This window comes from Rana temporaria, chromosome 5 (assembly GCF_905171775.1).
Source record: "Rana temporaria chromosome 5, aRanTem1.1, whole genome shotgun sequence".
NCBI classification, from domain to species: domain Eukaryota; kingdom Metazoa; phylum Chordata; class Amphibia; order Anura; family Ranidae; genus Rana; species Rana temporaria.
Genome location: NC_053493.1, coordinates 26,998,626 through 27,142,804, shown reverse-complemented (window position 1 = coordinate 27,142,804; position 144,179 = coordinate 26,998,626). Strand labels below are relative to the sequence as shown.

General features: G+C 44.3%; 2 protein-coding genes across 6 annotated transcripts in view; one reads left to right on the top strand and one right to left on the bottom strand.

Moving 5' to 3' along the window:
• The first annotated feature begins 45,852 nt into the window (after positions 1 to 45,852).
• On the top strand, positions 45,853 to 99,744 carry LOC120939571 (protachykinin-1-like). The gene is made up of 6 exons (XM_040351977.1): positions 45,853 to 45,956; positions 55,131 to 55,286; positions 74,007 to 74,112; positions 76,490 to 76,513; positions 82,677 to 82,730; positions 99,575 to 99,744. The coding sequence occupies exons 2-6, from the start codon at positions 55,176 to 55,178 to the stop codon at positions 99,622 to 99,624; spliced, it is 345 nt and encodes a 114-aa protein (XP_040207911.1). The 5' UTR covers positions 45,853 to 45,956; positions 55,131 to 55,175; the 3' UTR covers positions 99,625 to 99,744.
• Positions 99,745 to 134,612: 34,868 nt separating this feature from the next.
• The window catches only part of TAC1 (tachykinin precursor 1), an 85,461-nt gene continuing 75,894 nt past the window's right edge, over positions 134,613 to 144,179 (bottom strand). For 2 of the 5 annotated variants that reach the window (XM_040352289.1, XM_040352290.1), the window contains 2 exons: positions 143,472 to 143,525; positions 134,613 to 135,613 (listed from right to left, as the gene is read on the bottom strand). In XM_040352289.1, coding sequence (XP_040208223.1) covers positions 135,564 to 135,613; positions 143,472 to 143,525 — 104 coding nt within the window. In that variant the 3' untranslated portion in view covers positions 134,613 to 135,563. The remainder of the gene's footprint in view (positions 135,614 to 143,471; positions 143,526 to 144,179) is intronic. The other 3 variants (XM_040352291.1, XM_040352292.1, XR_005749378.1) reach the window with 2 other exon arrangements.

Genomic DNA, 144,179 nt, shown 5'->3' with positions numbered 1-144,179 from the left:
AAAACTCGGTCATTTCTCAATATGTTCCAATGTTTGGAAACAATGGATTTGACCAGTTTATGTTGTATGGAGAAAGACGTGAGCAATGCCCATTTGAAACTCTCATCTTGTTCTCTTTTTGGTTTGACCTCCAGTAGGGAACTTCTATCTACTTCAAGCGAAGATTTAAGAGCCAGTTCTATGTTGGCAGGATCATATCCTTTGTCAATGAACCTGTGTTTGAGGATGTTAGCCTGTGTAGAAAAAGTGTCTAAATCTGTACAGTTCCTTCTCAACCTGAGGAACTGACTTCGGGGTATAGAGTTCAGCCATGACGGATGATGGCAGCTATCAATTGAAATGAAGCTGTTACGGTCAGTTTTTTTGAAAAATGTTTTAAACTGAAACCGGTTGTTTACAATGTTGATCTCCAGATCTAGAAATTGAATAGTATTTGAGCTGGCAGTATGGGTAAGAGAAATCTTGTTCACCAGACTTAAAAACGTTATGTCATCTGAGTTGCACCTCCAATGGGACCTTGTATTCTTGGACCAGTATATTACTGACCGAATGGTACCAAGGAGTCTCAGGTGGGAGGTCCAACCGCAACAGGGAGATCTAGAAATAGACTCCTGGTTTAAGTATTTTAATGATGCTGGTATAGCATTTTTAGGGGTCTTACTCTCTAAAAAGAAGACTAGATTGGTTGCTCTTGATAAAGAGATAAAAGAACTTAAAGAGAAATTGGTTTCACACAAGAAATCCCTAGAGTACATCTCCCTCTCAACCAGCCTTCAGTCTTTTTTGGAAAAAGAAGATAGAGACCAAAAGTTAAAAAAACACAAAAAGTATGCCAGGGATGCTGGTGATTATAGAAATCATACTGTTTTCAACTGGCAAAAACTTTTTTCAACATCATTTAGTACTGATATGGACTCAACTCCAGTCTCAGCATCTTCCTCTAGTATTGCTCCCAATTCGAATGTAGGCCCTTCTACTGGTCAGAACACAACAAGTACTCTAAGGGCACCATCTATGCAGGTGTCCCGGGCGGTTGAATCACATTCTTCTCAACCCAGGGTTCAATACTCTTCCCCTCGCGTCTCTGGTCAGCCCCATCGAGGTAGGGGTAGATCCAGAGGCAATAGAGGAAATAGAGGACAATCCAGAGGCAATTCCCATCAATCTTATCCTCATTATAACTATGACGATAGACTGTATGGACCTTCCCCCGCAAGACATAGGGAGAGACAAGGTCCCTATAGAGACCCCTCCCCCTACTATGGGTTCCAACATATCCCTGTTCACAATAGGTTTTCTCCTTTGGGTGAGGTGCGTAATGACAGCTACTATAATCGTAGCTGGGATCATCACGAACCATCTAATCGCAGTTTCACCCCTACCCATCGTGACACCTATGTTGAACGGGATTTTCACGAGGACCAAGTTACAAATGTAAGGGGTTCCGATCTAAGAGAGGTACCCGAGGGGGCAAGAGAGTTCAGAAGCGGAAAACGAAGACGAACATAAAAGGACAAGGGGTTTTTAATCTGAGTACTAAAGTTTTCACACAGGATGAATTATCTGTCTTGGATAAGGGCCTCAAATTTGCCCCTCCGAAACGTTTAGACAAATTTGGGACTTTCATTGACATCCAAAAATACATCCGTAAAATTAACATACAAAGATACCTAATTACTAACCCCATCATAAATGAACCTAGAGCGGCTACCTCTGGCACAGTACATTCAGGGTTGAGGAACCCTTCATTGTTTAATCCATCTGTTCCAGCCGCAGCCGCAGTTAATATTTTCAAAGATCTTGTTTTGAAAGATCTAGCAGAGATACCAGATAGACGTAATTCTAATCATCCGATGTCTAGTGTCGGTTTTAAATCCCTATGTCAAAACAAGGACATTATTATCCGTCCCGCGGACAAAGGGGGTGGCATAGTCATCCTCGATAAATCCGACTATGAAACCGAGATGTTCCGATTATTGGATGAGCCTAATACTTATTCCAAATTGGCCGCCAATCCTACATCCCGGTTTAAAGCAGAGCTACAAACACTAGTAGATAGTGGTTTTGAAAGAAAGATTTTAAATTTAAAAGAAAAGAAATATTTAGTTCCCACGGTCCCTAGGATACCGACCATATATTATCTTCCTAAGGTCCATAAAGACCCTGTACACCCACCTGGTCGACCCATTTTAAGTGGGATCGACTCTGTTACCTCCAGGGTGGGTCGTTACATTGACAATTATTTACAACCCTTGGTACAACGCACTCCCTCCTATCTTCGAGATACAAGGGCAACCATAAACAAATTGGACAGTGTTGAAATAAAGGGTAATTATATTATGGTGACAGCTGATGTAGCGTCACTTTATACGTGCATCCCTCATGATACAGGTTTTGAAGCCGTACATTATTTTTTAAAGAAAGATCAGACATTAGCCACATTCCAGACAGATTATATCATGGAATTGTTAAAATTTGCCACCAAACATAGTTATTTTTGGTTTAATGAACAATTTTATTTACAACAAAGAGGCGTGGCCATGGGGGCTAAATACGCCCCAAGCCTCGCTAATTTGTTCATGGCCAAATGGGAGGAGGATGTCGTCTATGCATATAATACCACTTCACTGGTGTTCTGGGCGAGGTATATTGACGACATCCTCCTCCTATGGGATGGCAGCTTGGAAACACTAGAGATTTTTATGAGTCATTTGAACAACAATGACAGGGGGATTTCTCTTACCCATACTGCCAGCTCAAATACTATTCAATTTCTAGATCTGGAGATCAACATTGTAAACAACCGGTTTCAGTTTAAAACATTTTTCAAAAAAACTGACCGTAACAGCTTCATTTCAATTGATAGCTGCCATCATCCGTCATGGCTGAACTCTATACCCCGAAGTCAGTTCCTCAGGTTGAGAAGGAACTGTACAGATTTAGACACTTTTTCTACACAGGCTAACATCCTCAAACACAGGTTCATTGACAAAGGATATGATCCTGCCAACATAGAACTGGCTCTTAAATCTTCGCTTGAAGTAGATAGAAGTTCCCTACTGGAGGTCAAACCAAAAAGAGAACAAGATGAGAGTTTCAAATGGGCATTGCTCACGTCTTTCTCCATACAACATAAACTGGTCAAATCCATTGTTTCCAAACATTGGAACATATTGAGAAATGACCGAGTTTTGGGGTCCGTTCTACCCGAACGAGCCAAAGTTATATTCAGGGGTGCACCGTCACTCCAAAGTAAAATAGCCCCGAATATTATCAACCCCCCTATACGTCCTTCTTTCTTTTTCCAGTTAGTTGGTTACCATCCTTGTAAGAGGTGCACGGTATGTAGGTATAACATCTCAGGCAGGACTAAGAACCTTGAGTTCCGGTCCACAACAACCGGGAAAGTTTACCCTATTAAACAGTTTTGTACCTGTTCAACTAAGTACGTTGTGTACCTCATCACTTGTCCGTGTGGCCAGCAATATGTTGGCCGCACCATCCGGAAATTCTCTGTAAGAGTTGCTGAGCATATAGCCCTTATTTTAGCCGGTGACATTTACCATACTGTACCCAGGCATTACAAAAAACATCATGCCCAGAACCCCACTGGCACACAATTTCTCATTATAGATCAATTTGTGGCGCCATGGAGAGGTAGTCCAAAAACCCGTGGGGTGTCTCAACTCGAAACTTTCTGGATATACGAATTGGGCACACACACACCATTGGGCCTTAATGTAGAGTGGGACATCAACTCTTTCATTAACAAATCCTAGGAAATACACAGATGTCCCTATCTACCATTCATTTACTGCTTTATAATTTTTTAATACATCAGTTCCATTTGAGACATATTATTATGTCCATATAGTATGTTCCCATGAGACAATATTTATTTCTTTTCTTTCATTCACACTTGTTTTATCAGTGTTTTAGATTTTTATGTATACTTTTAACAGTATGTATTGTATTAATCTCAATATGTTCATAGATATTATCGTTCAATTTTATAGTTCTGCCTAGGGGATTGTTCAGGGGAGTGTCATTTCCTGGGCCTTGTGGTTTTACACGCTCAGACATGAAATTTTCCAATTGGACATAGACCCAATGGATTGGGGAAATTCAATGTTCATTTTCTCCCCTTTTTATAACATATCCCCTATATGTTTTACACTATTTTTTCTAGGGGTCATCAGTCATGCCTTTACAAATGTGGATGCTTATTGACATTCATAGCCAATATACAATTTCCCATTGGTATTCTGGCCTCTCGATGTGACTCCTATTATGGAATAAATGAGTCACTTCTACAATTTTTATGTATGTAAATAAATATACACATTTTTATTCCAATACACTTTACTGCCTTAGTGATGGTTTAATTTCATGTCACTTCTGCGTTTATTCCCTGTTTTATCGTATATACATTATCTGTGGCTGCCCGGGCTGTTTGTTTGTTTCCGTATCCCGGAACGCACAGTGGAGCGCAGCGCACTGTATCCAGTCTAACGTGGAGCGCAACGCACGTATACGCGCACACGCATGCACGCATTATGAACCAGTGAGAACACGCCCATCACATACGTCACTCTATCGGGTTGTGTAACGCTGAGCGAATGAATAGAACGGCGCGTCGTATGACGGTTTGTTTATGCGCCTTCGTTCAGCGTGGTCACGTGACCCAAATGCCGGCTGGATGTGTAACAGCGATCGAATCAACTATTGATCCACGTCCCTCACATAGGGACCTTGACTGATCCCATCGGCCCCGATCTCCAGCCTGGATTCACATGCGATCATATTATGTGATTCCACTACACCGGATTAATATGGACTGTTTGTCTTAATTTTCAAACAGACCAGGTTAGTGCATTTTAATTAACAAATTGGTCTCAAATAACATTAATATTCATTGCAATACAGAATCTATATGTTTTGTTTATTACACACTCAAACAATATACGATTACTGAGGCGACCCGGAAGTGCATTCCCATTGGATGATCCCCTAGGGGTGTGTTTCCAAGGAGGTCAGATTTTAAATTTAAGCATGGCGGCATCAGTAGGGTTTCACCCCAGACGATGCTAGTTGTAGCGAAACATGTCGGGACTCTACTGCTGCCATGCACTTTACAAACATTGATGTCCTTTTTTTATCCACTAAATTGTAAGTGTTTTTAACCGATAAATAAACGTTTCTGTTTTTACGGTATCACGCTATGTGCCTTTCGTTTTCCTCCACATAATTTGGGCAAGCTCTTCCCACTGTATGAGCCATCTCCTAGCTGAGGTATCCTCTTCACCTGATACCAAGCGAAGATCCTATCGCTGTTTGTTGTCCGTTTGCATTGGTGTGTTCCTGTACCATCTCATCTGCACTGCTTACAAGCCTATTTGACCCTTTGGGTATAAGCTCACTTGGGTCCACCGCATCCGGTAAGCCTCCTGTTGGTGGCGGGTGTTATCACTATCATCACATTCCAATAGAATCACCGTGGGTGTCTTGTCACTATGATCTCTCATTGATGATTTCAAATTTTTTCCACGTTTATGTATATGGACTTTCATTTTCACGTATAATTTTGTGGACTCATGCATATATAGTCATTGCCTTTTCAATAAGGTCTATAGTGCTTTCACCATAATATTTGATACCACTTTTTATTTTATGGATTCATTTTTTTACATTCATACTAGTGAATGTTGAATATAGACATCACGGTCTTTTTACTATTTATTTTCAGCGCTGCATTTTTTTGTATTTTGTCTGTATTTCTTTCCTTGGTTTCACTGGATTGTATGTAGCTGCTTGTTACCCTGATAGCGCAGATTTATTTTTTATTTTTTTCTTGCATGTTAATGACAAAACATTCACTAGAGCGGTGTACACCGTACAAGACGCACCGATTAATCACAGTTCATTGACAGTTCTTCTATAATGTGTACACCGGGGAACAGCAGAGCAGCTGCGAGGAATATTTAGGTCAATTAGAGGGATCATTGTATTTTCAAATATTCTAGGAAAGAAAATATTTACAGGAAAAATACAATATACATGAACTTTATTGGCATCCCAGTCTTATGGCCAGATTCAGAGAGAGTTACGCCGGCGTATCAGTAGATACGCCGACGTAACTCTGAATCTGCGCCGTCGTAAATTTAAGCTTATTCTGGAAACCAGATACGCTTAAATTAGGCTAAGATACGAGCGGCGTAAGTCTCCTACTCCGTCGTATCTTAGGGTGCAATATTTAGGCTGGCCGCTAGGTGGCGCTTCTGTTGAGTTCGGCGTAGAATATGTAAATGCCTAGATACGCCGATTCACGAACGTACATGCGCCCGTCGCAGTAAAAAAAAAGCCGTTTACGTAAGGCATTTTCCGGCGTAAAGTTATTCCAACAAATAGCTGGCCTAGTCAATGTTAAGTATGGCCGTCGTTCCCGCGTCAAAATTTTAAATTTTACGTTGTTTGCGCAAGTCGTCCGTGAATGGGGCTGGACGTAATTTACGTTCACCTCGAAACCAATACGTCCTTGCGGCGTACTTTGGATCAATGCACACTGGGATATGTACACGGACGGCGCATGCGCCGTTCGTAAAAAAACTCAATCACGTCATTTGAATTAGGCGCGCTTACGCCGGCCCCATTTACGCTACTGTAAGTTAGGAGGCAAGGGCCAGATTCACGTAGACTAGCGGCGGCGTAACGTATCGTAGATACGTTACACCGCCGCAAGTTTTCATCGCAAGTGCCTGATTCACAAAGCACTTGCAATGAAAACCTACGCTGGCGCCGGACCTACTGCGCATGCTCCGTTTCGAAATTCCCGCCGTGCTTTGCGCGAAGTGACGTCATTTTTTCGAACAGCGACGACGTGCGACGTGCGTAGCGTACTTTCGTATTCCTGGACGTTTTACACGAGACAAAAAAATATTTCAATTTTGACGCGGGAACGACGGCCATACTTTAAACAGCACATACGTGTGCTGTCTAAAGTTAGGGCAAGTCAAACGACGCCTAAAATTGCGACGGGAAACTATACTAGCGACCATGTACCGAACGCGAAAATCCGTTGTGGATCGCCGTAACTGCTAATTTGCATACCCGATGCTGGAATACGACGCAAACTCCACCCAGCGGCGGCCGCGGTATTGCATCCTTAGATCCGACAGTGTAAAACAATTACACCTGTCGGATCTTAGGGCTATCTATGCGTAACTGATTCTATGAATCAGTCGCATAGATACTCTGAGAGATACGACGGAGTATCTGAGATACTCCGTCGTATCTCCGCTGTGAATCTGGCCCCAAGTGCTTTGTGAATACAGTACTTGCCTCTCTGACTTAAGGCGGCGTAGCGTAAATACGATTAAAGATGCGCACCCCTACCTGAATCGAGCTATTAGTCCGTAGGCAGAGCAGCCATCACAAATTTTGGGGCCCCTTACACAGCTTTAAGCAGGGCCCCCTGGAGCAGAGAACCGTGGGGGGCCCTCCTCTCTCCTGCCACGAGATGACAAGCGGGACAAGGGGGGTTGGTGCTGACGAACAAAACAAAGTCAAGTCTTCTCTTCTCTCTCCTGCCACAAGTTGCTAAAGTCAGACGAAAAAAAAAAACGGGGGTTGGAATGCGGTCCCCTGCCGTGAGTTTCTAAAGGTGGGCGGTCAAAAAAAAAACGGGGGGGGGGGGGTCCTGGCCCCTTACAGGTGTAATGCCTGTACCCCCTGATGGCGGCCCCTGTCCGTAGGGTTCAATATTGAGTTGGCCCACCCTTTAAGCTATAACAGCTTCAACTCTTCTGGGAAGGCCGTCCACAAGGTTTAGTAATGTGTCTATGGGAATGTTTGATCATTCTTCCTGAACGACTTCCTAAGGAGTAAAAACTCTGGTTTGGAAGCAATGGGGTCACCCTTTTTAGAAGTTTTATATATCAGTGTAGTGCTCATTCCTAGTGTTGAGCAGAATATGCCATATTCGATTTCGCGATATATCTCGAATATATATTCGAATATTCGAGATATATTCGCTAAATTCGAATATTCGTGATATTTTATCGAAATTAATTGATTGCGATTTTTCGCTATTGCGAATGCGAAAATAATTGCGATTTTTTAATAACTGCGGTATGAGCGCTCTGATTGGCTTAGAATATTCGTGATATTTTATCGAAATATCGCAACATGCGAATGCGATATTTATTGCGCAATTTCGAGATATGCTGGAGGAGCGCTCTGATTGGCTCAGAATATTCGTGATATTTTATCGAAATATCGCAACATGCGAATGCGATATTTATTGCGCAATTTCGAGATATGCTGGAGGAGCGCTCTGATTGGCTCAGAATATTCGTGATATTTTATCGAAATATCGCAACATGCGAATGCGATATTTATTGCGCAATTTCGAGATATGCTGGAGGAGCGCTCTGATTGGCTCACTCTGAAATCGAATATTCGAGATATTTTAACGCAATTTCACAAAATGCGAATGCGAAATTGATTGCAGATATTTCGAAAACTGCTGTAGCAGCACTCTGAAATCGAATATGTATGATATTTTAACCCAAAAACATATTGCGATTGCGATTTTTCGATCGCGCATGCGCAATAGCGCGAACAACACGCGACCATTTCCTGGAGCCTTGCCAGTTTCCAACTTATGTTCGCAGCGCAATATTACAGCAACATGGTTGGAAGCAATTTCACTAAGTCTGAGGAAAAGTTGCTGATTTGTGTAAGTATTTTGACCACTGTTATTTCATCATCTTCAACTGCATTTTATTCTAGTTTAAAAGTTAGTATATATGTTCAGATATTAGTATTTCACAAAAAATGTGTCTCCTGCTTTTACAAAACTACAAGTCCCAGCATGCCTGGACAGCTGCAGACACCCTGGTTGGCAAATGTGTATTTAGGCACTTTTCCTTGTTATTTAGCATAATGAATTTAACATTTTTTTGGACATAGGACGTATGCGAACGTCCTGACTTCAGTGTCCTCAAGGCCCAAGGACGTTCGAATACATATTGCCCTTTAGATGTTGCAGAACTACAACTTCCAGCATGCCTGGGAATGCTGGCACTTCTAGTATTGTAAGTTCTGCAGGCCCACATTTTTCAGGCCTTTATGCACGGGTCTCTAAACTGTGGCACCCTAGATGCAGCAAAAGTACAATTCTTAGCATGCACTGACAGACCGTGGCTGATGGGAGTAGTAGTTTTGCAACAGCTGGAGGTGGACTGGTCTTGAAACCCAGAGTTAGGTAACAAACCCGAAGTGTTTTGCAACCATTCTGCCTCCAGCTGGTTATTTTCTGTTGAAAAGCCTGTGGCGTGCAAAACACAACCCAAAAACTCCACCCGGTGCAAGGAAAAATTTGCACACACCTAAAGAGTGACATCACAAAAAACTGCGACGGTTGCATACGTCAGTGGTCCTCCGAAAAGGTCCCGTCTCTGACCCCCCGGGGCGTTAGGCTCCTGACAGGGAAAAGAGTTACTGTGGTCCATACAGCCGAAGCCATATGGACCCATCTCGGTCCAAGCAGCGCAATCAACACGCGAACAACACGCGACCATTTCCTGGACCCTTGCCAGTTTCCAACTTTATGATCGCAACGCAATCGCAGAGCAAGATGGTTGGAAGTAATTTCACTGTATCTGAGGAAAAGTTGCTGATTTGTGTAAGTATTTTGACCACTGTTATTTCATTATCTTCAACTGCATTTTAGTCTAGTTTAAAAGTTAGTATATATTCATAATTATGCAAATGATAATGGCTGCTATATTTATGTAAAAAAGGTGGCGACCGAAATGGCAGTATATAAAATCTGTCATGTTACCCCTGTCATTGATTAATAAGGCGAGAATGCTTCCAATTGTTGAATAGCATACATTTATGTCATATATCCATAAGGCTGTCAACAAAAGTATTACAATATACTTTGTTCTTCATCTTTCAGAAGTTCCTGGAAACAGGATACGATGAGCTGCGGAGGCAGCAAGAAAAACAGGGAGTTATAAGCTCCCTGATTGAGGAACTAGGCGAAGAACACACTCGCATGGCGATCCTCAAAAAGTGGTCCGACCTGAAGAGGCGCCAGATGAACCGGGTCAGGCGTATCCGGAATAAATATCATCCTGGTAAGTTATTGGTCACAGTTATGTTTTTTTTCCCCTAAAGTGTATTTTGTGCGTGTACTCGAGAGAGGAGCCGGACTGCAGGAGTTGGGAGTAGGCAGGCCTCCCCCAGAGGTAATCTGCCACCTTTCTCCATGCCCCGGGTGGCAATGGCGGGTGTGAGGGGGTCCTCCCACACAGACCGTCCTACCTGCTCCGCTTCGAAGCCCCACGGGGCAGAGGGACTCCCTATAAGGGAGTGAGAGGATTTGCCCGCTCAACCAGCCCCGTTAGTCCTTCGCCTCTCTTTTTAGAGACCGCATGGTCAGAGTGCGTGCATGTTAACCCAATTGCGAGTGCGTGTGTAAGTGTGGTGGTTTTTGTGGGAGGGAGGTGGGCATACTAAGCGCAGGCTTACCTCGCATAGCACACCCACCGGGGGCCGAGCTGAGACCACCAAACTCAATTCACATGTAGCCGAGAGCGGGATCCGAACCCCTAGCTGCAGAGGTGAATGGCTTGTCAGCGCAGTGGCAATCGCGTTGAGCCAGCCCGGGTCCCTTGGGGACAGTTATGTAAGGTCATATGTAATTAATGTAAGGTCAGATGTTGTTAACCAAGACGCCATGTTGTTGTAACATATATCACCACCAGCCAAGGTATTCATAGTACTGTTGGAAAAAAACATGGGACAGCAGACAGGAACACAGAAGTTATGTGGGAACATACTTTTCCCATTGCTTTGCATGGGACTTTAAACAAAAAGCCCGACCCTCACCAATGGGGTTAGTTAAGGGATAAATTAACGATCCTATACTTTAAGTGGACGTATAGATAACATGTGACCAAGTGTTATCGAAATATCTACAGCTGTTATGAAATAACATGTATTTCCCATAGAGTTGAATGGGACTTTAAAGAAAAACCCTGACCAAGGCAAATGGGGGTGGGTATGGGTTAAACCACCAATCCTATATTTGTGGCTGACATATAAGTAACCTGTGTGCCAAGTTTCATGTAAATATCTTTAGCCGTTTGGACGTGATGGTGGAACATACATACATACATGCACACACACGTTGAGTTTTATATATATAGATTCCCACTAAATTCCTGTGTTAGGCGTGGGGTTGTTATAGTAATCCTGTGTACTCCATCAAGTACTTTTTTTTAACATGAGATCGTCTGAACAAAACAAAGGAGACAAAAACAGCTCATTTTACCATGGTGGCAGCCCAGCTCACGCTCAGTCCCCTGTAGTGCCCACAAGACCCTTTAATATAACATTGTCCCATTGGTTAACTGTCTATATAAATTAATTTGTATTCATATACAATACAGTAGAGTACACAGAATTTGCATACGTCATTAGAAAACATTTTTATAATATATGAACATTGTGTTATTATAGGAGCTCCGCTACCAACTGTGCGCCCCAAGCGCACAAGGCGACAGGCCGCAGAGGAGGAGCAGGAGGAGGATGTGGAAGAGGAGGAGAGGGATGAGGAGGAGCAGCCAGGGCCATCCACATCACCACCCCCAGTTCCTGTGGAGGAGCAAGAGGAGGAGCTGCACCCCCCCCCGAAACTTCTGGTGGAGTAGTGGGTGACGAGGAAGAGGAGCAGGATGAGACGGTTAATTATACCGTCAATCAGGAGGGTAAATATGTGCACATATATTAATAAAATTTCAACAATAAAATGTAGCTCTAAAAATGGACAGCATTTAAAGCAGGGCTGTGGAGTCGGTAGATAAATTTTTCGACTCCGACTCCTCAGTTTTATGTACTTCAGACTCCGACTCCCCGACTCCCCGACTCCCCGACTCCGACTCCTCTGTATTAATATGCGAATGTATTTTATAGATTCCTTGAGGGAAAGAAACGCAAACTACCACAGGACTACTGGCTGGGAAGCCAACAGTCTACTGTATTGCACAGTTTAAGCAAAAGACAAACACAATGAAAACAATCAAGTGACTGGATAGTAGCAGCAGGCTTAAACATCAGGAACATGATCTTTAACAGTTCAAAAATACAGACCACATTATTTGGCTGTTTTAGAACCAAAACAAAGCTTATCTATAATGAACCCAAAAAAAAAATATGAAAAACCTAGAAATGGTTTATATTAATCTTGAAATGTAGTTCTAGGCTTAGCAAATGCAAATAAATGCAATGTAGAGTTCTAAGGAAGAGAATTGCCTCTGCCAGATCCTCTTTCATAGAGTCTCTTAAGTCAGACTTTATTATTTTTATGGCTGAAAATAATCTTTCGTAACGGTCTTTGAAATCCAAATGTTTTTTTCTTATATCCTAACAGTTCTAAAAAAGCTAGAGGTGAAACAAGCTGCCATGAAAAACCTGACGAAGAGAGTAATGGCAAATGAGCAGCAGATACTGTTTTTGATGCGCCAAAATCAACAACTGGTGCAACAACTGGCGAAAAACATGGATGAGGTGACAGAGCTTCAGAAGTTAATGTCCTAATTTTTTTTTTTTTTTTTTTAATAAAAAATGTTATATTTTGCAAAGGTTTCATTTCTTATTGAAATTGTTAGTTTTTTAAACACATCTAACTTCACATCTAACACATCAACATCAACATCAACATCAACACATCTAGCTTAATAATAACCGAAAACATTTTATACTATTACTAGCTGAATACCCGGCGTTGCCCGGTCTTCCTATCTTAACCTTTTGGGGAGGAAAATCATAGTAATATAAATATACCCATCTTTTATATAAGGGTGTTGGTAAGGGTTAATTTAACTGTTATATATTTTTATTTGGCATATAAGTAATATGTATAGCGGGTATTATTGAAATATCTCCAGGCGTACAGAAGTTATGTGGGAACATACATTTTCCATTGATTTGCATGGGACTTTAAAGGAAAACCCCGACCCTCACAAATGGGGGTAGTTAAGGGATAAATTAACTATCAGTGGTATCAGTGAACAGCAGTGGTAATAGGAGTATATATAGAGTGGGAATTAACTTTTTACATAGGTGTCTTGACTGAGCAGCAGCAGCAGTAGTAGTAGTAGTAGTAGATACAGAGTCATATCACTTGGGCAGGAGGTGCCATGATGAACAGCAGTGGTAATAGGAGTATATAGAGTGGGAAATTACTTTTGACATAGTTGTCTTGACTGAGCAGCAGCAGCAGCAGCAGCAGCAGTAGTAGTATTAGCAGTAGTAGTTGATACAGAGTCATATCACTTGGGCAGGAGTTGCCATGATGAACAGCAGTAGGAATAAGAGTATATAGAGTGTGAAACAACTGCTGACATAGGTGTATTGACTGGGCGGCAGCAGCAACAGCAGAAGCAGCAGTAGTAGTATTAACAGTAGTAGTTGATACAGAGTCATATCACATGGGCAGGAGTTGCCATGATGTACAGCAGTCTTAATAAGAGTATATAGAGTGTGAAATAACTGCTGACATAGGTGTATTGACTGGGCGGCAGCAGCAGCAGAAGCAGCAGTAGTAGTATTAACAGTAGTAGTTGATACAGAGTCATATCACATGGGCAGGAGTTGCCATGATGTACAGCAGTCTTAATAAGAGTATATAGAGTGTGAAATAACTGCTGACATAGGTGTATTGACTGGGCGGCAGCAGCAGCAGAAGCAGCAGTAGTAGTATTAACAGTAGTAGTTGATACAGAGTCATATCACATGGGCAGGAGTTGCCATGATGTACAGCAGTCTTAATAAGAGTATATAGAGTGTGAAATAACTGCTGACATAGGTGTATTGACTGGGCGGCAGCAGCAGCAGAAGCAGCAGTAGTAGTATTAACAGTAGTAGTTGATACAGAGTCATATCACATGGGCAGGAGTTGCCATGATGTACAGCAGTCTTAATAAGAGTATATAGAGTGTGAAATAACTGCTGACATAGGTGTATTGACTGGGCGGCAGCAGCAGCAGAAGCAGCAGTAGTAGTATTAACAGTAGTAGTTGATACAGAGTCATATCACATGGGCAGGAGTTGCCATGATGTACAGCAGTCTTAATAAGAGTATATAGAGTGTGAAATAACTGCTGACATAGGTGTATTGACTGGGCGGCAGCAGCAGCAGAAGCAGCAGTAGTAGTATTAACAGTAGTAGTTGATACAGAGTCATATCACATGGGCAGGAGTTGCCATGATGTACAGCAGTCTTAATAAGAGTATATAGAGTGTGAAATAACTGCTGACATAGGTGTATTGACTGGGCGGCAGCAGCAGCAGAAGCAGCAGTAGTAGTATTAACAGTAGTAGTTGATACAGAGTCATATCACATGGGCAGGAGTTGCCATGATGTACAGCAGTCTTAATAAGAGTATATAGAGTGTGAAATAACTGCTGACATAGGTGTATTGACTGGGCGGCAGCAGCAGCAGAAGCAGCAGTAGTAGTATTAACAGTAGTAGTTGATACAGAGTCATATCACATGGGCAGGAGTTGCCATGATGTACAGCAGTCTTAATAAGAGTATATAGAGTGTGAAATAACTGCTGACATAGGTGTATTGACTGGGCGGCAGCAGCAGCAGAAGCAGCAGTAGTAGTATTAACAGTAGTAGTTGATACAGAGTCATATCACATGGGCAGGAGTTGCCATGATGTACAGCAGTCTTAATAAGAGTATATAGAGTGTGAAATAACTGCTGACATAGGTGTATTGACTGGGCGGCAGCAGCAGCAGAAGCAGCAGTAGTAGTATTAACAGTAGTAGTTGATACAGAGTCATATCACATGGGCAGGAGTTGCCATGATGTACAGCAGTCTTAATAAGAGTATATAGAGTGTGAAATAACTGCTGACATAGGTGTATTGACTGGGCGGCAGCAGCAGCAGAAGCAGCAGTAGTAGTATTAACAGTAGTAGTTGATACAGAGTCATATCACATGGGCAGGAGTTGCCATGATGTACAGCAGTCTTAATAAGAGTATATAGAGTGTGAAATAACTGCTGACATAGGTGTATTGACTGGGCGGCAGCAGCAGCAGAAGCAGCAGTAGTAGTATTAACAGTAGTAGTTGATACAGAGTCATATCACATGGGCAGGAGTTGCCATGATGTACAGCAGTCTTAATAAGAGTATATAGAGTGTGAAATAACTGCTGACATAGGTGTATTGACTGGGCGGCAGCAGCAGCAGAAGCAGCAGTAGTAGTATTAACAGTAGTAGTTGATACAGAGTCATATCACATGGGCAGGAGTTGCCATGATGAACAGCAGTAGGAATAAGAGTATATAGAGTGTTAAACAACTGCTGACATAGGTGTATTGACTGGGCGGCAGCAGCAGCTGAAGCAGCAGTAGTAGTATTAACAGTAGTAGTTGATACAGAGTCATATCACATGGGCAGGAGTTGCCATGATGTACAGCAGTCTTAATAAGAGTATATAGAGTGTGAAATAACTGCTGACATAGGTGTATTGACTGGGCGGCAGCAGCAGCAGAAGCAGCAGTAGTAGTATTAACAGTAGTAGTTGATACAGAGTCATATCACATGGGCAGGAGGTGCCATGATGAACAGCAGTAGGAATAAGAGTATATAGAGTGTGAAATAACTGCTGACATAGGTGTATTGACTGGGCGGCAGCAGCAGCTGAAGCAGCAGTAGTAGTATTAACAGTAGTAGTTGATACAGAGTCATATCACATGGGCAGGAGTTGCCATGATGTACAGCAGTCTTAATAAGAGTATATAGGGTGTGAAATAACTGCTGACATAATTGTCTTGACTGATCCAAAGGAGTCATGGGAGAAAATCATGTGGTCAGATGAGACTATAATATAATTTTTTGATCATAATTTCACTAACCGTGTTCGGAGGAAGAATAATGATGAGTACCATGCCAAGAACGCCATCCCTAATGTGAAGCATGGGGGTGGTAGCATCATGCTTTAGTGGTGTTTTTCTGCACATGGGACAGGGTGACTGCACTGTATTAAGGAGAGGATGACCGGGGCCATGTATTGCAAGATTTTGGGCAACAACCTCCTTCCCTGAGTTAGAGCTTTGAAGATGGGTCGAGGCTGGGTCTTCCAACATGAGAATGACCCAAAGCACACAGCCAGGATAACCAAGGATTGGCTCTGTAAGGAGCATATCAAGGTTCTGGCGTGGCCTAGCCAGTCTCCAGACCTAAACCCAATAGAGAATCTTTGGAGGGAGCTCAAACTCCGTGTTTCTCAGCGATAGCCCAGAAACATGACTGATGTAGAGAAGATCTGTGTGGAGGAGTGGGCCAAAATCCCTCCTCCAGTGTGTGCAAAGCTGGTGTAAAACTACAAGAAATGTTTGACCGCTGTAATTGCAAAGAAAGCCTACTGTACCAAATATTAACATTGATTTTCTCTGATGTTGAAATAGTTATATTCAGCACTGTAAATACATCAGGTCCGGGGCTTCATCAGGGAATGCATGGCAAGGGACCCTTCAGCGCCCTGAACCGACGACGGGTGCCAGAAAGTCACCGCCGATCCAGGACTCATTCATCTTTATGAATGTGAGTCTGTCCACGGAGTCTGTGGACAGACGGGTCCTCTTGTCCGTGACCACCCCACCTGCCGCGCTGAATGTCCGCTCAGATAGTACGCTGGAGGGGGGGCAAGACAATAACTCCAGCGCATACTGAGCGAGCTCGCGGCAGGTGTCCAATCTGACAACCCAGTACTCCATGGGGTCGTCGGTGCTCATACTGTCAGAAGCACCGACGGACGCCATGTAGTCTGCCACCATGTGGGCCAGCCGCTGGTGGTGACTGCTGCTGCTGCTGCTGGTGGTGGTACTGGGTCGCTCGGTTTGGAAGAACATCCTCATCTCTTCCATTAGGTCCCCTGCTCGGCTGCAGCTGGGTGCAGCCACCTGCTGGGTGAGATGAGGGGGGACAACTGGAGGCCGGGGAGTTGCCTGCTCCAACCGTCTGACAATGGCTGCCTGCAGTTCCTCCATCCGGTGCTGCCTCCGGCTGGCTGGGATGAACTGCTCCAGTTTCCCCTTGCACCTGGGATCCAAAAGGGTGGCCATCCAGAAATCATCCCTCGTCTTGATGGTCTTAACCCGGGGGGTCCCTCCTGAGGCATCTCAGCATGTGGGCAGCCATGGGGAAGAGCACAGCCCGCTGTGACTCCTCAATGCTGGCCAGGTGAATGAGGTGCGACTCTTCATCCCTGAGGCGCTGCTGGTCAAACTCAGACATGCCCAACCCCCGGACTATCGGTGCCCCCAACACCGGCTCTCCCTCCTGACCAGGCCCTGACTCCGGGACGACACCAGCAACCACCTCCTCCTCCTCTTCATCATCATCCTCCTCCTCCTCCTCCTCGTCCTGGCCCTGGTCTCGGTGGAGCATTGCTGACTCCTCCTGCTCCACCAAGGCACTCTCCCCAGCCTCGAGCAGGCGATCTAGTGTCCTCTCCAGCATGAACAGTATTGGCAGCACGCTATTGAGGCCAATTTGCTCACTGCTGACCATCTTGGTCGCCTGCTCGAAGGAGGACAACACTTGGCAGACCTGGTTTATCTGCCCCCACTGCGCACAGGCGATGAAAGGGAGTTGTGGTGAAGCCCTCTCAGTGCCTAGTTCCATCAGGTACTCCCTCACCGCCCTTTGCTGCTCCCACAACCTCTTCAGCATGTGGAGGGTGGAGTTCCACCGCGTCACACTGTCCACAATCAGCCTGTGAAGGGGCAGATTGTACTTCCGCTGCAATTTGGACAGGGACGCGGTAGCGGTTGGGGAGCGCCTGAAGTGGCTGGCAATCCTACGCGCCTTTGCCACAATGTCACTCAACCCTGGATAAGTGCGCAGGAACTTCTGCACCACCAGGTTGAGGACATGTGCCAGACAGGGCACGTGGGTCAGACTGCCAGCACTAAGGGCGGCGAGTAGGTTGCTGCCGTTATCGCAGACAACCATACCTGCCTGGAGCCTTCGGGGTGTCAGCCACTTCTGGACCTGAGCCTGAAGTGCTTTCAGCACTTCTTCTCCAGTGTGTCTCCGGTCCCCTAAACTAACAAGCTGGAGCACGGCCTGACAGCGCACGTGCCCCACACTTGAGTAGCTACGGGGGCGCTTGCTGGGAGGCTCAGCAGCTGCGGAGACAGTGGCTTGAGGGAGACCAGCAGTTCTCCCCTGGACACCCCGGGGCGGCACCACAAGATCGGTTGCCGCCGATCCCTCACCGACGCCTCGGAGGGAAACCCAATGGGCCGTGAAGCTGATGTAGCGTCCCTGCCCATGCCTGCTGGTCCAGCCATCCATTGTCAGATGAACCCTGTCGCTGACAGCGTGATCCAGCGACAGGGTTACATTCTGCACAATGTGCTGGTGTAGGGCAGGGACACCAGTCCTGGCAAAGAAATGGCGGCTGGGGACACGCCATTGGGGTTGGGCCTGCTCCAACATCTGCCTGAAGGGGTTGCTGTCAACTATGTTGAAGGGCAGCAGATGTTGGGCAATAACCCTTGCCAGGAGCCCATTGAGGGAACGCACACGTCGGTCTCCAGGGGGGAAGGGAGTGGTGCGGTCAAAGGCGTCTGAAATCGACGCCTGGCGCCGGACGGCAGTGCGGGACACAGACGTGGAGGGTGCTGTGGAAGTAGAGGTCTGGCTGCCGGTACCAGTACCTCTACTAGAGGGAGCGGGGGGGGCATGACCTGCTGGAAAGAGATGAAGATGTGGCAGGGGCTGCTGTACCCTGCTCACTTGTGGTGGTGGCGCTGCTACCACCACCACGCTTCATCTCGTCATACAACGCCCAGTGGTTTATCCTCAGGTGCTGGTTCAGGGCTGTGGTACCCACCCGAGCCAAACACTTCCCTCTCTTCACCCTCACTTTACAAATCCGGCAGATGGCCACGGTAGGGTTGTCTGCCACCAGGGTAAAGTAATTCCAGACAGGTGACTTCAGCACCGCCCTCCTGTCAGATGGGGTGACGCTTACTTGCACCTGCTGGGACTCGGTGCGCACAGGTGGAGCTGCCTGCTGCTGCTGCTGCTGCTGCTGCTGCTGCTCCTCCTCCTGACACCTCCTGCTGCCATCACCAGTGGAGACCCTGACGATGGTCTCCCTGGTGGTGACCTGGCGCACCGTTTCACCAGGGTGCCTACCTTCCCCGTCGTCACTGACGTAGTGAGCCGACGCGTCAGATGGCAACCATGATGGGTCACCCTCTTCGCCCCCAGAGATGTCAGACCAAGGGCTGAAATGTGTTGGTCTGAGGGAACCACCTGACATGGAGCCTCTAGCCTGGCTCCGCTGTCCCCTCACCCACGCCTGGGTCTGACTAGGTGCTGCTGTTTCCTGCACCAAAACAGCAGCACCAGTTTGAAGGGATGTCTCTGGGATACTGCCAGCAGGTATCCCATCCTCCTCATCCATCCCTTCAAAAAGGTCCTGACCATCAGGACAGAGCTGGAGGTCTGCCTGATGCATGGCCTCCCCCAAGAGATCCCTCTCACTGTCGCTGTCGAACAGTAAGATGCTGGACTCTTGGGGGCTGGGGGGGGGGTAGTACAGGCACCGGTGTAATGGTGGTACTACTGTGAGTCGGGACCGACGACTCAGTGGCACTGCTGTGCCCCATGTAGTCCACCACTACTTGAGCCTGAGATGGCAATATCGGGCGGCTGCCCGATGGGAAGAACTCCCGGATCAGGCGTACTCCCCTTGCACCCGATCCTCTACCACTAGTAGGGGCACGAGAGGTACCCCGTGCTGGCAGCGATCCAGCACTGGGAGTAACTCCCCTACCCCTGCTGCCACGGCCACGGATGCCGCTCATTATTGCTGATATGTGTGTGGGGGGGGTAAACTTTATTGGGGGGGGAAAATGTGAACAAAATGTGTTTTTGTGTATTTTTTACAAGACAGGCACGCAGACAAAGACGTACACAGACAGCTACTAAACTATAAGAAAAGTAGTACACCAGACAAGGACTACAAAATTAAAGAAAAAAAAAAAAGCACTAAACAAACACTAACTTTTTTTTTTTTTTTTTTTTAAACACAAAACACAGACACTAAACACACACTAAGCTAAGCTAGATGAAATAAATGTACACTAACAGTGTGTACACTTACTACACAAAATTTAACTAAACTGAACACAAAACTTAGCTTTTATAAAAGCTCTTTAGGAAAAACTAAACAAAATGTGAACTGAGATGCCTATCAAATATCACTGAACAGCGAACCTGCAAGATCTAACAGTAACACAAGATGAACAAAACTTAGCTTTTAGAAAAGCTCTTTTATAAAGCTCAGCAAAATGTGTTCTGAAATCTCTTGCAAATATCACTGAACAGCGAGGATTGCAGGATCAAACAGTAACACAAATGAAAAAAACAGCACAAAACAGCACAAAACGTAGCTTTGAAAAAAGCTCTTGGGTCTATTGCTTTGAAAAAAGCAGTTGATATACTGGAAAAGATCCACTGGAATCACTAAATAGCAATGCTGGTGATGATCTAAATCAATCAAGAACAAAGACACAGGAAACCAGGAACACAGAAACAGCCTCCACACTCTATAGCCAGCTTCTGAATCTGCAATGAAATGGTGCTGGGAGTGAGCTTATATAATGTCCATGCAGGCAGGTTCCTATTGGTTGCTAACCTGTGACGAGTGTGGAAGGAGAACTCTGATTGGCTCTGATGCAAAAGGGCGGAGCAAATAATCGCGCAATATTCCTATTGCCGAATATTCGCATTGCGAATATTCGGCAATATAAAATGATCGCTTCAGCTACTCGGCCCAATGGCTCTAATCATACCAGCAATGCTTTCAGACGTCTATGGAGATCACTAGGATGTGATCTGTTTTAAAAATGAAACTGTAAAAATCGCTCTGATGCGGAAGATCGGGGCGAGGAAAGTAATCGCGCGATATTGCGTTTGCCGAATAATCGCATTGCGATCTTTCTGGAAAATTCAATGAACGCTTCAGCTACTCGGCCCAGGGTCTCTAATGATACCAGCAATGCTTTTAGACGTCGATGGAGATATCTAGGATGTGATCTGGTTCAAAAAAAAAATTGTAAAAAATCGAATATTCGGAATTGCGAATATTCACCGCGAATTTCGAAATATAGCGCGATTTCTTGAATATGCTATATTCGAGTCGAATATTCGCAATGCGAATATTCGTGAGCAACACTACTCATTCCTGAAGGAGTTGTGGATGTATGCGTGACCCTAATTCTGGGTAGAAATACCACACCCAGGGCCGTCTTAAAGAGGAGGTCCAGGAAAAAAAATATATTAAAAGCCAGCAGCTACACATACTGCAGCTGCTGGCTTTAAATGGACACTTACCTGTCCTGGAGTCCAGAGATGTCAGCCTCCATTGTGGGTAAGGGAACCCAGCAGTGTAGCCTTTCAAGTTCATGCCGGGAACCCTACTGCGCATGCATGAGGCCCGCTCCTCTATCCTATTAGCCTGGCGGCCAGGGGAGGAGGAGGAGGGAGCCCCACGGTGACGTCACGGCCGGACTCCCGGAAGTGGGAAAATACCCTTGACAGTTATCCTGTCCCCCCTCCCCCCGAAAGGTGCCAATTGTGGCACCGGATGGGGGGGGCACTGAAGGCCCCTACCAGTTTGCCCCAATTTACACACCTACTTTTAAGAAAAAAAGTATAAATAGTTGATAGAATTAAGCATAGATTCATTAGAACTCTTAATAAAATCGATTTTACAAAAGGAAAACATAAATCAAAGATTAGTTAACACAAAGGGCACAGTACAGGGGGGGGGGTCAGGAGGGCACAATACTGGGCTCAGGAGGACATGACCATATCGGGACAGTTTAGAAAAAAGCATGACTGTCCCAGCAAATCCTGGACGCTTGGTATGTTTGATGTAATGCAAGATTATTGTGGGGTGCCCAGGAGTGCCCTTGCATCAAGATGGCCCTGGCCACACCCTCTAACACATTAAAGCGGGGGTTCACCCTATAAAAAATTTCGAACACTACATCCAGCCCAGTTCTGCAAATAAAATTACACTGACCTTCTTTTTTTTTTTTTCGCCGTAGATAGCGTTTATCGTTAGAATTCACCGCGGCTTCCGGGTAGGGAATCCCGCGGGAGTGGGCGTTCCTATCGACATACTAATTTTTTAGAAATGCTAAACGCTGGCGCATACAGCGCGTCACGACTTCCCGAAAGAAGCTTGGGTCGGCTCGGCTCTATTCGGCGCCTGCACACCGGCGCCGAATAGTGCCGAGCCAACCCTAGCTTCTTTCGGGAAGTCGTGACGCTCTGTATGCGCCGTCGTTTAGCATGTCAATCAATTGGCATGTCAAGAGGAACGCCCACTCCCGCGGGATCCCCTACCCGGAAGCCGCGGTGAATTCTAAGGATAAACGCTATCTACAGCAAAAAAAAAAAAAGGTCAGTGTAATTTTATTTGCAGAACTGGGCTGGATGTAGTGTTAGAAATTTTTTATAGGATGGGGTAACTTAAAAAATTGTGATTACCACTATTTATTCTACAGGGTCTTTGCTTTCCGAAAAGATATACTTTACAGTAATTTGTAGCACAAAATGCTTATTTTAGCTTGTCTGCAACAAAAATGAAAATAAAAAATTCCTGGTAGACATGTGGTTACATTTTTTAACTGATAATGATTTTTTTTTTTTTTTTAACAAATACCCAGTAAAACCTTGGATTGCGAGCATAATTCGTTCTGGAGACATGCTTGTAATCCAAAGCACTTGTATATCAACGCAAATTTCCTCATAAGAAATAAAGGAAACTCAGATGATTCGTTCCCCAACCATTTATTCATAGGTCCTTCAGTTTATAGTTCATATAAAAAGATTATAGCAATGTGATAGGTAGTGTAATCATAAAATGTCCATCCGCAAATGGAAGCCTCCACAAGGGGATTAGAAGCAAAATCCAGCAGGAGCTACAGAGTATAAAAGAAGAAGAGAGGCGCCTCTAAGGCCTCGTAGACACGATCAGTTTGTCTGATGAGAACGGACCGATGGACCGTTTTCATCGGTTAACCGTTGAAGCTGACTGATGGTCCGTCGCGCCTACACACCATCGGTTAAAAAAAACGATCGTGTCAGAACGCGGTGACGTAAAATACAACGACGTGCTGAAAAAAATAAAGTTTAATTCTTCCAAGCATGCGTTGACTTGATTCTGAGCATGCGTGGATTTTTAACAGATGGTTGAGCCTACTAATGATCGTTTTTTTCCCATCGGTTAGAAATCCATCGGTTAAATTTAAAGCAAGTTGGCTTTTTTTTAACCGATGGTTAAATAACCTATGGGGACCACAAACGATCGGTTGATGTCCTCTGTTTAACCTATCGTGTGTACGAGGCCTAAGTGTAGCAATATGGTTACATTTAATGAAGGTACAACATTTAGAAACTCACATGGTTGATGATTAAAAGAGCCACATCTAAGTATGCAGGGATCAGGGATAAAGCTGTCCACATAGACTATCCCCCACACCGCCGGCTCTCACCGCTGTCAGTCTGCAATTGTAAACGGGAAGACTACCCTGCAGTAGAGCGATCTAAAAGTGAGGCTTGAAGCGATTGTGGAGCGCAGAGTGAAAGGGAGGATGTCAATGGCAATGAGTAGGGCGGTCTATGTGGACAGCTTTATACTGGATCTCTGCATACTTAGATCTGCTTCTTTTAATCATCAACCATGTGAGTTTCTAAATGTTGTACCTTCATTAAATGTATTCAAATTGCTACACTTATACTGGCCGTGAACACACGGGCAAACATGTACGATGAAACCGGTCCGCCGGACCGTTTTCACCGTACATGTCTGCCCGGGGCTTTCTGTACGATGGCTGTACTAACCATCGTACAGAAATCCGCTCGTAAACAATACGCGGGGCGTGTCCGCGGTGTCGCCGCGACGATGACCTGGTGACGTGGGCGGGCCTGCCAGTTAAATGCTTCCACGCATGCGTCATTCGACGCATGCGAGGGATGGCGGGCGCTCGGACATGTACGCAGGGATGGACTGGCCATTGGGACTACAGGGAGTTTCCCGGTGGGCCGATGGCTCAGTGGGCCGGCTTCAGTGACAGCGGACCGTCGCCTCCCTTCGCTCCTCTGTCTCTCCCTTCCCGCAGCGCTCACCTCCTCTCCCTCCCCACAGCGCTCACCTGGGGGGACAGAGAAGCAGGGGGAGGAGCAGGGGGACGTCAGAGGAGCATGGGGGAGGGGACAGACAGCTGACTCAACAGCTATGGCCTGGGAGCTTCTCACTTCTGCCTAATCTTGTCCCATAAGGGGGGGGGGCACCGAACTGATTCTTTGTCCCGGGTGAAATAATGTTTAACTTCCCCACTGGTACTGCCTATAAGAGTACCAGTACCAGCCGTTCTACTCTAATAAATTAGAACGGCTTGTGGCTAGTGAAGGGGGAGAGGGGGCTTGGGTGGCCGAGGGGGGGGGGGGGTGGGAGTTGTCCGGCCGCCATGTCAAAGTGGGCCAGTCTGGATGAAGTCCAGGGCCAAATTTTTGTCCCAGTCCAGCCCTGCATGTACGGTAGGTCTGTACAGATGACTGAACATGTCCGAGCGGGCAGGATTCCAGCGGACTGTTTTAAAACAAGTCCACGAATATTTGTCCGCTGGGAAAAGGCCCGGCGGGCAAATGTTTGCTGGAATCCTGCCCGCTCGGGCCAACACACGACCGAACATGTCTGCTGAAACTGGCCCGCAGACCAGTTTCAGCAGACATGTTTGGTCGTGTGTACGGGGCCTCGCCTTTCTTCTCTTTTATACTCAGTTGTGACATGACGCTACTTGTATATCAAGATAATATTTATTAAAACATGTTGATAGTCTTGCAAAACGCTCTCAAACCAAGTTGCTCTCAAACCAAGGTTTTACTGTACATTGTTGCTGTACATTATATGTCATTTATTCATGCAGACTAGTAAAACAAGTGAAATGTCCACTTCAGCTTGTGTTAAGGGGCACTTCTTTCTTTAATATGGGCAGTAATGACAGAGATACAGATAGAGGCTCCTATTACTGAACTCCTTCTTGTTCCCTTTACATTCTGTTACTATGTTTTATTGTTAGTAGCAGAGATGACAGCCGGAGACTGACAACTTATATTGCTATGGAAACACTACGGAGACAGACAACTGTACTTATAATACATTCTTTGCAATTCTCCTAAGAGTGATTATTTTTTATTAACCTCAACAGCTACTTGGAAAAGAATCAGTTTTGTATTCAGTACATACTTCACCTTTAACATGTTTGCTTTTCACATTCCTTTGACTGTATTGCTTTGTGGTTTCTCCTTCTATGAGCTTTCTGCATGGCATCAACATAACTTCAACAAGTAAATAGAACATACAAAAATCATGTAAAAAAAAAATGAAGGCAGCTTTGGAGTAAAAGTTGCTGCTGTATTTGTGGGATAACCAGTTCCAATGCGTTTCGGGGACAAAATGCCCCCTTCATCAGGGCTGAAAGGGATTTGCAAATGTGGAGAGATAGGTGGCGCTGTAGATGTCAGGTGGTTGCTGTTTTAGTAAAGGTTCTGTGACCAGGGAGGTAGACATGGGCATTCGTTTTTCGTCCAAATGCATTTTCGCCCGAATTTCGGGTATTTTCGTTATCGTTTTAACAAACGGAATCCGAAATCTGAAACATCAGACATAAAAAAATGCTTTATTTTCGTTTTCGTTGCTACAACAGTTTGATATAGATAGGAGATTCGACATGACGCTGACAATAGCGATCTGTGTCTATCGAACCTGCGGTCGAATGTGCCTAACCTAACTCTATTAGTCCAAGATTATTCTACATAGTATGGAAAGATTTGACATAGAGAGAAAAGATTTGACAATATAGAGACAGTGTTGGGGTAGATCATTTGACATGAACGACGAAGATTCATTGAAGCAGCGAAAAACATACAAACGTTGAATCTGTCATTGAAGGCTTATGGTGTCTGTCGAAAGTTCTAAGAAGATTCGACAAGCAGCTAAACTGTACGACGCCACAATTATACATTTCCAGTCAAATGCTCGGCCCATAGACTATAGAAGAATTTTAATGTTGGTTGACTAGTGTAACGGAATGGCTCGTGATACCCAGAGACTTTTGAAGGATGCGGGGTACTCCTGTGTCAGCTTCACTAATGACTCTTGGGTCTAGGGACATCCTGGAGCTGCCTAATTAACTATTTTAAAAACCTGTGTAGTGTTTTTTTAATGACATTTTTCTTCCACCAGGTGAATGGGTAGGGGTACGATGTACCAAATACTCATTCACATAGGGTGGGGGCCGGGATCTGGGGGCCCCCTAATTAAAGGGGGCTCCCAGATTCCGATAAGCCCCCCGCCCACAGACCCCGACAACCAACGGGCAGGGTTGTTGGGAAGAGGCCCTTGTCCCCATCAAAATGGGGGCAAGCACCCACCCCCCATGTTAAGGGCATGCCGCCTGGTACGGCTCGCTCATCCCAACCCCTTTCCTGACCGACCGGTCTGCGTGCTCGGATAAGGGTCTGGTATGGATTTGGGGGGAACCCCACGCCATTTTTTCGGCATAGGGGGTTCCCATTGAAATCCATAACAGACCTAAGAGCCTGGTATGCCCCTGGAGGGGGAACCCACGCCGTTTTTTTTATTTAAAATTTGGCGTGGAGTTCCCCTGTGGGAGGCAGGAGCTTGCCTTAGAACAGGTTCACACTGGGGCGACTTCCTGTAAAGTTGCCTCCCTGTGAACGGGGATCCGACTTGGAGGCTACTTCCATTGAAATCAATGGGTACAAGTCGCCTACAAGTCGGATTGAAGTAGTCCAGGAACCTTTTTTCAAGTCGGAGCGACTGCAGTAGTGTACATTAAAACGGCTCCATTCACTTACATTTATTTATTCATGCAGCACGACTTGAGGCGACTAGGGGCGACCTGGGGCGACCTGAAGTCGAATCCCAGGTTGCCCCTGTGTGAACCGGCTCTAAATATACATAATCTAACTGGGTACTAACATTTATAGGTAAAGTTGATCCGGGTAAAATCCGATTGCCTCTCGGGGATCGGGAAGGAATTTTTTCCCCTGCTGTAGAAAATTGGATCATGCTCTGCTGGGGTTTTTCGCCTTCCTCTGGATCAACTGTGGGTATAGAATTGTATATATGGGATTGTATAATATTATATATATATATTATATATATATATATATATATATATATTATGGTTAAACTGGATGAACTTTTGTCTTTTTCCAACCTATGTAAATATTAAGTTATAGGTGTTTGAATTTCCTTTCATAATTGGCTGTTAGTCAACATAACGAATACAAACTTATCTGAAGTTTTGAATTATCCGAAATAATGAATGTCGCATCTAAACAAATGGAACAATAATAATGATAAAAACGTTTTATTATTATGTTTGTTATTTATTAATATTAATTCATTACGTTCCATTTGTTTAAATACGGCATTCGTTATTTCGGATAATTCATAATTTCGGATAAATTTGTATTCATTACATTCACTAACAGCCAAAATTTGAAAGGAAATTCCAATACCAATAATTTAATAGTTAGTAATAGTTAAGTTATTTTTAGTTAGTTATTATTTCAGATTTTCAAATTTTGGGGTTTTCAAATTTTCGTTCTTTTGAATTTTCGTTCTTATTTTCGGATTTTTGAATTTCAGAATTAAAACTTAGGCCTCGTACACACGACCGAGGAACTCGTCGTAATTGAAAAATCGTTTTCCTCGATGAGTTCCTTGTTAGGCTTGTCGTGAAACTTGACAAGCTTGCTTTGCGTACACACGGTCAAGACCAAATCTCCTTGTTCTCAAACGCGGTGACGCACAACACATACAATGGCATTCGATTCCACTGGCACAACCCTTGGGGCTGCTTTTGCTAATCTCATGTTACTGCGTGTTAAGTAAAAGTTTGGTAAGAGACGATTTGCACTTTTCAGTCTGTTACAGCGTGACAAATGTGCTATCTCCATTACAAATGCTACTTTTACCGAAGGTGTGCTCCAGTCTCATACTTTATTCTGAGCATGCGTGGATTTCTAAGCATACACACAGAGGCGTATCTAGTGAAAATGGCACCTATGGCAAGCACTGAAACTGCGCCCCTGTCAAAACATTTGAAACCTTTCAGATAACCAGGGACAGGGAGGGATGCAGTGCGACAAGGACATAGAGGGACACTGGGGACCACTGGTGGCTGGTGCTGATTTTTTTTGGGGGGGGGCGCAAACAAACTGAAAAAAATAAAAAAAATCAATTGCAGCCACTGTGCCCATCAAAAGCAGCCACTGTGCCATCAATGGCCAGTCATAGGCCATCATGGGGGCACCTGTCACGCCCTTTCCCGGGCCAAGTAGCAATATTAGCAATTGCTGTGCCGGCGCCGCGCTTCAGCAGGCCGGCCGCGATGCCGGGAGCTACATTAGTGCGGGAGGCGGCAGCAGGAGGATAGGTGGGGGGGTTTTCCGTGCAGGGGGTAGCTTTTTGCCGCCCCCCTCCCCATGGCGCCCATGGCACTTTCCATGGCTGCCATACCCTAGATACGCCACTGCATACACACGAAACGTGTTTCTCGTCGAATACCAGCCCGACGAGAAACACAGCGAGGAAATTGAGACTCCCGTCGAGGAAAAAGAGAACTTGTTCTCTTTTTTCCTCGTCGAGTTCCTCTACAGTTTCCTCGATGAAGAACATACACACGACCATTTTCCTCAGCAAAAAAGGTCTGTCACCACTTTTCTTGATGGATTCTGTTGAGGAAAACAGTCGTGTGTACGAGGCCTAAGGGCTTGATTTTCTGGATCTGGGACCAAGCCCTGACATATCCTTGCACAGTTGGAGTGTCTCATTGGTTAAAGGGGGCAATGTGTTATTATAGAAAGTGCAATGTTAGAAAGACTGACCTCAGTGGGATAGATTACTTTTCTTCCCCAAAGACTCAAAAGAGCCTCTCCAAACTCTTCCATCCCGGTCACATGTCATACACATTAACATGCAGCACTTTATTCTACTGAAAAACTTTTAAAAGTCACTTGCATTCTTTTCTTTCAGCCTAATGGAAATGTCTAATGCTCTCATGCTAATTGCAGAGAAGAAGAAGAAGAAGAAAAAAAACAATATGAAAAGTAATTTTGTTAGATACAATCAATAACAATCCTCCCAGGATGTTCTTTTAGAATTCCATTTCTATCATGAAAATCTCTTCTTTACTTCATTCTCTCTGAAATCATTTGTCATGCAATTATTACAACTGAGCTAGTTTAGCCATTTCGCCTTTCAGAAGTTTCTCTAAAATGTCTTTATCCTTGAAAAGCAATTTTAGTGCACCGTGTAACTGATCTATTCAAAGATGGCGGGGGCTTCAACGTGTAAGTGGAATCATACATACAAAAGACGCATTGTTATTCCCGGGTTTAGAAGAAAGTGATATTGTTAGTCAGAGACCTTTGAGTCATGCTTTGAAAATAAAATTTTAAAGTGTTACTAAACCCAGGAGTCTGCATTCACTATATCTGGTCTCCCGCAGTACACTGGACATGGGGGTTGATTTACTAAAACTGGAGCACTCATAATCTGGTGCAGCTGTGCATGGTAGCCAATCGGCTTCTAACTTCAGCTTGTTCTATTAAGCTTTGACAATAAAACCTGGAAGCTGATTGGTTTCTATGCAGAGCTGCACCAGATTTTGCACTCTAAGGGCCAGATTCACAGAAGATGAAGTACGCCGGAGTATCTACTGATACTCCGGCGTACTTTCAAATTTGCAGTGTCGTATCTTTAGTTTGAATCCTCAAACCAAGATACGACGGCTTTTGGCTTCGATCCGACAGGCGTACGGCTTCGGATCGTAGGTGTAATACGATAATCACTTGCATGTAGTGGTTTATTGGGATATTGACCTTGAACTATAATATTAAACGCTAAGCACTGGTCGCATGTTGTAATGCGTCCATGCTTAGTAGCTCAACGCCTTTCTTTATGTGACAAAGAGATGATGTATAGATACCCCAAACTCCTGTTGCGAGGAGTGATGCATGGGGCCTAATACTAGTTGTCGCATAGAGAATCGCATTAAAATCCTTGCTAACCGCAGTTGTGGTTCACTCCGTTCACCAGTGCTGTTACATTCAGTGAGTCATCTGAGATTCTTCAGCTAAACTCTGCTTGGGCAATAGCAATATTGAGACCATGTAATGGGTCTGCTGAGACTTGGAGTCTTCTCTGAAGAACACACACTCACCAGGACACCATCAGCATGGACTACCGCCATTCTGGATTCACCGCTATTGGATTCTACCTGTGCAGGTATGATGGGGCAGCTACAGTTAGGGTTAGTTAGGGAAAGACTATTTGCCTGTTTGAACTGTTAAACTATTATGCTGAAGTTTGGAAATGTTGTCCTGCCTGGTCTGAAGTCATTCTAAAGGGGTGTATGAAAGTACCTAGCACACTACACATAGACATCTGAAGCTCGGGTCAGTTAAGCACATTTGAGTATTAATTCAGTCTATTCAGTGAGCATGGTAACATGGGAGGAGAAGAAAGTAGTTGCCAAGGGTAACAAGAGAGCGGTGAAAGAGTGGTGTGAATACCGCTCCTGCCCATTGAAATGAATGGGCACCACGGCTATACCACCGGTAAAGTGCTTCTGCAGCAGCCCTTTCCGGGTGGTTTTACCCTTATTTGGCCTCTAGCGGGGGTTAAAAGTGCCCCGCTAGCAGCCGAATAGCGCACCGTCCCAGTGTGAAAGGGCCTTAAGGTTGACTTTTCCTAAAAGCTACACAGTAAATGTATTCTACGTGCAGGCAAGTGACCCCACCCACAATTGCCTAGCATAGCCCAAAAGAACCCGGTATACTTATGGTCGCGAGACACAGTCAAATCCTCTTGCCCAAAGCCAGCTAATCAGTTTCTCTTGCGTAAACCACTTGCTCTGCTTGAGTGTAAGCATGTGGAGAGAGTCTCGATCAAGTGAAAGGTATTTCACAGTTTACAGTCATGGAACACAGTCTGGTCACCTCCTGTGCCTCCAGCTTGTGATTGGACAGTGAATGAGCAGCAGCACAGAGATAAGATCTGCTCAGTCTGCTCCTTTCTCTTGTCCATGTCACCTCATTGACTTCCAGTGCTGGTCACCTCTGCCCAACCTACTTTATAAAATATACAAAAGACACGTTTCCAGGACAATAGCTTACACAGGACAATTTTTTAACTGATTGGCCCAGTGTTATTCAAATGCTCCCAAATACCCAGAAGTATTGAGGATTTTCTATGGCTCCCAAAACTGAACAGGGACGCCGGGAGTGGAAGAAAGGTCTACTTCTGGCAGTGTTGCCAACCTACCAGATTGAAATTTACTGACACAGGTTTTTACTGGTATTTCCAAAAGTTACAAAATTACAGTTTTAAGTGCAAATTAGAGTATTTAGGCTACAAACAAATACAATATGCAATTAACAATTAACAATATGATTTAAGGTAGATATTAAGGCAAAAACATATTTCTTATTTTATTTTCGATATAGTAAGTAAGTAGCTCAGGAACAGGAGACAGATGATGATGATGAGACCTCCCCGACATGACACGTCCCAGTGACAGTCTCTCCAAGCCAAGTGGTCCCTCCAGTCAACTCCAGTCTAAACAGCACTGACGGTTACCAGTCCCAGTCCCAGCCTGCATTGCTCCCATACCGCAGACCCGCACACAAGGCTCTGGCCTCTACGTCTTGGCTCCATTGTACCATTACATTACACGACATGCTAAGGCACCGTCTCCACCAGAGCCACTCGATCACACTGTAGCAGGCACTCGGATGGTCTCAGCTGCTCCGGTACCAAGCCGAGCGCCACCGCCATATTTTTTGCTGGCAACCTTTTACTTTTACTGGCATTTACTGGCAGGAGAAAATTGCTTGTTTTTTACTGGCTGCCAGTAAAAATGTTGACGGTTCGCAAAACACTGACTTCTGGTCATGGAAGGGTTAAAAAAATCTGGTGCTTTGCTCTATATTAGATTTTCTTTAAAACATCATAGCAAAGGGACATGCACATACACAGAGCAACTGTTATTAAGACAACGACCAACAGTCTTTCCTTGCACAGAGGTCCATTGCAATTTTTTCTGCTGGTTATTGCATATTGCATGTCATCATTGCCCTTTGCACTGCTTTATTGAATAAACTGTTTATATTATGCAAGCAACAAGCCTCCAAGGCAGAGAAAACCCACTGGAGTTTGTACTGCATATTTTTCCATAAGAATTTTAACTATATCAAACGTATGGCTCCCCCGAGGCACCTTAATCCTCTCCATTTATTAATAGTAGGGGGCTGAATGTCTGTGAGTCAGAGCTGGCTAAGGAAATATGGGCCAATAAAAGTTTTACATTAAAATAATTTTCAATAAAGTAAAATGTAATTTAATAGAAATGGGATGCACATCTCCAATGAGCACTCATTTTTGCATGATTGCCAAAAAGGATGTATTTAAAGGCCGCCTCGTGGAAATATTGTAAATCAGGAGAAAATCTTGAAAAGTCAATGGGATGGAGATAGAATTAAAAAAAAAATGAAAAATGATAGAATTGCTAATATAAGCTTTTAGGGCCAAATCCACAGCCAGCGGCGCAAAATAAGTTTTTTCTAACTTATGTCATTTAAGTTACGGCGCCCTAAGTTGGTGTCGTAATTGCCGTATCCACAGCGCATTTGCGCCCAAAAGTGCGCCTGCCGTAACGTAAATTCGGAGGCGTAAGGCGGGGTTATGGCAAGTGGGAAGGAAGTGGGCGTGCTTCATTGTAATGAGCCGTGACCCCATGCAAATGAAGGTCCGGCCGTACTGCGCATGCGCGCACGAATCTGCTGCTCACTGCGCATGTGCAGAACTTTGCTTGGCGCAATCAGTGAGATACAGTAGGTGAACCCGATTTTGTGTCAATCTCGCTCTCTTTCTCGGCGAGATTGAGCACCTACGAGCCCCATCGCGGGAGCCAGCGCCGAGCTGGCTTGCCGCGATGGAGACAGAGCCGTCATAGAAGCGACGGGAGATCCGACTTGGATTCCCGCCAATTCTACACGTGTGCGGCGTTTGTTATGAATCCTGAGGGGGAAGTCCCCGCCGGATTTTAAATAAAAATCCGGCATGGGTCCCCCCCTCAGGAGCATACCGGGCCCTTAGGTCTGTTATGGGTTGTAAGGAGAGCCCCCCTACGCCGAAAAAAACGGCGTAGGGGGTCCCCCTACGATCCATACCAGACCCGTATCCAAAGCACGCTACCCGGCCAGCCAGGAAGGGAGTGGGGACGAGCGAGCGCCCCCCCCCCTCCTGAGCCGTACCAGGCTGCATGCCCTCAACATGGGGGGGTTGGGTGCTCTGGGGCAGGGGGGCGCACTGCGGCCCCCCCACCTCAGAGCACCCTGTCCCCATGTTTGATGAGGACAGGGCCCCTTCCCGACAACCCTGGCCGTTGGTTGTCGGGGTATGCGGGCGGGAGGCTTATCGGAATCTGGGAGCCCCCTTTAATAAGGGGGCCCCCAGATACCGGCCCCCCACCCTAAGTGAATGAGTATGGGGTACATCGTACCCCTACCCATTCACCTGCAAGAAAAGTGGTAAAAACACAAATAAACCACACAGTGTATTAAAATATTTTATTAGTCTGCTCGGAGGCCGCCCCCTGTCTTCTTTATTAGCTCTTTTACCAGGGGGGGCTTCTTCTTTGACGTCTTCGGGTGGGTGGGGGCCGCCGTCTGGTTCTCTTCCACCGCCGGGGGGGGGTGGCTTTTAAAAAAGCCCCCACCCCCCCGGCGGGTTTCCTCCGGCGTCTTCGGCGGGGCTCTTCTTCTTCCGCTATCCCGACGGGTCTTCTCCGCTATCCGGGGGGTCTGGCCGCTCTCCGCTGTTGACTCGTCGCACCCCGGTTATTCGTCTCGCAGTCCGGTCCCTTCTTCCGTGCTGTACGTCTTCTTCCGCGCTGTGACGTCATGTTCTTCACTTCTCTTCTTCTCCCGATGTTGACTCGCCGGTCCTCCTCGCTGAAATGACGGATGCGCGCCTTGCATCGGACCTATATAGGCCTCACAGTCCCATCATGCTCTGTACCTACCCATGTGATACCTACCACGTGGTAGGTATCACATGGGTAGGTACAGAGCATGATGGGACTGTGAGGCCTATATAGGTCCGATGCAAGGCGCGCATCCGTCATTTCAGCGAGGAGGACCGGCGAGTCAACAGCGGAGAAGAAGAGAAGTGAAGAACATGACGTCACAGCGCGGAAGAAGACGTACAGCACGGAAGAAGGGACCGGACTGCGAGACGAAGAACCGGGGTGCGACGAGTCAACAGCGGAGAGCGGCCAGACCCCCGGATAGCGGAGAAGACCCGTCGGGATAGCGGAAGAAGAAGAGCCCCGCCGAAGACGCCGGAGGAAACCCGCCGGGGGGGTGGGGGCTTTTTTAAAAGCCACCCCCCCGGCGGTGGAAGAGAACCAGACGGCGGCCCCCACCCACCCGAAGACGTCAAAGAAGAAGCCCCCCCTGGTAAAAGAGCTAATAAAGAAGACAGGGGGCGGCCTCCGGAGCAGACTAATAAAATATTTTAATACACTGTGTGGTTTATTTGTGTTTTTACCACTTTTCTTGCAGGTGATGGGTAGGGGTACGATGTACCCCATACTCATTCACTTAGGGTGGGGGGCCGGTATCTGGGGGCCCCCTTATTAAAGGGTGCTCCCAGATTCCGATAAGCCTCCCGCCCGCATACCCCGACAACCAACGGCCAGGGTTGTCGGGAAGGGGCCCTGTCCTCATCAACATGGGGACAGGGTGCTCTGAGGTGGGGGGGCCGCAGTGCGCCCCCCTGCCCCAGAGCACCCAACCCCCCCATGTTGAGGGCATGCAGCCTGGTACGGCTCAGGAGGGGGGGGGGGGCGCTCGCTCGTCCCCACTCCCTTCCTGGCTGGCCGGGTAGCGTGCTTTGGATACGGGTCTGGTATGGATCGTAGGGGACCCCCTACGCCGTTTTTTTCGGCGTAGGGGGGCTCTCCTTACAACCCATAACAGACCTAAGGGCCCCGTATGCTCCTGAGGGGGGGACCCATGCCGGATTTTTCTTTAAAATCCGGCGGGGACTTCCCCCTCAGGATTCATAACAAACGCCGCACACGTGTAGAATTGGCGGGAATCCAAGTCGGATCTCCCGTCGCTTCTATGACGCGCTTGCTAGGATGTGCTGTCACTATTCCAGTGAGTGCAAGATGTCATAGAGATCTCGGCACCACGTCGCCGAGTATCAGCGCGACGCTGTCGTGCTAAAAGCACAATATCACAAACACCTACTGTAGGTAAAAGGCCAAGTGTACTTAGTTTGAGGATCGCACTGTGCTTAACTAGCTCCAGTCAAACACACTTCATTTGCAAAAGTATTTCCCTGTGTTCCCTTCCATGAGCAATTTGCTTCTGCTCTTAGTTTGTCAGTGTTTGTTGGTAAGTTGTGTTTGATAGAGAAGTGTTGGAGGAGTAGTAGATAGTAGTTGTTGTTTGTTTGTGATAAGTGTAATTTTTGTTTGATTGTTTCTGTTAATTTTTTTGTTTGTTCTTTTTCTGCTTGGATTTTGTGTTTGGTTTTTGTGTGTTTGTATTTGACTTTGTAGTAGCTGTCTGCGTCTGTGTGTATTTTTGTGTATTTGTTTGGTGTGTATTTTTGTGTGTTTGTATTTGACTTTGTAGTAGCTGTCTGCTTCTGTGTGTATTTTTGTGTGTTTGTCCTGTTTGGCTTCTTGTTGCTGGGTGGTGTCTGTGATGGCCCCCAAACGCAGGAAGCTGAATTTTTCACATGTTGAAAAGCAAATCCTAGCCAGGTATGTCATACAATATGGAAGATATCTACATGGGCCTGATAGCCGGAACACCTCCCCGGCCCAAAGGAAGAGGATCTATGCCAAAATAACAGATCACATAAATGCGGCGGGGGAGGGGAGACGAGAACCCCCGCTGGCATTAAGAAAAAGATCAATGATCTGAGGAGCGTGGTCCGCAATAAGGTGGCCAAGCTCACTGCGCATAGGAGGGGCACTGGAGGAGGGGGACCATGCCCCATCCGGCTGACTGAGGAGGAATGGGCAGTGGCCCGGTGTTTCGAGCCAGAGCAGGTGGTGGGCCTGCCTGGTTATCAGTCTGATGTTCCTGTGAGGCCAGGTAAGGTTTTTTTTTTTTTTATTTGGTGATTAGCATGTGTGGGTGGGGGAAGGGAACATGTGCCAAGTGTGTGGATCCTCAAACCTGTGATTGTTTGGTGTCTTCCACAGATGACCAGGAGATTGCTGGGCCATCAGGCCAGGCTGCTGCACCACCCCAAAGACAGGAGGCTGCTGAGGAGTCCCCAGGGGAGGGGAGTGGCCAAACCTCCCCTCATGAGGAGGCTGAGGGGGAGGAGGATGAGGGGGAGGAGGATGAGGGGAGGAGGAAGAAGATCTCCAGATTGGCCGGGAAATCATTATTGCCACAGATCTGATGACCTTTGACGATACCTTTGAGGCTAGCCTTGAGGCTCCCCTTGAGGCTACCCCAGAGGCTCCCCTTGAGGCTACCCCAGAGGCTCCCCTTGAGGCTACCCCAGAGGCTACCCCAGAGGATCCCCCAGAGGCTGGCACCAGTCAGGCCACCATCAGGGGTAGCCCCTCCCACTCCTCCCACAACATGCCGCAACCCCAAGGGTCACTCTATCCCCTCCTACCTGGCCACAAGCCTCAGGGGCAGGCAGGATGGCGACCCAGGACACCAGGGTGGGGTCTGAGCATATGCCGGCCAGTCTGCTGAGGGACAATGCCAAGCAGACCCGCAGTCTGGGTGACATCAAAAAAACTATGGCCAAGATGGAGCACAGCTGGATGTAATTGAGGGAGTCACTCAGTGATGTGGCCACCAATTCATTGGGTGTCATCACCTGTTTGTGGTCCCTGCATACCGCCACAACAGGCGTGGGCCAGGAGGTGACTGCCCTCACCCGGGCTGTGCAGGACAACACCCGGGCTGTGCAGGACAACACACGGGCTGGCCAGGCCAATACGGCTGCCATCACTGCCTGCCTGACCAGGATAGCAGTGGCCTTGGAGGGCAGGCCAGCCGGAGGTCAGACACCAGGGGAGGCTCCTCCCTCCCCTGCTCCCCCCCCAATGAGATACTCCTCCCTGCTCCCCCCCCAATGAAGATACTCCCTCCCCTGCTCCCCCCCCAATGAAGATACTCCCTCCCCTGCTCCCCCCCCCGTGAAGATCCTCCAGGTGCCCGTGGCCGTGCCCGTGCCCCTGCCCGTGGGCAGCCTAGACGGAGCACTCGCCGCCGGACTTAAATACCAGGGGTACTTTTTTTTTTTTTTTTTTGCTTTAAAAATTTTGGTTATTATACTGTACTTATGATTTGGTTTATGTGTGTGAATGATGTGTGAATGTGGGGGGGTGGCATTCCTGACAAAATAAGGGTGTCACCCTCAGTTTTGGTGGAGAAGGGATCCCCAGGACCAGGGAGAAGTCATCCTAGGTTCCTGAATGGTGTATGAATGCACAGTGACATAATTGGAGCCGTGGCGGGGCGTTACTGCTCCCAAGTACCAAAGGGGGGGGGGGGTACTTGGATCTAATCCAATTCGATGTGCATGTGATGTGTTTGTGCTAGGGACCACAGTGGTGTGCATTCATGCATTCTCATTGTGACATAAATCATGTGCGTTTCCAGAGACAAAAACATTCTCAATGTGTCATTAAACATGTGCGTTTACTGTGCAAAGCAACATTCTCATTGTCACATAATTCATGTGAGTTTGCAGTGAAAAGAAATAATAACATTGTGACATGATTTCTGGCCATTTACTGAGAAAAGATGCCTTCTGCCAGGCGTCTCCTGGCTACTGTGCCCTCAGTAGACCGGGTAGAGTGGGCTAGGGGGGGATTGCCTGGGTGGGGGGTCAGGTCAGCACGTAAGTTAATCTCCAGTCCCCTTCTCGTTGCAAAGTTATGAAGAATGCAACAAGCCCCTATTATTTGGCAAACAAAGTCTGGGGAATACAGCAGTGTACCCCCAGTCTTGTCCAGGCATCTGAAGCGGGACTTCAGCAGGCCAAAAGTACGCTCCACTACTGCCCGGGTGCGAATATGAGCCTCGTTGTAGCGTTGCTCTCCTGGGGGTTTGGGGGGTTCCTGAATGGGTCATCATGTGAGGGCCCAGGGCATATCCAGAGTCACCTGGAAGGGAAAAGACAGGAGGATATTAGTCATGCATGTGCCCCATGTGATGTCTGCATCATGGGGGGGGGACAGTCATACCTGACACACATGTCACTCACCAACCAGCCAGCTGTCTCCATACACGTTCTGCTCCAATTCACGTGCTATGTTGGTCTGCCTAAAGATGTAGCTGTCATGGCACGAACCTGGAAATTTGGCACACACATGCCAGATGAGGCCATGGGCATCCACGATTACCTGGACATTGATGGAATGCCTGTTTTTTGCGATTCCTGAACAGGTGCTCTGTATCATGGGGGGGCTGTAGTGCCACATGGGTACAGTCAATGGCCCCGATGGTCCGTGGGATCGTGCAATCTGATAGAAATCAGCCATGCTCTTCATTCGCTGGTCCTCCTGGGTGGGCTTTTCAAATTGACTGCCCATGCGTCTCAGTATTGCAGGGACAACCTGGTGCACACACCTGCTCATCGAGGACTGTACCATCCCAGCCAGACCTCCACATGTTCTCTGAAAAGACCCAGTGGCCAGAAAATGCAGGGTGGCCATAACTTTAATGTGAGCTGGCAGGGCATGGATCGTTGGGTTGGGGTGTTCAGATCATCCTGCAGGATCCTGGTTAAGTCCAGGATGGCTTCCTGGTTAAATCTGAAGTTGCCAATGACCTCAGACGCAGTCATGCCAAAGAGATCTTGGCGTGGGCGGTATTATCCTCTCCTGTGGCCCTCCTCCTCCTCCTCTGTGCCCTCCTCCTTCTCTGCGCCTGTAAAGTGGCGAGTGCCGTTATAATCATTGATGGCCCAGGCATTTTGGCAGTCACAATGAAGTCAAGCAAAGAAGTGTTGGCAGCTCTCCTAAATGGTGTTGCTTCAGCAGACCTTTACAGGGCTGGTGTAAAATTAGGGCTGCTTTTATAAAGTCTAATTTTGCTCCAGAAAACTAACAGGTGCGCACAGGGCGTTATCTACGGCGCACAGGGCGTAATCTACGGCGCACACACTTAATTTTGAGGATCGCCCTATCTCCCTCATTTGCATCTTTGCCTATCAAATAAAGCGGCGTGACTAGCGTAATTTGCGTCAGAGGATGCGCCAGAGTAATTATTTTAAGTAAGACGGAAAAACCGGATTTTTCGTTTTGAGGATCGGGCGCAAAGATACGCGCGGAGTAAAATTAGAAATCTCGAGTTAAGTCGGCGCATCTGCTTTGTGGATTTGCCCCATAGTTTTTAGTGCAGATTTTCAAGAGCAGATCACAATGGCAGCTAGAGTCACCAAAGGAGCCATGTGCATGACCAATTTTTATGCCTTTACACAACTGGCCAAGTAAAAACACGTATTTACGCTGGATTGATTGACAGCTAGATGGTATAGCCATGCCCAGGTCTACATGACAGTGGAAGGTGTCCTAGCAAACCATCTGATCTACATCTTGAATAACTGTTACCCCAAACATGGAATGCCTAATAGACATGTGCATTTGTTTTTGTCCGAATTTCAGGGATTTTCGAGTTCGTTTTAACAAACGATAACGAACACGCAGAATCCGAAATCCGAAACATCCAACATAAAAAATGTTTTATTTTCACATCGTTGCGACAACAGTTCGATATAGATAGAAGATTCGACATGACGGTGACAATAGCGATCTGTGTCTATCGAACCTGCGGTCGAATGTGCCTAACCTAACTCTATTAGTCCAAGATTATTCGACATAGAGAGAAAAGATTTGACATTATAGAGACATGAAGATTCAACGAAGCAGCTAAAAACATACGATTGCCACAAACGGACATTTATGGTCGAATGCTCCGCCCATAGGCTATAGAAGAATTCTAATGTTGGTTGACTAGTAATAATAATTAATAAATATAATTATTACTAGTCATACTTTATTAGAATTCTAATATAGCTTGTGGGCGGAGCATTCGACCGGAAATGTACGATTGCGGCGTCGTACAGTTTAGCGACTTTTTCAAATCTTCTTAGAAAATTCGACGGACACCATAAGCCTTCAATGACAGATTCAACCTTAATTAATTCAGATTTTCGGACGAATGCATTTCTTAACGAAACAAAATAAATAAAAACGAATTTCGGGAGTAACTAAATAAATGTATTTTTCAGACGAAAACAAAATCCGAAACAAAATATTTCAGTGTGCCTAATGGCCCCAGAGCACCTGCCACAAGGAGCGATGCTCTGCTCTAGGGCTTTTTTATACTAAGCCTTCCTGTACCGCTAGAGTACAGCAACTCGCAGCATCTGGTCCCCGATCCAGCTACATGGAGGGGGTAAGGACTCAGGATCATCCCGGGCATGTACAAGAAGCAGTATAGGCTGCCTGCACCCCGCCGCCTCACTGATTATTTCAGCAGCACCGTCATGAACTCAGCCCAAGATGGCGTCGGTGCTGGGAACAGAAGGAACACTCCGCCCGCTCTCTGGCTGTTTAGACACAGCGCACTGCATCCCGCCTGGAGGATTTGCCTGTCACGCTCTCTGGGGAGGACACCAGAGATGACATAGACACCCTGCCCTCACCTAACACTCCTTCCTCGATGCAGGGCATGGACAGAGGTAAGAGGCTGGAATTCTCCCCTGCTTTTTCCCCTAGCAAAGTGCCCCAGCCCAAAAAACAACTCTGGACTAATCTGTCAAATGAGCCTTCTGACACAGAACGCATCCTGACTCTAGCAGCCATCCCTGTGTCAGACAACCCTGTGTCAGAAGCCATGCTAAAATCCATGCTGTTGACCCTGCAAAAGGACCTACACAGGGAAATACAATAGGCATTCTCTCAAATACATGACAGGGTGGATTGTTTGGAAGAAAGAGCTGATGTTCTAGACTAGAGGAAAACATGCATGACCATGCTAAAGCGCATAATGAGCTGTTAGATGCACATGATCACCAGGCATCAGAAATGCACCACATTAAATTGAAATTGGCTGACTTAGAGGATCACTTCAGGCAAAACAACATCAAATTTAGAGGGAAAAGGGCTGCTATAGGTGAACACAGAAGCTAGTTATAGTGTCTGACCACCTGCATTAGGGGTAAGCGTGACAAGGAGCTATTTAATGTGGTTATTGTTACCTAACGGGTAGCTATGGTCAAGGCCCACATGACTAAAACGTGTAGGTTTCTGTCATGCTGGATTTTAGCCTTATATGCCAATAAAGTTGCTATTCATCAGAAGATCTTTACTGTGGTGCCAACATTTCATTTTGTAGATTTTTTTGTTAGACATCAGCGGTTCTGGGTGTACATTTGGCCTTCGGGGCAGATAGAAATGATTTACTTATCTTCAACCACTTTCCCCCAAAAAATGAAACAATCCTCTTATTTTTGGGATTGAATGAGATCTGTGAATACATTTTATCCTTAGAAGGATCTATGGACCAAAACAACAAAAAGAATGATCCTTATAAAAACTAAGTTGCATTACTAATACAACCAATAATAAAATATATATTTATGATCATCAAAAACAAGCTAGATATATGCAACAAAATATTCCTAACCAATTTCTTTACCATGGTATAAAAACACTGTCAGGACACAAGAAAGTAAAGCAAAAAAAAAAGATTTTTTGCAGTTTTCTTGTTTATATAACCTGCCCTCAAAATGACAAAATTGTCACCTCTAAAACAGTAATTACTGTGTTTTTACAGCAAAGCAAAGACGCTGCCGAGTCGAAGACACTTGAAACGCAATTGCTGGGAGTGTAATAGACTAGAATTTAGGTTATTGGCTAACAGACTACCCTCCCTGCTAACTACTCCTGTAATGGGAGCTGAGTAATATGTACGCAGATGGCTACAGGCTGTCAGTTGATGTCAGAGATGAGATTAAAGATATCTGGAAGAAAGGCCATAGTAAGACCTAGTGGTAGATCATTAGATCTCATCTTCTATCTTCTGTAGTCTCTTTAAATGTTTTTCGTTCCTTGGGGCCTATTTACAAGTGTTGGGTAATGTGTTCTCATTTGCTTTGATGCCAAAACAGTCATATATTTACTGCAAAACAGGGTCAGTAAAAGTGATAGGAAAGTGTAGCAGTAAGTCCTAGTTTACAATGGTTTGAAGGAAACTTGTACTGAGCGAAAAATGTAGGCTACCATTGCGGAAATAATAAAAACTTAAAATTCTGCGCTTATGGTGGAATAGGTGTTTAACAACACTGCAGCTGGACAGTTTTTAAGGACTCTTTTCTGTTTATGGTCACAATTTCATTACAGTACATTGTATTGTTTTCTGTTCACTATTGATGTTATAGGGTATTGATGACAGTACTTACAATTTTAGTACATCGTATTAGTTTTATTATATTGGTCACCATTGATGTTTACAGGTACTGATGATAGTAAACGTGCTGCACTGGTTGATTTATATTTTTACCATTGCGGAAATGCTCATTTTCTGGCTGATCCAATGGCTTAGCTAAGTTTTGAGTCATTGACCCCCGACAAGTATGGAGATCAGGCTTGTTGACTCCACTTTGGTTTGCTTCCATGCTTACTCTAGGTCAGTGGCTCAGAATGTATTTAAGCCAGAGACAGCCAGTTGCCAAGCAATTTTAAAAGGTCAGTGACAACAGTTTACAGAATCCTCCCATTACCCATTTGCTTGCATGTGCAGAAGCTTGTTGGCAGTGCTATGTCTACAGCAAGCTTTCAAAATGTTTACAGCCATGCTTGAAAGATCATTCTTGAGGAAGTGCCATTCAAATCCCATCTAGGAGAGCTGAATACACTTGGGTGTACAGGCGGTAGCATTAAATATCAGGCTCTCAGCAAGGTTTAACAAATCTGGAAAAAAGCTTACTAAAAGCATGGTATGATATCGTCTGATAGATGCCCCTCAAATCTGATCAGAGTGCAAAATTTCCAAAGTTTATGAAAGACATATAAAGTGTTACAATTAAATTATAATATGTGACATGTAATAGTGAAATGTATTACATTTTAGGTAAAAGTTCTGGCAATTGTTTAGATTTCTGCTGTTTATAGAAATAAAATTGTATGGTTTTGTGTTTTTATCTCTTTATACCATTGCTTTACCTGCTTTTCTTTTCTCCTTCCCTCCTCTTATCTCCCTTCCATCCTCTTTCCTCCTCTTGGTCTTCCCTCCTCTCACCTACGCCTCTCATTCCCTCTCCTCTTCTCTTTATGGACCTTGCTTTGTGCACTGGTCCAAATCACTTGATGGAGGGGGGATTATGGTGTGGGGTTGTTTTTCATGGGTTCGGGCTTGGACCCGTAGTTTCAGCGAAGGGAACTCTTAAGATGTCAGAATACCAAGACATTTTGGGACACTTTCATGCTCCCAACTTTGTGGGAACAGCTTGGGGGATGGCCCTTTCCTGTTCCAACATGACTGCACACCAGTGCATAAAGCAAGGCTTATAAAGACATGGATGAGCGAGTTTGGGGTGAAGGTGGAGGCAGGGCCCCAATACTTTTGGCAATATAGTGTATAGTTTTGCTCTATTGTATTTGAATCAGATTTTATCTTGTAAAACCTTAATAAAATATTTTCTACTTTTGATATAAAATAACTTGTCTGGTTTCTATTTCGGCACCGTGATAATCCCCTCAATCTTTCCAATCCCTTTTCATAGTGTATACTTTGTTCTCTCCTTTCTCAATAGATTTTGTCCTCTTTCCTTCTCTCCATCTGTTTCTGTCTTCCTCTCGTTTTTTTCTCTCTTCCTCCTCTGTTGTCTCTGACATTTCTCCTTTCCTCCTTCTCTAACAAACTTTTCTAATGCCCTGTACACACGAGCGAAATTCCGTCGAAAAAACCTTGGATGGTTTTTCTGATGGAATTCCGCTCAAGCTTGGCTTGCATACACACGGTCACACAAAAGTTCTCTGAATTTTTCGGACCGTCAAGAACGCGATGACGTACAACACTATGAGGAGGCGAGAAAAGTAAGTTCAATACTTCCGAGCATGCGTAGAATTGTTTCCGAGCTAGCGTCAGAATTTTGCGGCGTCGGATTGCTACAGATGATTGGAATTTGAGACCAGCTCTCAATCTTTTGCTGGCCGAAATTCTGACAGCAAAAGTCTGATGGAGCATACACACGGTCGGAATTTCCGACCAAAAGCTCACATCGGACTTTTGCTGGCGGAATTTCCGACCGTGTGTACGCGGCATTACAGTTATCATATTATTCCCCTGTCATTTATTTCTTGGTAATATACCAATGCCATTGTTCACTAATCACTGTTATTGTATATGGACTGTAAGGCCTTGTACACACGATCAGTCCAAACTGATGAAAACGGACTGAAGCTGAAGTCCTGATGGTCTGATGGACTGATGGTCTGATGGTCTGATGTGCCTACACACCATCAGTTCAAAAACCGATCGAGTCCAACACGCAGACGTAAAACACAACGACGTGCTAAAAAAAATGAAGTTCAATGCTTCCAAGCATGCGTCGACTTGATTCTGAGCATGCGTGGGTTTTGAGCCGATGCTTTTACGTACTAACCATCGGTTTTGACTGATCGGTCATCAGTCCATCAGTCCAATTTTAAAGCAAGTTTTAAAACTTTGGTCTGAAGGACAAAAGTCTGATGGGCCATACACATGGTAGGTTTGGACTGATGAAACTGAACTTCAGTCCGTTTTCATCAGTTTGGACTGATCGTGTGTACAGGGCCTAAGTCTATCCTTCAGACTAGGAATCATCAGATCATTATTTTTTTATCATCTTTTAAAAAGACATAAAATGTACGATATGAAAGAATCTTTTTAAAACCTCAGAATGATTTTCTGCGATAACGTATATAGCTACAACCAAACCACTCCAAATCGGTCTGTGGCTCTATTGTTAATCATTTTCCTGATAGCTTTGCAACAAATTAAATATGTTCTTGGATATCAGACTTCCTTCATGTGGTCAGCGTTACCTGTTTAGAAATCACATCTCATTTCCTTTCAAGCTGATTACCGCAAACAAATCATATCCTACTGCCTTGTATCAACAATTTTTTGGAAAGCACCCATAGTAATCAACATAAAAGAGTCATATATAAACAAAGCTTACGTGACACCCACTGAATGCATGTATGTTACGTTGTATACACGGGGCATGATTTTCCAATGAAATCAATGAAGTCAATACATGTTTTTAAACTTTACGGCGCAGCATGACGTCACGATACCGGGCAACATGGAAGCATTGTCTACGAGTCAACGATTCCTTAGAAGCTAGCAGAGACACGACTTGACATTTACAGACTACGCACCTAGGTGGTGCCAGGTCATGGCTTCACAGCTTCAAATGTAACTAGAAGGTCTAGCCAGCCTTCTGTTTTTTCAATGCTCACTCATCGGAAAAAAATTCTTCAACATGGCTAGGTAATCAAATGATGATTAAAAACAAACACGAGAAGCTGCCACTGTTTCCTTGTTTTGGGAAGAAAATTTCAAAGTTTATTAGCTTTAACAAATTAGACTCATTTGCTGGGCTGGTCATCGGGGATATAAAAACGAAGAGGCTGTCTGGAGATGTTCAGATACTCTTAAGGCTGGAAGCTGATCTGCTCTACAAAGGAGTAAGTACTGAATACGATGTTTAGGTGGCTTGTTGGCTTGATGATGGTTTTTGGATCCATCTTAAACTGTATCTATAGCCTAAGTTTTTTGGAAAGTTTAAAACCTTTGTCAGGTTTTTATTGCCTTTTTAGTCTCTACTTGGAGATTCACACTCTTTATTTGTCTCAATGGCCCAAATTTGGAGGAAATCCAGCATTTTACAAGTGTCCTCCCAATGGAGACACATGTTCCAATGACAACTGTCCAAAAGCAGATGTCCACTCACTCCTCAAAGGTTTCCTTTCATTTCCTTTTGTGACCCCAAAAGGTTTTTAAAACCGTTGTCAGGTTTTTAATGCTTTCTCTGTCTCCACTGTAATGCCCTGTACACACCCACCATCGGATATCTGATGGAATCTAAACCAATGGATTTTTTCATCAGATATCCGATGAAGCTGACTTTCATCAGTCTTGCCTACACACCATCGGTTTAAAAATCCGATCGTGTCCAACGCGGTGACGGTAAAACACTATGACGTGCTTCCGAGCATGCGTCGACTTGATTCTGAGCATGCGTGATTTTTGACCCATGGATTTCCCCACAGACGATCGTTTTTTTCTAGCGTTTTTTTTAACCATAAGAAAAATTTATAAACAGGTTCTATTTTTTTTTCACCAATGGGAAAAAAAAACGATGGGGCCCACACACGATCGGTTCTGTCCGATGAAAACGGTCCATCGGTCTGTTTTCATCAGGATGAACCGATCGTGTGTACAGGGCATAAGATTTACACTCTCTGTCCTGATGGCCCAAATTCTTGGGAAATCCAACATTTTACAGTTGTCCTTTAAAGGAGACAGCTGTCCCAAAAGACAACTGCCCAAAAGAAGAAGTCCATTCACTTTGAAGGTTTCCTTACATTTCCTGTTGTTTCCCCGAAAGGTTTTTAAAAAACGTTGTCAGGTTTTTAATGCTTTCTCTGTCTCCGCTGGAAGATTCACACTCTCCTGTCTGATGGCCTTTCACTTTGAAGGTTTCCTTTTCATTTCCTGTTGTGTCCCCAAAAGGTTTTTAAAAATGTTGTCAGGGTTTTTAATGATTTCTCTGTCTCCACGGGAAGAGTCATACTCTCCGTCTTGATGATCCATCATTTTACAGTGGTCATTTAAGACCTGTGCCAATGACAACTGTCCAGGAGTAGATGTCCACTCACTTTAAAGATTTCCTATCATTTCCTGTAGTGTGCCAAAAAGTTAAAAGGCTTTTAAAAACTTTGTCAGGTTTATAATGCTTTCTCTGTCACCACTGGAAGATTCACACTCTTTGTCCTGATGGCCCAAAATCTTGGGAAATCCAAAATGTTACAGTTGTCCTTGGGACACTGTCCAAAAGAAGAAGTCCGTTGTCCTCTGGTTAACCTATCGTGTGTACGAGGCTTAAAGGAGACACCTGTCCCCAAGGACAACTGTCCAAAAGAAAAAGTCCATTCACTTTGAAGGTTTCCTTTAATTTCCTGATGTGTCCCCAAAAGGTTTTTTAAAAACTTTGTGAGGTTTTTAATGCCTTCTCTGTCTTCCACTGGAAGATTCACTCTCTCTGTCCTGATGGCCCAAAATGGTTGGGAAATCCATCAGTTTACAGTGGTCCTTTAACACCTGTGCCAATGATAACTGTCCAGGAGTTGATGTCTACTCACTTCAAAGATTTCCTATCATTTCCTGTAGTGTGCCCAAAAAGTTAAAAGGTTTTTAAAAACTTTGTCAGGTTTTTATGCTTTCTCTGTCACCACTGCAGATTCACACTCTCTGTCCCGATGGCCCAAATCTTGGGAAATCCAACATTTTTACAGTTGTCCTCTAGGGCCTCATACACACGATAGGTTAACCAGAGGACAATGGTCTGAAGGACCGTTTTATCGGTTCAAAACCGATCGTGTGTGGCCCCATAGGTTATTAAACCATAGGTTAAAAAAAAGCCAACTTGCTTTAAAATATAACCGATGGATCCTAATCGATAGGTCAAAACCGATCGTTAGTAGGCACGACCATCGGTTAAAAGTCCATGCATGCTCAGAATCAAGTCGACGCATGCTTGAAAGATTGAACTTCATTTTTTCAGCACGTCGTTTTGTGTTTACGTCACCGCGTTCTGACATGATCGTTATTTAACCTATGGTGTGTAGGCGTGACGGACCATTAGGTCAGAGTTCATCGGTTAACCTATGACAACGGTCCTTCAGATTGGTTAACCTATCGTGTGTACGAGGCTTAAAGGAGACACCTGTCCCAAGACAACTGTCCAAAAGAAGAAGTCCATTCACTTTGAAGGTTTCCTTTCATTTCCTTTTGTGTCCCCAAAAGGTTTTTAAAAACGTTGCCAGGTTTTTAATGCTTTCTCTGTCTCCACTGGAAGATTCACTTTCTCTGTCCTGATGGCCCAAAATGTTGGGAAATCATCATTTTACAGTGTCCTTTAACACCTGTGCCAATGATAACTGTCCAGGAGTTGATGTCTACTCACTTCAAAGATTTACAATCATTTCCTGTAGTGTGCCCAAAAAGTTAAAAGTTTTTAAAAACGTTCTCAGGTTTTTATGCTTTCTCTGTTTCCACTGAAGATTCACACTCTCTGTCCTGATGGCCCAAAATCTTGGGAAATCCAACATTTTACTGTTGTCCTCTAAAGGAGGCATCTGCCCCAAGGACAACTATCCAAAAGAAGAAGTGAAGGTTTCCCTTCATTTCCTGTTTGTTTCCCCAAAAGGTTTTTAAAACTTTCTAGGGTTTTAATGCTTTTCTGTCTCCACTGGAAGATTCACACTCTCTGTCCTGATGGCCCAAAATGTTGGGAAATCCTACAGTTTACAGTTGTAGTCCAATAGAGACATTTTGGGGCAATGAAACTGTCCAAGATATGACGTCCACTCACTTCAAAGATTTCTTCTCATTTCCTTTTGTATCCCCAAAAGGTAAAAATCAGTACAATGGAACACGGAAAGAAATAAAAAGTGACTTTGTTTTTAACCATGCTATCCAAATGGTTTAAAATGATTTGGCTGCATATAGCTTTAAACTGATCCTGTCAGGAATTTGGTATCTTCAGTGAAAGCTTATTTGAATTGCAAGCTTTGTGTTCTAATCCTGGATTTATTAATTATGCAACACTGTAAGGTCAGAGACGCTGTAATCATATTATTACTTCACCAAAAAAGTCAGCTTTAACAGCTTTCACATTTCTGTACCATACTTTCACTTTACGGAAATGTGTTAAGCCCTGTACACACGGCCAGGAATCCGTTTGTTTGAAAACCCGTCAGTTTCCCCTACTGGATTCCTGCCAAGCTTCCCTGAAAAGCCATGTATACACGGCCACACAAAAGACCCGCCGTTCTTTTGAATGGCAAGAATGCGGTGACGTCAAAGACTACGACGAGCCGGCTAAATAACGCTCTATGCTACCGCGCGTACATCGAATTGTTTATCAAGCATGCTGGTTTATTTCCCCTTCAGGTAAGCATACAGACGACCGGTTTTCTCGGCAGGTTCTCTATTTTTTTCCGGCAGTTTCCCTGTCAGGAAAACTGCTAGGAGCATACCACACGGCTGGGATTCCCGGCCAAAAGCTCTCCTGGCAGTTTTCCTGCCAGGAAAACCGGTCGTGTGTATGAGGCTTGACACATGAATGTATGATCACCTGGTTGTATAAAAGCCTGAAATAATGTAGGAAACACTTTTACTTTTTACCCTCAGTGAGCTTCTAACTTTATGGGCTCTCTGCTTGTGCTGCACTGTTATCTGTTGAACTGTTCTCAATTCTCTCAGTTGACCAGCCGTCCCCAGGGCCCGGGGGGGGGGGGGGGGGGGGGGGGTTGGCGGACGAGATGGGATATTCATGGGTGGGATATTCATGGAGTCAGCACCCCTATACACCACAACCCCACTTTACAGCACAACCCCCCTTATATCAGTGTCCTCAGTTCCCCTTCACATCACAGCCCCTCTTTACAGTGCAAAAATTGTGGAAATGTACTGCGCAGGTCTAAGTGAGTCAAGAATTAATGAGTGATAAATAGTGCAAATTATCTCTACAAATTAATGAAAATCAAAACGAATATGAATGCTGCTGCAGCAGAAATGTCAGATAAAACAGTAATTGGATGGTATGCTGCGCTGTGTGAACTGATTAATCAATATAATGATTGATATTGATGAATATAACATGTGCATACATGATTAATGCATGTGAAACCACATAAAATTCAAAACGAATTATAATCAAGTTCATATGACATAAAAAGTGACAAATGTGCACATGAAAACACCTGTGCTAACCACAAATAGTGGTAAATATTTAAAAGTTCATATGGTGTTGATTTCCCATGTACTTCCTAGGTAAATCAGAATCAAAAGTAAGTGCCAAGAATATCCCAGGAAACCTTGTCTGTTAGCAGGATAGAAGAAAGCCTCCACCTCCTTTTTCAAATCTGCTTACCGACTTGATTTGATCTCTAATGAGATCACATACGCGTCTGGCTCGATAGCCTTGCTGTTTCCTAGAGATTCCTGTGTGTAGTCTCCACCTTTATATCCACAAATGGGTCTCAAGCAAGTCACCCCGCTATAGGTAGCCCAGGAGGAAAAGACAGATGCCAACATAGAGTAGTACCGTTTAAAAAACAATTTAATAAGATACTGGTTGCACTTAGGCTTCATTTCCACTGACGTTTTTACAGCCACTTTTCTGAGCGTTTTTTACAGCCTGTCCATGTTATTCTATGGCATCATGCACACATAGGCTTTTTTGAGCTGCAAATGGCATAGGCGTTTTTGAGCTGTAAAAAAAACGCGGGACCCGGGTGTTCTGTGGCTCCAGCAATAGAGCTGTAAAAACGCCAGACATTAAAAAACGCTCAAAAACGCTCAAAACGCACAAAAACGCTCAAAAACGCTACCGCGTTGGACAGGCGTTTTTAAGCTGTAAAAAAGGCTAACACAAGTGGCTGTAAAAACGCTAGTGGAAATGAAGCCTTACAGTTAAGTGGAATAAAATAAGCGTGTAGATAATAGATAGCCGGCCGGCTATCACAATCCGCCCGTCCTTCCGGATGGTCTGAAGGTAAACAATAATGACGTCAGCACGCCCTTTACAGAGCAGTCCCCTTTACCTCGCAGTGTCCACTTTAAATTACTGTGCCCCTTTACAGTGCAGTCTCCTTTACATCACTGTGCCCCCTTTACGTTAATGTACAGGGACTTCTCTGTAAAGGGGGCACTATGATGTAAAGGGGACAGCTCTGTAGAGGGGACACTGTAATGTAAAGGGGTCACTGTTATGTAAAGGGGACTGCACTGTAGAGGGGCACAGTAATTTAAAGTGGACACTGCGAGGTAAAGGGGACTGCTCTGTAAAGGGCGCACTGTAATGTAAAGGGATGCTGTGATGTAAAGGGGGGCACTGTGATATAAAGGGGATGGTACTGTGATATAAAATGGCCTGCACTGTAAGGGGGCGCCCATTTCGCATGCATGCATTTTTCAAGTCACAGGAAAGTTGGCAACCAGGCATTTTTAAGCCCCATAAGGGTGGTGGGCAGTGGCAGAGCTAAAGGGAGAATTACCAGTTAACCTATCAGTGCCCTTTCCATATCATATAACACATTTTATAGTAGTACCTTTGATTAACCACAATTGTTTGGAAAGCTGAGTAAAATTTCGCTTGCCACAACCAGGACTGATTACTGCCAGACCTGTTGAATCAAGAAATCACATAAACAGAAGCGTCTGACAAAGTGAAGCACACTAACAGATCAACAAATAGCCACACATCATGCCAAAATCGAAAAACATTTAAGAACAGATTAGAACAAAGTAATGTACATGTATTGTTCTAGGGAGGGTTTCAAGGCCATTTGTAAGGCTTTGAACCATGGGCAGAGTCGTTATCCAGAAATGGAGATAACTTGGAACAGTGGTGAACCTTCCCAGTAGTGGCCGGCCTATGAAAAATTCTCCACGAGCAGGACGACGACTCATCCAGGAGGTCATAAAAGAACCCAGAAGAACATCTAAAGAACTGCAAGCCTCACTTGCCTCCAGTAAGATCCGTGTTCATTATTCAACAATAAGAAAGAGACTGGGCAAAAATGGCCTCCGTGGGAGAGTTCCAAGGCCAAAGCCACTGCTGACCAAAAAGAACACAAAGACTCATCTCACATTTACCAAAAAACATCTTGATTTTCCCCAAGACTTTTAGGCAAATATTCTGTGGACTGATGAGACCAAAAAAATTACTTTTGGAAGGTGTGCGTCCCGTTACATCTGGCATAAAACGAATACAGTATTTCATAACAAGAACATCATACCAACAGTCGGACATGGTGGTGGTAGCGTGATGGTCCGAGGGCTGCTTTGCAGCTTCAGGAGCTGGACAACTTACCATAATTGATAGTAATTGATTTTCTACCAGAAAATCCTGAAGGAGAATGTCCGGTCATCAGTTCGTGACCTCAAGCTCAAGTGCACTTGGGTTATGCAGCAGGACAATGACCCAAAACACAACAACAAGTCCACCTCCAAATGGTTCAAACAAAGCAAAATGTGGCCTTGTCAAAACTTAAATCAGATTGAGATGCTGTATCATGACCTTACACAGGAAAAATACACGCTGTTTATAGAATCCTATGAATAATTCTACTCCACTGAAACAACTAGAAAGTTAAGAAATATTTTAATAAAAAAAGTTTAATAATTTTTTGGTACGCTGTGTGAACATATAAGAAGCATATGATTTCTCAAAATTGGCTGCAAAGGTGGAAATGCACTTTAACCAGTTAAGGACCGCCGCACGACTAAATACGTCAGCAGAATGGCACGGCTGGGCATATGGACATACAGGTACATCCCCTTTAAGAAGCCCAGCCGTGGGTCGCGAGCGCGCCGCCGCCGGCCCGCTCGCGCCACGTTCCTGAGCTCTGTGACCGCGTTTGGGGGACCCGCGGACCCGATCGCCGCCGGTGTCCCACCATCAGGTCACAGAGCTGAAGAATGGGGAGAGGTAAGTGTAAACAAACCTCTCCCCATGCTTCCTAGTGAGCCTGTCACTGATCGTCTGTTCCCTGTCATATGGAACGACGATCAGTGACATCACACGCCCAGCCACGCCCCCTACATTAAGAAACACACATTAAGGAACACTTACCCCTTTAGCCCCCCCTACAGGTTAACCCCTTCACTGCCAGTGTCATATTCACAGTAATCGGTGCATTTTTATAGCACTGATCGCTGTAAAAAATGTGAATGGTTTCAAAATAGTGTCAAAATTGCTGATCGCCGCCATTACCTACTAGTAAAAAAATACATTATTAATAAAAAATGTCATAAAACTATCCCCTATTTTGTAGACGCTATAACTTGCGCAAACCAATCAATAAACGCTTATTGCGATTGTTTCTGACCAAAAATATGTAGAAGAATACGTATCGTCCTAAACTGAAGGAAAAATTTTTTTTTTTATATATATATATTTTTGGGGGATATTTATTAAAACAAAAAGTAAAAAATATTGAATTTTTTATCAAAATTGTTGCTCTATTTTAGTTTATAGCGCAAACAATAAAAACCGCAGAGGTGATCAAATTTCACCAAAAAAAAAGCTCTATTTGTGGGAAAAAAAGGACGCCAATTTTGTTTGGGAGCCACGTCGCACAAACGGCACAATTGTCAGTTGAAGCAAGGCAGTGCCGAAACGCAAAAGGGGCCTGGTTCTTTTAGCTGCATAATGGTCCAGGGCTTAAGTGGTTAAGCTCCTTGTTTTGTAGTGGCCTTTTAAACTTGTTCGGGCTGCACAAAGCCCCTTTTACTGGTACTAAGGGCCTAATCCTCAAAAGAGATACGACGGAGTAACTGCTGTTACTCCGTCGTATCCCTGGTCCTAACTATGGAACTGATCCACAGAATCAGTTCCCATAGTAAGGACCGAAGATCCGACATGTTGTAATTGAATTACACTGTCGGATCTTAGGATGCAGTACCGCATCCGCCGCTGGGGGCATTTCGCATCGAAATGCCGCCTCGGGTATGCAAATTAGGACTTACGGAGATCCACAAAGCTTTTCAGCTTCGTTTTTTCTCCGTAAGTTTTATTTTGGCAAAACGCAAAATTAGGGCTGCTTTTACAAAGTGTAAACTGTTTACACCTGTAAAAACAGACCTTTCTTGCTAGCGACGCGATTTTTTTTTATTTAAAATTTTTTTTTTGGCGCCGTATCTTTTTTTTTACCCGACGCAACTTTATTGTCCCGTCGCAATCCACAAAGCCCGACGTAACGTAATTTCGCGATATGCACGTCGGGAAAATGACGTGACAAGCATGGCGGCAGTACGGCCTGCGCCGGGAGCGCGCCTCATTTAAATGGGAATTGCCCCCTGGAGAAGAGGAAACGCCTTGCGCCGGCCGGATTTAAGTTACACCGCTCAAAATTTCTAGATAAGTGCTTTGTGGATCGGGCACTTAGGTAGAAATTTTGCGGCGGTGTAACTTAAATTAGGAAAAATTACGTTACGGCCCCGCTGGGCTGAGGATTTGGCCCTAAGGCCCTTTCACACTGGGGCATTTTTCATGCGCTTTAGCGTTAAAAAAAGCGCCTGTAAAACGCCTAAAAGAAGCTGCATCTGCAATCCCAATGTGAAAGCTCGAGTGCTTTTCACACTAAAGCGCCTGAAAAACACCCCAGTGTGAAAGTGGTCTTAGCGGTTAATAAAAAAGCGCCTGAAAGAAGCTGCATCTGCAATCCCAATGTGAAAGCCTGAGTGCTTTCACACTGAGGTGCTGAGCTGGCAGGGCGTCAAAAAAAGTCCTGCATGCAGCTTAAAGGACTGAAACCCTTAGGTTATAGAGTCATGATCCTGAAATCAACCCCAATCAGAGCACTTTCTACATAGGGTTGAAGGTTCTCCCTGAGTTTGATGGTCTTCCTCCAAGTACTGGAGGTTACTAATTGTTCCCAAGATACAGAATTAACGTATTTGGCTTATGATCAGATTGGCACTAGAGTGTGTGACTACGGAAGTGTGAGTTCCTTTGGGGACAGCGGCTGATGTCATTGGTTCTACGCGCTTTGTAAAAAGCTGTGTAATAACTGGCACTATATAAGTATGACAGATAAATAAATAACCACAATCGTTCTGCTTTTAAGGAGCAACGCTGCTAACCCTGGGAAGGAGAAGACCAGTATTCCAATATGAACCTCGTAGTAGCATGTCTAGTGTTCTTCCTCTCCGCGACACAGTTACTGGCGGAGGATATGGAGTGGACCGAAAGCAACTTTTGGCCAGAAAGTGAATTAAATCAGGTAAGACTTCCGGGATACTTCTATGGACATCTGAGTGTAAAGGTCTGCCCGTTCTTTGATGACCAGGGCGTTGTTTAACTTAAATTTTAAAGTTTTACTTCAGACAGGTATAACAGACACAGCGCCTTACATTACATTATTCAATGTATTTTTGATATGTAACTGGTGTCCTCACTACCAGAATTTGACTTGGTGTCATCCTCTGTACAGAAGAGCTCATATAGGGGCAGGGAGAAGCAGCATAAGGCATCAATCAGCTGTGCTTCAGTGCTTATGTGCTAACAAGGAGCATGTAGGAGCATGTAGGAGGAGAGATCATAGTGACAGAGAGATGAGCTCATCAGTCTGCTGCTTCTCCTTTCACTGTACAGTCACAGCCTGGGGGGAGGGACAAGATCTGTATGTATTACTGAACTGCAGCAGGCAAAAATCACTTCTTAGCCCTATGGGATACAGCTGTGCCATGTAGAAGAGCGGTATGAATCTCAGAATCGAAGGTACGGAAATACAAATCATTTGGCAAGTAGAACAGAGTTTAATGGTACTGCCCAGGGGCCCCGGTACATGGGGGAGCCCACAATAATCTTGCATTACATCATACTTGCCAACTGTCCTGAATTTGCTGGGACAGTCATGATTTTTACTAAATGGTCGTGCCCCAGGAATCGTCCCAGAACCTATACCGTGCCCTCCTGATCCCAGTATTGTGCCCTCCCAGGGATGGACTGGCCATTGGGACTACAGGGAGTTTCCTGGTGGGCCGATGGCTCAGTGGACCGGCTTCAGTGACAGGGGACTGCCCCCCCTCCGCTCCTCTGTCTCTCCCTTCCCGCAGAGCTCACCTCCTCTCCCTCCCCGCAGCGCTCACCTGGGGGGAACAGAGAAGCAGGGGAGGACCAGAGGAGCAGGGGGGATGACAGAGGAGCATGGGGGAGGGGACAGAAAGCTGACTCAACAGCTATGGCCTGGGAGATTCTCACTTCTGCCCAATCTTGTCCCATAATGGGGGAGCCCCAAACTGATTCTTTGCCCGGGTGAAATAATGTCTAGCTTCCCCACTGGTACTGCCTATAAGAGTACCAGTACCAGCCGTTCTACTCTAATGAAGTAGAACGGCTAGTGGCTAGTGAAAAGGGAGAGGCGGCTTGGGTGGCCGGGGGGGGCGTTAGTTGTTTGGCTGCCATGGGAGAGACCTGTCAAAGTGGGCCAGTCTGGATGAAGTCCAGGGCCAAATTTTTGTCCCAGTCCAGCCCTGTGCCCTCCTGACCCCCTCTGTACTGTACCTTTTGCATTCCCCCCTGTACTGTGCCCTTTGTGTTGATTAGTCTTTGATTAATAGAATGTTTTTCTTTTGTAAAATCAATTTTATTGAAAGTACTAATGAATATATGTTTAATTCTATCAACTATATGTACTTTATTTCTTGAAAATAGGTGTGTAAATTGGGGCAAGCTGGTAGGGGCCCCAGTGCATTACTTTGCCCGGGGGCTTATGATGCGTTTAAAGCGGAGCTCCACCCTAAAGTGGAACTTCTGCTCATTGGATTCCTCCCCACCTCCGTTGCCACAATTGGCACCTTTCGGGGGGAGGGGGGCAGGATACCTGTCAAAGACAAAGACAGGTATCCTTTCCCACTTCCGGGAGTCCGGCCGTGACGTCACCGCGGGGCTCCCTCCTCCTCCTCCCCTGGCCGCCAGGCTAATAGGAGAGAGGAGCAGGCCTCGTGCATGTGCAGTAGGGTTCCCGGCATGAACTTGAAAGGCTACATTGCCGGGTTCCCTTACCCACAATGGAGGCGGCAGTGTAGCCTTTCGGCTTCACGTCGGGAACCTTTTGCTGACATCTCTGGACTCCAGGACAGGTAAGTGTCCATTTATTAAAAGCCAGCAGCTGCAGTATGTGTAGCTGCTGGCTTTTAATCTTTTTTTTCCCCGAACCTCCTCTTTAAGACAGCCCTGGGTGTGGCATTTCTACCCAGAATTAGGGTCACGCATACATCCACAACTCCTTGAGCGATGAGCACTACACTGATATATAAAACTTCTAAAAAGGTTGACCCCCATTGCTCCCAAACCAGAGTTTTGACCAGGGGCCCATGATGCTATTGAAGCGGAGGTTCACCCAAATAACATCTATATCAGACCAACTTCTTTATACTTCTAACATGTACATGTGGTGTCCCAGTACAGGTATTTGCTGTAGGCCCTGTCAGATTGAGGCCTTCGGCTTGTGGGGTCTCCCCTGCAGGGACTCAGCTAGTTATGATGTGATTTATACTGTTATGGTTCATAATATGTTTATTAGGTGTGTATAGCTTTAAGAGGTTTAGTCAGCCATCTCATGTTCAGTCAGAGTGTATTACCATCTCATGTTCAGTCAGAGTGTATTAGAGTCGGGAGGACTAAGTGCTAGACAAGACCTTATTGTGTTGTGTTATACTACAGGTCAGTCTCTATGATCCACAGCTCTCAACCAATGGGCTTCAGTCTCATCAGGCCCTTATAAGGGATTGTATTTCCTGTTTAAGCCAGTCTAGACTACACACAGTTCCTGGCAGAGCAGAGCAAAACACAGTCAGAGAAGCAGTGCAGGCCAGAAGCCTCCAGTTCAGGAGAAAATACAGCAAAGAGTGGAGTATCCCTAAACATTACAGAACCAGTACTTCAGCTCATTTATCGGATCAATCCGTTATTCCGGCGAAAAAGCCTCAAGTCTACCGACACTTCAGTAAGTGTATCTATTTTTTCAGCCTAGTTAAGCATAGGCCCTGAATTACTAATCCGGCCTCAGCAGCCGAGTATATATATGATCAGCTAAGCTCAAGCATTATCAGCCGTGTGATCCTCTAGAGCAGTGGTTCTCAACCTGGGGGTCAGGACCCCCTCGGGGGTCAAATGATGATTTGCCAGGGGTCACCAAATCCTGGGTGGTTCCTGAAGCCTTTACCACTCTCCCAGCCTTTGTTGAGGCTACCCAGCAGGGCTGTCTCTGATGCCTGTGGCCACCCAGCTGGGCTGTTCCTAAAGCCCATGGCATCCAACTCAACCTCTTTGCAGCTGCCCATTCAGTTCATGGCATGCCTGGGGGCAGAGACAAAAGGTCAGCTGACTGCTGAGGATTGTTTGGTGGGAGGGGCTGGAGGAGACCCTATCTCCTGATTTCAGCATGGGTGTCACTGCTACGAGACACCACAAAGTCGGAGACACAGTGGGTAACACTACCTGTGATTATAGTTGCCATTAAAATTCCCCACTACAGTTCTCAGATCAGTAGATGACCTTGATCAAGAGCACCTAAGTTGGCTGATCAGAACTCCCCCCCAGCACTCATCCCATTCCCCCCCACCAATGAGTAAGAGAAGGAATAAGAGAAAAAACAAGAAAGACGGCTAGAGAGAGGGATGGGGGAAAAAAAAAGAAGAAATTAGGATAGCGAGAGAAAAAAGGGAAAGGAGAACAAAGAGAGTGAGTGGTAAATCCTAAAATGTACCATATGAGGTTTTACTACTGTCATGCCCCGTACACACGATCACTTTTTGTCATGAAAGAAAATGACATTTTTCATCATGAAAAAAAACAAAGTTTTTCCAACTTCATCAGAAAAATTATGAACAAAGCGCGGTGACGTACAACACGTACGAGGGCACTCTAAAGGGGAAGTTCTATTCGCCTTTTGGCTGCCTTTAGCTGGTTACTTGTTAGTAAAAGACGATTCACGCTTTTTTGTCTGTTACAGCGTGATGAATGTGCTTACTCCATTATGAATGGTAGTTTTACCTGAACGAGCGCTCCCATCTCATAACTTGCTTCTGGGCATGCGCGGGTTTAAAACGTCGTTTTAGCCCACATACGATCATTTTTAACAACACAAAATTTTTTTTTTTAAAAAATGACATAAAAAATTGAAGCATGTTTGAATTTTTTTTTGTCGTTTTTCAGAAGACGGAAAATGATGTGAAGCCCACACACGATCATTTTAAATGACGTTTTGTAAAAATGTCATTTTATTTCATACCGAAAAATGACCGTGTGTACGGGGGTAGTGGAGGGGACTCAGGGAGTGCTAAATGTCCGTGGGTTAGGGGCGCAAATTACTTGTTTCGCCTTGGGTGCTGACAACCAACGCTACGAAAATGATTTTACTGTAATGCCGCTTACACACAACCATTTTTAATGACGAGAAAAAAAAAATGTAAATTGGTCAATAAAAACGATTGTGTGTACTTCCCAGACTTGAAAAATGTCCATTAAAAATTTAGAACATGCTCTAATTTTTCTCGTCTTTAACGTCGTCGTTTTTCACGTGGTAAAAAACGGTCGTGTGTAGGCTTTAACGACAGGAAAAAAATGAACGTGCTCAGAAGCAGGTTATGAGAAGGGAAATTTGCATACTCAGCCCAAAGGGTGTCGCCAATCAAATGGAACTTCCCCTTTATAGTGCCGTTGTACGTCATCTCGTTTTTTTTCACGATCGTGTGTATGCAAGGTAAGCTTGACAAGAATCACGTCGAGGAAAAACGTTGTTTTTTTCCATGACATTAAAAACGGTCGTGTGTACGTATCATTAGGGGTCCCCACAACTTTGAAAATTTTATCAAGGGGTCACGGCACTAAAAGGTTGAGAACCACTGCTCTAGAGACTGCCTGCAGAACATTTTGACACTCTGTTTAAACGCTGTGAAGATTTTGACACCTGCCTTCATGCCAGTAAAGCCTTCGTTGTTTTAACCCCTGTTGTGGACTGTGTTATTACCATCCTAACTAGCGGGAATACGGAGGCCCCCGGAGCTGTAGTTTCCCGGGGTATTCCAAGACTACAGTGGCGTCACGTGACAGAGAGGGTTAATACCATCTGGCCCTCACTAAGGGTTAATACCACCTGACCCTGGGCTCCTAGCCCCAAGAACCAAGTAGCTAACCATCAAGCGCATGTGTGTGGCCGTGGGGCTCACCCTCCCCGGTCACCACATACAGTCCGCATTTTTTTTTTTTCTATGCTGTACATACCGTATAATCTATATTTGCAATCTGGCTTCCGGGTACTTCTCCCCGCGGGAGTAGGCGTTTCTATGCTGAGGAGGAATGTCCTCTGGGAGGTCGCCCAGATGATTGACATCCTTTCAGAAAAAGTTCCCCCCGGTGCATAAGGCCCCGCCCCCCGTATTGCGTAGGTGCGTCACGAGTCACGGCGTTTCCGAAAGAAGCCGAACATGAAGAAGCTCTATACGGCGCCTGCGCAGTCAGCTCTACACGGCTCCTAGTCGGTGCGCAGGTACCATATAGAGCCGACTCGCAGCTCTGCATGTTCGGCTTCTTTCGGATTTGCTGTGACTCGTGACGTGCCTACGCACACTTTGACACCGTTTATCATTTTGCAAAGTCCTTCTAGCTCCGTCCACATTCCCAAAAGGACAATATTAACCAATTTAGTAAATCCATCATATTGCCCCTCCCTTTAGAATGTAAGCTCTACGAGCCAGGCCCTCCTGTACCTTTTGTATTGAACTGTACTGTAATTGTGCTGCCCCCCCCCTATACATTGTAAAGCACTGTGTAAACTATTGGCGCTATATAAATCGTGTATAATAATAATAATAATTTATCAAAGTCCCCAGAGACAGTATCCTGGGTAACAGGCCTATGTACACCACTTAAAAGAGAAGAATGTTTTTTTATTCATACTGTCCCCCGCTGGCTCTAACCCTGAGAACCGAACGATCAAACAACGCAGATAGAGCACTTCTTATGGCTTTGTGAACAGAGAGCTGGTGACTGTCAGTCACCGACTCTCTGCTCTGCCCCTCCCCTTCCGAGCTCACTGGAGTGCTGGGCTGTGGAGGGGGCGGGAACTTCCGGTTCAGGCTCTCAGCGACTCGCTGGGAGGCTGAGCTGGGTGCCATTTCAGGGTTTTGGGCGGATCCCGACCATAGGCTGTGATCATTCCCGAGCCTGGACTGGCTTTGTGACATCAGCCGACAGTGGGCTTTGGGCCCCACAAAAATGACAGGGCCCAGGGCAGCTTCCCCTTTTGCCCTGCCTTAAAGATGGCCCTAGCTCAGTTTTCTTTGTCACCACTATAGTGGTTTCCATGTCCTCTTGTTCCCAGGCCAATGCTTCCACCACCACAATAATGAAGGTTGGGACTTCACCCATCCTTGCAGGGCCCACCACATGAAACCAGCACTCCCGTCTTATGAATTGGTCCTGTGATAGCTTGTTCAGAGCGCCTATATCAGCACACTCCTGTCCTTTTTTTTGAGCAGCTTCCATCATTTCTGCATGGCTACCACAAATTGAGTAAGAATTTGCTGTCTGAAAAAGAAAAATCGGCATCTTAGCTCAGTCAGAATGATAGGTGTCCCTCATTCCCATCTCAAAAAGTTGGGAAGTATGCTATTTGTGGGGAAAAATAGGACAAAAATGTTATTTGCGTACAGCGTGGCATGACCGTGCAATTGTCAATTAAGTTAACGCTGTGCTGTATCGCAAAAAAATGGCCTGTTCATGAAGGGGGGTAAATCTTCCAGATGGCAGTGGTTAAAGGGCTTGTAAAGGTACAAATTTTTTCCTCTAAATAGCTTCCTTTACCTAAGGCGCGTCACGCATCCTGAAAATAGCCAGACTGGGACTCGGCTATATACGGCGCCTGCGCACAGACTAGGAGCTGACTGCGCAGGCGCCGTATATAGCCGAGTCTCAGTTCGGCTTTTTTCGGAACGCGTGACGCGCCTTAGCCGCACATCAACCATCTACGCCTCTTCATAGGAACGCCTATTCCCCGTGGGAGTGTGAAAAGAAAAAGAACGATTAAACGGTATGTACAGCGGAAAAAAAAAAACAGCATATTGTACATGTCGGCAGTATGCTGGATGGAATGGTATATAATTGTTTTAGGGTGAACCTCCGCTTTAATTGTTGCTACTGCCCTGCAATCTCCCTCCCCATGAAAATGTTCTTCTGTTCGGTTCCATTTTGCTTGTGGGCAGCGTGAAGCCCACAAGCAAATGCTTACGGGAAGCGGTGAATGCGGATCACGTGACGAATAAAATCACGCGATATTTGCTGTTTATGCCTTCGGAGTCGTCTCCTGGGAAGCGTGACGCTGTGCTCCCAGGAGACACTGGGGCGCAGGGAGATGAAGCGACACGCCCCCTCCCGTGGGAAGAGAACCAGGAAGTGCCAGCTACAGACTCCAGATCTAAGGTACTGGAATGATATTTCAAAGTATGGATAGCGATCAGTTTATATACACACTCAGATAGTCCGATTAACCACTTAAAGTGGAGGTTCACCCGGAAATTACAATTTTTAACATTAGATTGAGGCTCATTTTGTCAAGGGGAATCGGGTAGTTTTTTTAAAAAACTAAGCAGTACTTACTGTTTTAGAGAGCGATCTTCTCCGCCACTTTCGGGTATGGGCTGCGGGACTGAGCGTTCCTATTTGATTGACAGGCTTTTGACAGGCTTCCGACGGTCGCATCTATCGCGTCGCGATTTTCCGAAAGTAGCCGAACGTCGGTGCGCAGGCGCCGTATAGAGCCGCACCGACTTTCGGCTGCTTTCGGAAAATCGTCACGCGAAGCCTGTCAATCAAATAGGAACGCCCAGTCCCTCAGCCCATACCCGGAAGTGGCGGAGAAGATCGCTCTCTAAAACAGTAAGTACTGCTTAGTTTTTTAAAAAAACTACCCGATTCCCCTTCACAAAATGAGCCTCAATCTAATGTTAAAAATTGTTTTTAGGGTGAACTCCCGCTTTAAGGACCGCCTAACGCCGATATACGTTGGCAGAATGGCACGGCTGGGCACAATCACGTACCTGTACGTGATTGTATAATGCCCAGCCGTGGGTCGTGGGCGTACGCCTGCGGCGCGCACCCGCGACCCGGTCCAAAGCTCTGTGACCGTGGGACTCACGGACCCAATTGCCGCTGGAGTCCCACGATCGGTCCCCGGAGCTGAAGAACGAGGAGAGCTGTGTGTAAACACAGCTTCCCCATTCTTCACTGTGGCGCTGTCATCGATCATGTGATCCCTTATATAGGGAATCACAATTGATGACGTCACACCTACAGCCACACCCCCCTACAGTTAGAAACACAGATGAGGTCACACATAACCCCATCAGCGCCCCCTAGTGGTTAACTCCCAAACTGCAATTGTTATTTTCACAGTAAACAATGCATTTTAAATGCATTTTTTGCTGTGAAAATGACAATGGTCCCAAAAATGTTATAACATTTTCCGAAGTGTCCGCCAAAATGTCGCAGTCACGAAAAAAATCGCTGATCGCCGCCATTAGTAGTGAAAATGTTTTTTTTATATAAAAATGCAATAAAACTATCCCCTATTTTGTAAACGCTATACATTTTGCGCAAACCAATCGATAAACCCTTATTGTGATTTTTTTTTACCAAAAATGGGTAGAAGAATACGTATCGACCTAAACTGAGGAAAAAATAGTTTTTTTATATATTTTTGGGTGATACTTATTTTAGCAAAAAGTAAAAAATATTGAATTTTTTTCAAAATTGTCGCTCTATTTTTGCTTATAGCGCAAAAACTAAAAACTGCAGAGGTGATCAAATGCCACCAAAAGAAAGCTCTATTTGTGGGGAAAAAAAGACGCCAATTTTGTTTGGGAGCCACGTCGCACGCCCGCGCAATTGTCAGTTAAAGCAACGCAGTGCCGAATCGCAAAAAGTGCTCTGGTCCTTGACCAGCAATATGGTCCGGGGGTTAAGTGGTTAAGGGGGAGCAGTTGGGGAAACAGTTAAAAAAGTACCTCAGCCATGTGTTTTTTTTTTTTTTACCACCCCCCAACCACAAGTGTAAAGGAGCCCTTAGCTAACTTGATGCCATTGAGAGACAAAAGAATAAAATCGGGGCAATGCGGTGATGATAATGAAGTCTTGATTACCATGAAGAACGGATTGAAGAAGATGCAATTGACAGGAATTATCAGGAGACCGGGATGAGTAGGAGAGGCCGGGTGAGGAATCCATTAAGCCTAATGAGCTAATGTTTATTTCATCTCGCTCTCTCTCTCTCAGCCTAAGCAGAATATACTTGAATTAAACACATTCTGTTTGGCGCTGGGAAATATCACAATAGAAGAAAGGAATTTAAAGAAACCTTTCTTTTCCCCCGTGACATGTGAGGTTGAGCGCTTCTCAGAAAACGCTGCGAGACGTGCGGAAGTGCTTTGTGATCGCCGCCATCCCTCCCGCACGTGTTGACAAATTAGAATTCATTTTTCATTAAACATGATGGACCGAATTGCTGGGAATCTGTGAGTGTTTGTTTTTCAGGGTTCTTGCCAGTCTGTACAAATGTGTGATTTTCAGACAAGCTAAAAAATATATATATTTGCTCATTTCAATAAATTGCTAATATTAAAGCCCAACTCCAGAAACAAAAACAAAAAACAACGTCCCCCGACCCACACCGGGACCCTCAAGGGTTGGATGGTCATTAACCACTTGGGATCCGCGCTATGGACGAAAGACGTCCACAGCGCGGCTCTCAAGTGCCGGGTGGACGTCCCTGGACGTCCTGTTGTTGTGATTCCCCGTGCGCGCCGATGGGGGCGCGCTGCGGGGAAACAACGTGCCCGGCGCATCGCTCGGGAGCTGATGCCTGTGTCTGGTGGCTGTGATGTCCGCCAAACACCCGCGATCGTCGGTGACACAGCAGGGACGTGGAGCTCTGTGTGTAATGATGAGGTGTAAACACAGAGCTCCACGTCCTGTCAGGGAGAGAGGAGACCGATCTGTGTCCCTTGTACATAGGAACACAGCATCGGTCACCTCCCCCAGTCACCCCCCTCCCCCCCACACAGTAACAACAACACCCAGGGAATACTTTCATCCCCTTCCTCACCCCCTAGTGTTAACCCCTTCACTGCCAGTCACATTTATACAGTAATTAGTGCATTTTTATAGCACTGATCGCTGTATAAATGTGAATGGTCCCAAAATTGTGTCAAAAGTGTCCGATACGTCCGCCGCAATATCGCAGGCCTGACAAAAAAAACGCAAATCGCCGCCATTACTAGTAAAAAAAAAAAAAAAAAAAAATCATAAATCTATCCCCTATTTTGTAGGCGCTATAACTTTTGCGCAAACCAATCAATATACGCTTATTGCGATTTTTTTTTAACAAAAATATGTAGAAGAATACGTATCGGCCTAAACCGAGGGAAATTTCTTTTTTTTTTTTTTTTAATTGGGATATTATTATAACAAAAAGTAAAAAATATTTTGGGTTTTTTTCAAAATTTTCAGTTTTTTTATGTTTATAGCGCAAAAAATAAAAATCGCAGAGGTGATCAAATACCCCCAAAAGAAAGCTCTATTTGTGGGAAAAAAATGATAAAAATATAATTTGGGTACAGTGTTGTATGACCGCGCAATTGTCATTCAAAATGCGTCAGCGCTGAAAGCTGAAAATTGGTCTGGGCACGAAGGGGGTTTAAGTGTCCAGTAATGAAGTGGTTAAAGTGTTACTAAACCCAGGACTCTGCATTCACTATATCTGCTCTCCCGCAGTACACTGGACATGGAAATTCAATTATTTTAGTAAATATAAACTGCTAAATACCTTTTCCCATCAGCAGTATATAGCCTTATGACTTCTATCAGTGTCTGGTTAAAGCTTGTAGGGGGAGTTTTTATTCTCCTCTGACTCTCCTATGAGGCTTCATAGGAGAGGCCTGACCCGCTGTCTGGTGAGTGCTAATTGGCCCTGTGCTGATCACATGCACTCTCCCAAGGAAAAAAAAAAACCTGTTACCTGTCACCTGATTGGCTGAAATGACAGGCGCCACTATTGGACGCCTATCAGGAGGAGAGGATAGGAAATGAGGCAGGAGAGGAGGCGCATTAAGGACCCCGCTCATCGCCATCACCCTCTGCCCCACAGACACAGGGTAAGTGCCGGGCAGACGGCGAGAGGGTGGGGGCACACTGGCAGCATTTAATGGGCACACTGGCAGCATTTGATAGGCACACTGACAGCATATAATGGGCAGTTGGGCACACTAGCAGCATTTGATGGGCACACTGGCAGCATATGATGGGCAGTGGGGCACACTGGCTGCATATGAGGGGCACACTGGCAGCAATTAATGGGCACACTGGCAGCATATGATGGGCAGTTGGGCACACTAGCAGCACATGACGGGCACACTGGCAGCATTTTATGGGCACACTGGAGCATTTGATGGGCACAGAGGCAGCGTTTGATGGGCACAGTGGAAGCGTTTTATGGCACAGTGGCTGCATTTGATGACACAGTGGCAGCGTTTGATGGGCACAGTGGCAGCATTTGATGGCACAATGGCAGCGTTTGATGGGCACAGTGGCTGCGTTTGTTGGCACAGTGGCAGAGTTTGATGGCACAATGACAGCGTTTGATGGGCACAGTGGCTGCGTTTGATGGCACAGTGGCTGCAATTGATGTTTTTTTTTTTAAAATCAGTTTGTTTGCGCCACCCCAAAAATTTTGAGCACCTACCGCCACTGTTACTTAGTATCTTCCTCAAGCGTCACCTCCGCTTCCCTGCTGGGTCCCTAGCTTGGCACTTCAGATACGTCTCAAGCTTTACCCCACTGGCTAGGTCCCTAGCTTGGCACCTGCTGAAGTTTCCAAATTCTTCACCATCCCCGGTTGGTGAGAATACTGCTCCGGCACTTGCTTCAGTTACTCACTATGGTCCCTGGTAATAAGGTGTTTGGTCCCTTAGTGGCAACAGCTTCTCCTCTACCTCCGACCATGACAGGTTCTCCGGCTGGCAGAACTGTCACTTCTGGTTGGACTGCAAGCCGCAATCCCAACCCTGCGCTGCTCTCCTGCTTCTGGATTGGCCCTCAGACAGCCTAGCAGCCAGCTGTCCCTGGGATAGGCCTAGCAGCCCGGGCAGCACAACACACGTCCACACAGACAGCCGTCCAGGTGGCACAAAACAGATCACCTTACTCCACCCAGCGACAAAAGAGAGAACTGCAGCAATTCCAGATTTAGGGTGAAATGAATTGATCCTTAAAGGGGTTGGAAACCCTCATGTATTTTCACCCTAATGCATCCTACGCATCTGACAGTGACCTGCTCCCTAGCCCCCCCCCCCCCCCCCCGTTTTACTCACCTGAGCCCGTTCGTTTCCTCGACGGAGAGGCGCTTTACCTATCTGCCCAGGGTTCTAGGCTCTTGAATGGATAGACTGATAGCAGCGCAGCCATTGGCTCCGGCTGCTGTCAATCAAATCCAATGATGCGGGTGCTGGGGTGTGGGGCCGAGTCCGGCATTTGTGTCCATGAAGGCCAAATGATGGACTCGGGAGCGCCCCCCCCACGCAAGGTAACCCCCATCCTCCGATGCGAGGAGGAGCCACGAGCACCGCCGGGGGACCCAAGAAGACGAGGTTCGGAGCCACACTGTGCAAAACAAACTACACAGTGGTGGTAAATATGATAACTCTGTTATTTATTTCTTTTTTAAAACAAGGGTTTACAACCCCTTTAAGGCCCCGTACACACGGCCGAGGAACTCGACATGCAAACACGTCGAGTTCCTCGTCGAGTTTTGGGATGAAGCCGCCGAGGAGCTCGGCGGGCCGCCTTCTCCCATAGAACAAAGAGAAAATAGAGAACATGTTCTCTATTTTCTCGTCGAGCTCCTCGGCGGCTCCATCGAGCCAAAACTGTACAGACGACAGAGTTTCTCGGCAGAATCCGGGTTTTGACCGAGTTTCTCGGTGAATTCTGCCGAGAAACTCTGTCGTGTGTACGGGGCCTTACAGTTGGCCAAGGCAACTACACCTGGCAGATAAATTTAGCCTAAACATCAGGGTGCTACATTCAATTTGTACAGTGGAACGTTGGATTACGGGCATAACCCGTTCCAGGAGAATGCTTGTAATCTAAAGCACTTGCATATCAAAGCGAGTTTCCCCATAGAAGTTAATGGAAACAAAGATAACTTGTTCTTTATTGACTTCTATAGCATGCAATACCGCATGTGGCCAGAGGTGGGGGCGCTGGAGAGACTCGGAAATACTCGAAGACCGTTCAGCTGCACTTGTAAACCCTTGGAAAGGCTCGGAAACACTCGGGAAAGGAGTATTTCCGAGCAACTCAGAACGTCACCGTCACCCCCGTACCTCTTGCAAAATGCGGTTCTGCACACCGCAGAGGCCTGAATCCTGCTCGCTTCGCGAGACAACACTTGCAAACCAAGGGCTAGATTCAGGTAGCCGGGCGCATTGTTACGGCGGCGTAGCGTATTTACGCTACGCCGCCGTAAATCAGAGAGGCAAGTGCTGCATTCACAAAGCACTTGCCTCCTAAGTTACGGCAGCGTAGCGTAAATGGGGCTGGCGTAAGCGCGCCTAATTCAAATGAGTATGAGGGGGGCGTGTTTTATGTAAATGGGTGGTGACCCGACGTGTTTGACGTTTTTTACGAACGGCGCATTCGCCGTCCGTGTACATATCCCAGTGTGCATTGCTCCAAAGTACGCCACAAGGACGTATTGGTTTCGACGTGAACGTAAATTACGTCCAGCCCTATTCGCGACGACTTACGCAAACGACATAAAAAATTCAAAATTCGACGCGGGAACGACGTCCATACTTAACATTGCGTACGCCTCATAGAAGCAGGAGCAACGTTACGCCGGAAAAGCCTTACGCAAACGACGTAAAAAAAATTCCGCCAGGCGCACGTACGTTTGTGAATCGGCGTATCTAGGTAATTTGCATATTCTACGCCGAAAACGACGGAAGCGCCACCTAGCGGCCAGCGTAAATATGCACCCTAAGATACGACGGTGTAAGAGACTTACGCCAGTCGGATCTTAGGGTAATTTCGGCGTATCTTGCTTTCTGAATACAGAAAGAACATACGCCGGCGCAGCTTTGAATTTACGCGGCGTATCAATAGATACGCCGGTGTAAATCCTTGCTAAATTTAGCCCCAAGTCAGGATTTTTTTTAAACAATAGCTCGTATTGCGAAACGCTCGTTAACCGCATTACTCGCAATCCGAAGTTCCACTTTACTTACATTGTGCCAAGCTGGACCAATGTATGTAAGTATGCAATAGAAATAACTTCTGAAGTTTATTTTTAATAACAATCATTATTTCTATCATAATTTTAACAAAGCAGTAAGCACCTAAGTGCCACCATTGAACATTCGTAAATTCAGATTGAACCCAAAAGAAAGCGATGGAAAATGAAGCTATAGGCGCTCAGTATTGTATTGTACTATCTAGTGTTATATGTAGGCTGCATACACATAATTAGCATGCGGCTTCAGATCTAGAATATATTATATATGAATACAACACAAAGCACACCACCCATTAATAGACTATTATCAGAAGACAATTCCGGCAGCCCGCTCGGTTGTCTGCAGTGGTGGGATCTCTTGGCATTGTTCCAGAGAAGTTAATTGTGGCTGACACGGTAAATGTGATAAAGTTGATCTCACAAAGGCTGTGATAAATAAAGAAGCTTCACCGTGAATGAATAGACGGCCGTACAGTGACGAGAGAAGAATAAGCCATTACTGCATGTGAATCTCAAATCTGAAACATTCCTCTTACAAAAGCTTTAGAGATGTTGTCACCGTGCCAGCGATCGTGGTTTAGTAATAGACCAGGCTGAGCTAGAAACTGAAAAAATCGCAAACTTTACACCAGCCATGCAACCAGGGTTCTGTGGACTATAAGAAAAACAAGGACAGGGGGCGCACCAACCTTGTGCATTACCTTTGCCACAAAAGATGATTTTTATTGAATAAAGTATTATACTCACAAAGGAGTGATAAAATCAAGCGAGAAACATACAAAGTCCATCAGTAACTGTCATGCCTTTGGCCTACAAGGAAATACAGTAATATCTTCTGCACTTGTAATTCAAATATTGTCCACGAGATGTCACTCTGGAGTCAGCTAAGCCTGCACCACATGTTTTCCTAGGTCCTGATCCTCCTAGGGCAGCATCGCTGGTATGATAAAGACTGTTTACTTATATGCCTAGTAGACATTTGTTTGTGTTCATATAATTCTTATATGTTCATTTATTTGTTTATCTCTAGTTTCACCATTATTCATACGCATCTTATATGGCCAACACCTGTTCATCGTAATAAAGATTAGACATGTGCACACTGAAATATTTTGTTTCGTAATTTCGTTTTCGTCCAAAAAATAAATTTATTTAGTTACTCCCGAAATTCGTTTTTATTTATAAATTTTTTCGTAAAAAATATGCATTTGTCCGAAAATCCAAATTAAGGTCGAATCTGTCATTGAAGGATTATGGTGTCTGTCGAATGTTCTATAAAAAAAAAAAAAAAAAAAAGAAGATTCGACAGAATCTTTAAAAAAAAAAAAAAAACGGACTCTTCATGTCGAATCTTCATGTCTCTCTATGTCGAATCTTCATGTCTCTCTATGTCGAATCTTCATGTCTCTCTATGTCGAATCTTCATGTCTCTCTATGTCGAATCTTCATGTCTCTCTATGTCGAATCTTTTCTCTCTATGTTCAAATCTTTTCTCTCTATGTCGAATCTTTTCTCTCTATGTCGAATCTTTTCTCTTTATGTAGAATAATATTGGAATAATAGAGTTAAGGTTAGGCACATTCGACCGCAACGAAAACGAAAATAAAGCATTTGTTTATGTCGGATCTTTCGGTTTTCGTTTTCTGTGCTTTCGTTATTGTTAAAACGATAACGAAAATACCTGAAATTCGGACAAAAATGCATTCGGACGAAAACTAGATGCACATGTCTAATAAAGATCCAAAGTTAGACAGTCTGGTTATTTAGGATGCAAGGTTTAAGCTGTATGTTGAGCTACATATGCGCCAGGGGCAAACGTGTAGTGAGAACAGAACAGTAACCTCGTCCAACGTGGTCTGCTGGCCGCTAAACTTTAGTGGGATGAGAATAGTCCATGGTTAGCTAACATGTTTTCGAGGGTGACCCCTCTTCCTCAGTGACCTGAGAAAGAGGGGTCATCCTCGAAACTCATCAACTAACCTCGGACTATTTTAATCCCAAGTTTACCGACCAGCAGACCACGTTGGACGATGTTACTGATGGACTTTGTAAATTTCTCACTTTATTTTTTTTATTTGTTTTTTTATACTTTATTCTAGAGCTGCACGATTAATCGTCGAGAATCGTAATCGCGATCTTTTTCCCGTTGCGATTCTTGACACAGGGATTCACGATCTTTGACATGAAAAGAATTTTCTCTCTGCACTTTGGTATGCAAAGAATTTCCTCTCAGCCTGCCAAGTTTTGAAAACATTCTTTATCAGTGGAATGTTAAGTCTAAACATTGTATCACATTGACTTTTACATCAAAGGAATAAACTTCTGTATGTAAATTAGGAACGTTTAACCACTTAAACACCAAACCTTTTTCTGACAGCTCTTTTCAAGTTAAAATCATTATTTTTTTTTTTGCTAGAAAATTACTTCATATCATTTTTTAGTAGAGACCCTAGAGAATAAAATGGCGGTTGTTGCAATATTTTGTGGTGCACTGTATTTGCGCAGCAGTCTTTTTAAATGCAATTTTTTTTTTTTAGCCAGTAAAGTTAGCCCATTTTTTTTTTTTTTGTATAAATGTAAAAGATTTTACGCCGTGAGAATCGTGAGAGAATCGTGATCTTCATTCTAAGCAAAAAAATTGTGATTCTCATTTTGGCCAGAATCGTGCAGCTCTACTTTATTCAATAAAAAAATCATCTTTTGTTGCAAAGGCAATGCACAAGGTTGGTGCGCCCTCTTGTTTTTCTAGAATCTCTCCTGTGTTCTCCCTGACCTGTTGAGAGTGGCAGCACAGCCGATGCAGTGGTGTAGTGTGTGAAGAATTCTCCTCACACTTCTTGAGTCTACCCACAGCAACCTCTGGAGAGCAGGAGCATTTGGTTTTTCTTTGTAGGGTTCTGTGGACGCATAACGTTCCTCCAGAGCAGAGGTCTCAAACTGGTGGCCCTCCAGCTGTTGGAAAACTACAATTCCCATGAGGCACTGCAAGGCTGACGGTTACAAGTATGACTCCCATAGGCAGAGGCATGATGGGACTTGAAGTTCCGCAACAGCTGGAGGGCCACCAGTTTGAGACCCCTGCTCCAGAGGTTGTTAAGGGTTCCTTGAGCTGTGGCCGATTGACCTCCCATCTTGACATGTGTGGTTTGTTTAATTCCAAATTTTAAATTTTTTACGCTATTTAGAAAGTTAGATGTATCCAAATTTCTGAATTACAATAATAACTAATTCAAACGAATCCAAAATAACAAAACAAAATTTAAATCAAATTCTAAATGTTTTCTAATTCAAATTGTTTTCAAATTTGATTTGAATTCGAATTTCTAAATAAGATAAAAATGTGGTAGATGTGGGCGTGTGTTATGTAAAATTAATGTGACCCCCACGTAAATGACGCTTTTTATGAACGGCGCATGCACCGTCCGTGAGGTATCCCAGTGCGCATGCTCCAAATTAACCCGCAAGAAGCCAATGCTTTTGACGTGAACGTAAATGACGCCCAGCCGTATTCGCGAACGACTTACGCAAACAACGTAAAATTTTAAAAATTTGGTGCGGGAACGACGTCCATACTTAACATTGGTATGCCTCATCTACGCCTCATATAGTAGGGGTAACTTTACGCTGGGAAAAGCCTAACGTAAATGGCGTATCTGTACTGCGTCGGCCGGGCGTACGTTCGTGAATTGGCGTATATAGCTGATTTACATATTTCTAGGCGTAAATCAGCGTACACGCCCCTAGCGGCAAACATAAATATGCAGTTAAGATACGACGGCGTAAGGCCTCGTACACATGGCCGAGGAACTCGACGTGCCAAACACGTCGAGTTCCTCGGCCAGTTCAGCACTGAAGCCGCCGAGGAGCTCGGCGGGGCGAGAGCTCCCATAGAACAACGAGGAAATAGAGAACATGTTCTCTATTTCCTCGCCGAGCTCCTCGTCGGCTTCCTCGGCCGAAAGTGTACACACGGCCGGGTTTCTCGGCAGAATTCAGCCAGAAACTCGGTCGGAAGCTGAATTCTGCCGAGGAAACTGGTCGTGTGTACGAGGCCTCAGAGACTTACGCCGGTCGGATCTAATACAAATCAATGCGTAACTGATTCTAAGAATCAGGCGCATAGATACGACGGCTCGGACTCAGAGTTACGACGGCGTATCTGGAGATACGCCAGCGTAACTCGTACGAGAATCCGGGCCTTAGTGTGATTTCTGTCTCCCATGTTATTCCTCTGCTATGTGTATGAGTCACTGCTGACCGTCTATGCTGACACTAGACAATCCTGGGAGACAGATCTGCCCCCCTCCAGCACACACAGGGTGATTGACAGCCTCAGCTGTGCATTTTTCCCTATGAGACTAGAGGATACCAAGCTCTATGCTGTGCAGTTTGTGATATCAGAACCCCCCTTCCTTCTGGAGTTGAGAAATGCTGTGTAAATTCTAGACTTTGAACAACTGTAGAGAAGGAAGGGCTGCAGATGAACATGTACAACTTTAGTAGGAAGTTTGAGGCCAGTCACTTCACTGTATGTGAGGGTTTAGATGGTGGAGTTGGGAACCTCTAGCATTCACCAATGACTCATCTATTCATTTTCAAGGACCTGACACCTTTAAGGCATTATCTTTTGTATCTTTGCTTCAATTTTAGGTAGATCTAGATGAACCAATATACAGATATCGTCTGAGATTCGCACGAAAACCCAAACCAGATCAGTTTTATGGAACCATGGGGAAAAGGACTGCTGGTGACGTTGGTAAGAAGCAGATTTTTTTATATTTGTGTTAATAGGGTAATTAGTGTAATGTCCCATTTCCTGTGGTGGGCCGGTGTTTGTTTTTTTGGGGCCGCATATAATCCACTTGTTGCCACAGACCCCCCGGGTGGTCAGTCAGTTGGGGTCCCACACTTACTCCATCTCGCGGGCACCGCGGCGGCGGCTTCTCTCCGGGCTGCGGGTGGCTGCTTTATCAGGTTCCCCTGCATCTCCTGCCTCCTCTGTGCGTCTCCTCCCTCCTCCTCCTGGTGGCCAATCAGATCAGATCTCCTTTCGGACACAATCGGATGACAGATCATGACCCGCTTCCTAATTGGCCGGGAGGAGAATCGGTGTTACAATAGCGAATATTTATTTGGGTCTAAACAGACCTCTGATGTCTCACATTTAGACCCCTTTCACACTGCAGCGTTTTTACAGCGTTTTAGCGTTAAAAATAGCGCTCTTAGGCTGCTTTCACACTGAGGCGTGCAGCCGCGGTGACGGTATAGCCGCGCTATTTGTAGCGCGGCTATACCGTCGTATTTACCGCGATATTCGGGCACTAGCGGTGAGGTTTTAACCCCCGCTAGCGGCCGAAAAAGGGTTAATACTGCGGTATTACCGCGCTTTCCCATTGATTTCAATGGGAAGGCGCGGTATAGGAGCGGTGAACACACCGCTTCTATACCGCGGTAAAGATGCGGCTAGCAGGACTTTTGGTGCGCTCCTGCTAGCGCACCGCTTCAATGTGAAAGCCTTCGGGCTTTCACATTGAACACTACAGGGCATGATTTTTCATGCGGTATAGCAGCGCTATTTTTAGCGATGTACCGCATGAAAAACGCCCCAGTGTGCAAGGGGCCTTAAAGCGCTCATAAAACGCTCTCCATGCATCTCAATGGACACTTTCACACTGAGTCCTGCAAGCAGCATCTTTGGAGCAGCTTTTGGGCGCTAAAAAAAACGCTCCAAAAACGCCCCTCTCCATTGAAATGAATTGAAAAGCGCTGTAAAAACGCCTTACCCTTTCACACCGAGGCACTGGGGTCTTAGTGGTGCTTTACCAGCACATTGGGATTGCAGATGAGGCTTCGCTCGAAAAATGCTCGAATAACGCTGTAATAACGCGAGAAAAACGATTGAATAACGCTTGAAAAACGCCCCAGTGTGAAAGGGGCCCTTAAGACAGGGAAAGGAAATTAGGACAGAGATTCCCTAGTCCTTTTCTCTGCACTGCAGCCTCAGCTGCACTGGACAGTGCATTAATAGGAAGCGCTCTGAGGCTTCCTGTTCATTCACAAACTGTAGCATAGTAAACACAATTTACTATCCTTCGGTGATGAATGGGCACAATGAGTGATCGGGACCAATCCCTCACTGTGTTTATTCAGGAAAGGAAGGGTCTGATAAATAGAATATATTTACCCAGAGCTTCTTTTTCTCAGAAAATAGGTGCAGGAACTCAACCACGACCCGTTCAGATTTCACAAACAGTAGGAGGGTCTTAAAGGGGCATTAAATACCAGAATTGCATTACATACAGAGTGCAGAGTTCAGGGGGGGGTTACACACAGAGTGCAGAGCTGTCACTTGTAAACACAGAAACCAGACTTCTGTGTTTTCAAGTTATTGTGGTGAGCGGGCACCAAAAGGTCTGAGCCAGAGGTGGTGAAACTGAGTTCCCCCAAGTTCCCCCTGAAAAAAAGCCCTGTATTTACCTCTCTCTCACCCCCCCCCCACTCTCCATCCTGAAACATTCCCCAGTGTGCCCTCAGCAGGTGCAGGCGGAAGAGGAGAGGAGAGGAGGGAAGTCAGAAATGCTGCAGGAGAGGAGGGCACACAGGGAGGCCCAGACAACAGGGGGGTATGTGTGCAGATACCAGTCCCCCCTGCAGATCAGCCGGAGGAAAAATAAGAGCAGAGGACAGCAGAGATGTAGGGGGAGCCACAAGACTTGGCAATAAGGCAATACAACCATTGCTCCTGCTCAGCAGGTGCCCAGGTTCCCCATTTGAACTGATGGGGCTCGGGCCCGGTACAGGAGGGCTGGTTGTACTGCCTTATCAGCAACCCAGATCTAAATATGACTTGGTATTAGCCTCTTGCAGTTATACCTGGATGGACATAAATACAAATCCTTTGGCAGGTAAAACAATTCCCAGATATGCGTTTCATTTGTGTATTGGACTGTTTGCTTGGAATTCAGCTTAAAAATAAATAAATAAAAGTGACCAGCTAACCATTATAATTTTCCTTTAACTGATTATATTCCATTCTTCATCACTCACTGCCCATTTTGTCTTGTACAAAAAAAAAAAACGTGTACTATAGTTACTACTGTTATTCATATGTAACATATTTTTTCCCTTTTCAGAATTTAAACGGTCATCTCCAAAAAGTAAGTAACCACCTAAAGTGATACTACATACACACATACACACTGTTTAATTTGCATTGTCCTTTCTATTTCCATATGTGGATGATGGCACTGTCATTATTTTAATAAAGAAAAAGCAGTACCCTTTTTCCCAATCGCTATACTGCTGTCACATGACCCAGTCTCTCCCAGCCTGTCTGCAGAGAAACATAAGCAGGAGGAGCTTCTAGTCCTCTGCTGCTGGTCACATGCTCAAAATAAACAAAAAAATGCCTTTGGGATACAGAGTAAAAATGAATACAGTAGTAACTTGGATTACGAGCATAATTAGTTCCAGAAGAATGCTTATAATCCAAAGCACTTGTATATCAAAGCGAGTTTTCCCATAGGAATCAATGGAAACTCAGATAATGCGTTCCAGTGCCACTGCTGGTGTATGCAGTACCACATGTGGCCAGAGGTGGGGGGGCTGGCGCCAGAGATACTTGGAAACACTCTGAGATGCTTGGTTCCCCAGTGTCTCCGAGGGTCTCTAATGCCGCTTACACGCGATCGGTCCATCCGATGAGAACGGACCGATGGACCGTTTTCATCGGTTAACCGATGAAGCTGACTGATGGTCCGTCGCGCCTACACACCATCGGTTAAAAAAAACGATTGTGTCAGAACGCGGTGATGTAAAACACAATGACGTGCTGACAAAAAACGAAGTTCAATGATTCCAAGCATGCGTCGACTTGATTCTAAGCATGCGTGGATTTTTAACCTATGGTTGTGCCTACTAACAATCGGTTTTTTCCCATCGGTTAGGTATCCATCGGTTAAATTTAAAACAAGATTGCTTTTTTTTAACCGATGGATAAATAACCGATGGGGCCCACACACGATCGGTTTTGACCGATGAAAACGGTCCATCAGACCATTCTCATCGGTTTAACCGATCGTGTGTACGAGGCCTGAGTGGTCTTTGAGCGTCACTGGTGCCCCGGCACCTCTGGCTACATGCACTTAAAACCACGCATGCTCGGAATCAAATCGGCGCATGCTCGGAAGCATTGAACTTCCTTTTTCTCGGCTTTTTGATTACATTTTCCCATTTGGCAGACGTAGGTTAATTTAGCTTGTTATCATGCCAAAAGGTAGATATGAGCATGGAGGGGAGAGGGGGGTGGGGGGATGGATAAGTCAGTTCCCAGATTAATAACAAGGCTAATCATAGACCTGGCCCAGGATGTTTGAACTGAACACGAGGCTGGAGTCGTGATTAACAGATGCTGAGCGGGGAGAGCCGGTGCTGGAGACACAACAGCTGTTTATAATAAGGCCGAGATACTGTATATGGCAGGAAATGGCACACTGGCACTCAAACACGAAAGTTTAACCACTTACCCCCCGGACCAGAGTACTTTTTGCGATTCGGGACTGCGTCGCTTTAACAGACAATTGCGCGGTCGTGCGACGTGGCTCCCAAACAAAATTGGCGTCCTTTTTTTCCCACAAATAGAGCTTACTTTTGGTGGTATTTGATCACCTCTGCGGTTTTTAGTTTTTGCGCTATAAACAAAAATAGAGAGCCAATTTTGAAAAAAATGAATATTTTTTACATTTTGCTATAATAAATATCCCCCAAAAATATATAAAAAAACATTTTTTTTCCTCAGTTTAGGCCGATACGTTTTCTTCTACATATTTTTCGTAAAAAAAAACGCAATAAGCGTTTATTGATTGGTTTGCGCAAAAGTTATAGCGTTTACAAAATAGGGGGTATTTTTATGTCATTTTTATTATATATTTTTTACTAGTAATGGCGGCGATCAGCGATTTTTTTTTTCGGTATTGCGACATTATGGCGGACACTTTTGACACATTTTTGGGACCATTGGCATTTTTATAGCGATCAGTGCTATAAAAATGCATTGGATTACTATAAAAATGCCACTGGCAGTGAAGGGGTTAACACTAGGGGGCGGGGAAGGGGTTAAGTATGTCCCTGGGTGTGTTCTTACTGTGGGGGGGGGGTGGCCTCACTAGGGGAAACACTGATCCTCTGTTCATACATTGTATGAACCGAAGATCAGCATTTCCCCTGCTGACAGGACCGGGAGCTGTGCGTTTACACTCACAGCTCCCGGTCCCCGCTCTGTACCGAGCGATCGCGTGTGCCCGGTGGCGATCGCGCCCGCCGGGCACACGCACGGGAGTCGGGGGCGAGCGGGGGGCGAGCGGGCGCGCCCCTAGTGGCGGCTGGGAGAGAGGACGTCATATTACGTGCTCTCGCCCAGCAGAGCCACCTTGTGGACGTATAACGACGGTGCGCGGTCGGCAAGTGGTTAAACTCTTTCAACCGTTTGCATCAGAAAGAAAGGTTTTGTAACATGCGTTCAGAGATATATGTGAAGCCACACAATGCCATGGCAAGGCATGTCTGTAAAGCATGGTACCAGTAAAACCTTGGATTGTGAGCATAATTCGTTCCGGAAGCATGCTTGTAATCCAAAGCACTTGTATATCAAAGCGAATTTCCCCATAAGAAATAATGGAAACTCAAAAGATTCGTTCCACAACCATTTATTCATAAGTCTTTCCGTTTACAGTCCATATAAAAAGATTATAGCCATGTGATAGGTCGTGTAACCATAAAATGTCCATCCACAAATGGAAGGTTTCGTCTGAAAAATACATTTATTTAGTTACTCCCGAAATTGTTTCGTTAAAAAATGCATTTGTCTAAAAATCCGAATTAATTAAGGTTGAAGCTGTCATTGAAGGCTTATGGTGTCTGTCGAATGTTCTAAGAAGATTCGATGGAGCAGCTAAAAGATTTGACGCCGCGATCGTACATTTCCGGTGGAATGCTCCGCCCACGAGCTATAGTAGAATTCTAATGTTGTATGACTAGTAATAATTATATTTATTAATTATTATTACTAGTCAACCAATATTAGAATTCTTCTATAGCCTATGGGCGGAGCATAAGTGGCATCAATTAAAGGGCCCAGTGACATGCACAGTGGCAATAATGGGCACAGTGGTGACAGAGGGCACAGTGGTGACAATGGGCACAGTGGCAACAACTAAAGGGCCCAGTGACATGCACAGTGGCAATAATGGGCACAGTGGTGACAGAGGGCACAGTGGTGACAATGGGCACAGTGGCAACAATTAAAGGGCACAGTGACATGCACAGTAGCAACAATGGGCACAATGGCGACAATTAAAGGGCACAGTGTTGACAATTGGCACAGTGGCGACAATTGAAGGGCACAGTGGCTGGGTTTGATGGCATGGCACAGTGGTGACAATTGATGGCACAGTGGCTGTGTTTGATGAAACGTGAAACGTGAAACGTAGTGCGCATGCTCCGTCGGGAAACTTTCCCGACGTGCATTGCGGCAAATGACGTCGCAAGGACATCATTTGCTTTAACGTGAACGTAAATGGTGGTGTCCAGCGCCATTCACGATTCATTTACGCAAACAACGTAATTTTCAAACATCGCAACGCGGGAACGACGGGTAAACTTAGCATTGGCTGCGCCTGCTAATAGCAGGAGCAGCCTTACGCGGAACCCGACGAACGCAAACGACGTAAAATGCGAACGCCGGGCGCGCGTAGGGTTGTGAATCGGCGTGAGTATGCAATTTGCATACTCTACGCTGACCACTACGGGAACGCCACCTAGCGGCCATCGTAAGAATTCAGCCTACAATACGACGGCATAAGAGCCTTATGCCAGTCATATCTTAGGCTGCAGTCGGCGTAACGAGCTTTCTGAATACAGAAAAGTCGTTACGCCGGCGCAACTAAGCAATTGCGCTACGTAACTATGGTTACGCAGACGCAATTGCTTACTGAATCCACCCCAGTGTGTATTATTAGCATTGATCACTGTAACAATGGCACTGGTGGTGATGTCAGTGGCAGTTAGTTAGTTAACAGTTAGTTAATTGCCCCCAGCCTCAGTTAGTGTCAGATTGCTCACCGCACTATCATAGTCCCATTATAAGTATCTGATCACCGCCATTACTAGTATAAAAAAAATATTAAAAAAATAGTCCACTATATATCCCATAGTTTGTAGACGCTATAACTTTCATGCAAACCAATCAATATACACTTATTGGATTTTTTTTTTACCAAAGACGTGTAGCAGCATAGGCGTGTGCCTGGGCACACCCGAATCATTTTGTGTCGGCTTTGTGCCAGCCTATGTTCCAATTTTCCTTGATATTGTGTGTGCTGTCGCCCTAGTCCTGAAACTCCTCTCCCCGCCTCCTTCATCCCTGCAGTGGTCGGGGTCAGTGTTCTCCATTGGCAGTATGAAGAAGTGCCTCAGTCCTGCACCCAGCTTTGCCCCCTCCATACCGCGCTCATTGCGGTGGCTGATGCAGAAGGGTTGGTACGGCTGGAGGGGTGGAGTGTTCGGGGGGGCTGGTACAGCGAACCTGCAGAATGTTTAGGAGAATGGTTGCATGTGCAAGGAGCCGGCCAGAGTTTGCAGGCAAAAGGCTTGTACCATTTTCTTTTAAATGTTTATTCGCAAACTTTATAAATGTATACATTTAAGTAAACATTTTATACAAGTACAGTGGTACCTTGGATTACGAGCATATTTTGTTTCAGGAGAATGCTCGTAATCCAAAGCACTCGCATACCAAATCGAGTTTCCCCATAGAAGTCAATGGAAACGAAGATAATTTGTTCCTCATTGATTTCTTTGGCATGCAATACTGCATATGGCCAGAGGTGGGGGGGCACTGGAAAGCCTCGGAAATACTCAGGGACAGCTCAGCTGATCTTGGAAGCCCTCGAAAAGGTTCGGAAACACTCAGGAACTGAGTATTTCCAAGTGATTTTGAGTATTTCCGAACCGTTCCGAGTGTCACTGGCGCCCCCGCACCTCTGGCCAAATGCGGTACTGCACACCCCATTAGCTTGAATTCTGCCCGTTTTGCGAGACAACGCTCACAAACAGAGTCAGATTTTTTAAAAAAAGTTGCTCGTTATTCAAAATGCTCATTAACCACTTAAGCCCTGGACCTTTAGGCAGCTAAATGCCCAGGCCAGGTTTTGCGATTCGGCACTGCTTTGCTTTAACAGACAATTGCGCCGTCCTGCGACATGACTCCCAAACAACATTTTTCCCAAAAATAGAGCTTTCTTTTGGTGGTATTTGATCACCTCTGCGGTTTTTATTTTTTGCGCTATAAACGAAAATAGAGCTACAATTTTGAAAAAAATGCAATATTTTTTACCTTTTGCTATAATAAATATCCCCCAAAAACCTATATAATTTTTTTTACGTATTCTTTTACCTATTTTTGGTAAAAAATATCACAATAAGCGTTTATCGATTGGTTTGCGCAAAATTTATAGCGTTTACAAAATAGGGGATAGTTTTATTATTATTTTTTTTTTTTTTACTACTAATGGTGGCGATCAGCGATTTTTTTCGTGACTGCGACATTATGGGGGACACTTTGGACAATTTGGACTAATTTTTGGGACCATTGTCATTTTCACAGCAAAAAATGCATTTAAATTGCATTGTTTATTGTGAAAATGACAGTTGCAGTTTGGGAGTTAACCACAGGGGGCGCTGAAGGAGTGTGTGTTTACAACTGTAGGGGGGTGTGGCTGTAGGTCTGACATCATCGATCGAGTCTCCCTATAAAAGGGATGACACGATCGATGCAGCCGCCACAGTGAAGCACGGGGAAGACGTGTTTACATACGGCTCTCCCCGTTCTTCAGCTCCGGGGAGCGATCGCGAGGAGGCAGCTAGAAACAAATAGCCGCGCCCTCGTCCCGGATCGCTCCCCGCGGGTTACCGACCGCCACATGTACCGGGGGGGGGGGTTCCCGATCGGACCCCCGACCCGCGGAAAGGCGGTGATGTACATGTACGCCCATGTGCCTGTACGTGCCATTCTGTGGACGTATATGTACATGCGGCGGGCGTTAACCGGTTAACTGTGTTACTTGTAAACCAAGGTTCCACTGTAATGAAAGATTTTTTTTTTATCAAAATCAGGTATAAATGTTGAATAAACAAAAATAATCAACACCATGATATCTCCAGGTCACTCATTTAATGCACATCACTCATCTAAAAAACAGCCGGCACCCAAAGATGTTCTTTCATTTCCATCAAATAATGATTGATCCTTGTTTTCTGTCTCAGGGCACAAATTGGATTCTTTTGTTGGGCTGATGGGCAAAAGATCATTACGTTCTGGTAAGTACTGCTATGAATTTTAAAACATTTCTCTCTATATAAGTACATGTTTAGAAAATAAACACCTAAAGAATGCAAATTTAAAAAAAAAATTACTTTTTTCCTAATTGCAAAATTAAGATCAAAGTCAAATCACCGTTCCAAACAATAACATCGAATTTTCCCATGATATTCACAGATACTCAAAAAGATATTCAGAAATAATCAGAAATATTCGGAAATACTACGGAGCAGATAGTATCAGGGCCGATCCTAGGTTCACAGGCGCCTGGGTGCAGAAATATTTCTGGCGCCCCCACATGGGCGTGGTCATTTTTACTAACTCCTCCCCTTTACAAATGTTTCTATGGCAATGACTCAACCACAGAGATGCTCCCCCACGAAGTCTCCATTATCCTGGGATCCTTAGATGATCTCTTAACAACAAACAAAATACAGGAAGAGAAGCAGAGTACTTTATTGGGACCTGGAGGGGGGCCTCTCTGATGGACACAGAGAGGGCTTCTGTTAGAAAGAGCCCCCAGACATACTACAGACATGATACAGGAGATGGCCAGAGACTGCAGACATGGTACAGGAGACGGTCAGAGACTGCAGACTTAGTACAGGAGACGGTCAGAGATTGCAGACATAATACAGGAGATGATCAGAGACTGCAGACATAGTACAGTAGATGATCAGAAACTGCAGACATAGTATAGGAGATGGTCAGAGACACATCCGTTCTGGACGGACACACACCTATGCTCAGAACACTAGTTCTGGATGGACACAAACAAGGAGAGAAGGAGGGAGGGGAGAACTCTGCCACTTCGGCGCCCCCACCTCTGCAGGCGCCTGGGTGCAAAGCACCCTGTGCACCCTGCCTAGGATCGGCCTTGGATAGTATATACAGTGCACCCAGAAAGTATTCACAGCGCTTCACTTTTTCCACATTTTGTTATGTTACAGCCTTTTTGCAAAATGGATTAAATTCATTTTTTTTCCTCAAAATTCTACAAACAATACCCCATAATGACAACGGGAAAGAAGTTTGTTTGAAATCTTTGCAAAAATATTAAAAATAAAAAAGGAAAACAATCCCATGTACATAAGTATCACAGCCTTTGCTCTATACTTTGTTGAAGCCCCTTTGGCACCAATTACAGCCTCTTTTTGAGTATGATGCTACAAGCTTGGCACACCTATTTTTGGGCAGTTTCTCCCATTCTTCTTTGCAGGACCTCTCAAGCTCCATCAGGTTGGGTGGGGAGCGTCAGTGCACAGCCATTTTCAGATTTCTCCAGAGATGTTCAATCGGGTTTATGTCTGGGTTCTGGCTGGGCCACTCAAGGATATTCACAGAATTGTCCCGCAGCCACTCCTTTGTTATCTTGGCTGTGTGCTTAGGGTTGTTGTCCTGTTGGGAGATGAACCTTCACCCCAGTCTGAGGTCCAGAGCGCGTTGGTGCAGGTTTTCATCATGGATGTCTCTGTACATTGCTGCATTCATCTTTCCCTCGATCCTGACTAGTCTCCCAGTTCCTGCCACTGAAAAACATCCCCACAGCCTGATGCTGCCACCACCATGCTTCACTATAGGGATGATATTGGCCAGATGATGAGCGGTGCCTGGTTTCCTCTAGACATGACTCTTGCCATTCAGGCAAAAGAGTTCAATCTTTATTTCATCAGACCAGAGAATTTTGTTTCTCGTTGTCAGAGAGTCCTTCAGGTGCCTTTTGGCAAACTCCAGGTGGGCTGCCATGTGTCTTTTACTGAGGAGTGGCTTCCGTCTGGCCATTCTACCATACAGGCCTGATTGGTGGAGTGCTGCAGAGATGGGTGTTCCTCTGGAAGGTTCTCCCCTCTCCACAGAGAAACACTGGAGCTCTGTCAGAGGGATCATCGGGTTCTTGGTCACCTCCCTGACTAAGGCCCTTCTCCCCGATCACTCAGTTTGGCTGGGTGGCCCGCTCTAGGAAGAGTCCTGGTGGTTCCAAACTTCTTCTATTTATGGATGATGGAGGCCACTGTGCTCATTTGGACCTTCAATGCAGCAGAAATATTTCTGTATCCTTCCCCAGATCTGTGCCTTGATACAATCCTGTCTCGGAGGTCTACAGACAATTCCTTGGACCTCATGTATTGGTTTGTGCTCTGACATGCACTGTTAACTGGGGAACCTTATATAGACCAGTGTGTGCCTTTCCAAATCATGTCCAATCAACTGAATTGACCACAGGTGTCTTCTATTTTCCAGCCGGGATTCACAGCGGTATTTTCCTCTGCAGTTTCCCTATGGGGAAAGCCTGCAGTGGAGCATACAAGATTTCAGGAAAACTGGGCGTGTGTAGGGGGGAAAAGCTGCCCAGCAGGTTTTCAGCTTTCCCCTCGGTTTTCCCATCGGTAAAAAGTCTGCCGGTAAAAATGATCGTGCGTACGAGGCATAACTTGGTGGAACTCAGTTCCGCCACCTCTGGCTCAGGCCCTCTGCTCCCTGCTGACCACTATGACTTGAAAACGCAAAAGTGCGGCTTCTATGCCTATAAGTGACAGCTTGTTCCCCAACAGCTCCCACAGAACAATGGCTCCCACTGAGTGAAGGATTGGGACAAGAGAGATGCAGGTACATGGGGTGCAGTGCAAATGCCAACATCACCACTGGGTGATCTCCCCGTAAGTGAGAGTTGGAGCCAACTATAGTATGCGGGGAGGTACTAGAGCTGGCTGGATGCTTGAGCTTAATACAGCAACAAAAATAAGATATGTGGAAGATGGTGGAGCTTTTAAGGGGAGAATATGGTGGAAGTAGAGGGGGTTGTATGCAGAGGTCAGAGCTAAAGAGGGGTAATTATGAGATGAGGCTGGTGGATGCAGAGGTAAGCAGCTGTGGAAGAAGGCTGAATTCTGCACTCTGTGTGTAGCGCACCCCTGAACTCTGCACTATTTACGTAGCACACACTGAACTCTGCAGTCTGTGAGTAACCCCCTCCCTGAACTCTGCACTCTGTACATAGTGCACTCCTAGTATTTAATGACCATGTTAAGACCCTCCCATTGTTAGTGAAATTTGACCACACCCACTATTTGATGCGGTTTGGAGGGTGTGTGTAAGGGACCGGTGGGGGGGGGTTATGATTGAGTTCCTGTACCTATTTTCCGAGAAAAAAAGCTCTGCATGTTAGTAAAGCTCCAGGCTTCCTCCGGCGGCCAGCACCCAACCAGAGCTGTGGAGCCTTGGCAGCAATCATGTGACCCACCACTTGAGGAGCAGCTGTCAGACATTACATTACTTTAGTACTGATTTTATTAGCCAATTATGTTATAGGACTCTTAAGATTATATTTTTTTTATGTTTGAAACATGCTATGGATTAATAGAGCACCCAGAGATTCTCATAACCTTAAATCTGTAATGACATCACTCAGTCAGTGTCACCTCTGATGTCATCCCTTAATGGAAAGTGGAACCTGTCAATCAAGCAAAACTTTATGTTTTACCCAATAACCTCAGCAGTAGAAGAATAATGTTAATGGCTTGCTGATTTATGAGAAAAATGTGGGGGGATTCCCCTTAATAAAAGTGTCTATATCAATTGACGTCAGATCTCTTTAAACTACACGTAAGCTATAAAATGTATCTAAGTGAAAAAACGATGGATTTAAAAGTTGAATTTACTGCTAGATAGATTTCTTTTACATTGATTAAAACAATACCCATAATACATAAACTATCCCTGAGCTTTGAGAGCCTTCTGTTACTCATCCACTTAGAAAAATTAAGCTTTATGACGTCACATAAAAAGCATTTCATTTTATTTAAACTGGGCATCTTAAAGTAAACTTGTCAGGTTTTCTTAAATCCACTTGCCAAATGGGCAATGGTCAAAAGAGGTTCTAACGGACTAACGTTCTTAAAATGAATGTTATGCCCCAATTGATTTATTTGTTGCAGTCACTACCAATTAAAGCGGGGGTTCACCCTATATAAAATAAAATAATTTTTTTTTTTCCCTCTAGCATTAAATTCGGCATAGTAGCGTGAGATACAGTATGCCTGTCTGTATTTTTTTATCCCCGTACTCACTGTTATATCGTACATAGAAGATTCCGGGGAATGGGCGTTCCTAGCAAGACGGAGGATGATTGACGGCCGGCCCTGGCGCGTCACGCTTCTCCGGAAATAGCCGAAATAGGCTTGGCTCTTCACGACGCCTGCGCATAGCCTGTGCGCAGGCGCCGTGAAGAGCCGAGACCTACTCCGGCTGTCTTCGGGGAGCGTGACGTGCCAGAGCCGGCCGTCAATCACCCTCCCTCTTGCTAGGAACGCCTATTCCCCGCGGCAGACGGAATCGTCTATGTACAATATAACCGTGAGTACGGGGATACAAAAATTAAGACCGGCATAGTGTAGCTCGCGCTACTATGCCGGATTTTATGCTGAAATGTTGTTCTGCAGGGTGAACCACCGCTTTAAACAACCCCAGGGCTTCTTAAAGGACTTGCGTGCAAGCATAGGGGTGCGCAGGGAGTGCCTGGGCACACCCTAATCACTCTGAGCAGTGCCAATTTCCCCTACTGCCGGGCTTTCCCCCACCTACAGTGCTGCTGGTTTCTTTCCTCTCCTCTCCCCCTGGCTGTTATGGGGGATGTTTCAGGATGGAAAGCAGGAGAAGGTGCTAACCCATGAGTCCTCAACCTGTGGCCCTCCATCTGTTGTGGAACTACAAGTCCAATGAGACATTGCAAGCTGTGGACAGTTACAAGCATGACTCCTAAAGGCAGAGGCATGATGATACTTGTAGTTCTGCAACAGCTGGAGAGCAACATGTCAATATGTTATTTACTGGCCCCTTCTTTTTCTAAATGAACATAGTGAACACACTCACTCTCTATGTTCATTCATAGCTGAAGCATATTAAACTGTGATTACTATGCTTGAGTTTGTGAATGAACAGGGAGCTGCTCAGCACAGAGCACTTCCCCCTTCATTCCCTGTGCAGTGCAGCTGAGGCTGCAGAGAAAGTTTGAGCTTTGGGGTGCATACTCTAATGCAATAGGCTGCACACACCTATGCGTGCAAGGTTTTTGAAGTTCATATGGGCGGTTAATCAGCAAGGGTGCTAGATTTATGTTGACACTTCCAAAGCCAAAAGGTGGTATTGGTTTCCCAGACCCAATAAAATGCCATGAGGCAGTGCATTTATCTAGAATACTCGACTGGTGCACCCAACAACAAAAAAACAAAACAAAAAAACAATGGATACATTTAGAACATGGGTATACTGTTAGCTAGACTCCCCTGGATTTCAAGGGATGACATTCCAATAGCGGCCAGTCAACACCCTTTGGTGAGAACAGCCCTTAAGGTGGCGAGATCTGTTTTTAAACATACAGAACCTTTCACCTTATTTGAGTCCCTTAATCCCAATTTTGGGTAATCCATATTTTCAATCTGGATGGAATGATCTCCAATTTGATATACTTATTTGTCGGGACTCCTTCCGTTTGTTGCATGTTTTTCAAGAAAATCAGCTCATTACAAGCCATGAAATTGGTAGTAATTTTCCTCGGCTGTGCTCAGCTGGGTGCATATCTCCGTACTATGCCGGAGAAGTGTTCTGAGATAAAAGACCTAAGGACTTTAGAACAGGCATGCCTTGCAGGGAAGCGAATGAGACATTCACGATCACATTTGCACTCCTTGTTGATAACGGCCAATGCTCCACAGGATCTTCCTTTTCTTCAACAATGGTAAAGAGATAGAAATTAACTTCCTGCAAACTCAAAAAAATAGTTTTTTATTATTTGCTCATAAGTCCTTAGTAGTGAGCAGATATTAAGAAGGAAGACATAAACTCCTTACAAGATGGTGCCAAACTCCATCAGTGCTACATCGTAGATTCCTCAGACCTCAGATGTCTTTTGGTGCTGTCGGTAATCAGAGGGTACACTATTTAAAAAATTTGGGGGATTTTCTGAAGTTGAATGACTTCTGGAATATGGTTGTTGAACAGACAGTTAAAGAACTAACAGGGGTGTCTCTTGAGAGGAAGCCAGTAGCATATTTACTCCATGATACACCCTTATCCAATAAAAGTTATAAAAAAATCATTGTTAAAACACCTTTTAACGGCTGCAAAAGCACTTTGGAAGAGTCCAGTTGCGCCAACTACATCTTGTAATTGGCTAGAATTACAGAAATCCAGGAAATTAAAGATCTCACAATGTCAATGAAAGAACAGGGTGAGAAATGTTGGAGGACTTAGACTCCATATTGCTTATATAAAGATCAGTTCCCTCTAAATTCAGAAAGGGGTAATTGTCAGGAGGGTAGGGTGAAACACAGGACCAGAGAAAAATGCCAGGAAGAGGGCTTTTTGGGGGTTTTGTTTTGAGTGGTGGTTAGGGGTGCAACGGATAAAAAAACTCACGGATCGGATCGATCCTTGGATCAGGAGTCACGGATCGGTTCATTTTCGGATCAGCAAAAAAAAAAAAAGTAACACTGTAATAGCCATTTTTCCCACACTGTAATGATAGCTAACATTGCCCCGGTCCCCACACTAGTTAACAGTAACACTGTAATATCCATTTTTCCCACACTGTAATAATAGCCAACATTGCCCCAGCCCCCACACTAGTAAACACTCAGTAACACAGTATACTGTATATGTATAGCCATTTTTCCCACTGTAATATAGCCAACATGAATCAACTCACTGTAGTCGGTTCGGTTGCATGCAGACAGCGCGCTCTTGCAGAATAGAAGATCCACGAGCAGAGGGAGGGGTGATGACGTCAGCGCGCATCGCCGCCGGGTGTACCAAGATGACCGACCGCTCCGGAGCTAGGCCGAAGCCGCGGCCTTTCCTAGGGCCGCGGCGGCGGTGTGCTCCGCGGATTGCATTCTGTGCCGATCCAAACAGGTCGGCCCGTTCGGTTCGCGGACGATTCGTTACACCCCTAGTGGTGGTAGTTTTTTTTTTTAAAGCGAGATAGAGAAAACAGAATAAGAAATACGTACTCCTATCATAGCAGGGTTTGAGAATTTAGGGTAAAGCAGTTGAGGAGAATAATAGTTAGACATTACGCTACATAGTAGAGTTGCATAGGTTTTTATTCTTAAAGTGGATGTAAACCCTCCATACACCTGAAGTGAACAGCCTCAGATGATACACAGAGATGTATATTAAGGTGATCAGATTTTTAAAATGAAACCTGGGGACATATTTTTTACTAGTAATGGCGGCAATCAGCGACTCTCTGCCTGTCGCCCCCCTCACAGCCTGTCAAGTCTCACTCTCCGGGTCCCGGCTACTACTGGTTAGGGAGCGGAGGAAGATCACTCCGCCAGGGAAGGCAAGGAGATAAGCAGGCAGGCGGCTGGCCAGGACTTGAGCCAAGGCAGAAGAACATGCGAGCGGAGCGGAATGGGCATGGACCCGAAACTGAAGAAATATTCCCTCCACTCCGACCAGCACATGCTCATCAGAGAGGGGCACAGATAGTGGGAAAAAATACACCCCCCTAAGGTGCAATACAGTTTTTTTTTTTTTTATTCTGCACCGACTGTCTTTGAAATTGCCCCAGTCCCTGTTCAAATCCAATCCGGGGACAAAATCGAGGACAGACTTGGTCCGGGGACAGTGTCCTCAATCCGGGGACTGTCCCCAGAAACCGGGGATGTCTGGTCACCCTAATGTATATCTGCTGTCTATACATTTGTATACTGTTTAGAAAGATAAGATTGTGTTAGGAGATTTTCTCTTCCTGGTTAATGCAGAGTGTGATGTCTGGGCATACAGCCAAGATAGCTAATGTTGCTGAATGGAGGAAAGGCACATACCCCCTCTCACCATAGGCAGAGACTCTCAGAGGTGTTTTGTAATAGGACCTGCTCCCTGCTAATCTATTGTAGCAACCTCCCCGCATAGAAATTTCAGGCTGCTTTTGTCTAAAGTGTCGCAGAATTTGTCAGGAGTTATCAGGCTGATAACAGAGGAACGGTCCAGGAGAGAGCTATGGGATTTAGCTCATTGAAGAGAGATAACAAAACACTGCAGATACTGTATATGTGCCCGGCTCAATTGTCATGAATCAGGTTCACATCCACTTTAATGTTTAGGTAAATGTAACTTAAATGTGCAATGTGTCTACATTTTGTTTATTTTTGTAGGTTGATTGGTAACTCTCTGGAGATGTAGTAATGATGTCACTCTATATATTTATACAGTGAGTGAGAGCAATAATTCTAGCCCTAGACCTCCTCTGTAACTCCAAACCTGTAACCTGTAGACATTTTTAACGCATCACCTATGGAGATTTTAAGGTACTATAGTTTGCCACCATTCCACTAGCATATTTTAAAGCGTGACATGTTGGATATCTATTTACATTTTTACATATATGAGAGAAGTGTCAGAAATGGCCCGGTTGCCAAGTGGTTAAACTTTCAAAAGGAAAAGTCATGCCTAGGAGTAAGGACCTCAAGAAGTGTACTACTAGCTTTTTAGCCTCTTCTGTGCACCATTCTGATGTCAATTTTACTTTGCTACTATAGGTTTTATTTTCCTGATATTTAGGCTAAAGCCTGGCCTGAGATAAATACCAACCAACCATCCATGTCCAATTATATAGTCCCTATTTGACCGATTAGGCGCCCTTATGCCGCGTACACGCGGTCGGATTTTCCAATGGAAAAAGTCAGATGGGAGCTTTTCAATCGGATATTCCAACCGTATGTATGCACCATCTGACTTTTTCCGTCGGAAATTCCGACAGACTTATGCCCTTTACACACGATAGGTTAGTCTGATGCAAACAGTCTGATGGATTTTTCCATCAGTTTTCCAATGAAGCTGACTGATGATCAGTCGTGCCTACACACCATCAGTTAAAAAAACGATTGTGTCAGAATGCGGTGACAAAAAAAACACAACGACGTGCTGAAAAAAACCCGAAGTTCAATGCTTCCAAGCATGCGTCGACTTGATTCTGAGCATTTTTAACCGATGGACGTGCCTACAGACGATCGTTTTTTTCTAAAGGTTTTTTATCCATCAGATAATTTTAAAGCAAGTTCCATTTTTTTTAACCGATGGATAAATAACCGATGGGGCCCACACACGATCGGTTTGGTCTGATGAAAACGGTCCATCAGACCGTTTTCATCAGGCAAACCGATCGTGTGTACGCGGCATAAGATAGAGAACAGAAAATATTCCTATCGGAAAATCTGTTCGTCTGTATGGAATTCCGACGGGAAAAAAAAACATGCATGCTCGGAAGCATTGAACTTCTTTTTCGCACCTCGTGGTAGTGTTGTAAGTCTTGACAGTCGGAATTTGGTGTGACCGTGTGTATGCAAGCCAAGCTTGAGCGGAATTCCGTCAGAAAAAACATCCAAGTTTATTCCGACGGGAAAACCGGTCATGTGTACAGGGCATTGGGCCTCTTTCACACGGGCGACTGGAGGGTGGTAAAAACAGGATAGTAAGGGGTTGATAGTAAGTGTATAAGCAAACCAGCACTGATGAAGAGTGCCCATCCTTAAAATGAGTTAGCCACAAAAAAGCGGTTTTGCCTGCTGTCTATTACTAACAGATAGCTGGATTCAGGTAGATGAGCCTAACGTTAGGATCTCATATACGCTACGCCGCCGTAAGTTAGCTAGACAAGTTCTGTATTCACAAAGCACTTGCGTCCTAAGTTACGGCGGCGTAGCGTAAATGTGCCGGCCTAAGCGCGCCTAATTCAAATTGTGAAGAGGTGGGCGTGTTTTATGCTAATGAATCGTGACCCGACGTGATTGACGTTTTTTAAGAACGGGCATTTACGTCCGTGGCCATATCCCAGTGCGCATGCTCCAAATTACGCCGCAAAGACTTATTGGTTTCGACATGAACGTAAATTACGCCCAGCCCCGTAAAAAATTTTAAATTCAACGCGGGTCCGACGTCCATACTTAACATTGGCTGCGCCATCTTTTTGATGGAATATCTTTAGGCCTGAAAACGCCTTACGTAAACGGCGTATCTTTACTGCGACGGCCGGGCGTACTGTACGTTCGTGATTAGGTGTATCTCGCTGATTTACGCATTCTAGGCGTAAATCAGCGTACACGCCCCTAGCGGCCGAGGTAAATAGACAGCTAAGATACGACGGCGCAAGCGGTCGTATCTTAGCTAGATTTAAGTGTATCTCAATTTGAGAATACACTTAAATTTACGACGGCGCAGATTCAGAGTTACGACGGCGTATCTACTGATACGCCAGCGTAACTCTCTCTGAATCTGGCTAAGAATCTACTACGGGAATTTCTTCTGTGCAATGAGGGTCGAGCAGGTCTCTTCCGCAACCGCAATGTAATTTTAGAGGACAAAATGTGTTTGTAAAGAACGTTTGTGAACACCAGTCTTTATTATTTTTAATAAAGATTTTATGAAGGTGTCACACAATGCTTGTGTTTTTCTACAGTGCCCCGTGAACATCTCAGATTTAGCCGCACAGCTTGTGTGAATCATCAGCCGAATCGACTATTGTGCTGAATTTCTCAGATTTATTCAATTACTTATTAACAGAGACAACCAGAAAAGCTCCTCATTGATTTCAAATTCTAAAGTTGTAGACTTTAATTGGTTAATATTTCTAAACATAAATTCAGTTTTTTCCATCAAGACATCCACCTTTGGCAGAAATTCTCTTTTTCCACAGAAATAATATACAGCGATCGATATTATCACAGTATAAATAGCAACAAGCCCATGAATTGTCACTTTTTGACTTGTTCAATATTCATGGCAAAGTCTCCTGACATTTGAGGTCGAGGATTAACACAGATTAATGTTGTGAGTTCTAGAGAGGTCATTCAAGCTTAACCCTTATAATCTTATGCCCTCCATGGATTTATTTCCCATCATATGTCAGGTGTTTGGCTCCCCTGCGGCCAATCCAGATGTTAACGAAGAAACAGCTTAACTTGTCATGCTTATTACTACTAACTATGTCCCAGTGCTACCATGTATTGATCCAATGTATTATTTCACATTGTTACGCGTTCACAGCTTAACAAATTTTGACCATTTAAAGGTTTATTCCACCTAAAGTAGGTCTAAACCCAATACTAAAAATGCATATACTGTAGGTTTTAACATGTTAAAGTATTTTCAAAAGTATTTAGAAAATACCTGGTGATCCTACCATGAAGGCCATTGTTCGGATAATTCCTGTTATTGCTAGGAGCATCTTGTATGCTCCTGTGCTGCCCATCTCCACCTCCCTGAAGCCCACTCAGCCACTGTCTCTCCTTAGATCTCTCCTTATGCCGCGTACACACGATCGGTCCATCCGATGAGAACGGACCGATGGACTGTTTTCATTGGTTAACCGATGAAGCTGACTGATGGTCAGTTGTGCCTACACACCATCGGTTAAAAAACCGATCGTGTCAGAACGCGGTGACGTAAAACACGACGTGCTGAAAAAAACGAAGTTCGATGCTTCCAAGCATGCGTCGACTTGATTCTGAGCATGCGTGGATTTTTAACCGATGGTCGTGCCTACTAACGATAGGTTTTGTCCTATCGGTTAGGAATCCATCGGTTAAATTTAAAACAAGTTGGCTTTTTTTTAACCAATGGTTAAATGACCTATGGGGCCCACACACGATCGTTTTTGACCAATGAAAACGGTCCATCAGACCGTTGTCCTCTGTTTAACCTATCGTGTGTACGAGGCCTTAGATCTCTCCTTAGATCATTTGCTAGGCAGCAAGCCTTGCTTTGCACGTGGTGCCCCCTTGACTCTGACTGGCATGCCCTAAAAAAAGCTTCCCTAAGTAGCAATCAGCTTGAGCCACTTTGCCTCTTCTGCCCTCAATGGCTGCAGAACTTAATGTGCCTAATTTAAAGGCATACTAAAGGCTTGTTTTAAAAAAAAAAGCAAAATAAACAAAAATGTCATACTTACCTCCACTGTGCAGTTCGTTTTGCATAGAGTGGCCCCAATCGTCCTCTTCTGGGGTCCCACGACAGCCGCGTCATTGGATTTGATTGACAGCTGCGGGGGGCCAATGGTTGCGCTGCTATCAATCTATCCAATGAAGAGCCGAGAAGCAGTGGGGAGAACGACACGGGATTGCGCCTACAGAAAATCGGGGCTCAGGTAAGTAAAACAGGGTCTGGGGGGAGCACAGCACGGTGAAAAAACGCAAGGCTTTTCCATCCCTTTAAGCATTTAACTAAATTTTAGCCATGTGGGGTTTTGAAAATCACCTTAGTTGTTTCAAAGTGCAGAGGATAATGTATGGGAATCCTTAGCAGGTTTAAAGTGGTTGTGTGGAGAAGGGCCTCTGCTATACACAGGGCCTTGAACATCTATCTAAAGTCAAGTGCTCCCACCCTGGGACTAGTCCAGCCTCCACCATCTGATTTTACAGCCTCTACTGACTCCTTAGACTCTCTCAAAGAGCTGTTGAAAAACAAGAGCAGGACTTAGTTGAGTGGACAGGGCATAGCTCCAAGGTGGTCACTGATCCTTTGTCTTTCCGGACCCTGGGAACTTGTTCTCAAAAAACATGATAATTAATAGACTATTTTAAGGGATGACGAGCCGAGAAAAATGAAGTTTAATAGCCAGTGCGGCTCTTCTGCTTGATTCCGAGCATGCGTTGAATTTTGTGTGTTGGAATTGTGTACACATGCTCAGAATTTTCGACATTGAACTAAGTTTTGTTGTCGGAAAATTTAAGAACCAGCTCTCAAATTTTTGTTGTCGGAAATTCCAACAGCAAATGTCCGATGGAGCCTACACACGGTCGGAATTTCCAACAAAAAGCTCCCATCGAACATTTTTTGACGGAAATTCCAACCGTGTGTACGTGGCATAATTGCTTCAATATGTGACCAATCCAGAGCAAGCAGGCATATGCATACATATTGTGGGCCAATGTCCCTTTAATACCACCTTGGCTAATATTTGTTTCGTAATTAGAAAACTCTCTAAACCACAGTGCCAAACCTACAACTTTTCTAATCTGGATATAACTAGTTCTGAATCCATTACACTCCAAAGGATACTAAAATGACAAAATGGATCTGGCACGACCATGTAATTCCCCCTCTAAAATAATATCGCCTTGTCCATATCAGGAGCAGAATAAGCAGACAAGGAGAAGAAATTGCTAAACAGGACCATTAAAACCTTTCTTCTCTCCTGAATGATCCATTACGAGGGAAAAAAATACATTAACCATGCATTTTGTACGGCACGGCAATTTTTCTTGTTAATGTCCTTTGATATCTTGTTTAAAGCCTATTCGGTACTTATAATGCCTAGACCAAAGCCTAAAAGGAGCAAAATCCCATTCCTTAAAATTACTAAAGACTTGGCTCCTGGAGAGCCTTCACTAGCCCTTAATGTAGGATATTCCCGGTCTTGAAAGGAAGCCAACTTCTGTCATTATGGAACACGGAACCTGGGGGGGGGGGGGTGTAAGAGACACCTGTTGCCTATAACAAGCCTTTGAAAAATTAAACTTCCATGGTGACCAAAAAAACAAAGCCCAAACAAAGTCCTATTAAATTAAGGATTACCTACGAACAACAATAACATGCTTCTGAAGTGTATGCAACTCATTATCTCCATCCAGAGCCTAAGTTGATTATTAATAACAGAAATAAGAGTTACGAGCCAACAGGAACGGTACACCTTTTGTTTGCAGTCTACAATATAACTCAAGTTCACCTTCCTTGGAACTTTTTGTATAGTCTTTTTATTAAAAGGGCTCACAAATTCCTGGGGGAATATAATTTATGCATGAGGGATTCTATTCATCATTATCTATGGAATAAAGAAATAAAAAAAAAATGGCAAATTGGGAAGGCATTTAGGCTACGTATATTATTACCATAATTATTTTCTATTATCACTGAATTGTCAAAAGTATTGAGACACCTGCCTTTACACACACATGAACTTTAATGGCATCCCAGTCTTTGTCTGTAGGGTTTAATATTGAGTTGGCCCACCCTTTTCAGCTATAACAGCTTCAACTCCTCTGGTAAGGCTGTCCACAAGTTTAGTAGTGTGTCCATGGGAATGTTTGACCATTCTTCCAGAAGTGCATTTGTGAGGTCAGGCACTGATGTTGGACGGGGAGGCCTGGCTCACAGTTTGCGCTCTAATTCGTACTGAAGGTGTTCTATCGGGTTGAGGTCAGGAGGTGCAGGCCAGTCAAGTTCCCCCACCCCAAACTCGCTCATCCATGTCTTTATTGACCTTGCTTTGTGCACTGGTGCGCAGTCATGTTGGAACAGGGAGGGGCCGTCCCCAAACTGATCCCACAAAGTTGGGAGAATGAAATTGTCCAAAATGTCTTGGTATGATGACGCCTGAAGAGTCCCCTTCATTGGAACTAAGGGGCCAAGCCCAACCCCTGAAAAACAACCCCACATCACAAGGTCCATAAAGACATGGATGAGCGAGTTTGGGGTGGAGGAACTTGACTGGCTTGCACAGAGTCCTGACCTCAACCTGATAGAACACCTTTGAGATTAATTAGAGCAGAGACTGCGAGCCAGGCTGTCTTTTCCAACATCAGTGCTGACCTTACAATTGCACTTCTAAGAATGGTCAAACATTTCCATTGACACATTACTAAACCTTGTGGACAGCCTTCCCAGAAGAGTTGAAGGTGTTATAGCTGCAAAGGGAGGGCCAACTCAATATTGAACCCTACAAACTAAGACTGGGATGCCATTAAAGTTCATGTGCATGTAATGGCAGGTGTCCCATCACTTTTGATAATATAGTGTACATGCATTATAATCCAAAAAGCATCCCATATTCAAATAGCCACATTAATGGGCCGATTTAGAAAAATGCTTGTAACGGTCACCACCGTTTACGATATTCCCATTTCATTAACCACGACAGCTTATCTGACACTCCAACCATCCAACAGACACGATCCATAAGAATTCCCACAGAGAGACGAGACATACGCACTGTGTTCTGAGTCAAAATGTATGAATGAACTTTAATGGTATCTTAGCTCTCTTATATACAGTACAGGCATGTTTACAGTAATCAAAGTAACAAATGAACTCTCCACCCACACATCACACAATGGGGGGGGGCTTCAATCACATTCTTTTAGAGAATGACATTTAGAGAAGTTAATTATTCCCCAGACGTCCGGACTCCTATACTAAGTGATTCACCTGCATAAAAAGTCTCTGGGTGTCATGGGTCATTCCGTTACAATGCTCAATTAGTTTTTTGCCTTTTTTTCTTTTTCTGATATCTCTATATATATATAAAAAAGAAAATCTATATATTTTACTTGTATATCAGTGGCTACCACATTCTGATAATTGTAAAGTTCAGAATCTCATTCAAATCAAAAATTCCTAGCCCCAAACCTACTCTCATTTAAACGCCGCCACCCCGTTTCCAAATGAGAACCCTACTTACCTTTTTCCAAAGGTGGCAGCCTCCTTGTTTCTTGTTCCAGGAATCTTGTCCTACTCTACCTGCATCAGCACAGTAACTTACCCTAGACTCGAACGGGCCCTACCCATACCATAGAATTAAAGCCCCATACAAGTCTATAGAGGTGCTACACAGGTGTGGGAAGAGGGACAAGATTTCTGCAGGAGGCTGTCACAGTCAGAAAGACCCCTTAAAGACTTTAATGAGGCCTTACTTAATTGTTACGGGTACAGCCCATTCAAGTGGTAAGTTACTGTGCAGGAGTGGGCAGCAAGGAACAATGGCCCAGATTCTCGTATCTGGGCGTAAAACTGTGCGGGCGTAACGTATCTGGTTTACGTTACGCCACCGCAAGTTTTACAGGCAAGTGCTTTATTCACAAACAACTTGCCTGTAAAGTTGCGGCGGCGTATCGTAAATCACCCGGCGCAAGCCCGCCTAATTCAAATTAGGCGGGTAGGGGGCGTGGAGCATTTAAATTAGGCGCGTTCCCGCGCCGAACGTACTGCGCATGCGCCGTCCTGAAAATATCCCAGGGTGCATTGCTCCAAATGACGTTGCAAGGACGTCATTGGTTTTTTTTTGGAACGACGGCCATACTTAACATTGGTTGCCCCTCATATAGCAGGGGCAACTTTACGCATTGCAAATCTAACGTAAACGTCGTAACTTCACTGCGTCGACCGCGCGTACGTTCGGGAATTTGCGTATTTTGCTAATTTGCATACTCGACGGGGAAAACGACGGAGGCGACACCTAGCGGAGAAAAAAAAAATGCATTTAAGATCCGACAGCCTGTCGGATCTAATGGATATGTATGCGTAACTGATTCTAAGAATCAGTCGCGTAGATACGACGGCCCAGATTAGGATTTACGACGGCGTACATTGCGTAATCCCTTTGAGAATCTGGGCCAATATTTCTTCAATGAGGTCATAAACACCACAGGAGGCCGGAAGAGGTAAGTAGGCAGCTGAGTGGGGAGGGTTTAGCATAGTTTTGGATGGGTGGCTACACTTTTGGGGTGATATCGCTACATTTCTGCCAAAATTACCAGCAGTTAGGTGAAACGACATAAGTAAAATAAAAATTTTGGAAAAAAAAGACAACAGACAGTATAAGCTTTTCAAAATGGACTTCCATGTCGCACTTCCTTCACCAATCCCAGAAATAAGAGTCTTATTCCTCCATATGCTACATTTTACTAAGGTGCTCATGCGGTGAAGGTGAAAGGTCCACTTAAACATTTTCAAGATAAAATAATATATTTAGCCTTTCACAACACGTTCAATGACTTTTAGGAATATGAAGATTCGGCCTCTACCTGAATTATTTCACTGCTGACCAAAACACGATTTTGTTTTTCAGACTGGCAAGAAAGCAGCAATGAAATGGATTTCATCAGAAGGCGTAGATAAATGATCTCTCGCTGTAATGAGTTATGGTTCAGTTGGCTGGAAAGTCTTTTCTTCTCTTTCAGTGGCTAATTCAATGAAATTAGCCAAATGTATATTCAATAAAGTATTTATACAACTGAAGGTGTGAAGCGTTTTTTTATAAAGTTGTGTAGCGGTACCCCCCTAGGGGCTGCTGGTTATTGTGGTCCGTCTCTCACCCTGCACAGCCAGGCTCACAAATCATTAGACACTCATTAGTCAAGAAGTAGTCCTTGCACTTTGTTTTTATGTTTTACTATATACATCTCCAGTATATACATTCTTCCTCACTTCACCTCCAGCATATTCACTTAGTTGCAAACTATCTCTTACAGGACCAGCTAGCACTGTGTGTAAGGCCTGACACTTGCTCAGCAAATGTCCTTTGCAGGCAGGGACCACGGTCATCTTTAGTGTAGCAAAAATGGTAGTAGTCCTAGTGCTAGCTGTCTCATGTGGCTATTGATCCCAGCACCACTTCTTCAGGCCCTGCCAGCCCTCCTGGCTCTATCTTCCTCTTTCCACTGCCCGTGCCAGCACAGTCCTCCTTATGCCGCGTACAGACGAGCATACATGTACGATGAAACCGGTCCGCCGGACAGTTTTCACCGTACATGTATGCCCGGGGATTTCTGTATGGTGGCTGTACTCACCATCATACAGAAATCCGCGCGTAAACAATACGCGGGGCGTGTCCACGCCGTCGCCGCGACGATGACGCGGCGACGTGGGCAGCCCTGCCAGTTAAATGCTTCCACGCATGCGTCAAAGTCATTCGACGCATGCGAGGGATGGCGGGCGATCGGACATGTACGGTAGGTCTGTACAGACGACCGAACATGTCCGAGGGGACAGGATTCCAGCAGGCTGTTTTAAAACAAGTCCGGAAATATTTGCCCGCTGGGAAAAGGCCCGGCGGGCAAATGTTTGCTGGAATCCTGCCGGCTCGGGCCTACAGACGACCGAACATGTCTGCTGAAACTGGTCCGCGGACCAGTTTCAGCAGACATGTTCGGTCGTCTGTACGGGGCCTTACTGGCTCTGCACCCATCCCAGACTGCTTGCACCCAGTCCTCTCAGGCGTGCCTCCTAGTCCTCTTGACTATGTCACTCGCCTGCCCTCTTGGCTGTTCCTCCTGTTTCTGGAGACTTGCCCAGCAGTGTTCTCCTACTGTCCTCCCCTTGCCCTCAGTGCCTTCTGTTCAGGACACCTCCATGTGTCTTGAGAGGGTCCCATCCACACCCGAGCCCTGGCCCCCAGGTCACCCCCCCAGACTGGGGAGCCCCCTTTTAATGGCCCTGACAGCCTAACACTCCATCTCCAGCTTCCACCTGATCACAACTCCTCCCCAGATGGGCTGATCATAGGTATTTGAGGAGGCCTGCCCCCGCCAACCCAAGTTGGGGATTGGTCAGGGCGCTCATAATACTCTAGGCAGCCCCACCTCACCTCTCCTCCTTTCTTCTTGAAATTCTAGCATGTTCTGGAAACAAGTGGAAGGTCTCAGTGATGCTGCCTGTGAGTCATCCAGCTCTCCCTGGATTTTTGCCAACCCAGGAAACAAAACAAGCAGGCTTTGCTGCCAGCCAAGCCTGCATACATTTGCCTACCCTGACAAAAATCCTATCTTTCCATTTAGTACAACTAGAGGGTGCTACAGTCGAATTTAAAAAAATCTAACAAGAAAAATAGACAATTGGAGTAAATTATAAAGCACAACAATGACATATAGATTGTATTGTTATGTGATATTCTGTCTATGTATACACACGAAGCACTATCTTCATAGGAGTTGTTGATTAGGATGGGTCTTCTGTTCTCAACCTTTTCCAAAAACCTCAGCCCCTCTAGCACACCAGGTTGAGTATACAAACATACAATATCATAGGAAATCACTGAAAGTAATACTTAGTACCCAATAGTAGTACTATATCAAAAAGCAATCAGGCAACCAAACCAGGTAGTAAAGGCAAACTTAACATATTGTCACCCAATATGGTTGGTAACTAGGCAAGTATAAAACTGATTACCAATGGTAATAACACAATTGAACATACAAAAGGATTAACAATGAGGACTAGTGATTAGATGCCATTTGGCGTCCAATTCAGTATAAACACGTAACAAGGCCATCTCAAGTGCAGCAGTGAACAGTAGTAAAGTTTCATCCACGAGTGCTGGAACTATATTGCCAGAGCTCATTTATGGCGATAATACTAGTTCTAGACTGACTCGGTATGCACTGCCCAAAAGAAAATGAGCATAGTAGAGGAGAGGGGCATAGGGGAACAAAGATGACTTTCATAATAATTATTACAGGAGGGGGAGTCCTAGGAGATGTCTCATGACAGCTATTATTGGGGCCCTTTAAGAGAGTTGGTGCACTTAATGACAGTTCCAGTTAACCTGCATGCATTATAGGTACGATATAGTCTCAGCACAGATGCAAGGTAGATGTGGTTCAGATGCGGTAAAGGTTCAGTATATTGTGGTATAGGGTTGGTATAGGTGTAGTGTAGTCTAGGTTTAGAATAAGTGCAGTATAGAGAGCATTATGGGTGCAATATTGATTGGGTAAACGTGGAGTCGTACTCACAGTGGCTTGGTCCCTGCTAGCAGTATCAGCAATGGTCGAATAGTATTCTCACCAGTCCTTGGCATGCAATGCTGACGTCTCGCTGTAGCAGGGGCCCCCTTGGTCTCTCCCCAAAGGCCTCCAGTGATCAGTGGTGGAAAGAAGAAAGTGAGTAGATGCTCAAATCTCCATGGTGCAGGTGCTGTGATGTGGATGCTGCACTGGCCACAGGTGTCTCCACTTCCAGTCTCAGGCTCAGATCTCTGCTTGTATGGTCTCCTGCTGCCATGCGAATATTCAGACAGAGGTGTGCTCTCTCTCTAATTCCCTTGGCACCAAGAGAAAAAACTTTCCTGAGCAGTTTAAAAAAATATGTTTCTCCACACATCCTACTGCACAGTGCATATTGGGATATGTATTGTAAGGAGTCCATTGGCCCATTATATAGCTGCTGTCTTAAACTACAACTTTTAGGACTCTTAGCACTCTGCAACGAAATCTATGAGCTTTCTTGGCTTTAGCTGTTTCCCTGTTGGGCAGAACATAAAGATTTATTGAATATAAGTGATAAATAAGTAAAACACCCCAAACAGTGCACAACCAGAAACCCACAAACAAATAATTTTATACAACCAAAGGGAAGTACCAGAATCATACACGTTAGCCAGGCCAGGGTCATACACAGAGTATCAGCAGATGAACAAAGGGAAGTTCCAGAATCATAAACGTTAGACATGCAAGGGATGCAAGGGAACAGGAACACAAGAGGGACAGGATCAGGATAGGCTCAGGATCGGGTACAGGCTAAGGATCAGGTTCAGATAACAGGCTAGCAGGTCAGGGCGCAAGGACGATACCAAGGCAAGCATGTGAGTGCTTGCCGGGTATTTATATACATGCCTACAATTAGCCTCAAGTGACACCTGATCGCAGGAGGTGCTGTGTGCTCCACACACCCACTGGTGGACACTGGTACTACAGCCTAAGGTTCTAACAGTGCCACCAGCTGGTGAATCCCTCTACTACAGATCCTTCTCTCCTATTAGAGCTCTCACTGCTGTCTCTGAGTCAACAAGGAGGGAGAGAGCAGAGAGCCGCTGCTCTTGTGCACATTGCTGGATCTAGATCGGCTCAGGTAGGTATAATGGGGTGCTGGGAGGGGGGGGTAGCTGCAGGCAGAAGGTTTTTTGCCTTAATACAGAGCCTTTAGAATCACTTTAAAGACTATAGACCTACAGAGCTTTTATACATGCCTAACGTTTAATGTTGAGAGAAGAAAAGTATGAAAATCACAACACATTATCTTGAAATATTACCTTTATTCTCCAAAAATAATCTATACACATCCACTACCTAATGGCCTTGTAATCTAATTTCCATGAAATAGTTTTTTACTGTGTTTTTCTGCCTTCTTATAATGTCTTCCATGAGTTCACAAACCTTTCCTTTTCCCTCCTCACTTCCATATGTTTGGAATAAGCAGTGCTTGTTAGTTGCGCTCATGGACACTGATCTATGTACACTACAAATGCCATCGTTCATAGTCCATATCGAGAGCAAGCAACAAAGGGTACCTACCTTCCCACATACAGTGGGATCATTTAAAACAAACGTAGCCATCCTTTAAGGGTAGAGGAGGTTGAGAGCAAAAGAAGGCACTTTTAGTTAGAAATACTTATTTAGCTATAAATAATAAGAAAAGAGCTTTTAAGAAATACAAAAATGAAGGAACACTATCATTGTTTAAATGTTACAAAGAATCTAACACAATATGTAAAAAGGAAATAAAGGTTGGAAAAATTCAAAACGAACAACAGATTGCAAAAGATAGTACTACAAACTTCAAAAAATTCTTAAAATAATAATATTAAAAAGGTCATGTCTGAGCATATAGGTACTTTACAAAGTAATCTTGAGTGGGCGACTGGGGACAAAGTGAAGGCAAATTTATGAAATACCTTCTTCAGCTCTGTGTATACGAAGGAGCATGGTAGATACGCCGGCGTATCCCTTTTGAGGATCTGGCCCTTAATCTCCAAATACAGAAAGATTTCTTCACGGTAAGAGCTGTGAAATGTGGAATAGACTCCCTCAAGTGCTGGTTCTGTCCAGCTCAGTAGATTGCTTTAACAAAGGCCTAGAATCCTTCCTAAATTCACATAATATAGCCAGATACCAACATGTATAACTAAAGTTGATCCAGTGAATATCTGATTGCCTCTCTGGGATCAGGTAATAGTTTTTTCCTCTGCTGGAGCAAATTGAATTATGCTTTGCTGTTGGTTTTTTCCTTCCTCTGGATCAACTGCGGGTAAAGGATTGTGTATATAGGATTGTTTAACCCCCCCCCCCCCTTTTATTAGTTGAACTAGATGGTGTCGTGGGTTATGATACAAATAATAATAATACATTTAATATTTACTGGCAGAAATATGAAGGTCCAGTAGGCCTCAAAATTGAAGTGAACTATTGCGAATGGAATCCTTTCAGAAAATAAAAAAACCTACCTTAGCTCATGTTTGCAAAGTGTCCAAGACATGAACAACTGGATTAGCTATCTATAACATTTACAAGCTTGGGTTGAAAGTTTAGAACAATGATAGTATCTTATTCACCAAACAAGATGTTTGAACTGGTTTCAATTGAGGAGATATACCCATTGTGGGGTGGTTTTAGTGGATACTAATGTTGGCTCTAGCTGTTCTAAAAACAATGGATGGTGTTGACCAAAAAGAATCCCTAAGGAGAACTTGTTTACACAGCTCAGCTATTATCCTGTCTTCATTAAGAGACAGTCTAAAGTCTGATCTTTACAAACCAAATCATGTATAAACTTGACTTGCATTATAAATACACGTGATATTAAAAGTAAGAATATATATTGACATGGAATAAATGAAAAATAATGTTTAGATTATCAATGACATCTTAGGTCAGAGGGAAAAATATGACTATATCATCTGTTGATTTAGAGACTTTATTAGAAGAAAGAAATATATAAATAGATATATGAATATGAGTTTAAACAGAGGTGTGATAGAAGCTAACCAACATTATGAAAGATATCAAATTGTGATCATAAAAGGATATTAATTGATTGAGGGATATAACCTGTGCATGTTTAGAAAAAACTGTTTTTAAAAGATATACATGTATAAAGGAATATAGAAGCAGGTTATGTAGGATTCAAAAATATACTAATTGTATTTTATATAATATAAAGTTACCAAAATGTGTATATGTGTGTGTGTGTGTGTGTGTATATATATATATATATATATATATATATATATATATATATGTGTGTGTAGATAGTCTCCCCAATAATATAAATATTAACGTAAAGAGATAATCTCACAATAAAGGTGAGACACCTGGTGGTTGAAAAAGTGATATTACTTGAGGATCTTAAAGTCCAGAGAACAGTTAATCATTAAGTGGTCAGCCAATAGAAACCAGACACGTCTTCACAGTAACTCCCATATGTGCAACAAACCTATGGCCCCATACACACGATAGAATCCATCCGCAGATAAATCCCAGCAAATGGGTTTCTGCGGATAGATCCTATGGTGTGTACACGCCAGCGGATCTGTTTCCGCGGAGAAATCTCCTCTGGGATGGATTCCAGCAGATCGGATATTTGCTGACATGCACAACAAATCCATCTGCTGGAATCCATTCCAACGGATGGATCCGCTCGTCTGTACAGACTTACCGGATCCATCCGTCCAAAGGGATTCCCCGCACGCGTCGTAATGATTTGACGCATGCGTGGAATTCCTTATATGACAGTGTCGCGCCCGTCGCCGCGTCATAATAGCGGCGACGGCGCGACACGTCATCGCCAGAGGATTTCAGCGCGGATTTCTTCTGAAATCCTCGAGAGGATTTATCCGCGGATACGGTCCGCTGGACCGTATCTGCGGATAAATCCCCTTGTGTGTATGGGGCCTATGAGTTAAGGACACATATCGGTTGGGCAGAACTTAGTATGATTTTATAGTCTTATTGTCCTGATGGGTACAAAAAGGGAGAAAATTAGATGAGGGGATCAAGCAATCAATGAGAAATGACTGAAGGAGGAAGAAGGACCCATGTAGGGATGACTCAGGACTGACTGAGGGGCACACTAGCACACTAGCACAATGCATGAGGACATATTCTTATCCCATGAAGATCCATAGAAAGCCACTGCAGCCATTTAACTCTGGTCACTTGCAAGTAGGAAATAGTCATTTTGGAATGGGTAATTATGTCATTTTTGATTTTTATATTGAATCTATTGTTGTTCTCTAAAATATTAAAATCTACTGTTGTTCTCTAAAATATTGAAGTATTGATGTTGTTCTCTAAAATATTGAAGTATTGATGTTGTTCTCTAAAAAAATTGAAGTATTGATGTTGCTCTCAAAAATATTGAAGTATTGAATATTTTGCAATTATGATTTATTCTCATTAATCAATAACTGGTAGATTTTTCTCTAAAGAGTAAATTTTTCATTATATTTTTCTTTTTACATAGTTACAATTTTATTGACAAAACAAACGCCCAATGTATTTCACATTGTTAACCACTTACTTACCTGCAGTATAGTAACGGTTGGACATGGGAAATAGACGTTCTGTTTCATTGTCATTTACACAAAGTTATTGAGAATTTATCATGGCACAAATATCAAGTGTACTGCATGCCCATTTTGGGGGTATTTTTATTGATTTTCAAGTCGTTCATGTAACGCAATTGGTATTTTAATTTCATGTAAATATTCATATTTTTTTGTCAACCAATAAATGTAGCTATTTTGTATGATCATACGTCTCCGTGAATAAGTTTTGTATTATAGACTATGTCATATAGATTGACTTGTATTCAAAAATATCTTCATTAAAAAAGAATTCAAAATAAATACTGTGCGGGTAAAAATGTACTTAAAAAAGCACAACAATGGACATTTTTCAACCAGACTAACTATGTAGCTTAAAAATATATAAAGAAGAGTTTAGTGTCACTTGAAAAATGCTCTATGGCCAAAAGTATGTAGACTCCTGACCATCCCACCAATATGAGCTGTTGGACATCCCATTCCAAAACCGAACCATGGCCATTATCATTATTAAGGAGCTGCCCTTCCCTTTGTTGCTATAACTGCCTCTGCTCTTCAGATTTATGTCTATCTGTGGGACTTTGTGTCTATATAGCCCAAAAATATATTTGTAAGGTCAGATACTGATGTTGGATAAGAAGACCTGGACCCATAATTCATAGTCCATCTCAGGAGCCAGCAAGAGAATGTGGCTACCTTCCTACATATAGTGGGACCATGATGAACAAATGTAGCCACCCTCTAAAAGGAAATTACCGGTAGATCACAGCAGCAAAATAAAAACAAATATTGGAGATTTGGAGGCAGCTGAGAGCAATATTTACGGACATTTTGAGTTAAGAATACATACTGTATTTGCTGGTGTATAAGACTACCTTTTACACATAAAAAAAACTGGCCAAAAAGCAGGGGTCGTCTAAGGCCCCGTACTCACGACCAAACATGTCTGCTGAAACTGGTCCGCAGGCCAGTTTCAGCAGACATGTTTGGTCGTGTGTGGGCGCGAGCGGGCCGAATTCCAGCAAACATTTGCCCGCCGGGCCTTTTCCCAGCGGACAAATATTCCTGGACTTGTTTTAAAACAGTCCGCTGGAATCCTGCCCGCTCGGACATGTACGGTCGTCAGTACAGACCTACCGTACATGTCCAGGCGCCCGCCGTCCCTCGCATGCGTCGAATGACTTCGACGCATGCGTGGAAGCATTTTAAAGGCGGTCCGCCCACGTCGCTGCGTCATTGTCGCGGCGACACCGCGTCATCGACGCGGCGACACCGCGGACACGCCCCGCGTATTGTTTACGCGCGGACTTCTGTACGATGGTGTGTACAACCATCGTACAGAAGCCCTCTGGCAGACATGTATGGTGAAAACGGTCCGACGGACCGCTTTCACCATACATGTTTGGTCGTGAGTACCCGGCCTTATACGCCGGGTCAGCTGCTCGGATGCCTGCTGGATGTGCAGTAATACTGTATGTAGCTTCGGCCACCTACAGTATATACTGCTTAGCCAATCCTGGTGAGCGATTCAAATGAATACAGAGCCTGCTTGAATTGGAGTAACAACCTCTGCCAATCCGAGCAGGCTACATACAGTAGCCTGCTCGGATTGGCTTTGAAAGTCAGTGAGACGTGGGCTGATGATGTTACAGCCTCTGACAATCCAAGCAGGCTTTGTATTCATTAATAGAATACATCGCTCATCGTGATTGGCTCCAACTCCAGCAAGAAGGAAGAAGAATATGGCTTCAGCTCCAGCAAGAATGAAAAAGAATATGGCTCCCCCTCGAAGGGGGGTCGTCTTATACGGTGAGTACAGGCAAAACATCTTAAAAAACTGTAAAATTAGGGGGTTGTCTTATACGCCTGGTCACCTTATACGCCCGGTTGCCTTATATACCGGCAAATACGGTACTTGAATAGAATTTGTTTTAACCAGACTTTAGTGTTACTTTAAAGGTGATTATTAAATATCACCCACGTACTATGGAAATAGTAACCAAATCTAAGGATCAAAAATCAAAAATATAAAAAGAATTTGATGCGATGATAAGAAAATCCAATTTATATTGTCCTGCCTGTAAAGGATTTGTCCTATTTCAGAAGTTATTTAATACAAATCCTCTAGTAGTCGTTTCATCCAGTTTATACAGAACATTAGGTCATCTTGTATCCTTGAGCTACAAAGCGCCTCCACATTTAGAATCTCTAAATATATGAAATTTTCCATCTTTGTGTTTGCAGAGACTACAGATGTCTCCAACAGGTACACATTACATCAAATGACAGTTATTAACCTAAACAGCGGTGCACTGGAACAAAGTGTGTCGTGCTTCCAAAGAAAAATGCAAGGCGCCTTCAAGTGAATGTATCATCTTTTCCGTTATTTTTATATTTATTCCTAAAAGAGATGAGCCTCGTGTCAGTAATGTCATTGATGTGTGTTTATGTTTTTAAAACCTTTTTTTTCTGTAAAGTTTGTAATTTTTTGTCTTTCTTTTACAAGCCCAGGCGTGGTTAGCAAAAACAAAACACAGTAAGTCAACCAAAAAGTGTCTATTGGTCCTTTCCTGAAGAGGAAGGAATCCTCTCTTAACTCCCCCCCCCCCACCTGGCACAAGAATCCTGACAGGGGCGAGGCACACTCAATTCCACCCAACCAAAAGGCCCAGCAGATCCCTATCCTCACAATCATCTGAAACCAACAGGTACTGTACTAATTGGGGTGCTCTCCCAAAGAACGAGCCCCCAAAGCAGGAGAGATGGAAACCTAATAGCCACACATCTTTCCCTTAGACTTTGGGGTAGACCCCAAGACCCACACCCTACAATTTCAAGTAGAAAAAAAAAGAAAGAAAATAAATGTTATACTTATACACATAGAGGTAGCCATGTTTGCTTATCACTCACTCAGATACGGCTTTTTGATTTGTGGTGCTTAGAGCAGTGGTCCTCAACCTTATTTAGACAAGGGCCCAGTAAGAACCCTTCAAAACCTTTCAGGCTCAATGGTCCAAAAAAGTTTATGCTCACACAAAAATGAGCAAATACAAAATATGTAAATGAAAAAAGAATTGTAGCGCTAAAGCAATAAAAAAAATGTTGCAATTGAAGTATGAGTCCAATCCAGAGAGAGATCAAGTAAAAAAGGAATAGCAGAGCCGCCACCAACACATGAACGCACTGACCCTTACCGCCAGTACATGGGTAATGCACAAATAAGATATCCCAAAGTAAGGAATAGTGTTGAGCAGAATATGCCATATTCGATTTCGCGATATATCTCGAATATATATTCGAATATTCGAGATATATTCGCTAAATTCGAATATTCGTGATATTTTATCGAAATTAAATGATTGCGATTTTTCGCTATTGCGAATGCGAAAATAATTGCGATTTTTTGATAACTGCGGTAGGAGCACTCTGATTGGCTCAGAATATTCGTGATATTTTATCGAAATATCGCAACATGCGAATGCGATATTTATTGCGCAATTTCGAGAAATGCTGGAGGAGCGCTCTGATTGGCTCAGAATATTCGTGATATTTTATCGAAATATCGCAACATGCGAATGCGATATTTATTGCGCAATTTCGACAAATGCTGTAGGAGCACTCTGATTGGCTCAGAATATTCGTGATATTTTACAATACAAAATAATTGCGAATATTCGGCAAATGCGGAAGGAGCACTCTGATTGGCTCAGAATATTCTTGATATTTTACAATACAAAATAATTGCGAATATTCGGCAAATGCAGAAGGAGCACTCTGATTGGCTCAGAATATTCTTGATATTTTACAATACAAAATAATTGCGAATATTCGGCAAATGCAGAAGGAGCACTCTGATTGGCTCAGAATATTCTTGATATTTTACAATACAAAATAATTGCGAATATTCGGCAAATGCGGAAGGAGCACTCTGATTGGCTCAGAATATTCGTGATATTTTACAATAGAAAATAAAAAGTGTTTTGCATTGGTGGTGATTCTTTACTCTATCCATCTGTCACAGCCGTTTGTCAATCAAACACCTTGAAGATTGAACACGTTCATGCTGCATGCTTTGGACTTTTTTTCACTTCACATATCAAAGACATTTTTATGAAAGATTATTTTTCTATTATTGGGACTATATTTCTTTATATATTTGTTTCACTGTGTATTTCACAAGTTATTTGCGCTTGCTTATTTTATAATTTGCCCACATGTCTTGTCACTAGACATATTTTTTATTCTTGTAGAGCGACTCCATTTTCTGTCTTGTATTAATTTATGTTGTATAACATTTTTGAGTTGCTGCTGTATTCTCCCCTTTTTTAAGGTATGCGCAATTTTTTCCTTCTTACAAAAAATAATAATATCAAACATACAAATATTCATAACATACACATACACAAAGCCCCCCCCTTTTGCATCAGAGACAATCAGAGTTCTCCTACCACAGTTATCGAAAATTCGCAATCATTTTCGCATTCGCAATAGCGAAAAATCGCAATTTTTTTTTTCAATTTGGCAACATAAAAGGATCGCCTCAGCTTAGCTACTCGCCCAGGGTCTCTAATCATACCAGCAATGCTTTTAGACGTCGATAGGATGTGATCTGTTTTAAAAATCAAATTGAAAAAATGCGAATATTCGGAATTGCGAATATTCACCGCGAAATTCGAAATATAGCGCGATTTCTCGAATATGCTATATTCGAGTCGAATATTCGCAATGCGAATATTCGTGAGCAACACTAGTAAGGAACATGGAAACTCTCAATTCATCAGATCTTTCCTCTTCCAAAAATCTTCCACCAAAACTCTCTCCACAGACCCAACAGGTTTACATGTGTTTGGATATCAGAAAGGGGTTAACCAAAGCAGTTCCAATGGTGACCCAATGAGAACATGTGTAAGGAATGAGAAAAAACAACAACTCATTGTGGAAACATCCCATCAATATAAAGTATTTAATGATAAGATGAGTGTAGATGCACTCACATTTTATAAAAATATGACAAGCATATAATCAGGAAAGCGACCAGCGCTTCCTACCCATCAGGTGGCACTCATCCATCTGTTCAACTGCAATCCGTCAGCCTTCCTCCACTCGCCCACTACCCATCAGATGGCACTCGGGCGAGTGGAGGAAGGCTGACGGATTGCAGTTGAATGGACGGATGAGCAATATTGTGTCAGCTGCTGTACCTTTTTTGTTTTGTTTTTGATTTAGCGCAACAAAGCAATTTATTTGACAAAATATGTAAAGTATGGAAATAAAAAATATGTATATGTATTGAAATTTTGGAAGGCTCTGGATGGGACTGGGTGTCACTATGGGGGTAGGAGTGCTGAAGGAGGTTAGGGGACTCAGACTTAGTGGACCTGTAGGGGATGAGGTTTTTGGAGGAAGCTGGCAGTAACTGTTGGGATTTTGGTCTCTAGTGGGGGTTGGGGGGTCTCTGGAGGGGGTTAGGGGGGGTCTCTTCAAGAAGCTGGTAATTTTGTGGGAGATTAAATGGTACTGCAGCTGTAGCGAGCACTTAGGGACACTGTTGAAGGCATTAGCTAGGGGCATTCAGGGGGCTGTGGACACTCTGGGAGCTCATCAGGTGCTGTCCAGAGTAAGGACATTTAGGCTTCATGTACACGGGACGTGGTTCAACCTCTCCTGAATGCTAGACAGCCTTGACAGCTAGAAACAGGCATCTAAAAATGTCAGTTTAGGTGCATTTACATGGCGCGTTTAGCTGCGTTTAGAGCTTTTAAAAAATATAAAAATTTTAAAAAACTAGTGTCGTTTAAATGTTACAAAGAATATAACAGAATATGTAAAAAGGAAATCAAGGATGCAAAAATTCAAAACGAACGACAGGTTGCAAGACATAGTAGGACAAACCCCAAAACATCCTTCAAATATATTAATAGTAAAAAGGTCAGGTCTGAGCATGTAGGCCCTTTACACAATAATCTAGAGTGAGTGACTGGGGACAAAGAGAAGGCCAATTTATTAAATACTTTCTTCAGCTCTGTGTATACAAAGGAGCATGGGGGAGGGGCTCATGTCCATAATGGGGGTGGTAGTGACACAGCCCCAAATGATCCACAATGGCTCAAAAGTGATATGGTCCAGAAATATTTAGACAGAATAAAGGTGGATAAAGCACCTAGACCAGGTGCCATACACCGACGGATCCTAAAAGAATTGAGCTCTGTAATTTCAAAGCCATTGTATCTAATTTTTAGGGAATCATTAATGACGGGAATAGTACCACTGGATTGGCGCAGGGCCAACGTGGTGCCCATATTTAAAAAGGGAACAAAGTCTTTACCAAGTAACTATAGACCTGTTTGTTTAACTTCTATAGTTGGGAAGATACTGGAGAGATTAATAAAAGACCAAATAAACATTGCTGGAAAAAAAAAAAACATTTTAAGCAACAGACAGCATGGATTCATGAATGACAGAAGTTGTCAGACAAACCTGATTTCTTTTTATGAAGAGGTAAGTAAAACCTTGGACAGAGGGGTGGTTGTGAACATGGTATACTTGGAAATATCAATTTGTAAATGGATAGAAAACTGTCTAAAAGACAGAATTCAGATAGTAGTGGTTAATGATTCTTACTCTGAATGGTCTAAGGTTATCAGTGGTGTATCCCAAGGTTCAGTGTTGGGACCCTTACTTTTTATTATTTTTATAGTGATATTGGGTCTGAGATCAAAAGTAACATTTCTGTCTTTGCAGATGACACCAAGCTATGCAGTGGAATAACGTCCTTACAGGATGTCTCTAATTTACAAGCCGACCTCAATGCTCTGTCTGATTGGGCAACTATGTTGATAAATTACTTACTGTTGATAAAAGTAAAGTTATGCACTTGGGGGCCAAGAATATGCATGCATCATACATACTAGGGGGAATCCATATTGGAGAAGGATCTGGGGTTTTGGTAGATCCTAAACTCAATAATGGCATGCAATGCCAAGCTGCGGTTTCCAAAGCGAGCAAAGTCCTTTCTTGTATTAGGAGAGGTATGGACTCCAGAGAGAGAGATATAATGTTGCCCCCTCTGTACAAATCATTAGTAAAACCTCATCTGGAATATGCAGTTCAGTTTTGGGCCCCAGTTCTCAAAAAGGATACCGGGAAACTGGAGAAAGTGAAGAGAAGGGCAACCAAACTGATAAGAGGCATGGAGGAGCTCAGCTATGAGGAAAGATTAGAAGAACTGAATTTATTCACTCTTGAGAAGAGGAGATTAAGGGGGGATATGATCAACATGTACAAATACATTTGATATAAAAAAAATATATTTATATAAGGGGTCCATATAGTGAACATGGTGTTGAGTTATTCACTTTACGGTCATCACAGAGGACACGGGGGCACTCTTTACGTCTAGAGTAATAGAGATTTCTTCTCCAAATATGGAAAGGTTTCTTCACAGTAAGAGCTGTGAAAATATGGAATAGACTCCCTCCAGAGGTGGTTCTGGCCAGCTCAGTAGATTGCTTTAAGGAAGGCCTGGATACTTTCCTAAATGTACAGAATATAACTGGGTACTGACATTTATAGGTAAAGATGATCCGGGGGAAAATCCGATTGCCTCTCGGGGGATCAGGAAGGATTTTTTTCCCCTGCTGTAGCAAATTGGATCATGCTCTGATGGGGTTTTTTGCCTTCCTCTGGATCAACTGTGGGTATAGAGTTGGGTATATGTGATTGTACGAAATTTTTTATTTTATTTATTTATTTTTTTATGGTTGAACTAGATGGACTTTTTTCAACCTGACTAACTATGTAACTATGTAGACGCATCTAAAAAAAAATTATATATATATTTTATGGTTAAAATGAATAACGTCTGTAAAGGAAACGCTGCTAGGTGGTTGGAGGCCTGGGAGGAGGGAGGACATAGCCTCGCAGTGGTTGAGCTTTACAGTTCCTTCTTTCAAACTAGGTTTATGTGGGTGATTTACTGAAGGAGTAAAGACTTAAATAAAAAATGCTTGGTCTACAGTTGGATGAGTGAAGTGAACACAACTTCACCTTATTCGCTACAGAACAGCCTCTACTTATTTAGTAATCAACCTCCATAAGTCAATTGACTCATTAAAAACAACACCATCCTGCGCTCTTGTATATATTGTACATTTTCCCAGCTATATGTGTGATCCTTTGGTTTCAATACTGCTTAAAGGCTAATTCTATATTTTGGACCATGTTCCATGTTACACCCACATTTGGGGAACAGTCCCCAGCCCCCCATACCCAATTCCCCCTGCCTGTTCACTTACCTGATATGCTCCAAAGACATGCTGGTAGGTTAATTGGCTTCTGCCTAAATTTGCCCTACTATATGATTGTGAGTTAGGGACCTTAGGCCCAGATTCTCAAGGGACTTACGACGGCGCAGCGCCATGTACGCCATCGTAAGTCCTAATCTGGGCCGTCGTATCTATGCGACTGATTCTTAGAATCAGTTACGCATAGATATCCATTTGATCCGACAGGCGTAAGTCACTTACATCGTCAGATCGTAACTGCAATTTTTCTTTTTCCCGCTAGGTGGCGCTTCCGTCGATTTCCGCGTCGAGTATGCAAATTAGCTAGATACTCGAATTCCCGAACGTACGCGCGGCCGACGCAGTAAAGTTCCAACGTTTACGTTAGGCTTTTCCCGGGGTGAAAGTTGCCCCTGCTATATGAGGCGCAGCCAATGTTAAGTATGGCCGTCGTTCCCGCGTCGAAAATTTATAAAATTACGTTGTTTGCGTAAGTCGTCCGTGAATGGTGCTGGACGTAATTTACGTCCACGTCAAAACCAATGACGTCCTTGCGACGTCATTTAGAGCAATGCACGCTGGGATATTTTAGGGACGGGCGCATGCGCAGTTCATTTGGCGTGGGGACGCGCTTCATTTAAATGAAACACGCCCCCTACCCGCCGAATTTGAATTCCGCCGGGTGATTTACGCTACGCCGCCGCAACTTTACAGGCAAGTGCTTTGTGAATAAAGCCCTTGCCTGAAAAACTTGCGGCGGCGTAACCTAAATGAGATACGTTACGCCCGCCCATTTTTGCGCCCATCTATGAGAATCTACCCCTTGGAGTGTAAGCTCCTTGAGGGTAGGGACTGATGTGAATGTACATTGTATATGTAAAGCGCTGCGTAAATTGAGGGCGCTATATAAGTACCTAAATAATAATAATAATAATAATATACAGGGTGCTTCTACCCATAGAATTCCATTTCATTTTAGATTTGGCATAGCGTCTCATCGTTGGTGTTAGTGGGAGGAATAGTGCCCCATCATTGGTATCAGTGGTAGAAATAGTGCCCCATCATTGATATCAGTGAGAGGAATAGTGCCCGATCAACGGTATCAGTGGAAGAAATAACGCCCCATCATTAGTATCAGCGATTAGAAATAGTGCCCTATAATTGGTGTCAGTGGGGGGATTAGTGTCCCATCATTGGCATCAGTGGGAGGAATAGTGCCCCATCATTGGTATCAGTGGAAGGAATGGTGCCCTAACATTGGTGTCAGTGGAAGGAATAGTGTCACATCATTGGTATCAGTAAGGGGAATAGAGGCATACAAAGAGCTGGATAGAGGCATACAAAGTGTTACATATGGCCCATGCCCGGCAGGCTGCAGTTTGGAAACCAGGGAATCAACATGACAGTCAGAAGTAAATTAGTAATTGTGTTCTTCTCTTAGCACACGATCCCTTTAATTTCCTAAACAGTCTTCTCTGAATGCCTTTTTTTTTCCCTCTTTTACTAAATTCAGCTCTAATTTGTCCAAAAACGATGCCCAAATTGAACATTGAACTATGTAAATCTATAATTCTAAAGGAAGGTACTTTGTTCGGAGATTAAACCGTTCGGCTTTGGTCTTGTACCGCTGTCATTATCTTGCTCCTTCCAACAGAAAATAATTGTTTGTTTAAGAAGTTAATTACGAAATCCAGTGCAGACAGATCCTCATAATGCCCATAATAAATGACCCATTGTGTGTGGAATACATTATAATCCATCACCGTTATAAAGCAAAGGCGAGCTGACAACTGTGGATGAGCAGTCAAAGGGAGAATGGAGCAGGAAAACTGTGCCGCATCTTCGTGTTCTGCTCATTTTTTAACCACCTGCAATCTGGGCCAATTCTAATGCCCTGTACACACGTCGTCTGATGAAAACGAACCGATGGATTTTTTCATCAGATATCCGATGAAGTTGACTTTCATCAGTCTTGCCTACACACTATCGGTTAAAGACCTGATCGTGTCCAACACGGTGACGTAAAACACAACGACGTGCTGAGAAAAATTAAGTTCAATGCTTCCGAACATGCGTCGACTTGATTCTGAGCATGCGTGGATTTTTGACCGATGGCTTTCCCCACAGACGACCGTTTTTTTTTCTATAGTTTTTTTAACCATAAGAAAAATTTAAAACAGGTTCTATTTTTTTTCACCGATGAAAAAAAAACTGATGGGGCCCACACACGATCGGTTCGTCCGATGAAAACGGTCCATCAGTCCGTTTTCATCAGACGAACCGATCGTGTGTACACATACATGTAAAAATCTGCATTTTTTTTTTTTTTTGCTACTACCAAACATTTTGGGCCAGATTCAGAAAGACTTACGCCGACGTATCTACTGATACGCCGTCGTAAGTCCAAATGTGCGCCGTCGTATCTATGCTCTGATTCTCTAAATCAGATACGCCTGAATTGTGGCAAGATACGACAGACGTAAGTCTCCTACGCCGTCGTATCTTGGGTGCATATTTACGCTGTCCGCTAGGGGCGCTTCCATTGATTTATGCGTCGAATATGCAAATGACCTAGATACGCCGATTCACGAAAACGTACTTGAGCCCGTCGCAGTAAGCTATGCCGTTTATGTAAGGCATACGTCCGGCGTAAAGATAAACCACCAAATAGCTGGTCTAAGTCGTCTAGGGTATGGACGTCGGAACTGCCGTCGGATTTTACGTTGTTTGCGTAAGTCGTACGTGAATGGGGCTGGGCGTAGGTTACGTTCAGGTCGAAAGCATTGGGAGTATATGCAACGTGATTCTGAGCATGCGCGCGCGCAGCGTACAGCCATGCATTTACATGTGGTCACGACTCATTTTAATACAACACGCCCACTACCTGCCTACTTTGAATTAGGCGGGCTTACGCCGGCCTATTTACGTTACGCTGGCGTAAATATGGGAGCAAGTGCTTTGTGAATACTCAGCTTGCCTCTCAATGCGCCGCTCTACCTGAATCCGGCTATATATATTTTCTGAAAGCGAAGGCTCTGTGGAATAAAATGATGGGTGTTGTAATTTTTTATTTCATATGATATTTGTGCAGCAGTTTATTAAATGCTAATTTTTAGGAAAAAAATACACTTTAAAAAATAAATAAAAATATGTATAATCTTTATTAACCATAACCAATAAACATTAAAAGACTACCTCATACATATCTCCCAATACAATCACCCATTCATATAAAAAAAAGGGGGGGGGGTCCCTGAATCATTTAGTACTGCAACATAATAAGATTCCTGAATTCCCAATAGGAAGAGATCCACATCCGGAAAAAAAATGGGGGGGGGGGGGGGGGAGTGTCACCTCCCTTTCATGAAGAAGGGAACGGTAAACTCCTGATCACTTTAACAAAATGAATCAATTGTTCCCATTTAGCATGAAACTCTTCCAATCTATTACTATTGGTACGGCCCCATTTCTCATCTTCCATGATTTTGCTGACCTGTTTCACCCAACGTTCTATAGTAGGGACTTATGGCTTTTTCCAATAGACCAGAATTAGCCCTTTAGCTGCAATCAACAGATGTGGAACTATGGGCCAGATTCACAAAAGAGATACGACGGCGTATCTCCTGATACGCCGTCGTATCTCCTGATACGCCGTCGTATCTCTGTGTTAGGGCCGTCCTAACTATGCGACTGATTCATAGAATCAGTTACGCATAGCTAGCCCTAAAATCCGACAGGTGTAATTGAATTACACTGTCGGATCTTAAGGATGCAATTCTAGGCCGGCCGCTAGGTGGCGAGGCCATTGCGGTCGGCGTAGAATATGCAAATGACTAGTTACGGCGATCCCCGAACGTCCGCGCTGCCCGTCGATCTAACTTTACGTTGTTTCCGTCGAGTTACGCCGCGTAAAAATAGGGCTGAGCCCTAGTTGTCCTAAGCCATGTTAGGAATGGCCGTCGTTCCCGCGTCGAAATTAAAAAAACAACGTTGTTTGCGTAAGTCGTCCGTGAATGGCGCTGGACGCCATTTACGTTAACGTCAAAACAAATGACGTCCGTGCGACGTCATTTAGCGCAATGCACGTCGGGTAATTTACCCGACGGAGCATGCGCAGTACGTTCGGCGCGGGAACGCGCCTAATTTAAATGGTGCCCGCCCCATTTGAATTGGGCGGGCTTGCGCCGAGCGCATTTACGATGCACCGCTGCAAGTTTACAGGTAAGAGTTCTGAGAATCAGGCACTTACGCTGTAAACCTGCGGCGGTGTAACGTAAATCACATACGTTACGCTGCCCAGGAGCAACGTAATTCTATGTGAATCTGGCCCTATATTCTTCTTATAAGCCCTGATGGAGCTTTAAGGGCCATGAAAGAGGCATTGCACAGAGTCGTCCTTGATCAAGGCCGTTGTTATTTTTGAGATCAAACTCCTGAGCTCAGCCAAAAATAGCCTAATCTTAGGGAATTACCACCAGATGTGGAAATGAGAGCCTTGTTGCCCGCAGCCCCGCCAACATCTATCCGAGACTAAGGGGTATGCGACAGTCAGCATCTTCGGGACCCTGTACCACCTAGACAGAAGTTTATAAATTGTCTCCTTTATTTTAGTGAAGGTCTAAGGGCTCTTTCACACGGGCGTTTTTCCACTTTATCATCCATCCATGTACGGATGAAAAAGGGACATACATTGGTCCCTATGAGATCGCGGGTGTCAGCGGATGAACATCCGCTGACCCCCGATCTCGCCCGGTTCCGCAATCCTCCGATTCTGAAGACGGAGGAAAACCCTATTTTTCCATTCGTCTTCAAAATCGAGCGGGGTTCTGCCTTTCTAATCCTCTGTAGGTGAAGAGTACAAAAAAGCTTGCTGATAACTCCAGGTAACCATTGAAAACTCGCAATATTCCTCTCTAAGGTCCCTCAACGAGTGCAATCTCCCATTGCGCATAAGCTTGAGACAACTAGTGTCCCCATCAGTCGCCAAGATTTAAAGAAAGGTAGTGACTCACCCGGAAGAAGTTCTTTGCGCAGTAGGGAACCGGCTATGAAACCGTAAGGTTTCACTGCCAGTTTCCCTTAGTGGAGATGGCATCACCCGACAGTGGATTGAAAAATCGGCTGGAGTGAAGACACCGCTGGATTCATGGACAGGTAAGTGTCCTAATTTTAATTGTCAGCAGCTACAGTATTTGTAGCTACTGACTTTCGGTTTTTTCTGAAGGAGCCTGGAGACAGGGGTTATACCCTATTTTTCGCTCCATAAGACGCACTTTTCCCCCCAAAAAATGGAGAAAAGTGCCCCTGCCTCTTATGGAGCGAAGATTGAGCAGGAGTCGCCGCCGCCGCTCGCTCCGGGCACACACACAGGACACACCACCTACTCGGGCTGCCCTCTCTCACTCCAGCTAACCAGAAGACGGCCCGCCCAAGGCAATGCCACGTTGCCTCCAATCACGGCACTGCTGGCCCGACGTGGGGTGATGCGAGAGTCCGTTCTCACCAATCGCGGCCATACTCATGACGTTTCTGGGAACGCCTTCTCCCGGGCTTCTGCAAGCCAATGGTGGCAGAGGGAGACAGGGCCAACTGCCAGAATGAATGGGATGAGCAATGAGCCGGAGAAGAGGCGAGAAGTATTGCCTTTAGTTACACTTTAATTGTTAATTATATATTTTCATTGGAAGGCCATATTTAAAAAAAAATAAAAGATTGGCAGTACTAGTTACAATTTTGTTTTTCATTCACACGGAGTAAAACAGGAAAAGTCTGCAGACAATCAATATGTTGACTATAATTAAGATATTTACACTGGATGGTTCTCTACATTATTTCTATATTCCCTTTTATTATATGTGTACAACAGCTGTACCAAAAGTAACGCAAAGTGAGCATAACTTTTTTATTAACTTACACAGGTTGTTCAAATGTCACCTCTTGATAGAGTAACTCTTCCTATAAAGTAACTCGTTTTCTTCTTTTTTTTCCATTGCAGGTAAATAATGGATTCCAAGCAGGAGCAACATGCCGTCACTGAGTTCTTTCTTGGTGAAGGAGAGGTGCAGGCTGTCTGACATACACAGAAGGCTACAGAGGGACAGATTTAGGTATGAGATACGACAGCGTATCTCCAGATACGCCATCGTATCTCTGAGTTTGCGGCGTCGTATCTATGCGCCTGATTCATAGAATCAGTTACGCATTGATTTGACTAAGATCCGACCGGCGTAAGTCTCTTACGCCGTCGTATCTTAGTTGCAATTTTACGCTGGCCGCTAGGTAGCGCTTCCGTATATTTACGCGAGGAATATGCAAATTAGGTAGATACGCCGATTCAGAAACGTACGTCTGCCCGGCGCATTTTTTTTACGTCGTTTACGTTAGGCTTTTTCAGGCATAAAGTTACCCCTGCTATATGAGGCGTATCCTATGTTAAGTATGGACGTCGTTCCCGCGTCGAATTTTGAAAATTTTACGTCGTTTGCGTAAGTCGTTCGCGAATAGGGCTTTGCGTAATTTACGTTCACGTCGAAAGCATTGGCTTTTTGCGGGTTAATTTGGAGCATGCGCACTGGGTTACATTCACGGACGGTGCATGCGCCGTTGGTCAAAAACGTCATTTACGTGGGGTCATGTTTTATTTACATAAAACACGCCCACCTCTTCACAATTTGAATTAGGCGCGCTTACGCCGGCAGATTTACGCTACGCCGACGTAACTTAGGGAGCAGGTTCTTGGTGAATACAGAACCTGCCTCACTAAGTTACGGCGGTGTAGCGTATCTGAGATACGCTACGCCCGCACAAAATTACGCCCATCTACCTGAATCTACCCCAGTGTGTTTATAGAGATGACACCATTGACAAGAGCAATGTGTGCAGATGGATGAAAAAGTTTATTAGAGAAGAGGAAACCAGAGTTGAAGACAAACCACGCAGTGAGAGAACATCCACTGCAACCACTGAGTGGATGAATTGATTAATGTGGACAGACAAGTCACAATAGGTGAGCTTGCTGCACTACTAGACTGTGCTCACAATGCCTTATAGACAATGATGGAAGACTTCGGGCTAGTTTACACTTGCTTCAAAACATGGCTTCGGACATGCTTTGTTAAAGCTCTCTGAACACCAGTCAAAGCTCCTGGAACTAAATAAAATGGTTAGCTTACAGTCCTGTTTACACCTTGCTTTTGCTTGGTGCTTCGATGAGGCTTCGATGAGGCTTCGGTGAGGCTTCGATGAGGCTTTGGTGGAGCTTCGATGAGGCTTTGGTGGGGCTTCGATGAGGCTTTGGTGAGGCTTTGATGGCCTTCAGTGGGGCTTCAAGCGAGCTTTGCCTTAGACGTCTATGGAGGCTTTGAAGACACTTTGAAGCACAACTAAAGCAACATGGAGTAAAAAAATTTAAGCAAACCCGAAGCAAAGCAAACGCAAGGTGTAAACTGGACTGTAAGCTAATCATTTTATTTACTGACATGAGCTTTGACTAGTGTTCAGAGGGCCAGATTCACAAAAGGGATACGACTGCGTATCTGCTGATACGCCGTCGTATCCCTGTTTCTATCTATGCGACTGATTCATAGAATCAGTTACGCATAGATATCCCTAAGATCCGACAGGTGTTATAGTTTTACACTGTCGGATCTTAGGATGCAGTACCGCGGCCGCCGCTGGGGGGAGTTTGCGTTGTAAACCAGCGTCGGGTATGCAAATTAGCAGTTACGGCTATCCACAAAACTTTTTCCCGTCGTTAAGTCGCCGCAAGTGTAAGTTTGCCGTCGCAAAGATAGGGCACCTTTTACAAAGTGTAAAATTAGTACACCATGTAAAAGTATACCCGTCTTTCCCGCGTCGCTTTTGAATTTTTTTTTCAAAAAATAGTTTTTCCCGGCGCAAGTCTTTTTTTTTACGTCGCGATTCACAAAACGTCGACACGTCGTAATTTTGCGCAAAGCACGTCGGGAAATTTGCGTCGGGAGCATGCGCAGTACGTCCGGCGCGGGAGCGCGCCTAATTTAAATGGTACCCGCCCCATTTGAATTGGCCCACCTTGCGCCGGACGGATTTAGGATACAACGCCGCAAATTTCCAGGTAAGTGCTTTGTGGATAGGGCACTTAGCCAGAAAATTTGCGGCGGTGTAACCTAAATCGGTTACGTTACGCTGCACCCGGGCTACGTGAATCTGGCCCAGAGAGCTTTAACAAAGCCTGTCCGAAGGCCTTGTTTTGAAGCAAGTGTAAACTATCCGTTAATGTGTGTTAAAATCAAAGCAAGTGTAAATGAGCCCTGATGTGTGCAAAGTGGGTACCTCGGCTTTTGACATCAGATTTGAAGGAGGGAAGGGTGATAGTCTGCTCTGATATGCTGGAAGCATTTGAAGCCAATGAAGACAAATCTGTTGACAAGGGATAATACGTAGGCATGCCGTCTTTTGGAAAGGAAGAATCAGTCCATGGAATGGAGCCAGCAAAGAAAGTCATAGCGGCTGCTTTTTGGGATGGCAAGGGTGTCCTTCTCCTTGATATTCTGGAATGTTGCCATACCATAACCAGTGAGCTGTACATTGGAGCACTAAAGAAACTTAAAGAAGCCATTAGGAGGAAAAGGCTATAAATCATGCAGTCTGCAAATTCTGCTGGTCAGAGGTCCTTCATCCACCATACAGCCCAGATTTCGCTTCCTAATACTGCCACTTGTTCAGTCTAATGAAGGACAGTCTTTGAGGACAAGGATTGGTTGACACAGATGATGTGAAAGTGATTGTGAAGAAGTGGGTACAACACTTCAAAGAGGATTCAAGAGTTGTGTTCAACGATAGTGCAAATGCATTGCTTGTGAAGAAGACTTATACCCTGTGCACATGATCGGAGTTTCCGTCGGAATAAACTCAGTTGGTTTTTCAGACAGAATTCCGTTCAAGCTGTCTTGCATACACACTGTCACACCAAATTCCGACCGTCAAAAATGCGGTGATGTACAACACGTACGACGATCCAAGAAAAATTAAGTTCAGTGCTTCCGAGCATGCTTCGACTTGATTCTGAGCATGCGTGTTTTTTTTTTTCATACAGTTCCACACAGTTCCATACAGAAGAACGAAATTTACGATTTTTTTCCATCTTAAAAAAAGAGAACATGGGCCAGATTCAGGTAGAATTCCGGCGGCGTAACGTATTGCATTTACGTTACACCGCCGCAAGTTTTACGGGCAAGTGCTTGATTCACAAAGCACTTGCCTGTAAACTTGCGGCGGCGTATCGTAAATCCGTCCCACGCAAGCCCGCCTAATTCAAATGGGGCGTGTATCATTTAAATTAGGCGCGTACTGCGCATGCTCCATTTTGAAATTTCCCGCCATGCTTTGCGTGAAATGACGGCGACGTGCGTTACGTCCTTTCCTATTCACGGACGACTTACGCAAAATTTTAAATTCGACGCGGGAACGACAGCCATACTTTAACATGGCAAGTCTAAATATAAGCCAAGAAATAGCAGCTTTAACTATACGCCGGCAAAAGCCGACTAGCGACGACGTAAGAGAATGCGACGGCCGCGCGTACCTTTGTGAATCGCCATAAACAGCTAATTAGCATACCCGACGCGGACGGAAAACGACGCAAACTCCACCCAGTGGGCACCGAAGTACTACACCTACGATCCGAAGGTGTACAAAGCCGTACGCCTGTCGGATCGAAGCCAAAAGCCAGCGTATCTTGGTTTGAGGATTCAAACTAAAGATACGACGCGGCAAATTTGAAAGTACGCCGGAGTATCAGTAGATACTCCGGCGTACTTCTTCTGTGAATCTGGCCCACTGTTCTTTTTCTAACTCCGTCGGAATTTCCGATTGGAAAAAGTCTGATGGGACATACACACGGTCGGAATATCCGATTAAAAAATTCGGTCTGACTTTTTCCATCGCAAATTCCGATCGTGTGTACGAGGCATTAGTTGAGTAGTACCGTTGTATAGAGCAGTGTTTTTCAACTCCAGTCCTCAAGGCACACCAACAGGTCAGGTTTTCAGGATTTCCTTTAGATGAAACAACTGTGGTGATTACTAAGGCAGTGAAACTGATCAAATCACCTGTTCAAAATAATGGAAAGCCTGAAAACATGACCTGTTGGTGTGCCTTGAGGACTGGAGTTGAAAAACACTGGTATAGAGGAAGAGTTAAGCCTCGTACACACGCTCGGTTTACTCAGCAAGAACCAGCAAGAAAACTGCTGGCAGAGCTTGCCGAGTATACCGTGCGTGTGTACGAGGCTTTCAGGTTTCTCGCCAAGAAAACTGCCTAACATGTTCTCTATTTTCTCGTCGTGATTCTCGGCAGTGTTTTCCTGCCGAGAAACCCAAGAGTGTGTATACTTATCTGTCGCCGTGGAAACCTGTGTATGCTCAAAATGACTTTGACGCATGCGCGGTAGCTTCCTAGGCATAGGTAGGGTGCAGCAAGATGGCGGCGACGGCAATGAATGTTACGAGGGCATGCTCGTCGTATGCGATGATGTCACCGCGTTCTTGCCAATCAAAATAACCGCGGTTCTTTTGAATGGAGTGTCTGTAAACTCGGGCGGCAAAAGATTCTTGCCAAGAATCTCGTCAGGAAAAACAACAGTTTTTTCCTGACGAGATTCTGGCCCGTGTGTACAGGGCTATACTCTTCCAACATGTGAAATTTGAATGACCTATGTAAATTGATAAAAAAAGGTTATGCCCAGTTTTGCATTACTTTCGGTACAGCCTTCATGGCTATTATATTGTGTTTCTTCTAACGGACGTTTTTACAATGGCTTTGCCTGGTCACCATCTTCCGCTTCATTAGGTAAAGACATGATTCTGCTTCCTATTCTTTGTTTCCCCTGATTAAACTCCTGCTTAATGATTTATAAGGGTTGTTTGAAGTGAAAACTCTCCTTATTGAAGTAATTAAAAATTGTCCAGTTTATCAGTTTTTAGCTTCCCCTGTTCACTTTTGTGCGTATGACATCCAGTTCCACTCCATTGATCACAGCTAAAGCAGAACTCTAGACACAGTGAAAGAGAAATAACAATCACGAAACTAATTGGAATTTTTAAAACCCAATGGAACTTTAGAACGGTATTAGGGCGGTTCACACTGCAGCGATGCCAGACATCGCGTGTGATTCACACTGCTGTGCAGATTACATGCAATGTCTGTGCGATGCAAATTCACCCATATATATCGTATGGCTGAATTCGCATTGCATTTGGACCAAACTCGTGCAGGACCCTTTTTTTTGTCCGCACCAGAATCGATCGCATGGGTGTTCACATCCGATCCAATTCACACTGCGATATGCGAACCTATCTGGGGGTGTCATTAACTTTGTATTGACACTCCCAGCGGTTCGCATAGGGCAGTGTAAACTGCCTGCAAGTCAAGTGCCATGCGGGACCCTGCACTGGACTTTTTGGGGGCTTGTGCATCGCACCAGTATGAACCGAGCCTAAAACCTAAAACTAAAAATGTATTATATTGCAGCTTACCAATCATTAGATGTTTTGGGCCAGATTCACGTAGAATCGCTGCGGCGTAACTTATCCTAGATAAGTTACACCGCCGCAATTTTTCATCGCAAGTGCCTGATTCACCAAGCAGTTGCGATGAAAACTACGCCCGCGGCCTCCGGCACAAGACGGGCCAATTCAAATGGGCGTGTGCCATTTAAATTAGGCGCGCTCCCGCGCCGGACCTACTGCGCATTGCTCCGTTTCCTAACTCCCGCCGTGCTTTGCGCGCCGTGACGTCATTTTTTTGAACGCCGACGCGCGTAATGTACTTCTGTATTCCCGGACGGCTTACGCAAACGACGTTGATTTTTAAATGTCGGCGCGGGAAAGACGACCATACTTTAGACAGCAATACACTTGCTGACTAAAGTTAAGGCACCAAAAAAAAGTGTAACTTTGCGACGGGAAACTAGACTAGCGGCGACGTAGCGAACGCGAAAAACCGTTGTGGATCCGCCGTAACTCCTAATTTGCATACCCGACGCTGGTTTACCACGCAAACTCCCCCCAGCGGCGGCCGCGGTACTGCATCCTAAGATCCGACAGTGTAAAACAATTACACATGTCGGATCTTAGGGATATCTATGTGTAACTGATTCTATGAATCAGTCGCATAGATAGAAACAGAGATACGACAGCGTATCAGGAGAAACGCCGTCGTATCTCATTTGTGAATCTGGCCCTTCGTTTTTTTTTTACCTCTGTTTTCACCTGGTGTATCACACCTCCTGTATTAGAGTGCCCCAACTCTGGGTGAAGGAGCATGGGGGTATAGCAAACAGAAGCATTGTCAGTCTGGGGGAAGTGGAATTCCCCATAAATCAGCGTTACAGTAGTAACTGGACGACTTTCAGTCTGTGTGTACCACTGCTTGTTCTACAGAAGCCGATCTCAGTTGAACAATCCTTATGTCACCCTAATCTAGGAGGAATCTGAAAAAGTTAAAGAATGTATAAATCCAACATTTCATATTCCTGATATGTGCCTGCTGTACCATGAACTTGTATGAAAAAGTAACCTATTCTCTTTCTATTGCTTTCTTTATGTAAAATCCCTGGTGTTCCTGCCAGCCCCCCTGCTTTCCTATTAAAAACTGACCACACTAAGCAGGAGAGCACAGCGTGATGAGTTTTCTAGCTATGCTGGGAACTCAGCTTGCTCTATTCCACTGATCAGACTTGTCCTGACACACCCCCTGCACATCGATACACTGGGAATTTCAGTGCACTGTTGCTTCTGCTCCCCCAACTCTTATGCAGCTGAGAATAGAGGGTATGAGGGAAAACAATATTTACAATGTTTTTATATAACTATACACAAATGTTTTGCTTTTCAATTCTATTTTAAATGTAATAGGTTGTTTTACAAGGTGAGGGTTCACAATCAATTTAAAGTGAAACTATAGAAACCCTCTTTTTTTCCATCATCTGAGATATACCTTCAGAGTTTTGTTAGAGAACTTTTGTGAACAGACAGCATCATGAAGGCCAAGGAACACACCAGACAAGTCAGAGATAAAGTTGTGAAGAAGTTTAAAGCAGGGTTAGGTTATAAAACAAATATATCCTAAGCTTTGAACATCTCGCGGCGCAATGTTCAATCCATCATCCGGAAATGGAAAGAGTATGGCACAACTGCAAACCTACCAAGACATGGCCGTCCACCTAAACTGACAGGCCGGGGTAGGAGAACATTAATCAGAGAAGCAGCCAAGAGGCCCATGGTAACTCTGGAGGAACTGCAGAGATCCACAGCTCAGGTGGGAGAACCTGTCCACAGGACACCTATTAGGCCTTGTACACACGTCCGAGAATCTCGTCATGAAAAACCCGTTGTTTTCCCTGACGAGATTCTTGGCAAGAAACTCTTGCCGCGGGAGTGTACTTACTTTCATTTCAAAAGAACCGCGGTTCTCTTGAAAGGAAAGAACACGTTGAAGTTGACACCAAGCTATGCAGTGGAATAACGTCCTTGCAGGATGTCTCCAATTTACAAGCCGACCTCAATGCTCTGTCTAATTGGGCGACTAAGTGGCAGATGAGGTTTAATGTAGATAAATGTAAAGTTATGCACTTAGGGACTAAGAAAATGCATGCATCATACATACTAGGGGGAGTACAACTGGGGGGATCTGTAGTGGAGAAGGATCTTGGGGTTTTGGTAGATCATAAGCTCAATAATGGCATGCAATGCCAAGCTGCGGTTTCCAAAGCGAGCAAAGTCCTTTCTTGTATTAGGAGAGGTATGGACTCCAGAGACAGAGATATAATTTTGCCCCTGTACAAATCATTAGTAAGACCTCATCTGGAATATGCAGTTCAGTTTTGGGCACCAGTTCTCAAAAAGGATATCGGAGAACTGGAGAAAGTGCAGAGAAGGGCAACCAAACTGATAAGAGGAATGGAGGAGCTCAGCTATGAGGAAAGATTAGAGGAACTGAATCTATTCACTCTTGAGAAGAGGAGAATAAGGGGGGATATGATCAACATGTACAAATATATAAGAGGTCCATACAGTGAACTTGGTGTTGAGTTATTCACTTTACGGTCAACACTGAGGACAAGGGGGCACTCTTTACGTCTAGAGGAAAAGAGATTTCATCTCCAAATACGGAAAGGTTTTTTCACAGTAAGGCCCCATACACACGATAGAATCCATCCGCAGATAAATCCCAGCAAATGGGTTTCTGCGGATAGATCCTATGGTGTGTACACGCCAGCGGATCTGTTTCCGCGGAGAAATCTCCTCTGGGATGGATTCCAGCAGATCGGATATTTGCTGACATGCACAACAAATCCATCTGCTGGAATCCATTCCAACGGATGGATCCGCTCGTCTGTACAGACTCACCGGATCCATCCGTCCAAAGGGATTCCCCGCACGCGTCGTAATGATTTGACGCATGCGTGGAATTCCTTATATGACAGCGTCGCGCCCGTCGCGGCGTCATAATCGCGGCGACGGCGCGACACGTCATCGCCAGAGGATTTCCGCGCGGATTTCAATGCGATGGTGTGTACACTCCATCGCATAGAAATCTGCGGAAATCTTTGAGAGGATTTATCCGTGGAAACGGTCCGCTGGACCGTATCCGCGGATAAATTCTCTTGTGTGTATGGGGCCTAAGAGCTGTGAAAATGTGAAACAGACTCCCTCCAGAGGTGGTTCTGGCCAGCTCAGTAGACTGCTTTAAGAAAGGCCTGGATTCTTTCCTAAATGTAAATACAACTGAGTACTAAGATTTGTAGGTAAAGTTGATCCGGGGAAAATCCGATTGCCTCTCGGGGGATCAGGAAGGAGTTGTTTTCCCCTGCTGTAGAAAATTGGATCTCATGCTCTGCTGGAGTTTTTTGCCTCCCTCTGGATCAACTGTGGGTATGGAAATGGGTGTATAGGATTGTACTGTGTTTTTTTTTTTGGTTGAACTGGATGGACTTGTCTTTTTTCAACCTGACTAACTATGTAACTAAGTAAGTCATCGCGTATGACGAGCATGCGCTCGTCACATTCGATGCTGTTGCCGCCATCTTGCTTCACCCTACCTATGCCGTGGAGGCTACCACGCATGCGTCAAAGTCATTTGCATGCTTGGGTTTCCATGGCGACAGGTAAGTACACACACTCTCGAGTTTCTCGTCAGGAAACAGGCCGACAAGAATATCGACGAGAAAAAAGAGAGCAGGTTCTCTTTTTATCTCGTCGAGATTCTGGCCAGATTTCCAGACGAGAAACCTGAAAGCCTCGTACACACGAACGGGAATCTCGGCAAGAAGCAGTTTTCTTGATGTTTTTTGCAGAGAAACCCGGTCGTGTGTATGAGGCCTAAAGCCCTGTAAACACGATCAGTCCATCCGATGAAAATGGTCTGACGTACCGTTTTCATCGGTTAACCGTTGAAGCTGACTGATGGTCAGTCGTGCCTACACACCATCGGTTAAAAAAACGATTGTGTCAGAACACAGTGACGTAAAACACAACGACGTGCTGAAAAAAACAAAGTTCAATGCTTCCAAGCATGCGTCGACTTGATTCTGAGCATGCGTGGATTTTTAACCGATGGACATGCCTACAAACGATCGTTTTTTTCCTGTCGGTTAGGTATCCATCGGTTAAATTTAAAACAAGATTGCTTTTTTTTAACCTATGGATAAATAACTGATGAGGCCCACACACGATCAGTTTGGTCCAATAAAAATGGTCCATCAGACCATTCTCATCGGTTTGACCGATCGTGTGTAAGCGGCATTAGTCTTGCACTCCACAAATCTGCCCTTTAGTGAAGAGAGGCAAGAAGAAATTAATTGTTGAAAGAAAGCCATAAGAAGTCTCTCTTGTAGTTTGCGTGAAGCCATATGGGGGACACAGCAAACATGTGGAAGGTTCTCTGGTCAAATGAGACCAACCTTTTGGCCTAAAAGCTAAACGCTATGTGTGGCGGAAAACTAACACTGCACATCACCCAGAACATACCATCCTCACTGTGAAACATGGTGGTGGCAGCATCATGTTGTAGGGATGCTTTTCAGAGTTAATGAGAGATGGATGGGGCCAAATACAGTCTTAAAAGAAAATCTGTTAAAATCTGAAAAAGACTTGAGACTGGGGTGGAAGTTTAACTTCCAGCAGGACAACGACCCTAAACACACAGCCAGAGCTACAATGGAATGGTTTAGATAAATGTTTCTCAACTCTAGTCCTCAAGTACCCCCAACAGGTCATGTTGTCAGGCTTTCCATTATTTTGCACAGGTGATTTAATCAGTTTCACTGCCTTAGTAATTACCACAGCCCTTTCATCTGAGGGAAATCCTAAAAAAAGACCTGTTGGGGGTACGTGAGGACTGGAGATGTGAAACATTGTTTTAGATCAAAGAATATTCGTGTGTTAAAATGGCCCAATCTAAGTCCAGACCTAGATCCAACTGAGAATATGTGGCAATACTTGAAAATTGCTGTTCACAGATGTTCTCCATCCAATCTGACAGAGCTTGAGATATTTTGCAGAGAAGAATGGGCACTCTCTAGATGTGCAAAGCTGGTAGAGACATCCCGAAAAAGACTTGAAGCTGTAATTGCAGTGAAAGGAGGTTCTACAAAGTATTGACTCAGAGGGGCTGAATACAAATGTGCACCACACTTTTCACACATTTATTTTATAAAACATTTTGAAAACCATTTATCATTTTCCTTACACTTCACAAGTATGTGCCACTTTGTGTTGGTCTATCACAAAAAAAAACAAGAAAATACAATTAGGTTAAAAGGCTCATCAATAATATGACAAAATGTGGAACATGTCAAGGGGTATGAATACTTTTTCAAGGCACTATTATATAGCTACCAGCTTCCCAATTAGATGGCTTCCTTCACGGTTTGTAGATAGAAGCTATTCAGCACTGACTACATTTTTTTTAGTTCCGAGATGTCATGTGGCCAAATACTTAGAACCCCAATGAAAGCTGGTGCTGGAAGATATGTGCCTCAATAGACCTTGTCCCATAGGAAAACTCATCTTTTACTATACTCCACCAGTCATCAGAGCAAATAAGTAGCATGCTGATGGGCACATTTTATGTCAAGGGGCACTCTGGTGAGCACAGCAAATTATGCCCATCAGTGTGCCCCATAATAAATTATGCCCATCAGTGTGCAGCTTAGGAAACATGTGCCCCACATACCTTGAGCTCAGGAGTAGTCAGCACAAGTTGCAGTGGGGCGGAAAGCTGCGAGATATATCTCGCAAGTGAGAGTCAGGACAGGAGCCAGGAGCAGGGAGCCAGGAGCCGCGAGTAGCAGGGGGATGAGGTGGTGCGTGCACGTGATGATGCAGAATAAAAAATCAGAATAAGCGTATATTGATTGGTTTGCGCAAAAGTTATAGCATCTACAAAATAGGGGATAGTTTTATGGCATTTTTATTATTACATTTATTTTTCATTAGTAATGGTTGCGACATTATGGCGGACACATCGGACACTTTTGACACTATTTTGGGACCATTGTCATTAATACAGCGAGCAGTGCTATAAAATGCACTGATTACTGTGTAAATGACACTGGCAGGAAAGGGGTTAAACACTAGGGGGCGATGAAGGGGTTAAGTGTGTCCTAGGGAGTGATTCTAACTGTGGGGGGATGGGCTACCAGTGACCAGGGAACAGTAGATCCCTGCCATGTCACTAGGCAGAACAGGGAAATGCCCCATTCTGCGGCTAAATGAGATGATCGCGGGGCACCCGGCGGACACCGAGTCCGCGGGACCCGCGGGCATGCTCACCGTGCACGCAGCGGGGGCACATTCAAATTCAAAGCAATGTACAGGTACGTTGGTTTGCGCAGCCGTGCCATTCTGCCGACATATATGTACATGCGGCGGTCGGCAAGGGGTTAATGAGGCAAATTTACAGCCCCTAAAAATTTGATCCCTTTGAGAAGCTTGCTTGCTCATACTTAGACATAAATGCTCACCCATTCGCCATTCAACACAACAAATTCACAATGAACGAGCCGCAAACCAAAAGAAATGTTGCAAAATCTCTTTTTTTATTCAAAGTGCCACTATCAGAAAAAACATCTGTACTATGAAATGAAGACTTTGGATTCACATTCAAGACACACAAAAAAAAGGATAAAAGTAAAATAAACATGCTGCAATGATACCAATTTATTCCAAATAACAAAAGTACAACATATTTTATTTTCATGTGTCAACATTGAAACAACATTTGCATTTCTGTCACTCACTGACGACCATGGAAATGGCTTATTTCATTGGGTATCCCCGCAGGAGAAGAGCCACAATTCAAGAGACTGTTGCTTCGGGCCACAAAATGTGCCCTAATAGGTGGTAGGTTTACTGAAAGGAGACTTCCTTCCCAACATGTGTTATAGAAAAATATATCACTTCAGTATGTGCTTTAATGCCCCCTCCCCCAGCATATGCTTAACTCTACTTAAGTGTTGGGGCAAAGATAAATACCCATACTTGTGGGTATGGGGGGGAGTATGTGACTCAATACCCTTCCTCTCATGTGACAGCATTGGTGCTTGGTGATTGGCCCAACGCTGTCACCTGGGTATGGGGAGAGTATATGACTCAACATCCTTTCTCTCATGTGACAGCATTGGTGCTTGGTGATTTAGCCTAACGCTGTCACCAGGGATCAGGAAAAGTCTTCAGCCCTGTGTATGCTCTGTCTAGAGCAATTTGGCGTTTAAACATTCTTTTTGTTCCCAATGGTTCAAAAGAGGGGCATGGGAAGAAAGGGAAGTATGTGCGGCTGAGGAGGAGGCAAATTAACTGAACCTGATGTTTTTCCTTGCATAAACAAAGCTCAAGTTCACATTAAACCAAGTTGGGTGGACCAAGGCAAGAGTTTTAATCTGATTCTCCTCCATGCCCCCTATTTTTGCATGTTCTCCGTTCTTCTTGCAGTCCACAAGCTTGTGTGCCAGGAGTTCAAACCGTGCTAAACACTCTTGTCTGACACACTATAGGTAACATGGCTACAAAAGGACTAAAGGAGAAAGCAGTCAGTGGGGGGGAGCATGGAAGAAACCCAGACTAATTATCTTATCTTACGTCATCTAACTAAAAAAAAAACTTTGAATAGGCTTGTTCCTTTAAGGGGTAGACAACCTGTGACAACCAACTTATAGCTTGCAAACAGTTCCATCATACTTTACAATGACAGCCTACAGAAACTCTACCCCTACACAGCACTAAAGGAAATATTACCCCATCTTACCAAAAAAAAACTTTGAGTGGAGTGTTCCTTTAAGGCAGGGGTCTCCAAACTGTGGCCCGAGGGCCAGATGTGTCCCTTTGCTAACCTTTATCTGGCCCTTGGGGCACTATTCCTCCCACTGACACCAGCAATGGGGCACTATAATTTCCACTGATACCAATGATGGGATACTATTCCTCCTACTAATACCAATAATGGTGCACTACTCCTCCTACTGACTCACTGATGCTGGGTTCGGGACATTTTCCACCCCTGCTGGCCACAATCCGGCCCTCCCAAAGTCTGAAGGACAGAAGACTGGCCCTCTGTGTGAAAAGTTTGGAGACCCCTGCTTTAAGGGGTAGACAAACTGCGATAAAACCAACTTATAGATTAAAAGAGTTCCATCAAATATCACAATGGTAGTCTACAGAAATTCTACCCCTATAGAGCACTAAAGGGAATATTACCCCATCTTACTTCAGCCAACCCAAAAAAAAATATTTGAGTGGAGTGTTCCTTTAAGGGGTAGACAACCTGCGACAAAACCAACTTATAGATTAAAAGAGTTCCATCAAATATCACAATGGCAGTCTACAGAAACTCTACCCCTAAAGAGCACTAAAGGGAATATTTTCCCATCTTACTTCAACCAACCCAAAAAAAAATCTTTAAATGGAGTGTCCCTTGGGAAGAGAACCTGTGACAACCCACTTATAGAATAAAAGAGTTCCATCAAATATCACAATGGCATTCTACAGAAACTCTACCCCTACAGAGCACTAAAGGGAATATTACCCCATCTTAAATCAACCGATCTAACTAGGAAAAAAAACGTTGGAAATCCCTTTAAGTAGTAGACAACCTTGTAAACTGAATAGAGTTCTATCGCACTCCACATTAAAAGTCTACAGAAACTTTACCCCTACAGAGCAATTATACTGCCTCATTCGTCTACGGTAGCTCACCCCAGAAACGTTCACCTCTTGTACATAGTTTGAAAACCACAGCACACGTATGTAACAAGTATCATTGCCACACTATTAAAAATAATAAATTTATTGAATATACAAGCTAAAACAATCAATCTTAAAATAAATAGATATTCATTTTACACTGGATATAGTATATTACACTTCATCTTCTGTCTTAGTGAATGAAGCCTGGCCAATGCAACCGGGGAGGATAATTCATTTGCGTCTTCTTTCATAGTTATGTATCGTGTTTCTTTCTGCTGATCCTGAGGGGGGAAAATAGAAATCATTTAAAAAAAACAGCAAATCTAATCAACATATTAATGAAAAATATAGTTATTATTGTCTAAAATACATTGTATAAGTGCTCTGTTAAACTGTGATATTTTGTTAAAAAGAACGATTCACAATTGGGCTTTTGAAAGAACCTGACTAGTTAGCTCATATAAGACAAAATTATAGGTTTTGCCGTACAGCGGCAAATACAGGCAGGAGGAACTTACCTTCTCCACGCTCTTCCGCCATCTTGATCTGCCACCACATCACCCTAATGGTTTTGTACAGATTTTGACTTTGTGAAGTTCAAAGTTCTTACCGGATCCAGTAAGATCTTTTATTCTACCCCAAAAAAGTTTTGCAATTCATTGAAAAAGACTTTAATGCCACCTGTATAACTGTGCGTTATTCAATGTTTGCTTTGTAACCTGTTGCATATGTAAAATCCTCAATAAACTTGAGTTAAAAAAAAATATATATAAATGGGATGTTTACAAGCAGACATCTAATTCATTTTAGAACGTTTACTGGCCATGCAAGAACATTTAAGGACACATCCTGAAGGATCATTTCCATTACTAACAAACAAGCAATTAGTGATGCACAGTGGTTAGAAACTCTTAATGGGAAAGAAATATATATTTTATGTGGACCAGCTTGGGATTTTTTTTGTCTATGTTTACATCTATATGAAATGTACATCTATATTTATCAGCTCTAGGCTGCGGGAGTTGGTAATCATGTAGGTATGGGTCCCCCTCAAAATGAGCAGCCCCCCAAAAAAGTTGCTTCTGTATAGGACCTCGCTTTCTGCCTGACTGTACCTTTGTGGCCACCATACTTTAATATACTTAGTCCTGGAATATAGTTTTGTAATTAGATACTTTGTATACATTTTGTTGCTGTCATGTACATTTTACTACAATTTTGGGTGTACACTACGTAATATATGTTTGTATATTTTTTACTACATCTTTACAATGCATCACTCATTGTTACATCAAGAAATGTAATTGGTGTGCTAACTTTATTCATTATTTAATTGATTTGTTTAACGTAATCGTTTTTTTATTTAATAAACAAAAGGTGGCTCCAAAAAAATAAATAAAGTACCATTTCCTAACTGAGAAAATACATAGTGACAGATTAGGGTCAATTTCCCCCATGCTTTCCCAACAGCAGCTTCCAAAACACTGATCATCTACAGTAGCTGCTTTGTGCCCTTAAGGCTGCATTCACACCTGGGCGTAGGCGATTTGCTGCGTTTTTTACCGCAATTTGCCGTGACAAATTGCAGCGTTTTTCCCCCGCGGTTTTGTACAGGTCATTGGCATCAATGTAAAACGCCCAAGCCGCCCGATTCGCGCGTCAAAAAAGGGTCCGGGACTTGTTTGAAATTCAGGCGTTCAATGTTTTTTTCCTGACGAGATTCTGGGCTGTGTGTACAGGGCTTCAGACTGGGATGCCATTAAAGTTCATGTGGGTGTAAAGGCAGGTGTCCCAATATTTTTGGTAATATAGTATATATATATATAGCATATGCAATTGATGATTACTTGCACCTGCTTGGTATAATTGATTAAACATACACCTGACTCTAATCCTACTAAATGCCTGAATATATATATATATATATATATATATATATATATATATATATATATATATATATGGCTTTTTTTCAGGGGGAACTTGGTGGAAGTCAGTTCCACCACCTTTGGCTCAGACCCTTGAAGGGGGCCTGCCCACCACTTGTAAACACAGAAGTCTCGTTTCTGTGTTTACAAGTGACAGCTCTACACTCTGTGTGTAACCCCCCTGAACTCTGCACTCTGTATGTAATGCAATCCTGATATTTAATGCCCCTTGAAGACCCTCCTACTGTTCCTGAAATTTGACTGACCACACCCACTATTTGATGTGATTTGGAGGGTGTGTGTAGGGGGAGGGGTTTTGGGGGGTCTGGGTTGAGTTCCAGCAGCTATTGTTTGAGAAAAAAAAGCCCTGTGTGCAGGGCCGGATTGCAGACAAGGCCAACAAGGCCAGGCCTCGGGGCGGCAGTGGGTGCAGGGGCGGCACTGCGGCTGAGAGGAGAGGACACTTTCACTTTCATATCGGGAGTTCCCCCCTGTCATGCGGATGGCGAGAGGAGAAAAAACAGAGGGAAGAGGAGGTGAGATAGTTCTTGGCAGCAGCAACCCCCCTCCTGCTTTTCAATGTAATTTTGTAATTTTCGGCAGCAGCACCCCCAAATGCTCAATGTCATTTTTGGCAGCAACACCCCCCCAGCTTCTCAGTGTCCTGCCGAAAAAGTCCCCGGCGGATAATGTCCCGCCCGTACCGCGCAGGCGGGGGCGGCATTGAAGGACCCGGCCTTGGGGCGGCAAAGGGAGTAAATCCGGGCCTGGCTGTGTGTATATATATATATATATATATATATATATATGTATAAATATATGTAATGTAAATATAAATTTACTGTATTGTTTGTTTGGATTAGTTTAGTTGGTTAAAAAGTATCAACGTACAGGTGGCGCTGATTGTATAAACTTGATTTAAATATACATTTTCTAATGAAATATCTTTTCACATGATTGCACTCTTCTTTCTGTTTACGGATCGATTAATAGGAGGTGGCAGCACGTCCACGCAAACTAGCAAAAACAACAATTCTGCGGTGTGCTTTCATTCTTACGATGACAAACCTAGAAAATTAAGAGGCAGGCTTGATGCCAGATTATGTTTGTAAGTGATGTTAATCATCTCACTCCAAACTTTTTTTTTCCCCTTAATGACTTATGCAACTTCCCTTCCCAGCAATAAGCATTAAAACTCGACAACATCAAACACCCAAACTTTGGAGTAGTAACTGGCTCGTCAGCAAAAACCTCCCCTGCAGCCGTTGAGCAATTTGTCATCATTTGAATTGAAGCTTTAAAAAAAAAAAGAAAAAAAACTCGCTCCCTTGGGGTCCCTAATTAAGCACGGTTTGATCAGTAATGTACAAGCTGTACATACTTAATGGGAAGAAAAAAGGCATCAAAATAAACCAGGGTGCATTATTAATTACATGACGCCTGACATGCTCCTAAGATGACCCCTCTCAGTAGATCTTTGCCTTCAGAGGCCTTAGGCCTTCACTGAGTACACAGCACCCTTTATCATCAGAGAACGATCATTAGGGACACGGTGATGACATAACTGTTGAATGAAGCAGAATGGTGGCCGTCTGAACACACACACCAACCCCTTGTTACATAAATGTGAGCGAAATGGGTAAAAGATGGCTTCAGCTCCTGTAGAGAATTCCTGAGATGGGTTTTGCCCCTTTTCACTGACGCGTTTTTCCCTTTTTGAGGGCATTCGCGCAGTACTTTTTTTCATTGTTTTGGGCTGTTTTGTCAAGCACCTTGATTTCTTATAAGAGATAGATAAAAGCAATTGTTGCTAGTAAGGATCAAATCCCAGCTTTACGCCTGTGACCCTCTACAGATGTCTTCCTAGCAGATCTCTAAAAGTTTACAGAGGATGCTGTGACTTCTCTGCCTCCCAGCATGGAGCTTCTACAACATCCTTATGATTAATGGCAATATCTCTGAGGATCCTACATTATCAGGTTTGAGAACAGCTCTGATCTGAGTTGATTCTACACATGTTATATACTTTAGGATAACAAGGCAACTGTAAAGTTACATATTCCTGACCCCTGCACTCTGTATTCCGCATGTTCTTGACCCTTGCACTCTATACAGTACATATTCTTGACCCCTGCACTCTGTACTTTATATACTCCTGGCCCTTGCACTCTGTAAGTTACATATTATATACCCCTGCAGTCTGTACATTACATATTCCTAACCACTGCACTCTGCATTTTACATATTCCTGGCCCCTGCACTCTGTACATTATGTATTCCTGACCCCTGCACTCTGTACATTACATATTCCTGACCCCTGCACTCTGTACATTATGTATTCCTGACCCCTGCACTCTGTACATTATGTATTCCTCACCCCTGCTCTCTGTACATTACATATTCCTGACCACCGCACTCTGTATGTTACATATTTCTGGCCCCTGCACTCTGTACATTATGTATATCTGACCCCCGCACTCTGTACATTATGTATTCCTCCAGGGCTGGACTGGGGCAGAAACTTGGCCCTGGACTTCATCCAGACTGGCCCACTTTGACAGGTCTCTCCCATGGCAGCCAGGCAACTCCCACACCCCCCCCCCCCTCTCCAGCCACCCAAGCCCCCTCTCCCCCTTCACTAGCCACTAGCCATTCTACTTTTATTACAGTAGAACGGCTGGTACTGGTACTCTTATAGGCAGTACCAGTGGGGAAGCTAGACATTATTTAACCCGGGGGCAAAGAATCAGTTCCGTGCCCCCCCTTATGGGACAAGATTAGGCAGAAGTGAGAAACTCCCAGGCCATAGCTGTTGAGTCAGCTGTCTGACCCCTCCCCCCTGCTCTTCTGTCGTCCCCCCTGCTCTTCTGTCGTTCCTCCTGCTCCTCTGGTCCTCCCAGGTGAACGCTGCAGGGAGGGAGAGGAGGTGAGCGCTGTGGGAAGGGAGAGGCAGAGGAGCAGAGGGGGGCGGCAGTCCGCTGTCACTGAAGCCGGCCCACTGAGCCATCGGCCCACCGGGAAACTCCCTGTAGTCCCAATGGCCAGTCCATCCCTGTATTCCTCACCCCTGCACTCTGTACATTACATATTCCTGACCACCGCACTCTGTATGTTACATATTTCTGGCCCCTGCACTCTGTAAATTATGTATATCTGACCCCTGCACTCTGTACATTATGTATTCCTCACCCCTGCACTCTGTACATTACATATTCCTGACCACCGCACTCTGTATGTTACATATTTCTTTCACTGTGTACATTTCAAATTCCTGACCATTGCACTCTGTTACATAATCCCGAACCCTGTACTTTGTACGTTATATATACTCCTCACGCATGCTGCATGCTGCCCACACTGCTTCTTTCCTTTCTTCTGAGTTTATTTTCTTGAGGAAAGGGGTCCATCTTATGATCTTGCAAATAGCCCTATTGCATTCAGAGAAGGCCCCTGTAATTCCCAATGAGATTCATGGCCTACCATGATCCTGGTATGAATCAACATGACCCAACATGACCCAACATGGCCCTGGAATGACCCAACATAGCCTCAGTATGACCCAACATGGCCCCCGGCATGACCCAACATGATCCAGCATGGCCCTGGTATGAATCAACATGACCCAACATGGCCCCGGCATGACCCAACATGATCCAACATGGCCCCGGTATTAATCAACATGATCCAACATGGCCCTGGCATGACCCAACATGACTCAACATAGCCTCGGTATGACAGAACATGACCCATAATGGCCCCGGCATGACCCAACATGACCCAACATAACCCAACATAGCCCCAGCATGACCCAACATGGCCCAACAATTTCCTGCAGTAGCACACAATCCTTAGACCACTTTGCTTTGAAATGGATTAAATTGCATGTGTGACTCAGTTACAAAACGGTTGCAGCAAGATGAAAACAAAATATATAAGACTTATTCCACTATGCAATAATGAATGTGTTACTGTGTCATAACATTAATTAGGCCAGGTGGATATTAACATTTGTAGGTATTAACACAAGAGATTGATAATCTGGGGAATATATGATTGTCTCCAGGGGGATTAGGAAGGACCCCCCCCCCCCCCCCTGCTGGAAAAAAATGAAACTTTATAGGGTTGTTTGCCCTCCTCTGGATCATCTGTGGATATAGGATTCCGTAAACAGAAGTTTTTTTAAATGTAATTAATTAATTCATGTTTTTCTATTGGTTAAACTAGATGGACTTGTGTATTTTTTTAAACCTATGTAGCTACTGTATGTGACTTTTTATCCCACGATGTTGTTGATAAAAAATGATCATTATGGATTAATTAATTCATTATTAATTAATAATGAACCTAATGGCTTATCAGTCCACCCAAGACTGATATTTCAGCATCTGGCAGATGCTGAAGAGGTAAAGTGTTAGACTCTGCACTCACTATATCTGGTCTCCCACAATACACAGAACATGGAAATTCAATTACTTTAGTAAATGTAAACTGTTAAATACCTTTTTTTCATCAGCAGTATATAGCTGTCTTGTGACTTCTATCAGTGTCTGGTTAAAGCTTGTATGAGGAGTTTTCATTCTCCTCTCACTGTCCTACGAGGGTGCATGACCCTTCACCCTTTGTCTGGACAGTGCTGATTGGCCCTGTGCTGATCACACGCACCCCCCCCCCCTAAAAAAAACTCTCTAGCAATATACACAAAACCGAGCATGTGCACAGTGTCTCCTAGGGCTCTGTTCTATCAGCAGATGGGTTGGGGACTGTGGAAGAGGGGGAAAATCAGAGAAGACAGGGTCAAACAGCCTTTTTACACAATGCACATGATTAACCCCTTAGGTTGCACTGTGAGTATAACAAGCATGCTTTACTGCAGGGGTAAGAAACCTCGGCCCTCCAGCTGTTTTGAAACTACAAGTCCCATGAGACATTGCAAGACCCTGACAATCACAGGCATGACTCCTAGAGGCAGAGGCATGATGGGATTTGCAGTTTCACAACAACTGGAGTACAGAGGTTGCCCACCCTTGCTGTACTGCATATACCGACTGATTTTACTGTTTAAACCAGTTGTCAGTTTCTCCTGCCTTCTGGAGATTCTATTGGTGAGATCTCTGCTGATTTCCAGGCTTTGCATACCTGCTGTGCCCATTATGGGGGAATCCCACCATCTCTGCTGATTTTTTTTATGTATTTTCTATTATGGGGAAGTTACCAGGAGGAGCCTGAACACACAAAAGTGGAAACTCCACACTCCCAGTTGGATAGGAGGAAAGTCAGGAATTCGGTAAGGGAGATCTCAATGTTTGATTATCCAAGACATATAAGAAGCAAGGGGCTGACTCCACCTATAACAATCTTATATTTTGTGCATGGATTGACCCTTGAAGGATATTTTCTTCTGTCCTTTACACAAAGCCTTAAAGGTTTACTGCAGAGGAAATGTCAGAAAGTTAACTATTAGTACAGCAAATTTGGGTTGGGGGTCATGTATACCTCTCAATATGTCTACCAAACTGCCTTCATGTATAAACAAAACATAAATACAAATTTTATTTATTTTAGAGATTGTAAGTCTTTTTTAACTTTAGAAATAAATTTAATAGATGATGAAGGTTTAAAGCGGGAGTTCACCCCAAAAAAAAAATTTAACATTAGATTGAGGCTAATTAAGGGGAGCAGAAACGGGTAGTTTTTTTTAAATCAATGCCGTACTTACCGTTTTCGAGATAGATGTTCTCCCGCCGCTTCCGGGTATGATCTTCGGGACTGGGCGTTCCTATTTGATTGACAGCCTTCCAACGTTCGCATACAGCGCGTCACCAGTTGCCGAAAGAAGCCGAACGTCGGTGCGGCTCTATACGGCGCCTGCGCACCGACGTTCGGCTACTTTCGGAAACTCGTGACGCGCTGTATGCGACGGTCGGAAGGCTGTCAATCAAATAGGAATGCCCAGTCCCGCAACCCATACCCGGAAGCGTCGGGAGAACATCTATCTCGAAAACGGTAAGTACGGCATTGATTTTAAAAAAAATACCCGTTTCTGCTCCCCTTAATTAGCCTCAATCTAATGTTAAAAATGTATATTTTGGGTGAACCTCCACTTTAAGTTAAAAAAAAAATTAAAATTTCGCATTAGCACAAATTATAAGTTTCAATCTGGGACATTCACAATTAGTATTTCCTATAAATGATACAAGGGAGGAATACATACCAGACAATAAAGATCTTTTGCCCATTAGTCCATAAAAGGAATCTGATTTATACCCTGAAAAAATATACATTTGAAGTTTGGGTTTTTTATTCAGGTCAGTGAATGGATATAATATAGTCTTGTACTTGACTGTGTAACAATTGACATATTGGGGGGGATTTACTAAAACCAGAGAGCGCAAAATCTGGTGCACCTGTGCATGGTAACCAATCAGCTTCCAGGTTTTATTGAAGTTAGACCATGCACAGATGCACCAGAGTCTGAGTGCTCTAGTTTTATCAATATTATCAGAAGTAAGAGTAGACCTATATAGAGTGTTCTAATTCATTTAGTAAAAACTACTATATAATGTATGAGAACTTTGCATTTTTAAAAACATTTTATTTTGTTTAGAGGCCATATGAGTCTTAGAAAAAATTAAGCTTTATGTTTATGTCAAAGTTCATGATCTAAATAAGCACTATTAACATATTATTAGCAATAAAGGTGTCCAAACACAAATATTCTGTTTTAAATAAGTACTGTATATAAAGAGCCAATTGCTAAAATCCCAGATATGCTTTAACATAGTCTTTTTGAATATTTTAATAATAATACCTGCCATGAAGGTTCGGGCATTTCCTTTTACAGGTTGACACACATCCCTGTTTCCCATTTGTGCTCCTGTTTTGTATCGCTTGTCATGCAAGCTTCTGATAAGGACAACAA

What these genes read in the sequence shown, in the direction of transcription:
- LOC120939571 (XM_040351977.1), top strand. Translation starts at nt 55,176, where the DNA reads ATGAACCTCGTAGTAGCATGTCTAGTGTTCTTCCTCTCCGCGACACAG. An exon ending in AAGGACTGCTGGTGACGTTG is followed by an intron (nt 74,113 to 76,489) that starts GTAAGAAGCAGA and finishes TTCCCTTTTCAG; the next exon opens with AATTTAAACGGTCATCTCCA. An exon ending in CAAAAGATCATTACGTTCTG is followed by an intron (nt 82,731 to 99,574) that starts GTAAGTACTGCT and finishes TTTGTTTTTCAG; the next exon opens with ACTGGCAAGAAAGCAGCAAT.